Source organism: Talpa occidentalis, unplaced genomic scaffold, assembly GCF_014898055.3.
Source record: "Talpa occidentalis isolate TD23 unplaced genomic scaffold, MPIMG_talOcc4v2.1 talOcc4.5, whole genome shotgun sequence".
Lineage (NCBI taxonomy): Eukaryota > Metazoa > Chordata > Mammalia > Eulipotyphla > Talpidae > Talpa > Talpa occidentalis.
Window position 1 is genome coordinate 82,313,628 of NW_023604861.1, and position 144,179 is coordinate 82,457,806.

General features: G+C 43.9%; 1 protein-coding gene across 1 annotated transcript; it reads right to left on the reverse strand.

The window, feature by feature from the left end:
* Positions 1-15,956: 15,956 nt before the first annotated feature.
* Positions 15,957-113,519, reverse strand: TGFA (transforming growth factor alpha). Its single transcript, XM_037526838.2, has 6 exons — positions 113,429-113,519; positions 78,629-78,682; positions 36,176-36,293; positions 23,795-23,944; positions 20,626-20,735; positions 15,957-19,522 (listed from the first exon to the last, which is right to left on the reverse strand). Exons 1-6 carry the CDS (start codon positions 113,466-113,468, stop codon positions 19,515-19,517), a joined length of 480 nt encoding a protein of 159 aa, XP_037382735.2. The 5' UTR covers positions 113,469-113,519; the 3' UTR covers positions 15,957-19,514.
* Between the last annotated feature and the right edge of the window lie 30,660 nt (positions 113,520-144,179).

Genomic DNA, 144,179 nt, shown 5'->3' on the forward strand with positions numbered 1-144,179 from the left:
ATGAGCCCATTAGCAACAACAACAACAAAAAGGGTAACTGTAAGTCCTTATCTTGGATCTCTTCATCTTAATAATGAAGAAACTGAGGCAGCAAGAAGTTAAGTAACCTACCCAAAGTTGATAGTGGTGGAGCCAGGACTTAATCACAAATCCTTATACTTAACCATGAAAACATACCTCATTAAAGACACTTCCAGATATTTCATTTATCTGTTTCTATTGTTAATTAGCTCTATGGCTCAGCAAAAAGTCATTTCAAATATGTATTATGGGCTAGGTTCTATGCTAGGTTCTGGGATTTACGGATATGTAAAGACAGGCACATCCTGCTTTCATAGATGCTGTAACTTTGTGAGGGAGACCAACATTGACCAGATAGTCACACTAATGGATGTATAGCCACAGAGCATTGAAGAAATGGACTGAGAAATCATGAGAGCATATTACAAATGACCAAACAAAACAAAACTCCTCCAGTTTGTCCAGGAGGGGTGAAAGAAAACTTCCAAGGAAATGACATAAATTAAGATCTGTAGTATTACCAATCTTTGAAAAATCTGTTTTATATTCAGTGCACTGAGCTCTTTAAATCAGTTGCAATAGATTTTTAGTTGCTTTGCTAGGATTTTCTAAGCATATACCTAGTGATACAATTCCTGTTTTCCCTATATTTAAATTTCTAATTTTTGTTTCCTGTCTATTGCCTGGCCAGATCTTTCCCAATAATAAGTAACCATAATGGTGGTGAAAAGTTCACAATTTTTTAAATTAATAATTCAGTATTTCACTATTAACAACGTTGGTGGCAACCGATTCAGTATTTTAGGAAAATACTGACTTACACATAAGGTTTTTCTCATTTGGCTTATTATAAAGTATGTTAGGTGCCCCTCATTCTTGTTGTCCTATTGACTGTCATACTTTTTCTAATGTACTTGAAATTAAAAGTCTAAAATTTTATTTGGTATTTGGAAATATTTATTTATAAGTTAGTTTGTGCTTTCATTCTCTCTCTTTCTCATTTGGACATCTAATCATATTTACTAATTTGCTTTCTAAGGTTGGAATGACTTCTAATGCACTAAGGGAGAAAAAGGAAGACTCCTTAGCAAGACAGGAAACCCAAAACCAGTTAAGAAAAAAATAGACAACATCAACTACATATATAATACTTTTTAACATGGCAAAATACACCATAAAGTCAAAGGCAACAAATAATTTGGAAAAGTGTTAATAGAAATGCCCCTCCCCACAAAAAAATGTTACTATCACACAAAGAGATCCTACAAATTACAAGGAAAAGAAAATCAAGCCAGCTAAAAATGAATAAAGAATAGGAATAATAATTTAGAGAGGAGGAAAGCCAGTGGACAATAATCATATAACAAGATATTTAATTTCATTAATTGTCAGAAAAGTGCAAATTAAAACATAAAATACTTTTTAACATATTTAACCATTAAAAATGACAAAGATTTGTTATATGTAGGGCTGGCAAGGATGTAGAAAGTGTGCACTCTCTTTGATAGAAGTGCAAATGACTATAATTTATTACAAAGCCATCCTGGCAATACCTATTAAAATAATAGGTGTTTGTGCTGTGGTAAGCACTTCTGATTGCTTAAGCAATGTGCAAAGCTTTTCACCCCTTGCCAATAGAGTCTTAATTTTGTATATGGAAGTAAGGTGATAAATTATAATTGGTATGACCATCATAATAATCCTGTAATTTCCAGTTACTCAACTTTCCAATCGGCCTTGCAACTAGTAGTGATCAACAAAATATGTAAGGGAAAAAATTGCTGAAGTATCTTTGGGAAGACCTTTGTTTTGCTGATATAAGATACAAATATGGGTCTTTCCCTTTATCTTGAATACAAACACGATTGATACTTGGAGTTGTGGCATCATCTTGTAATCATGAGAACAAAATGCTGACATGCTAAGGAAAGCTGTGCAAAAAAACATAGAAGAGCTAGAGCTCCTCAACCACACCAATAACCACTTCTACTTGCTTCTGGAGCCTTGTTATATGAGAAAAACAAATACCTATTTGTTTAAGCCTTTACTAATATGGTTTTTATTACTGTTAGCCAAATATACCTCTAATCAGATACATATATACTTTTGATCTAGTCATTCCTATGTGTCACTCCATGCTAAAGTAAGTACCAGTACATTAAGATTTAAGTAGAGGGCCTCCCTGGTGGTGCAAGGGGTTAAGTCTCAGCATTATCAAGTTATCAGCAGCCATTGTAGCATGAGTTCCATCCTGGCCAGGGAGCTAACCCACATGGCGAACAGACCTCTCCTATCTTGCCCGCTGCTCCCCTCAGCAGTGCATTTCAGTAGATCTTCCTGTTCTGTTCCCCACTCTGTCTCTGGTGAATCCTCTCACCACCACCCCCATACCTCTGGCCTGCACCCCAGCTCTTGTATGCAAAAATAAATAAAAAGATTTATTTATACAAGATCTGGGGTACAGGCCAAATGGTCGGGAGGGTGAGAGGACTCACCAGAGACAGAGCGGGGGACTGAACAGGCAGATTGACGAAATACACTGCTGAGGGGAGCAGCGGGCAAGAAAGGAGAGGTCTGCTCGTCACGTGGGATGCTCCGAGGCTGGCAGGGATCAAACCAGCAGTGCAGAGGCTGCGACAGCTTCACAGCACTGTGCTCAACTGCCTGCACAACCAGGGAGGCCCAATAAATCTTTAAAAAAAAGATTTAAGTAGAGTTTATGTATAACATTTTTTTAAAATAAATTATTTTATTTTATATAATTCATAGATCATTTTTCATTTTTGCATAATATATGCATTTTCATTTTGCTTATATTCTCCATACAATTCCTACCCCCCTCTTCTGACCCCAATCCCTCTTCTCCTCCCCCACCCCTCACTGAAGTGTGTCTCTTGTCTATAGTTGTTGATTTTGATTTTTACTTTCTTATAATTAGTCTTTTTCCTGGTCCCTTATTTAGGTTTTCTAAATTGCTGCTATGAGTGAGACCATCCGGTATTTTTCTTTCTCTTTCTGGCTTATTTCGCTGAGCATGATCCCTTCCAGCTCCATCCATGTTGCTGCAAATTGCATGTGTCTATCTTTTTTGAATGCTGAGTAATATTCCATGGTGTATATGTACCACATCTTCTTGATCCAGTCATCTATTTTTGGGCATTTGGGTTGTTTCCAAAGCTTAGCTATTGTAAACAGTGCTGCTATAAACATAGGGGTGCAGGTGTTCTTTGGAATTGATGTTTCTGTGTCCTTTGGGTAAATACCTAGGAGTGGAGTTGCTGGATCATATGGTAGCTCTATTTTTAGTAGGTTGAGGAATCTCCACACAGCTTTCCATAGTGGTTGGACCACTATGGAAGTTTGCACTCCCACCAGCAGCGCAGGAGAGTTCATTTTTCTTCACATTCTCACCAACATTTGTTGTTGCTAGTTTTTTTTAATATGTGCCATTCTCACTAATGTGAGATAGTATCTCATTGTAGTTTTGATTTGCATTTCCCTGATTACAAGTGATGTTGAATACAACATTGTTTTGAAGCAAAGAACTGAGAACAAAGGGAATTTCTATCAGTAGTCATGAGGTTAAATAAAATATAGTGTAATTATATGATAGAATGCTTTATGGCTATTAGAAAAGTGATTTAGACTGATATCTGTTGACCTTGAGTGATGTTCATGATGTATTACTAAAAATGTTCTATTTCAATTGAAGTAGAACTATAAATCACCTCATTGCCTGTTACCAAGAGAACATATTAGAATTAATGGGAGCCAACTTCAAGAAAGAAATCATATAGACTAAAGGCTTAGAAGAAAATCCCTCCCTTCTTCTTACATAGATAGCCTTCTCATCTCCAATCAGAAGTAGCCTACAAAGACACAGGACCCAACTCTTTCCTGAAGGACAGTTACTGAAGTATGAATTATTAGTCAGCAACTAAATAGAGCTATGAAAATACTGATAATTCTCTAGATTCTGTAAGAGTCTACCCTTTTATATTTTACTGACCCAGAGAGTAGAATGTAAAAGGGGTTAAAAATTCTTATAACATAAAAATAGACACAGAGAACAACAGAACAGAATCAAGAGTCCAGAAATATATTTGACAAGGGAAACAAAAGAACTCTGTGGGAAAGGATGATCTATTCAATAAATGATGCTGGGGAAACTGGATAATCACTTGCAGAAGAATGAAATTTGACACCTATCTTCACCACTCATGTTAAGTAGTTAGAGCAGAAAGGGCAATGTCTAAAGAAAATTAAAGTTTATTATATCCAGGATGACAGGAAACACTTGCCAGAACAGATAAAACCAGGGGAGAGTCAAGAAATGCCCAGAGTGGGAAAGGCAAGCCCCCACCCTAACCTATGGGCAGGATCGATGGGCAGGATCGATAAAGCGCGGTGAGAGCAGGATGGGGTGGGGGAGGCCCTGCTGCCTGGGCTAATGAAACTATATTCTGGTGGTGGAGGACAAGAATAGAAGAAAAACTGAAAAGGAGGTGTGCCACAAGGCCAGAAACCTGGCTTACAAGGAGGTGGAGGTAGAAGAGATTAATATAGCCATTGACACAGCTATGGAAACCAAGATCCTTAGGTGCAGACTCCTAGATTACAATGCATAATATCCAAGTAGGTATCCAAGGGAGGGTGCATCCAAAGGTAAAGACACGGAGATTGAGCCCATTGTAGAATCTCCAGACCCTTTCAAATTCTATATAGTTATTCAAAATCAGCAACCAACTGAGACTCACAAGGAGTGACCCCTCCCAAACAGAAGAAGACTATATCAGTGCAGTGTCTGCACAGGCTCAGGGCAGTAATCCCTCTGCCCACCTGTGACTATGCATGTGCTTTTCAGCAACTGTCCTCTGCAGGGCAGCAGCCTCTCTGCCTGCCCGAGACCTGTACCATGCTGGGACTTGTCTTCATTGACCTCCCTCAGTGGAAGCCACTCTCCTCAAGGCCTCTTAGCAGCTCTTCCTGCCCGCTTGTTTCTATGCAAGTGTACTTTACTTTTCTGTTCCTTTTCCTAATAAACCTGCCCTTTAAATATAACTACCATCTGTCTCGTGGAGAAACTCACCTGGGGAACTCGCCACGTGTCGCTGAAACGGGAGCTCTGGTGAAACCTTTCCCAGAGTGAACCCAAGGACCCTGTACTCCAAACCCAGGACTCAAAAAACCACAACACTGGGAGTGCAGTAGAAGGAGGAATGACTTAGAACTCCTGCTGGACCAGTAAACCAGTACCTGGGGGCACCTGCACAGTAAATTCCAAAAAGGGACAGAGTGAGTAACCCTCTGTACCCCATTTAAGCCAGGAATCCTCCACCATTCAGGGCAGTTGCTCTTCCATGGATGCTGACTGCTTTGACCACTTCCTGAGTGTAATATTGCTAAAAAGGGCCTCCCTGGTGGCCTTGGGGTTAAGTCTCAGCGCTATCACCTCTACAGCCTGAACCTGAGTTAGATCCCTGTCCAGAGACTTCTATCTCACCTGCTGCTTCCCTTAGCAGTGTATTTCAGTAAATTCACATGTTCTGCTCCCCACTCTGTTTCTGGTGAACTCCTCTCCCCTGTACCTCTGGCCTACAGCCTAGTTCTTTTATGCAAAAAAAAAAAAAAAAAAAGCTAAATAAACAGCTTTGCTTTGCCTATATGTGGCTTTGAATTATTTCATGACAATATTCTAGAACTGAAAATATTCACAAAAATTAAATGTAAGCTTCAAAACTGTAAAGTTCCTAAAAGAAAACAGAAAAAATTCCTTGACATTGGTCTTGGCAAAGATTTTTTGGAAATGACACCAAAAGCACAAATAGCAAAAGTAAAAATAAATTAAGTGGAAGTATGTCAAACAAAAGGAAACCATCAATAAAATGAGAAGGCAACCTACACAATGGGAGAAAAAAATTGCAAACCACTTATCTGATAAGAGGTTAATACTAAAAAAAATAAGGAACTTTTATAACCCAATAGCAAAAAACCAAACAATCTGATTTAAAAAATGTGTAGAGTATCTGTAGGGGCCGGAATGGACCACAGGGCAGGTTTTCTGATCCCATGCAGACCGGGTAAAGGAGGAGTCAGAGTCCTCAGTGGTTTTGCAGGTTTTTATTGGGGTTCAGCGGGTACGTGGCAGGCAGGGGTTCTGGGGGGCCGGGAGGCTGGCAGGCCTCCCAGCCCCCAGCAAATCTGCACTCTCTCTGGGCTCTCTGGCGTTCTCTGCTTCTGCTTCTCGGCTTCTCTTTCGGCTTCTGCTTCAGCTTCTCCTGGCGTCCCCGTGATGCCACCCTTAAAAGCACAGTCTTAGCCCAGGTGTACCCACTCCAGGTGCCCGCCATCAGGCATGCATTCAGGATCACAGGGTTCCCTCATCTATCCTGATGGCGGGAGGGCAGAAAAGCCTGATATTTTTCCTTACCCTACAGTATCGGAATAGACATTTTTTTTTTTTCAGAGAAGACATAACAACGGTCAATAGGTACATGAAAACGTGCCCAACATCACTAACCATCAAGGACATGTGAATCAAAACCAGTGAGATATACCGAAATCCTGTTAGAATGGTTATTATCAGGAAAACAAGGAAGCATTGGTGAGGATTGGAGAAAAGGGAACACTTGTGTGCTCTTGCTGATAATGTAAATAGGGGCAGTCCCTATGGAAAAGAGTGTGAAGATTCCTCAACATTTTTTAAGGAGAACTCCCTTATAGTTTAACAATACCACTTCTGGGTATATATCTGAAGGAAAAGAAATCACTGTCTTGAGGAGACATCTGCATCTCCGTGTTCATCTTCATTGCAGTATTATTAACACCAGGCAACAGATAGAAAAACGTAAGTGTGTGTCTTTGGGTGAATGAATAAAAACGTATGAATATTATTCAGCCATGAAAAAGAAGGAAACCCTGCCATTTATGTAATGTGGATAAAGCTTGATGGTGTTATAGTATGTAAAATGAGTATGTACAAAGAGAAAGAACAATAATGTGTGATCCATTTATATGTGAAGTCTAAATAAACATTAATGTTGCCAGCCAGGAGGTAGGGGATATGGGGAAATGTTGGTCAAAGAGTATGTGTCAGTTTATAAGATTTATAAATTCTAGGCTCCCAATGTACAGCACAGGTGTAACAGGGTGGTCCCCAGGAAAGATTTCCTGTCCCACCCAAGGGAGGGTAGAGCTGAGCTGGGAGAAGAAGCTGGAGAAGAGACTGAGGAAGGAAGGAAGCAGGATGGAGAGCCAGAAGGAGACCTGGAGGAGGCACATGGAGCAGAGAGACACATGAAGAAACTGCGCTTGCCTTTTGGTCGTGGGCTGATTGACACAGATGTCGGGGAGAGACTCGTGGGGAGGATAACAATGGCAGCTTTTATATTGATTTTGCTTTTGTTTTTTTCCTTGCAGACTTGTCTGGTTGTTCCTGATCCTTTTCTGTGGGTCCCCACTGGAAGATGCTTTAGACTTGTGGCAGGCTTTCGGGCCTTGCCCTAGGCCAATCCTGTTTGGGTGGACTTTTACCCACGAGGGGACAGGTAACTTTGGGTGCTTGATTTAGAAACTATATTCTTTGCTTTTCCTGTATTGTTTACTAATTGTATTAAAGTTTACTAATTGTATTAAAGTTTACTAATTGTATTAAAATCTCATATGTTTTTGTGTTGATGCAGTGAATGGCAGAACCTATTTTGAGCAGGCAGGTTTGCAGGGTCTGGGGTGCCCTGTAACATAGGGGCTATAGTTAGCAGTACTATATTGTATATTTTTTTAAGTTGCAAAGTATGTGAACATATTGTAAAATGTTCTTGGAACACCCCGTTCCCTGGTCTAGCAGAGGAGAGTATAAAGTCATCTGCATAGACTTGAAATCCGGGAAACAGCTATGCAAAAATCTACTGCCCGCAGGTAAAGCCAGAACTTTCAACTCCCACTAATAACCAAAGAGCCCAATAAAGAAGATTTAAATTATGGGCACTCAGCCTTCGCATGTCCACAGTGCATTTTCAGAAAGGAAGAACTTAAACCCCAGCATTGTCTTTCTCTGTACTACATAGCATTGTTATAGGGCAGGGAGAGGGGCAGCCCAAACCCCGCAAACCTGCCTATTCTATATAGGGTTCTGCCATCCGCCGCATCAACACAAAACATGAGACTTTAATGGGAAGGAACTTTAATACAATTAGGAAACAATACAGGAAAGGCAAAGAGTCTAGTTTCTAAATGAAGCACCCAAAGTTACCCATCCCCTCGTGGGTAAAAGTCCATCCATATGGGAATGGCCCAGAGCAAGGCCCCAAAGCCTGCCACAAGTCTAAAGCATCTTCCAGTGGGGACCCACAGAAAAGGGTCAGAAACAACCAGACAAGCCTGGAAGGAAAAGAGCAAAATCAAAATCAAGATAAAAGCTGCCATTGTCACCTCCCCACGGGTCTCACCCACATCTGTGTCACCCCGTCCATGACCAAAAGACAAGCACAGTTTCTTCACGTGTCTCTAGGCTCCATGCGCCTCCTCCAGGTTTCCTTCTGGCTCCATCCTGTTTCCTTCCTCAGTCTCCTCTGCAGCCTCTTCTCTCCCTGCTCAGCTCTACCCTCCCTTGAGTGGGGCAGGGAACCTGGAACCTCCCCCTTTCCTGTGGACCACCCTGTTACAGCATCACATATCTTTAGGTTGAAAACTCAGGATCAGAAGCCCCCCTGTTAAGAATAATTACATTTTTTTTTTATGTCAATGACTCACTGTTCCTATCTACATAAACTAAATTCAAACTTGTGATTGTTGGAACAGTTCTCACACAGTAAAATCTGTCAGATTGCTTCCCAGGTTCAAAACTTCACTTTGATTGTCTAATAAACTTTTTGTCTAACTATCTTTGAGACTTTGATTCCATTTAACAAGAGTGTATCGTAAATGTTCTACACACACACAGACACACACACTCTCACGGTAATTATATGAGTAAATGGAGGTATTATTGTGGTATTACCTGTTGTGGTAATCATTTTGTTACGGAGCAACCCCGATATAAAACGGGGTGCCTGGCTGTGGGTCCTCACCCTCAAGCTTAAAAGGGACTTATTAATACTCCACTACAGGCACACACAAAAAGGTTAATAAAAGGTTTATTTACAAGGGAAAGGGAATTAAGGAAATGTACAACTCAGGGAGAAAATAGGGAAATAAAGTCTTTAATGCGTCCTACCCGATCCGCTGACCTGGAAACCCAAAGGCACTCTCAGAGCTGGCCGGACGCTGCGAGCTGGTGGAGAGTCAAAATGGGGGAACCCCTCCAAAGCCCACGTGTCTGGCTTTATACCAAACCTGGCTGCTTAACCCCACCCTCAGGTCCCAGCCACCTTTCCTTTGGTGGTGATGGGATTTGGAGTTCCCAGTGTCTTCTGGCTTTGGTCTAGAGTCAGGGGTGGAGTCCACAAAGCCTGTATGGAACTAGCTTTAGGACATCCTTTTCCCCCTAACAATTTCACAATAGATATAGGCATCAAATTGTTGTCATTTTTGGAGTCTGTGGGTTTGGAGTGCGGGGTCCTTAGGTTCACTCTGGGAAAGGTTTCACCAGAGCTCCCTTTTCAGCGACACGTGGCAGAGACAGAGACATTGGTTATATTTGGAGAAAGGTTTATTAGGGAAAGGGACGGGGGAATAAAGGAAACTTGCATAGACACAAGCGGGCAGGAAGAGCTGCCCCGAAAGGGACAGGCTTGCTGAGAGAGGCCTGCATTGTTGCAGGCGGGCAGCCTTGAGGAGAGCTGCCTCCGCTGAGGGAGGTCAGTAAAGAGAAGTCCCGGCATGGTACAGGTCACGGGCAGGCAGGAGCTGCTGCCCTGCAGAGGAGAGAATGGTGAAAAGAAGCACCTGCATAGTCACAGGTGGGCAGAGGAACTGCTGCCCTGATCCTGTGCAGAGACTGCACTGATGTAGTCTTCTTCTGTTTGGGAGGGGTCACTCCTTGTGAGCCTTCAGGTTAGTTGCTGATTTTGGATAACTACGCAGAATCCAAATGGGACCAGAGATTTCACAATGGGCTCAATCTCCATATGTTTACCTTTGGGTGCGAGCTCTGATATTTGCTTGGAAGTTATGCCTTCTAATCTAGGCGGCAGAGCCTAAGGAAATTTAGTATCCATAGCTGGGTCAATAGCTATGCTAATCCCTTCTACCCCCACCTCCAGCTCTTGGCATTTTTGTGAGTCAGGTTTCTGGTCTTGTGCACATCTCCCTTTTAGTTTTTTTCTATTCTTGTTCTCCATCAAAATAATCAAACTGGGGGAAAAAAGGAAAAGGGAATAAAAACTTCCTCTCAAATCCATCTAGACTGTCACTATATTCTTGGTAAGCCACTGGTCAGAATGTGTAATGTATTTTTGCTAGAAGTTTCTCATGGCAGATAGGGAACCAGGGAGGTTCACAAAGATCAAGTCACTTGTGTGCTAACTCAGCGGCCAGCACCGAGTCCCAATGACACAGCCTGCAGGACCCAGCCCTTTGACAGGACATTGCTCCTCTGCCTCCAGAGGCACAACCCCAGTCCGACCAAATTCCAATGTATCTGATGATTTTGTTCAATGTTATTGCATTACCTTCCATGCCTCAGGTATCGTGTTAAATGCTTGGGCTACTAAGATAGAACAGAGGTTCCTGACCTTGAGAATCTCAAGACCTGGGCACAAGATGACCCGAGGCACAGGACAAGTGTGGAGGAGTTGGCAATAAACAGCAGCAGCGCAATGAGATGAGTGTCTTAACACAAGTATGCAGAAGTGCTTTGGGAAGGCTGTGCATGGGGTTCCAGGAAGTGTTCGGAGAGAAAATGAGGTGTGAGCCTGTTCTTGAAGAAGTTTTTTCAGGCAAAGAAGCAGAAAAATCTATTCCTAGCAAGGAGAACTATGAAGCCAGAGAGGTGTGAAAGGACCTGGCAGAGGTGGAGACAAACAAACGAATGGTGACCTGGAGACAGACAAATGGATGGGGAACTGCAGACATTTTGGTGGGGCCACAGAGTGGTTTACAAATTTGAGCTACATTTAGAAGTGGAGAGATTTTATGAAAAGTTCCAGATTTTCTGTTCCTCTTGAAAAAGAAAAAGACGAAAATCTGGCCATGCTGCTGGAGCTGAGAAGAGACTGCGCCTTTGGAAGGGACGGTGCACTCCAGCCCATCACCACCAGCCGCCTCCAGATCCCTGACGTTCATGCTAGGGCAGTTGCCCTCATTCACCTTACCAACCTCATGCCTGTAGGCATTTGGATTTTTGGCCTCTGGTTAAGCATTTCTGGAAATTAAAGAGCAAGGGGGAGAAAGGCTGGCAAAGTTAAATTCACAATTGCGGGGAAATCCCCCCTTCCCCCCAAGGACAGAAGGGACAAGGGGAGGAAGCCGTGTTAATGAAGTGTGGTGAGAGCGGCAGTCCAGTCCTGGAGGCATAATTATGGGGCACCCCGCTGGTGGAGGTCAAATTCCCCACCCTCCCCCAGGCCTCCTAGTGGCTGAACCGGAAGCCAGAGGACAAGAGAACCTGGGAGAGGCAGCCTGCAGCAGGCAGCCTCCCAGGCACAGAGCAGGGAAGGGTGGAGAGTGGGTCAGGGCGGACAAGCCACTGGCCAGCTAGGCACCTGGGGCCAAGGAGAACAGGAAGGCCCTCTCCTGAGAGTCAGCGTGGTGGTGTTTTCCTCATGGAGACCCTTCTGAGGATGGTTACATCACAGGCTCTGATGCCAGCAGGTGGGAGGAGAGGGAAGGCAGAGAGGGCCTGAGTGCCCCCCTATGGCTGGAAGCACTGGGAGATCACCGGGCCTGTAGCAGGACAGAAGCTAGTATCCGGAGTCATGGAAATATTCTAGGAGAGTGCTGCGGGAGGGGGCGTCTTGGAGCGCTGTAGAACCTGGGGGCTCTTCGTCAGGAGATGGTGGTTGCAACACTGGAGATGGACCTGCCCCCAGAGGTCTCAGGCTCATGTTCCAGTTCATCAGGGGACCCTCTGTGCCCTCGTGGTCACCCAGCCTCTGCCTGATCACTTCTGTTTTAGGAAGCCTACTAACCTGGGGGGCTGCCAGGCCAGGAAGTGGCTCTGACCCTGGAATAGATCCTGTGCTGAGCTGAAATTGCCTCTTTGCATCTGGCCCTGCTCCTTGAGGCCAGAATGATGCCTTCCTATGCCCCAGCACAGTTTCCTGGAGTGTGGTGTCCTGGGCCCATGACTTCTGGATGTGACCTCATTTGCCACTGGCTTTCTGGATATACTTCTCATGCCACTCCTTCCTCCCCATGCCTTCTTTGAATTGATGGTCACGGAAGGATGGGGTAGCGGGGGGAATGGGGTTGGGGGGAATGGGGCCTCCTTTGAGTGGGACAACATATTAGAGGTATTTGGGATTGCTCTAGATTTGTTTTATACCAGGAATCAGGCTGTGCAAGTAGGATTTTATGAGCTTTGTCTCAACAGCTCTCTGAGCTAAGCAGACAGGCATTAGATGTACTGAGAGAATGAGTCATGCCCCAGGTAAAGACCTTGTACCCCAGGACTCCTGTGCTCTAGCTGAGAGTCATCATGGAGGCCCTGGTGGGGGGAAGGTGGGGAATTTGACCTCCACCAGTGGGGTGCCCAGTAATTATGCCTCCAGGACTAGACTGCCACTTTCACCACACCTTACAAAGGCAGTGGGGAGGGTCCTGCTGTTGGTCTGTTCTGGTGGGACTGGGTTTAAGGGGTGCTGCTCCTCTTCTGAGATGTTACATTTCCAGACCTGAGGAACCTCTGGGGTGTAAACTGCAGATCAGCCCCTGGTGATGAGGTGTTCCCATCACCCCCCCAGCTCAGCTCTCAACTCCCCTCCACCCCCTAGCCCCTGCATCCCCCACTGGCAGGAGAGGGGGTCCCCCATGGCAGCTATGGCAGCAGGGGTTTCCCTCGTCCTAGGGCCCATGTGCACCTGCATACTAGGGCCTACATCTTCCGTTGAGTAAATGTATCTGAAAAGAGACATTTTTCTCCCTCTCCTGTTTCTTTTTCAGCATGAATGTCATGCTTTTATTCTCAATTGCAAGATTTGTTTCCTGAAAAGCAATGCCCATCTGAGCATAATCTCAGGTGCCAGCCATCTGGCACCCCTTACTGGCCCCTATTCCACAGTTTTCTCCCTTCTCTGCCTTAGATGATTCCACTTGAAAGGAGGCCAGCCCTCCATGTTACCCCAGGGGGTCACATCTGCTGGATAAGGGCTATGTAAGCATCTGGGAGAGGGGTTGCCCTGGGTGGGTACTCTCAGCTACAGGTGTCCATCCTCTCCCATGCCATCTGCTCCCCAAGCCAGGGTGCAGTCAGCTGGGATTGGATTAGAATCACTGGGAGAGATTTTTGACAGCTGCTCATACATCCTATAATACAACTGATCTGGGGCTAGAGACAACTAGCTTAGTAGAACAGGCAGTGCTAGATCCAGCTTATGTGACCATGGGTACATCACTCCCTGCTTCTGGAGGTGAAAGGCTGTGGTAGAAACCTCAGGGCTGGTCAGAAGCAGAAAGTCTGCAGGGAGCAAACGTGGAAAAGGGAGAAGACTGTTTGTGCTCAAATCCAGGCAGGTGCAGGGCCAGGAGCTTTCAGTTAGAAAGATTAAGCAAGACTAGATCACACTCAACACCCCCAAACTGGGCCAGGCAGGAGTGAGGACCAGCAGGCAAAACAAGGTCTGAAGTTTGGGCCAACAACATTCAAGCAGACTAGGCCTAAACAGTACAGACATGGATTTAAGGTGGCAAGTGCATCTTTTCTGGATGAAGAGGGAGGTCTGCCTCTGTTCAGAGTTCATTGGTGTTTTTCCCTGGGAGTGGGCCTTCCTCCCAATAGCCCAGAGAGTCCAGAGTGCCTGATGAGGACCAGGGGCAGCCAAAACACCTGTTCTGGCAAGCAGGCACTCTTGGCAAGAGAAGGACTCGGGAAGCTGGAGGAAGGGAAGAAATGGAATGAGTAGAAAATCCTATGGGTTAGAAATAAGGCCTGGAGGGGCCTCCCTGGTGGCACAGGGGGTTAAGACACAGCATTACAAAGCTATCCCCAGCCACTGCAGCATGAGTTAGATCCCCAGCCAGGAAGCTAACCCACCTGGCACAGCAGACCTCTCTTTGTCTTGCCCCTGCTCCCCTCAGCAGTGTATTTCAATAGATCTGCCTGTACTGCTCCCGACTCAGTCTCTGGTGAATCCTCTCACCTCCTGCATCTCTGACCTGCACCCCAGCTCTTGAATGCATAAATAAATCTTAAAAAAAAAAGAAATAAGACCTGGAGTCGGCGGCAGGTGTCTCCCTCCCTGTCCTAAGAGGTGGCTAAAGAATCTACTGAGGGACAGACACTGGCCTGGCCATCTGAGCATAAGAAATTACCTGGGCTTCCAACTTCCTGGCAGTTGGGCCAGCCCTAGGCCATCTGGGACCGGGAGAGCAGGCGCCACATGGTCATCCCTCACTACAAAGAGTTGAACCGTCATTGGGACCAAGGTCTTAGGCCACTCAGCAACTGTTTCCCTCTCTGCTGCTTCTCCATGCAGTTCTTTCTTTTTTTTTTTTTTAAAGATTTATTTATACAATAACTGGGATACAGGTCAGAGGCACGGGAGGGTGAGAGGATTCACCAGAGACAGAGCAGGGAGCAGAACAGGCAGACGGACGGAAAACACTTCTGAGGGGAGCAATGGGTGAGACAAGAGAGGTGTGCCGCACCATGTGGGAATCTCTCTGACTGGCTGGGAATCGAACCTGTGTCGCAGAGGCTGCGGATAGTTTCACAGAGCAGCGCTCAACCCACTGTGCCACTGGGGAGGCCCCATCCATGCATTTCTTGATTGTTGCCCAGATGAGGGCCTCACATGGGTTAGAGCCTTAACCATGGGGATTCAAGTGCAGTGAGGCCTATAACATCTGGGTTGACAGCTTTAGAACCATTCCTTACAGATAGAAAGTGGGCAGTGGGATGGGGGTGGGAGTGTGGCAGGAGATGGGCAGGGTTTTTTTTTTTTTCACTTCAACTAGGCTGAGCAGAGAAGATACAAATATAGGCCTTAATCCAAGACCAGGCTTTCTGATGGCTATTCACTTTGAATAGGACTAAACTGTGCTTAGCCTCTATAAAGCCTCTCCTGAAAACTGTAGGAAGCCCAGCCTTAATTTACCCCTTCGATGAGTCCCATAGTGCAGTGGTTTTAGAAACTGAGCAAAAACCAATCACCTGGAAGCGAAGGGTATGTGCGACACCTCTGGTGTTTAGTAGTGTGGTGTGGCGTCTGAAAACCTGGATTCCTAAGAGTTTTCCAAGTAATGCTGATGCTGCTGGGCCAGGGAGCACACTTGGAGAAGCACTACTATGAACACATTCTCTCCCTTACAACTTCATGGTTTGCATTTTGATTAGATAGTCCAGAATTGTTGTCGGCACTGTCTGTGTTCCCATCCATGTCTCATTCCTTTGGGTCAGGGATCGGTGTTATGTATCTTCCTCCCTAATAGGTAGCATATTGTTGGATACAAAGTAGATGAAATAATTAAATATCAGGAAGCATTTCAGAGAATTCGGTTTCTTTATGAAGATAGGGATCACTAAGGGCTCAATTTTAGAATTCCCTTTTTTTTCTAATTTTTTCTCCTCCAGACTTGCAGAGAAAAATCTTAATTTAGTTCAGCAGTATCTTAGTCTCATAAAAAAAAAAAAAGCTGTAGTCTTGATTTAGGAAAAAAAGAATTCATTCCTTCATCCTTCCAAATAAGGTACAGTACGACTGAACAACAATGCACATAACTGTAAAACACAACTGTATTTCATATTGCTCACTACTCTTTAAATAAGTATAATTCAGATATTAAGGAAAGAACTGCTAATCACATTAATGCATTACAGAAATCAAAATTAACTTACCACAAAATAAATTAAAACATTAAATATTAACCTTTTCAGTGCAACATATACAGAAGTCAGAGTTACAAGTTCTAAAAAAAAAAAGCATCAGGTTTGTTAATAAAGATAATGGAAATTGAACACTTCAGTAAGTTATTACACCAGGAAGAGGGTTTGCTTTTTCAGTACTTTACCACCAGATCTTTCAGAAAGCTGCGTAAAATCAGTGGCTGGAGAGAACAGGTTTAGGTTGGAACATTAAGAGCAAACATGTATTTGTCTTATTTGTGATGTTCCCCTGGTCCTGGACTTTCGAATCATCTCCCATCCCCTGTCCTCTGCTCTACTGAGCAGGGTGGGAAAAAATCAAAGCCTAGACTTTGACAAAGGGGCTGCGGCCCCCAGAGCAATGTTGGAGCCTCCTTGATCCATTCCTGCCAAAACTGCCGGCAGAGCAACCAGTGGGTCCAAGTGTACTGAGACCAGCTGACCCTGGAAAACCCAAAGTTGATAGACGTTTCTCTCCACCTGCAGAGAACACTCTCTCAAGAAGTTCTAGAAGCACAACTTCTTCTCCATAACCAGTGTGGGTCATGGAATAGCAATCCCACCTCTTCTCTCCTTTAAAACAGACTCTGGGTACACACTACCCACCTCCTCTGCTGAGACACAATGGCAGGTTCCTTGGGTCTACATGTGTCCAGATGCATTTTTCAGGTCAGGGTTAGCTGCTGTCAGTCTTTCCATATAGAAGAAAATGTTTTTGCCAGTGTGCTTGAAGAAGTCACAACATGTCGAGGAGAATCCAGGCTCCGTAAAAGAAGTGGAAGCATACCCCCTTTTTTAAAAATGGGGGATTTTCATTTCTCCTGAGATATACATCAGAACAGCTCTGTCCCCATGCCCAGGGTGGGACTCTTCCCAAACCTCGGGAATGATACCCTGATCATAACAACACTTGGCTTTCTAAGGGCAAGGAAGGAAACACAGGGACTGACAGAGGTGGGTTAGAAGATCCACTTTCAACCCCAAATGGCTTATTTTTACAGAAAACCAGAAAAGTACCAGTGCCATAAAATGGTACCAGGATCCAGTGCTGTTGGCTGTCTGATTTCTAAATGAGAAATCACCAAAGAAGGCTCTCCCACCCCAGGGTGTGGACAGTGGTCAGTCAGGCCTGCCTTGACTCCAGCCTCCCCTTCCAACTCTTTTCAGTCTAGTTGGTATATAGAGGACTGCCATGGGAGGCACTTCTAGGAAGCAAAACATTCGAGCCAGTTCACTGCGTGGTTGTACAGGCACAAAGAAGGGGGCACTGGCAGCTGTGATTTGCTGGACCAAAGCATTTATGGACACTAAATCTGAAGTCCCCATAAAAAACCAAAGACTTTTCTTTGCTTCCATCCTCCTCTCCTTACACTTCTACAAAGGCCCTTGGATGTCCAAAGACTGGACATTGGTCCTGCCATCTAGTAGGTGAAAAAATCTCAGAAAACATTTTCACACTAGATTATACTCTTTACAGGTCATCTGACCTCAAATAGTCTTTAAAAGACTGGGGAGAGATTGTCTTAAAGTGAAAATGTGGTCTCAAGTTAAAAAAAAGTGACATAACTCCATTAGTCTCTCAAAACCAGACTCTCGGACTTTAAGGGGGGTCCAATGAGAAAGACGAATGCAAAGTGGGGTTTACAAGCCAGTGTCGATAGCACTGGACGCTGAGCAAGATGCTACAGTTAAGCCTCTGCTGCTGCAGGACTGGCCTAGGAATGCAAATTAAAATCTATTTTCTTTTATAATGAAAACCTGGGAGCTGTGTCAATTACCTTGCCAGGGGCCAGCTGGTGAACAGATCCATTTCTGATCTTTATGTTTTGGTGTGGCATCATTCAATGAAAGTGCCAAAATTGAGATAAGGGTCATATAGTTGTCTCAATTACAAGGAATACAGAGAAAATTCACAGAAATAGACAGGAGAAGAAGCATTAGGGAAGGACAAAATTACCTGAAATTTCAAGCCCATGTGATCTTTTTAAAGGTCCCTTTTGACAACGTGGGGAGCTAGACGCACTGAAGGGGAAAAGGCAGAAATCTCTCATTTTTCAAGCATCAATGGATAAATAGTTCCCTCACATATGGACCTTACAGATCACTTCATTCTTATTCTGTTTCCAAATTTTAATGAAATTTTCTAGGGAGTTTAATCACTGTTTAGTTGGAGGGAGCCAGTACTTCCTACAAGCAGGCCCAGTGGGTCAGAATGTACCGAGAGTCTCAGGAGGGCAATTTCTCTTTTTCTGAGGGGAAAGTGAGACCCCACACAGTGGAGGAGGCTTGTTAAGAGTTTTTGTTCATAAAACCAGCATCCTGAATGGAAAATCAAAAAGTCACTGGAATATTTCTCTTAGTGCCTGAAAATAAATAGGAAAGTTAAAATTTCTCCCTTTACAAATAAAGCAACAAGTTAGCCTAGCAACGACATGGAAAATAAATGCCTGGTCCTCCTTTCATGGATGTGGCCCCAAATGCCCATGGCTCTCTGCTAATGCCATTTCTAAATGGCCTCTTGGGGGCTCCCTAGGAAGTGAATCCGTTTAATCATGGGGCAGTATAGTAGGTGTGGTGTTCACTGCGTGTAGACACACACCCAGGCCATTGCTTCCTCTCTCCCCCAACAGAGGTGACACCTCTCTGGATTTACTGACTTTTCCACGGAATCTATCCAGAGACATTTCCCTGCTTGGTGTCTAAATTGGCAATCTCTGAACCCCAATCTTTGTTCCCTTCACCAACTCATCCTCCGCTGCCATTTCTGTACCCCTGGGGGACTGTTCCCAAGCCTCAGCTGTCCTGAAGAGGCCAGACACCTTACAACCAGCAATACATACATCATTAACATAGAAGTCTGAAAGCGTTTTATGTTTTTTACACTGTCTTAAGAGATTAAAAATAAACCATCATCCATCTAATAAATAAGAAGTTATCTCCGAGGGTGGTGAGTGCTTGAGAAGGTCTTTAGTGTCGTGTGTCTGTGGAAGATGTCGGCTGGTTGAGGATCTGTGGACAGTCAGACACGCTCTTCTTCCACTTGAAGCCTTCATGTTAACGATAACCGCGACCTCTTCTCCACCTTCTTCCCCAGTAAGTGGATGGGAAACAAATGTAACAACTATTGGAATTTCTGGGCAGGATGGATATGTAGTAGGGAGATGAGGAGAGAAACGCAGCTTGGCATCCGTGACAGGCAGGAGACAACTACACACATCTGGATGCAGATGCCTACTGCTGTGCACACCTTAGCTAGGTAAACAGTAAGTCCACCCTCTGCAGTTCTTTGGGACCAGTCTTTAAGTGGTGGCCCACTGATTTCTTCTCTAGGTCACACCAAATAACCCCAAGCAGACAGAGTTCATGACAGATTTGAAGGAAGGCCCACAAAAGATTTAAAGGCTGGAGAGCTGGCGGCAGGCAGAGGAGGAAAAACCTGCTGGCACGGCCTAGACATCCCTGTGGTGCCAGCCCGAAGTCCTGTCTTCATCAGGCTGCACATCCGCCTGACTGAGCTCCTTCTCCAGGCTCCTCAGACCACTGGAAGGAAGGAAAAATAGGGTAAGCTCTGTAGGCCAGACCTCAGTAATGCTGGGAAAACAGGCTTGGGACAGAAACCTGCGGATGCCTCATGCAATGTCACCAGGTTCTCCCAGGCAGTCAGGTCTAAGTCCAAGTTCTGCTGGTTCAACCTTAGGGGCAGCAGCTTCTGAAATTGTGCTTTCAGCACCAAAGGAAAGACTTATGGAAAGAGCAATGAGTTGTGGCTGAAGAGAGCAGGGGATGCACCCCCTTGTGAGGGCCTTCATTCAACTGAAGGTGAGTCACCCCAGCCTGTTGTCAGTCCCCCATCGTGGGTGGCTGGGTGGGTGGCTTAGGAGCTAGTCCAGGGCTTGAGTGTCAGAATGGCTTCTCTTAAGGCCATACAAGAAAGGGTCCATTTCTCAGAGGGTGGGGCCCAGGGCATCCTCTGTGGTTGTCTTGGTGAGTCCAGCACAGACACTCTGGTCCCTCCCATAAGTTCTCTGGAGCTGGAAAGGGAGCACCCTGGCCCGGGGTGAATCATGGTGATTTTAGTCCAGCCCCGTGGGTTAACCCACCTTTTAGGACCAGCAAGTCTGGCAGATGCAACATGAGGTCATGTAGGTATGCACTGTCTCAGGGAGACGGGCTTCAGCCTCAGCAGCCATCTCTGGAAGGCCAGAGTCACCCCATGCTCAAAACTAACATCCTCTCAAATGTGGGTAGAAAAGGAGTGGCATTAACAAGAAACTTACTCTGCTGGGAGAGGTCAATTTCTCAGGGGAAAAATGGTGAACACCTACCACAAGTCCACGTTCTGTGATGTTCTGTGCCGCCTACCACACCTGCTATTTATGTCAATTTGCATATAGTTTAAATATGAAAACGGAGGCTCAGAGAGGTTAAGGAACCTGTGAAAGGTGACAGAGTCAGTCACCAGTAATAATAAAAGAGCTCCCTTCTCAGTAAAACACACCTTAGGATAAATATCTGTTTCCTTTTCTCCCTTCTTCCTGCTTCATCCTCCAAGAACTTGTGCCCTGACCTGGGGGAGGTAGTCATTTCCTCACCTAGTAGCATCTCCTGAGGGAGAAGAGGCCCCTCTTCAACGTGATCCTTACCTGTTTCTGAGTGGCAGCAAGCAGTCCTTCCCTTCAGGAGGGCACTGGGCTTCTCATGCCTGCAGATGAGGGCCCGGCACCAGTCACAGTGTTTCCGGACCTGGCAGCAGCTGCGGAGACACAGAGAAGATGGCCTGGGCGAGAGTCTAGTGCGAGTACCCACCTGGCAGTGTGGCGTCTACCTAAGGGGCCTGATGGGCAGCTTTGGGCTCGAAACCAGCCTTTCCATGGGGGCCTCTGGAGGGACAGACACAGCAGGGCGTGGGGGACTTTTCGGGGTGGTGGTCTTTGGGGCAGATGTCAGCTAGCAATGAAACACCTGTTGGCTATCCCAAAGGACTAGCTCCACTTGTTCAGTCCTGCTCCTGGCTCCCGGGGCAACCTGGCCACCCACCTGGCTGCCTTCTCCACTAAGTGGCAGTTGGGTAACACCATAAATATGGTAACAGCCTCACCACTGCTGTCAGGATTGGGACAGAGCAGCCACTCAGGCTGGAAGTGCTGGGACTACTTGCGGGGAATAAAGGGGTCGCTGTTTTATGTCAGCATAAAACAGGGATCATGGATGAGCTGAACTGACCCATGAAGAGAATTGAGTCATGAATCTCAGTGGTGTTGAACTAGTCTCTGAGAATAAACATTCCCCAACTGTGGCAAGCCCAACCTCTTGGTGAACCTGCATTACCCAGAGTCTGGGTAACACATCAGGGTTATGAATGTTCCTGCCTCCCTCTGTAGGCAGGAATGAACAGCTTGCAGAGTTAGCATGAAAAAAGAATTAGGGAACCCAAAAGTAAGGCAGAGAAGAAGACACTGAGCAAAACACCAATTACCTAGAGACATGGGTGACTGTTTTCCTTGCAATGCCATGGAGAGCTTCATTTCTAATTCTAACTTAAAGGTATATATAATCTAGGAAACCACTGACTGGGGCTAGGGGGAGTCTTTGACTGATATGAGCCTGAAAACAGAGATGAGGAAACAAACCTGTTCTCTGTTTCCTCTTGGTGCTGGTTGGCATTTCAGAATCCTTACCCCATACCCTCTCTTGGCATTGCCCTGGGAAAGTTACCAGGGAAGAGCTGAGCAGAGGCCAAGAGACCTTCCTGCTTCTGTCACAGGTGACCAATGAGAGGCCAACATAGTCTGCCTGGATATGGGGTCCTTCTGAGTTGCAGAGTACAGGTTGTGGCAGCTCATCCCATGCTGGAGGGGTCTGGAGGCTTTTGATCCAGCCTTGTGAGTGACTGCCGATTGTAGCCAGTCAGGAACATCCTGGAGCAGTGGAATCAATGATTCTAGAACTCTCTGGCATGGGATAAGCTGGTCCCAACCACCTGTGCAACTCTGGAAGGCTCCAGGCCCAGGCAATCAGCTGCCTGGAGGGGGTGAGGGCTCAGTCCCTGGTTCAGGGTTTCTGAGCTTGGTCTCTGGCAAGGATGGGCTGAAAAAGGACAGAGAAGAGGTGGGACTGGCTACCTCCCTGGGAATAAAAGAAGTTGTCTAGGTATTCTAGATTGGTCCAGGGAATCTGGCAAAACCAGCTTTTAAGTCCCTCTATAGAGGCCCATGTAGGCAACTAGTTTTTCTTCCTAAAAGATCCTCCTGGCCACAGAAACAGGACCACAGAAGTGACAGGTGAGCACACACAACTATCTGGCCATGAGAATCACGGCCAGCGGTCCATCAGGTTGCTTCTACACTCCAGGGTGGGTTCTCATGAGTGGTAGAGCTGGCGAGGCCCCAGCCTGAACCACGGGCGCTTGTCCTCTACCTGCAAACATGTTTTCCTAAGATACTGCTTAGGGAGGAAGGAAAGACCAACCCAGTTCAGATCGCATCCCTCCCCACTAATGCAAGCTTGCCCAGGAGAAGGATATGATCAGGCCTGGCTATTGTCAACAAGCTGGGGTTCCTAGGGACACTCTGTTTGTGACCAGAACCAGACGTGTATGCTCCAGGTACCCCAACAGCAACAAACCAATAGACAGGACAAAGATTCTTTTATATCTGTCCAAATCCTAGGCAAGCTCAGAGAGTTAATAGGTCTGACTTCCTGCACTGACATGCAAGTGCTTACTCCAACCCTTGCCAAAATAGTCCCTCACTTACTGTCTGTACCTTGACTTAATCTACACGGTCGTTAGCAGTTCTGTGAATTTTTATGCATATCCAATTTATACCCAGGTATGCATTTCTGGAGGGTGTGCTCTGAGACCTAGATGCCTTCAGATATTATCAAGAAATAAATCTGGCCAGATATTGGCAATGTGGCCTCAGGTACTCTCCCTTTGCAAAGCAGTCCAGTTGGGAGATAAAGGGAAGCCAATAGGTTAAGAAATACCCAAAATTGGTCTCTGCTGGGCTAGGGCTCAGGAAGCCTTCTGGAAGATGAAAGGCAGAAACTGGATTTTGGAGGATGAGGAGGGGCAGAGAAGCAGAGAAAGGGGCAGGTCTGTCATCAGCCTGTTGTAAGAGTGACAGTGACCTTTAAAATGGCATTACGGGGCCTCCCCGGTGGCGCAGCGGTAGAGCGCTGGGTTGCGCAGCTGCCCGCAGCCTCTGCGGCACTGGTTCGATCCCCGGCTGCTCCCCGGCCACCGGAGGAAGGTCCCACATGGCGCGCAGACCTCTCCTGCCGCCCGCTGCTCCCCTCAGCAGTGTACTTCGGTCCTTCTGCCTGCTCTGCTCCCCGCTCTGGCTCTGGTGAATTCTCTCACCCTCCCGCGCTTCTGACTGTACCCAGTGCTTGTATAAACAAAACAAACAAACAAATAAATAAAAACATGCCTCTATTTAAAAAAAAAATCTTTAAAAAAAAAAATAAAATGGCATTACGATTTGCAAAGTGTCTGCTGCTTCTGCTACTGCCCAAAGGAGGCTGGGAGCACGTCCAGCTCTTTCTGGGGCCTTTTTGCATCCCCATCACAATTCTGAAGGCTCTGAACTAATAGATCACAGTGTCTGCTCTATACTTGGATTCTACACTGGCTCCTGCAGCACTGCTGGATGCGTGCCCTTTGTACAGCACGGCTGTCATTAAAGCTCTATGTGGCTTTACTGACAGCAACCAGACATCACAGCAATAAAATGCTGAGGGGACTCTGTTATCTGGGCATGGAGCAGACGCCCCTGGCCAGGCAGGACCTCTGGGGCAGCAAATACTCACTGTATTAGCACACATGCAATGATGAGGACAGCCAAGGCCACGATGGAAACCACCACCAAGGCGGTGATGGCCTGCTTCTTCTGGCTGGCTGCCACCACGGCCAGGAGGTCTGCATGCTCACAGCGGGCACCGACGTACCCAGAATGGCAGCTGGGGAAGAAAGGAACATCAGCATTTGTAAGGTCAGGAAGACCACAGTGCAGGTTTTCTGATCCAGCAGACCGGGTAAAGGAGGAGTCAAAGTCCTCAGTGGCTTTTGCAGGTCTTTATTTCGATTACTAGGCACATGGCAGGCAGGGGTGCTGGGGCGCCGGGAGGCTGGCAGTCCTCCCAGCCCCCAGCAAATCCTCACTCTGGGCTCTCTGGCGTTCTCTCTGCTTCCGTTCGTTCTTGGCTTCTGCTGGCATCCCCATGACACCGCCCTTAAAAGCCCAGTCTTAGCCCAGGTGAATCCCATCTACCTATGCCCACACCCTATTCCAGGTGCCCGCCATCAGGCATGCATTCAGGACTGCAAGGATCCATCATTTATCCTGATGGAGGGTGGGCAGAAAAACCTGATATTTTACTTACCCTACAGCATTACTCCCAATTCCCCAGGTCTCATTTTCCCAATTCCCTGGAAAAGACTGGGCAAGCCCCAAAGTGCCCCCCCCCCCAGTCTTTGCAATTGGAGGCAAAGGTGTAAGAGTGGCCTACTTCCCTCACGGGCGCCTCTTGCCTGGAGAATGAGGAGTAACCGACCAGCCTGATCAGCTGAGCATTCATTATTATCGTTACTATGACAGCTCTTCGGGGAATAAAGAAGACAGCAAACGTGTATATGGCATGAAATACATTTGGCAGTTCCTAAAAAGAAAGGTTATTTTTAAACCAAATGTGTGTATTCAGAATTTTTGATGATGAGAGAAAGAAAAACACGCTCAATCAGCGGGAGACATAGGCTGTAGTTTGCTTTGTTATCTTCAAGTTCAAATAGTGCTGCCAGTACTTACTGGGTGGCCCAGCCCAAGGGGCACATACTGAGGTAGGGCCAGTGCCATTATCTGGCACTTGTAGGACTTGAAGCCACTGAATTGTGGAGCCTTGTGTCCTCATTTCCAACCACACTGGCCTCCACTGGAGGACTGTAAGGGCATAAAAGAATGTCCCTGAGCACGTGAGTGGTCTGAAAGGGCAATACCCACCCAAGGGGTATCATTGCTGGTACTGCTACTACTCAGGGGTGCTTTGGTTAAAAGCTGATGCTGTTTCTTCCATCTCCTCTCTGCTAAATTGCACACTCTACCCCCAATTCTGGGGTGGGTGCAAGTGGTTCTCCCATGTTCTAGCCAAAAGGAAGTGGTGACCTTTTTCTAATGCAGGTATTTCCCCCTCCCAGCAAGTCTGTTGATTCTTCTCAATAGACTTAGTTACACAGGTCCCTTTGTATGGGGTGAGTTTCCTATAATGAAAATGTTTGATCACCATTTCCTTCTCGGGAGAGCTTCCTTCCCACAGGAACTTCCCCCATCAGCCTTGCAGCAGGCATCACAGGCAGGATTTAAAGTTTTGTTTTTCCCTCCAGACATGGCAATGATAGCTAAACTATTTTTTTTGAAGGAGTTTACCTTTTGATTAAGTAGCCAGCCTGTCACTTTCACTTTTAAATTAAAAGGTCTTTGAAGAACAAGGAAAAATGAAAGGAGGTGAAGGGTCCTGGAGGCTCTGCTACTTATCAGGGTCAGCCCCAGGGGCATTGCATTTGTGATTCCCCCAACCCTGTGCTCCTGGGCTGTTAGATTCCAGGTGCCAGAAGGGTACCTGGAACCATAGGATAAACACAAGGTATTTTCCAGAGGCATCCATTTTGCTCAATATTGACAACAATATAATCATTTTAATGTTAAAGGGACAGGCCCTGAATGGGTTTAAGATTTACGGTAACAAGAGATGCTGACAAATTTGCTGCTTAAGGCTACAACCTGGGATACCAGACAGAGCATTTAAGTTCTGTCTTTAATGCTACTGTATGGAAAAGTCTTTCACTAGCTCTCTTTATCCCAAAATGCAATTGTTACCTATTAATATCTTAAAGGTGTTTTAAGTTTGAATTCAGGTACTTGCTTTTCTGTTAAGGATTATTTTATGTGTAACATACATTTTCTCATCTAATACTTGCACAAAAAGTCACCTGCCTGAAGTTACCCTGTTAGGGAATAGAGAGAAATTCATACCCAGTCCTGCTGACTCCCTAAGTCTGGGCACCCTCTCTTTCCCCACTCTCCCTGCCAAACTGCAATGGGGAGGTGAATGGCACAGATTAGACTCTTGATCAAATGTGGCTTTGGGTTTAGTCCTTAATCTTAAAAGAGTAAAAGATTTGAGAGTTTTAGCTTCAATAGCGTGAAAGGGTTTGCTATCTTTGGTAAATAAGAAAGCTGAGGAGGGCAGTGAGGAGGGCAAGTGCCAAGCAGGGTTTGCTACAGATCCAGGGAGAAGAAAGCAGGATCCAGACAGAGGAGGAACAAAGCAGGAGGTGGGGGGGTGGGGGAGAGTGTCTCTAGCAAGATGACTTTTTTTCAGGTTTTTTTTTTTTTGCTTTTTAAAATTTTATATATATTTTACATCATTCTTTCTTTTTGTACAATGTTTGCGTTCCTTTCTCCTCTCAGGTGTAGTCCCTATATAATTCCCACCACCAATTCACCCTTGCACCATCACCATAGTCCCTTGTGCTCTTCCTCCCCTGTTTTGATCCCTCTCTCTCCCCCTCCCCTTCAGTGTCCCTGATTTATAGTTGCCCGTTAATTTTGTTTTTTAAGTTTACTATAATTTCTTTTCCTGATCTCTTATTTGGTTCCCCTACATTCCTCCTGTAAGTGAAACCATCTGATATTTTTTTTCTTTCTGGCTTATTTCACTGAGCATAATCCCTTCGGCTCCATCCATTTGCTGCAAATGGCATGAATTTATCTTTTTTGATTGCTGAGTAATATTCTACCGTGTATATAAACCACATCTTTTTTTGTTTGTTTGTTTTGAAGATTTATTTATTTATTTATACATGCACTGGGTACAGTCAAAAGCACGGGAGGGTGAGAGAATTCACCACAGCGAGAGCGGGAAGCAGAACAGGCAGAAGGACTGAAGTACACTGCTGAGGGGAGCAGCGGGCACGGCAGGAGGGGTCTGTGTGCCATATGGGACCCTCGCCAGTGGCTGGGGATCAAACTGGCGCTGCAGAGGCCCTGGGCAGCTTTGCAGCCCAGCGTTCAACCGCTGCGCCACCAGGGGAGGCCCTAAACCACATCTTCTTGATCCGGAAGATGACTTTTCTTGAAAAAGGATCTGGATCACAGACACTGAGTAAGAACACTGACCCACAGACTTAGGCTAGGAGGGAGAAGAATGGGGGGCTTGGCCCAGGGGCAGGTTGTGTTTTTTTTTTTTAATGATATCGCCATTTTAAGATGATTTTTTTTTTTAATTTATTTATTTATTTATACAAGCATTGGGTATAGTCAGAAGCGCGGGAGGGTGAGAGAATTCACCAGAGCGGGAAACAGTACAGGCAGACTGATGATACACTGCTGAGGGGAGCAGCGGGTGGCAGGAGAGGTCTGCGTGCCATGTGGGACCCTCACCCAGGGTGGCCGGGCATTGAACCGGCGCCGCAGAGGCTGCGGGCAGCTTCGCAGCCCAGTGCTCAACCGCTGTGCCACCAGGGAGGCCCGGGTTATGTTTGTTTTTAAATACATTTTTATTGTGGTAATATTGGTTGATTACATGTTTTGGGCACACAGCATTTATAATTCTACATCTGTTTAAACTACATCACGATCACCAAAGGTCTAGTTTCCATCTGTCACCACACAATAGACCCCTTTTTACCTATCCTCTTTTACCTACCCATTTTACCTACCCTCTTTTATGGTTTCATATAAATTTTAAAAATATTGTTGGTATTCTGATGGGGATTACATTAAATTTATATATTACTTTTGGTTTATATAGTATTTAAAAATTCACATTTGTATATTCTTAATTTTTTGAGGAATCTTCATATTATTTTCTGTAGTGGCTACATCAATATATATTCCTACAGACAATGTATGAAGGTTCCCTTTTCTCTACATCCTCACCAACACTTGTTTTTGCCTTTTTGATAATAGCTACTAGTCTAAGATGTGTGAAGTGAGAGCTCATTGTGGTTTAGATTTACATTTCTCTAATTATAAAGTGATAAATATATTTTCATGTGCTTATTGGCTATCTATATGTCTGCTTAGGAGAATTGTACATTCTGCTCACTTTTTATTTTATTAGTTGTATAAATTCTTTATGTATTTCACGTATTAACTTTTTGTTGGATATATGATTTGCAAATATTTTCTCCCATTCAGTAAGTTGGCTTTTCATTTTGATGATGATTATTTTTATGTTTAGAGCTTTTTAGTTTGGTGTAGTGCCATTTGTTTATTTTTGCTTATCACTTGAGTTGAATCCACAAGACATTTTTTTGCATGTGGTTGTACAGTTTTCCCAATACCACTTATTGAAGAGACTTTCTCCATTATTCATATACATGTGGATTTATTTCTGGATGCTCAATTCTTTTCCATTGAGCTGTGTGTCTTTTTTATACCAATACCATGATATTTCGATTACTATAGTTTTATAGTATAGTTTGACATCAGAGAATATGATACCTTTATTTTGGTTCTTTTTTATTTGGAATTGCTTTGGCTGTTGGGATATTTTATGGTTCCATACAAATTTTAGGAATTTTTGTACTATTTCTATGAAAAATACCAACTGGATTTTGAGAGAGATTGCAAGGAATCTGCTTTTGGTAGGATGCCATTTAAAAAATAATTAATTATTCTAATCTATGATTACCTATTTAACTTTTACCAATTTAATTTTATAGTGAGTCTTCACCTAATATTGTCAACAGGTTTTCAGAAACTGTGACTTTAAGTGAAATGATGTATAACAAAATCAGGTCCTCAAGTAATGTCATTTCCTTCAATGTTGGTCAGGATTCTTTTCATATCATCTTTGGGGCAATACCTAGTTCTACAAAACTGTTGAACTATTTGAGCAGAATGGACTGGGGAGCCTGAGATTTGGGATGAATGTTAAGATTTCTAACCAGAACTAAGTCAATGGGACTTCTCTGTAGGTAGGTATTAGTGCTGTATTCTCCTAGGAAAGGGTAATGTAGTGAGGATTTGCATATATATTTGTAAAGACCCAGTTTATAGGAGGGTGAGTATCCCACAGGGCAATTTCACATGACTTGAAATGTTCTTACTCTAACCTGCAGACTCTGGGACAGAATGATTCTAACAGTTCCCTAAACACTTGGTTCTGAAAACCCTATGAATTAATAAATCAATGCTGGGGATTCCAAGAAATCCTGCCCCCACCCCCCCATAGTAGCAGCCAAGTGACAATTCCAATATATAACATTTATCACAGGCACTAGGCTAAACTCCTACATGAACTGACACTTTTAAACCCATCAATCACAACTGCCATGTGAGGTCTAGGCTATGATTTACCTTGTTTTACTGATGAGGAAGCTGGGAGCTTCTAGAAACTACCAATATCACTCATGGAAGCTCTTTCTGGGGTAATGCAAATTGGTTTGATACTCTGGAATAAAGATTCATGACAAATTCACAAACCTCACAGCAAAAAGAAATGGCATGCTGACTGCCTCATAAAAAGCTCTCCCTGAAGTAGTTGTGACAAGTTGCAAAGATTCTCCCAAACAATGCTGCCTTAACTAAGAAGGATACCTCCTGGGCTAGGTCACACTTTTCTGACTTCCCCTGTTCTTCCTCCCAGATGAACATTCACCATCTGTACATGCTGGGCTCTTCACAACCAGTTCTGCCTCCGAACAACCCCTGGCAGAGGTCCTCGCCCATTAGGAGAGTCTGTGGCAACAAGAATGCCTCTGAGCCTTAGTGTCACAGCTGCCAATACTCAAATCTCAGTCTCACTGAGTTAGGCAGCCCAATGTACTTCTGAATGAAAACTTCCCCAAAGAGGGGAGACCCAGCAGATACTTGGGTTGCTGCCTGGTAGATGAGGCTCCCGGGCATGGCTGAGCAAGCCCTGAGAATAGCAAATCTTTGCCCCAATCAGCCCAAGCACAGCTGGGAGGCAGAAGAGCCCTCAGTCCAGTCTCCCTTCAGGATCCTCCAGATCAAAATCTCTGAAAATGGGAACTGGGTGTTTTTAAAGAGTGGGGAAATGGCAATTCTGTTTCCACTCTTGATGTCATGAATGCTGCCAGGTGATTATCGTTGAGTGTACACCTTTGCTTGTGTTGAGATGATTTCCTCTGGCCAGAGTCCCAAAAGTGGGTGTAACATGGCACAGACTTTGTAATTTCATTATGATGGGTTCAAATCCCATTCCCTACTTACTGTCTACATGGCTTTGAGCAAGTTACTTAACCTCTCTGTATCATTGATTCTGCACCTTTAAAATGTGAAAGTAATAAAACTTATCTCATAGAGTTGTTATGAGCACTAAGGGAGTTAGTATCTTATGAAGTGCAAGAAGTAGTGCCTGATACAAAGGAAGGGCTACATAGGTGCTAAAACATAAATAAAAGGATGGGAGCATTTTTAAGCCTCTTGAAAGGTATTGTCTTCATAAACACTGATGTGCCCTTTGGTGGGAGTCAGGCTGGTGGGACTAGCGGCACTGATCCCAGTGACACCTGCGCTGGGTGCTCCCACTCTTGGCTTCTTAATAGCTGTATCTGCCAAACCCTATAATCTCTCTGCCCAGAGGCTGGAGAGGAGTGGGCTGGCTAGAGTAAGGGTGTCCTTGGCAGCTCTGACCAATGTGCCTCCTGGGACAGCCATGGGTTTTCCTGGACTTTCATCAGCACCTGACAACCGCCTTCGGCTACTGTGATGGTAACAATGGGTGCATCATAGTGGTGACAGTGCCGATGGAAGCCGCAACTTGAACTCTTATGTTCTATGTCTATATCTGGCCAACTAGAGGTAATAAATACTTGAAATGTGACTAGTGAGAATGAGAGGCTAAATTTTAACTAATTAAATTAAATGTCTGCCTGTGTCCAGTGGCTCTTGGCTCTTGTCCTTTCTGCATTATGGTCACTGGGACCTATGACATGTATTATAATATCCTCGTTTTATACGCAAAGGAACGGAGGCTTGACATGTCACTTAAAGTGACCAAAATTTAAATTTGCTGGTATAAGAGACTCAGGTCTGTCTGACCTCCAAAGTGAGGCTTTTATCTGCTGCATTATCTGGCCTGATAGTCAATGCTCAGTATTTGCTTTGATTTTTCAATATCTGGTGGGGGTGGCAGGAGAGGAGTTGCATTTCCTCTAGGCACCTGGGTAGCAGTGAAGTCCTAACTTTCTGTTCCTGCCACTCCCCAACCCCCACCTGCTGGTGGTTGAAATGACAGCAGACCTACATGGAGTGGCTAGGAACCAGCAGAAAACCACTCCTCATCCAGTCTCCTGGGAGGTGTCCTGGGTTGGGCAGGCACAGGGATGGCGGTCACTTTTCTCTGGGTGTTTGACTCTGTCAGATCCCACTGGAATGCGCTGTGGCCAGGACCATGTGGAATGTTTTCTTTGGCTGACAGCAATTTGTTTTCACACTTTGCTGTGGGAAAGTTAAGTCGGGGAGTTCAGTCACGGAGCAGCACTTGGGACAGGTGAGAAGCTTCAAACTGGTTGTTGCTGGCTACCAACTGCTGGAACCCTCAAAACAAGTCACCTGGGTGGCTTCTTTCAACTGTTTGCCTTTGTTTGAAGGCTTTTGCAGGCAGCAAACCAACAGTGTGGGGACTCTGCCTCAGGGAATAAATGGTGTGCGGCCCTAACTTTGCATTTCTATGGCTTTTTCCCCCCCCTGTTTTCTCATATAGTTGAGCACCATGGGATTTATGAAAAGGAGACATAAAATACAATCCGGGGTTCCTTAGACATAAATCTTTAAGGCCCATTTTCACTACTTTTGGCTCTCCCTGACTAGTTGTTTGTTTTAATTCTTTTTCTTTACCTCATTTTAGTGTGAGATGTCACTTTAGAATCTCAGGAACTGAAAGATGATTGTTTATATTGAAAACAAAGCTTAAGAATGATAGTATTAAGAAAAAGTTCCCTCTTCTGAGACTGTAATCTTGACTCACTGTAGGATTAATTTATATGGCCACGAGGCGGCCATAATATCAAGGTATGTCAGTTTTATGGACCAGAATGTGTGTTATCTCTTTCCTTAAAAACAGGAAATAAATCCATTCTGTGATGATCCGGGAGATGAGAGACAACCTTACTGCCTTATCATCCCAGGTTGAGAGCCTGCAGGTCTCTTTTCCACTTATTCGCAGCTAAATCCTGCAACATTCTTTTTCTTTAAATTGCAAGTTCTTTGTTCTGTTTTTCTCTCCGAAATTTAGTGCCCTCTTCCTAGAGACTATATAACTTCACTGGAATGATCAGATGGTAGGTTCCATTATTCTATGCACACATAATTAAAGTTTGTCTTTTTTCTTTCTAATCTCTCATGTCAATTTAATTATTTTCCAGCTGTACAGACCTAGAAGGGTAGATGATTTGCTTCCTCCCCAACAGATTTCTCTGCAGATTCAGAGTTTCTGGTCTAGTAGGAATTAACTAAATAGAACATTCTTTTAGGTATCAGAAATCAAAAAAAGTATAGGTGTGGTCCTGTCCTCCCTGAGCTTACAAGCTCCAGTGGCAGCTGCAGGAGTGAATAAAGTGGGCAAGCATTAACAGAATAGAGGTGGCAACAGGATGAAGGGGGAATGACATTTGTGTCAGTGTGGAGAGCAGCAGGGCTGGGAGCTGGAGAACTGGGGTGGGGGTTGGGGTGCAGGGAGGTGCACCTGCATCTCAGCCTTAAGGCTGCGTGTTCCAGCACAGGCTTGGAGCTGTCATTCTGCTGCTCCTTCAAGAGAAGCTGGGCGTTGTCAGCGTGGAGATGTGGAACCTGACTTCTCTACAGTGATGACAACTAATTAAAGAACAATGAAGATCATCATCCACTGCATATAAAACATAACTGTGGGCTGAATACTGCCCCTGGGCCACCAAGATCCAGTGGGTCGCTGAGGTGAAGAGCGCTGAGCACTTGCCTGGCCATGCTGCTCCCACATGATGAGCTTTTCCAAAGGGCATGGGTGTCTCAGCAGTTCCCACTGACTTCACACAGGAAGGAACTGGTAAGAGTCTGTGGTCAGGACAATGGCTTGGGGACTGACTCTGACCTATTTTCTGGAGGAAGGTTTACCTGCAGGGGCAAGGCATCAGCCTTTCCTGGAAACAAAAGAACTTAGTAATTTGAGGGGAACTTTGTGAGGCTGGGCCCCAGAGTCCTCTGGGGCAGAAGCTGAGAGCAGGGGTTTGGTGGTTGGAAGGGACTGAATTCCAGCTCTGGAATTTGCTGGATCTGGGACTCTCTGAGCCTCCAGTTGCCCACTTACATGATAAGGGCAGGAGACCTTACTTGAGAGGGGTGCTGTGAGGACTCCATAAGTTAGCTCCAGCTGCACCTGGCACATAGATACAATTCATATTTGGAGCTGCTATTATTGTTATTACTATCATTATTAATAGTAATATTTATAATGTGAATGGAAAGACACAGTCATCCTGATTACCAAAATGTGATGACGCGTGAATATGATGGACAGTGATTGCCCTTGAGCCAACAGCAGTACTTGTGACTGAGGCTAAGGAGAATAAGAGAATAGCCACCCAGCTGACGGGGGTCTTGGCTATAATTAAGGGGGGTGACTTTGTCTCAGCTAATGACCCAGCTCTCAGGAAGTGGACAGCTGCCCCTGCTGTTGTGGGGAAGGCACCTGAGGTGGAAACATTGAGCTGCTGGCTTTCTTTTGATCAGAAGTCTCCTCAAAGAGATCTGTCCAATAAATACACCAGCCTAAGGTCCCCCTGCACTGTGTCATGTTAAGGGAAGAATGTCTCTGCCTGCTGCACTGGGAGTTTCCTAGCTGCCTTCTGGGCCAGTATTTTCCCACAGTGATCTGGTTACTAACAAAACAATTCTAGCAGCCTCCCCAACCCACCCCAGGGTCCTCTATGTGTATTTAAACAAGAATGATAATCATGAATAAAGACAGTGTCTACTATCATCATGTGCTTTGTATTCAGGGTGTGGGGAGGGCCCTCACCTGGGGGTGTTTCTTAGCTCTGGAGGCATGACTTGGGGGCCTCACATTGTCCTCCCCCCAGGAGGAAGTGGCCAGTAAGCCTGTTCAGGTTCAGACAGCTGTGCCTCAGGAAGAGGTGAGCACTAACTGCACTGCTTATGGGAAAAGGCTCTCCTGGACCCCAAGCTTTTCCAGGCTAAAGCATCTGATACATTTAAACATCGTGGACTCTGCTTCAGGAGCCAGAGCTCTGCTATGTGACCTAGGGGTAACTTCTCTGTGCCTACCTCAGGGATCGTTGCGGGGATTACAAGCGTGAACGCATGGAGAGCGCATGGCAATAAGCAAAAGTTCAGTATTATTTACTGGGGTTAGGTTGGGCCATATGAAATTGCTGGCTTTCAACCATTTTTTTTAAAGCATTTTTTTAAATCTTTCTTTCTTTCTTTTTTTTTTTTTAAAAGATTTATTTATTTATTTATTTATACTAGCACTGGGTACAGTCAGAAGCGCGGGAGGGTAAGAGAATTCACCAGAGCCAGAGCTGGGAGCAGAACAGGCAGACCGACGAAGTACACTGCTGAGGGGAGCAGCGGGCACGGCAGGAGGAGTCTGAGCCGCCATGTGGGACCCTCGCCGGTGGCCGGGGATCGAACCGGCGCTGCAGAGGCTGCGGGCAGCTTCACAGCCCAGCGCTCAACAGCTGCGCCACCAGGGGAGGCCCTCAACCATTTTTGTGCTATAGAAATGGCATTGTCATATAGATCAGTGATTGGGGCCACCCCCTTTCTCCACCTCAGGCAATTTCTTTTTTATCTATTGATATTTATTGAGGTGACATTAGTTTACAACACTGTATACCTTCTGGGGATACATTTTCTCACCTCTCCATGGCCACCACCACATGCCCAGTCACTATCCACCATCAACCAATTGCCTCCCTCCACCCCCATTCCTTTCCCCCTCTTTCACCTTAGGTAACCACTATTCTGTTGTCAGAGTCTAAGGGTTTGTTTTATCTTTTTCTTTTTTAATATTTCAGAAATGAGTGAAATCACACTGCATTTGTCTTTCTTCTTCAGGCTTATATCACTTAGCATAATCCCCTCTAGCTCCATCTGTGTTCTCACAAGTGGCCAAATTTTATCTTCTGGAGACATTTTTGATTGTCTCGATAGGGTTATGGTGGCAGTGCTACTGGCATTTAGGGGGTGGAGGTCAGGGGTGCTGCTAATGGCTCCCTAAACTAAGAATTTTCTAGCTCCAAATGCCAAGAATGCCAACGTTGAGTATGGGCCACTTAACAGTAATCTATAATGGACAGATTAATTATCTGAAAACATCCCTTTCCAAAACCAGCATGGCTCCCATTATGCCTAGAGAATAAAGCCCCTCTTCCAATAGGCGTTGGCCTCTGATCTGACTCCAGTCTCATCTCCACACTGCTGTAGCTGCTCTGACTTGCAACAGCAGGTCCCCAGACTCTCTCACTTTGGAGTAAACTTTCTGTTCATCCTGATGAAACAAATCCTATTACCTGCTCTGGGATGCTTTCCTCAAGCGCCTTTCCTCCCTGGTCTGGCTGACTATGGCAGTCACCAGTGGCTCTTGACTAATGTGATTCCTGAGTCTCTTTCCTGGAGTTTCGAGTCAGTTGGTTGGGGTGGACTTAGTTAGCTACTCTTTAGGAAGCTCCAGGGAGCTCATGCTGGGCCTGACGTGGGAATAGGCATGCATTTTTATTTCCAAGTTTGTTCTTTGTCCAGTTACCACTTAAGTTTGTGTGCACTTGCAGCTAATTTTATTAGCCTCCTGTAATGATGCTGGAGGGTAGAAACCTCATCCTACAGACCCTGGTCACTCAAAGGGATCCAGCCCAATGCCTTTCCTTCTAGAAATTCTAGGTAGTGCACTTAACTTGAATCCAGGAATTTGCTGAACCCAGGAATGGCATGAGCTGTTTGGTAAACAAATGCAGGTCCCCAGGTTCCACTCCCCTCAAGGTTTCTGCCTCAGTGGTTCTGGATGGGGCCCTTAAATTTGGATTTTTAGCCATCTGGATTGAAGCAAAGGGTCCCTCAGCTGTCCCGATCATCTCACATGTCTGGTTCCAGGGGCCTCAGGCACACCTGATGGAGGTGATTGCTCTTTGAACTGGGCTGCCCACCCCCCAGGACACCAGGGGACACTTACACACATGCTGGCTTCTCCTCCTGCACCAAAAACCTGCAGGTTCCATGGAAGCAAAACTGACTGTGGGAATCCGGGCATTCATTAAAATGGGACACCACAGCTGCGGCCACAGGGGGATCTGCTGGGGAGAGAAAAGACATTTGGCTCAGATCCACTGCATAATGAAGACAGGTCCCCCAACCCCTACCTCTCTGATCAAGAAGGGGTGGAGCCCTGAGAGCTAGGATTTCTGGTCCCCACCTGAGCTTCCTTCCTCTACACTCACTTTCTAATGGCCAGTCCAGAACCAGAGAGCCTCCTGCATCCCGTGCTCTGCAGCAGGGCTTTGTTTATTCACTTTTGTGGAAAGTAGCAATCTCTCCAAAAGATTCAGTATAATTCAAAGACACCAGAGCAACTTTACTATTTAAAGCCTATTACCCAGAGCAATCTAATTTTACTTTTTAAAGACAGCCTTCCTAAAAATCTGTTTTAAACACGAAAGACCAGAAGAAAGATATAAGAGCACAATAGAGTCATTAAATTGATGCTGAAGACAAACGATTGAAAATGCAAAAAGATGTTTGTGACATAATATTGCAAGTGAAACAAGTATGTTTCCAATATGGTCTGTATCATAGGATTCTACTAAACATTTAAACATGAAGCAATTCAGACAGAAAGAAAAAGTCTGGGGAGGATATATGCGAAAAGGGTAGCAGGGTTCCTCTAAGGAGGTGAGAAAAGGCATGGCAGTACAGGATGGCCTGAGGCCCAGAAGTCCATCCAGGAGCTGGTATGGGCAGTACTGGGCAAGCCAAGGGGGGTGGGGCAGGGAAAAGAGTTGGGGTAGAGATGGGTTCTACTCACAGCCCATCACTCTCCAGAGCCTGGAGTATCACCAAACCTCTCAGGGAATTCCTTCCCTGGCTTTCAGACAGGAATAAAAATAACTAGCCAGCGAGGAGAACTGTAAAGAACAACACGTGAACACCTCTGGCTAGACTGAGAGACATGACTTTGGATTTATTGTATTAGGTGCCAATCAATTATCTTATTTAATCCAAATGACACTTGAGACACAGCAGGCAGCTATTTCAAGATGGCATAATGGATGTACTTTCCATGGCTTCTTTCAAAGGGTCCTCTTACATTTGTGTTGGGGATTTGGGAAGTGCGTCTTTTCCACTTACTGTTTTTGGAAAGAACATGTTCTTGGAGTCCTTGCTTTTTGAGAAAGGACAGACCATTCTGTATTGTGGGTTTTAGACAACCACTAAATATTGAACTCACATTGCTGGCTCTCTCTATTCAAGAATTGCTTCTAGGAGTCTCATAATTGTGGAAATCTCATAATTGAGTGGAAATAGCAGGAGCTAAAAATATAAATGCTGTGGACAGTGAGAGAGTAGTACTTAGTGGTTATGAGCCTGGGCCTTTGAAGCAGAGAGACATGGGTTTGAATCCTGCCTCTCCCACCTGGATGAAGCATTTGGGCTGTCCCAGCTTGACTCTGCCTCAATAAGGAGGGGAGTCCCCCCCCACCCCCACGTTGGCTTTGAGGTTGAAGGAGGCAACCTCAAGTACTGTTCTCAACAAATTGGTCCATACCACTCAGCTGTCAGCTTTCCTATTACCACTGACAATCCCAGATGCCAAAGATGCCCACATGTGGTAAGACCACAGAGTACATCATTTCCCTCCTCTGCCATAAATTCAAAGAAGTGTAACCAAAAGCCCAAGGTCTCTGTCAGCCCCTAATGATTGATTGTAACTTTCAACTGTGAGGACAGGTGGGGCAACCCAAAACCAGGTGGAGATGTCCACCCAGGACAGCCAGTCCCCCTGCTCTGGGATGCAGCTGGTGTCTGTGTAGAAGCAGCTTCCAGAGCATGGGGTCCAATGAGCTTGGCTGATTGCCGTTACCTTTGAGTCCCAGGCTGGAGTGGCTGATGAATGGACTCGGTCACTCAGTGACAGTGTACACTGGGATGTTAAGTTGAGACTGGAAGGGTATGGAGTTCACGTAACTGGCTCTTCTGTGCTCACTAAACTCACGATGGAGGAAATATGGAGAGGTGAAGGGGCTGGAGACTAGAGCATCGAATTTGATTTCATTTAATTTGAAAAGGCTTTTAATAAGCTCCACCAAAGGGCTTTAGACAACCGTGTCCAAGCAGCTAGAGGGAGCCCCTTGACACGGCTTGGAGCCAGCCTTCTCAAGGTATGGTCTGTGCACCTGCAGCTTCACATCCTGGGAGCTCGTTAGGAAGCCAGATTCCTGGACCCCATCCCAGACCTGCTGACTTAGCATCTGTGGGGTGGGGCCCAGGAATCTGTGTGACAAGCTCTCAGGTGAATTTTAAAGTAAGGCGTGTTGAGATCATTGATATAGAATACGTTTGCCCTCCAGGTAATTCTGACATAGGCTAATGTTTCAGACTCAGGCTTGGATTACACAGGAAATGAAGGATGGAGACAAAAGTCCTCATAGAAACATTAATATGACAGGGAGGCTGAAAGGGATCTTTTTTAGAACTGATGATCTTCCAGTTCTTCAAACTCCTGTGTGACACTGATGCCTGAAATCTGCTACAGTTCTTTGGGGTAAGGGGCCAGGTCAATAGAAGTGCACTCAAGGAAAAGCTCTGGATCTGTCTTTTGGCAACGCTGCCCTCCAAACTGGTGAGGCGTGGACTCCATGCCACTGTCTCACTTAACCTGTATTTATGGAAATTTGCCTCTTCTCATTAATGACCTGAGGAGGCTTTATAAAAAGACGTACCATAAAAAGGGGATGCAAATGGGTAAGAGGTGTGTAAGTCTGTTGGGGGATGCAGGGGAGGAGACAGCCTGGAAGGAAAAGAAGGGAGGAGGAGAGAGGGAGGGAGACAGATGGAGAGACAGCACCTAAAAGCCCTGCGTCAAATGTGAAGCCTGCCACAAGGAGGGGGGTAGTAACTGCCCTTATTTTGGGGTTTTTGAAGGCGTTTGCCTCAGATACCATCAGAATCAACAAAGAAAACCCCAACATTGCAGCATGATCAGCTGGCACAGACAAGCCCAGAGCTTCCCAAAGGCTCAGGAGGAGCAGGGCAGGGGTGGGGGGGGGGTTTCTCAACAGCACCTCAGAATCTAACAGGCAAGGTTGGTGGTCACAACAGGTGGGGGATTTGCTCAGTAACTTAGCACCAGCTCCCCAGGGGTGCCAAGCAACTGCCTCTACTTATTTTATAAAAATGAGCTTCCCAAAGAAACCCCCGAATTTGAAGCATCTTCCCAGAGAATGAGTCTTTCAGCTCCTCACTTTTTGTCCCTTCCTCTCCTTCGTCTACTCTCTATCTTTCTCACCAGTCTTTCCTTTCTCCCTCGTTTTTCAATCTCCTTTCTGAAGACTCAAGGAATTCCCAAGTGAACGAAGGAAAGATCCAGATACTTAAATGAAAAAACAATAGTCACTGAAGAAAGGAAGACAGTGAAGGGCGACAGGGAACCTCCAAGGAGGCCCCTGGGAGGGCCAGGTGGGGAGCAGCTCAGGGCCCTGCACTGGCTCCCCCAGGCGCGGGGTCTCATTAGTGTTGGGGGCTGATGGGAAAATCAAATGTTCCGGTGCTCAGAGCATATCTCACACTGAGCCCATCTGCAGCTGGAGTTTCAAAGTTGTTCAGTTCCTGTTGCTCTGAAATTTATGAGAGGCCTCTTCAACATGTTAACCAAATGCACATCTTGCAGACACCACCGTTCTCTGGGGAAACTGTGAAATTTTGCCCAGAGACCACAGATCCACTAATGGGGTCTGGAAACCAGCCCCGCTCATGGGAAGAGGGTCTGGAATAGCAATCGAAGGGGCACAAAACCGCGGACTCAATTCACAAGAGGAGGCTCTCCAGTTCAGAAGGGCGGGGAGCAGCCATCTGGACAGCTCCCTCAGACAGCCTTGCTCCTGGGGGAGCAGTGTCCACACCACCAGGTAGAATCACCCCTTTTTAAAAGCTGCTCTAATTGGATTTTTTGCTGAGCTGGTCAGTGGGAACCAGCTGAGGCCGAGGCTCCTCACTCTCTTCTCCAGATGTCAGGAGTTGTGAACACGCCTGCTCATTGCAAAGCTTACATCATTTATGGCCATTTCATTACTTCCTCAAATGTCATGGCTACCTCTCAGACAATTTAATAATGATGCTTGGCTTTTTAGTAGGAACTTTCAGTTAAGGCTTTTGACCCTGGACTAAATATCTTCTCTTCAGACACTATACAATGACAGCACCAACTAATGCTTCTGGAATGTCTAGGAGAAAAGGCAGCAGATTCAGTTAATGAAGATGGGAGTCAGTAGTGGGGTCTGTACTCTGCCACGCCCAGGTGCCAAGGCCTCCTCCTATCCTGGCGCCAGGTGAGAGTCATTCACAGTCTGGGCTCAGTGCTGGACCAGGGGAGGCTTGTTGCGGGCCTCTGCCAGGCCCGTTTTCCAGGGATGGAATGCTAAACTCACACGGGCAATTCATGACCTGCAAAGTGCGCAGGTGCGCCCAGGAAAAGGCTGGTTAGGAGGCTGACACCAGGGTGGGGGAGCGCTGCAGCAGGGCTTAGAGAAGCCGATGGGATTCAGCCCTGGGCATCTGGGGGAGAATAATAATTCTTATCTGCTTTATAAGGGATCCCAAAGAGGAGAAGCATGGTCAGTAGCAAATGTGGCAATACCTTTGACCTTCACCACAGAGGAGCACCCCATCGGAGAAGAAAACACTTGGGGCCCTTCCTGAGGCCGCGTTAAGTGGGCACCAAGTACAAGGGGGCAGTTTCCAAATGAGCAGAGGGAGTCAGCAGAGAACAGAAAAGAAAGCCCCATCACATTTATAGGAGTAGGAAATTTATCTTGTTCCCAAGGGCTACTGACCAACAAGGGGAACTCGATTTTGCCGTTTTGGGTGTGTTGTGGGGGTGAGATAAATATAACGACTCACTCATTCACTATTAAGGCTGACCACAGAGAATACTTAAAAATGAGGACATAAAACAGTTTCACAGTATGGTCATTTCGGAGAGAAGCTACAATTGTTTTAAACAATGAAAGGGGTAAAGGAACGGGAAGCAGTGCCAGTTCCCTCCTGTTGCTCTCCATGAGGGGGGCAGGTCCAGAGTATAGCACCCCTGCCCTGAGAGTCTCCATTTCCTGAGAGTAACTTGAAAAATAACAATTTTTTCCTATAACAAGATCCATGAATACAGATTTACTAATTCTTTAGCAACCTTTTCCCACGTTGGCTAATTTTGTCCTTATTTGACCTTCACTTTAAACTTGCTTTAGACCCTACCCACCCTCACCCCTATTTTATCTCATTAAACCTCAAAACCACCCTAGGGGTAAGCATTCCTAGTCTCTGTTTTTCATGAGAAAACAACACTACAGCTTAGATAACCTTGCCAGTGGACATGTAGCTAGAAAGTACTGGGATTGGAATTTTATCTCAGTTCTCTCAGATTTTAAGAGAATAAAGAGCTGTAGAAATTAGGACACTTCAAGTTCAGGAAGACAAACGCTGGGAAGGCCCATAATTACAAACTACGAATCATGTGGCAGCGAGGAAGGAGAACACTGAACTTGTTAGGCAGTTCCTAGTAATTAGAAAGGGCACTGGTAGGAGAAATAAGAGGAAGTATCACTTTATTTGGGGGAGAACCATACATATGGGACTAATTGTTCCCACAAGGGAGCAGTGGCTGAAAAACAGACATAGATGCAAAAGGGATTTCTATTCATCCACTGACGATGCTTAATCAAGGAGTAGCGGGAAGTAGCAGGATGATTCACAGGATGGAACTGAGTTGCCCCACAAAGCCGCCCACCCTCTGGGCTACATGGCGCTTATAAACAACAGACCAGTGCTTCTGGCTCAGAGCTCTGCTTAAACACACTCTTCACTTGCTTTTGCAGCTTTAAGCAAGATGCTGTGTGGGGGGGACCTAAAGGAACATCTGTGCTAATTTTACTTCCTCTGATCATTTCTTTCTTTGAGTAAAATGCACATGGCACTAGATGTCATGGGACCAAACTGATAGAAAGGTATGGGTAAAGAAGCAGACAACATGTTTCTTCCTTTTCTACAAAGATACTGTTTATGAATAACATTGTGTGTGTGTGTGTGTGTGTGTGTGTGTGAGAGAGAGAGAGAGAGAGAGAGAGAAAGAGAGAGAGAGAGAGAGAGAGAGAGAGAGAGAGAGAGAGAAAGGGGCTAAGAGGGAGAGAACAAGAATGAGTTGAAGGTTAAGAAATCCTGTGTGTACCTTCTATAGTTCGGATAACTCATTTGGAGAGAAAACAAGTCAGGAATTACCGTGAAATTCTCAAGGCTATTTTTGAATAAAAACAGCTTAAAGTCCCAAGGCAAAATGGTTTTAACCATTAGCAAAGAAGATATAGGAAGCTAACATAAATCTCAGTGAAACTGTGAAATACAAGCTAAAACCAGAGACTAAAGATGCACAGCTCACATATTTGAACTTAGCCTCTTTACCGCGCCCAGCTCCAACCAGTAACACCACCACTTCCCCCAAAGGGCATGAGGAAGGGGAGAGGTATGTGTGAGATACTCCAGGTAGCCCCCCAATTGCATCCTAGTTTGATGATGAACTAAAATAAGATGGAAAGGAAATGCTCTAGACACAAAAGGTTACCCCCACCCTCACTGATTCCTCTTCCTCCACATGACACTGTTCTTCAGCCCCCAGGTTGTTCCTTCTATCCCGACTTTGGCCGTAGTAATTTTAAGCAAAAAACCAATTAAGAAAATTGCAGGTCATGATTTTTCTTTGAAGACTGAAAGCCAAATCTCTCCTCTATTACTATTTAATAACAATATTTCAAAGAGACAGATCATTTCTTTTATATCTTCAAACCAGAAAGCCCCTTATTCTAATTACATCCTCTTGGGTGTCAACCAGCATTCTGAAAATACTTCACTTCAAATTTCCATTCACAAAGTAAACAAGGATATCTATGTTTGGCTCTCATCAGCCAGCTTTGAACCCAAACATGAACAGCTCTGGGAACTAGAATTACGCTGGCCGGGGAATTTCTTCTGGCTTTGTTGGAGGATCAGCCCCGTTGGAGCCCAGGGCTACCTGGTTTTGCAGTTTCTTTGCGTCTCTGTTCTCATTATTAATGTTAAAATTGTTAAGTAAAGTGGTTGGCAGGAAACCTTCAATTTGCCCTCAGGAAAAAAGGCTTCCGCTTGTGGAGTCTTTGAACCATAATCCTTGCAAACCTTCCACACTGAGTATGTGTAAGCATTAGTGGGATAACTGTTTTTCTAGAACATTCTATGGTCGCAAAATTTTTTTTTACTGATAATCTGCTAATGCTTTCTGGGTGATGAAGGATGCTTCCTTGGTTTAAATGGGGAAACTAAGGCATCCAGAGACTAATTCAAGGTAAAGTTCAATTAAAAATTTGATGTAAATTGGACTTTGTGTCCGGAAAAAAATATGATTCTTCCATGTGATTTTGATATTAATGATTTTGGTTGTCATTAGATTAAAGCCTTTCAATCATGGTTATATTCCAAAGGAAAGACACGGAGCTGTTAAAGAGCAATGGGGTTACGGGTAATCATTTCCTCTTTTTCAGTTTTCCAAATTTTATCAAAGGATCATTTTAGAGTTTCAAATTAAATGTTTAAAATTAAAATCCCAGAACATTATAAAGAAAGTTTAACCAACTTTTAATTGTTTTATTCACAGAACTATACAGAGTTGTAAAATACTAGCGTTTAGGAATCTAGATTTGAATTTAAAATTATGTTACTGTCTCTTTTTTCATCACTAAAAGGGGCTAATGAGGAAGGAGACACAAAATACATAGAGAAGAGAAAAGATGCTCACATGAAAGATATTCAGGATGAGTTGACCTCAGGCTCGGCCTCTAGGCCCAGAAACCTCACACAATTCCTATGCTAAACAACAACCCCCAGGAAGAGCAGGGCCTATTGACCCACCACATTTCCAACTTCTAAACTCATGCAATTTTTTTAACTAAAAGAGGGTAGCAGGGAAACCCTTCCATGAAGGGGACAGGGAATGAGAAGCAGGCAGAGATTCCCACGAGATCCTACAAAGTGTTGTTCCTTTTTATTCCTGGCACACAGACTACATTTTCCAGTCTCCTTTGCAGTTTGGTATGATCATGTTACCAGGTTATGGTACTCACCCATGGAGGTGAGTAGAAGTTATGTGAGCCACTCCCAGGTTTTGTTCATAAAAAGCTCCCCAGTGAGAGCTCCCTTTTTCTTTCCCTAACTGCAGGCTAAATGGAGAGAACTCTACTAAGGACATGGAGGAAGAAGGGGCCACAAGATGGAAGGAGCCTGGGTCCTTGACTAACTACGGGGAAAGAAGTCTACAAGGCCAGCAACTAACATGTGCAGGAAATAAATATTCAGGGCTTGGTTACAATAGGGAGTGTTATGCTAATGGAAGCCTAAAGTCTGAACAGTATTTGGGGGTCAGTGAATTTCTAATGAGGGAGAAATCCTCATAGTAAATCACATCTTTTTCTTCCCTTCTCTGATTGGTCCTTCTGGGAACCTCACCCAAACACCAACATGTCTTACACTTAGAATCTGCAGTCAATCTAGCTCTGACAGGAAGTTTCCACTTTAAAATTTTGGTGCTTCTCCCCTTGAAGAATGACCTGTCTATTCTCCTGAACCCCTTAAGAGTTCAGGCCAACACTCACAAACTTCTGCAGGAGAAGTAATCATCTTTTGGGGGTCAGGGGTGACCTGTTCTTGTTCTGAAGGTTTAAGAGCATTTGAAAAAGGGCAACATGGGCCTCCCCGGTGGCACAGGGGGTGAAGGAGCACAGCGCTGTGAAGCTGTCCGCAGCCTCTCCAGTGTGGGTTCAATCCCGGCCGGCAGGCAGGAATCCCACATGGCGCGGCAGACCTCTCCCGTCTCGCCCGCTGCTCCCCTCAGCAGTGTATTTCGGTCCTTCTGCCTGTTTTGCTCCCTGCTCTGACTCTGGTGAGTCCTCTCACCTGCCCACGACTCTGGCCTGTACCCCAGCTCTTGTTTAAAAATAGATAAATCTTAAAAAAAAAAAAAGAAAGAAAAAGAAAAAGGGCAACATGTGGATGGAACAAAGGCTGTTTCTTCAAGAGTAAGTCTGAGAACAAAGCCAGACACAAAACAGTGTTTCTATGATTGAAGCAGGCAGGGTTTGGCTGTTTGGGTTGAAATGATACAGCGTGTGTGAACTTACTGGGCTATCAAAACACTCCAGACAAAAATTACCAAGGCAGGATAGCACTGTGACCACTATAACTTCAGGGTACCCCACAGCTTATCCAAATTGCCATTTCTTATATCTCACCAGCTGAAAAATCAATACTACTAGAAAAAAAAAGTAAGCCCAGCCTGGCCCAGAGTATCTTGATAATATCTCATTGTCATCAATAGGGGCTTTTCATCCCGCCTTCAGTTTTATTTGTAGTGTATTACATATCAAACAACTTTTCTAACAGCCCACAGAGAGTTTTATAACTTGTTATTTTAAAAATAATACATGTTCACTGAAGAAATTTTAGAAAATACAAAAATCCCACGATAATTACTTGTTATCATTCAGAAATAAGCACAGTTTTAACAGAATGTTCTACAAATGCTTATTATTTCTAGCAGTTTTTCTTTTCTTGGTCCTTAAAATAAAGGACTATATTTCTGATGCTTTTTCCCTTGAGTGGTTCAGAATATATACACTCTCTTTTTAAGCCTGTTGGTTATCTTTACATTTTTAAATATGTAACTTATTTTAACTTATTTTCTCTAATTATCAATGTTAAGAATAAAATTGGGGGGCCTCCCCGGTTGGCGCAGCAGTTGAGCGCTGGGCTGCAAAGCTGCAGGCAGCTTCTGCAGCGCCGGTTTAATCCCCGGCCACGGGCGAGGGTCCCACATGGCGGCACAGACCCCTCCTGCCGTGCCTGCTGCTCCCCTCAGCAGTGTATTTCATCAGTCTGCCTGTTCTGTTCCCCGCTCTGGCTCTGGTGAATTCTCTCACCCTCCCGCACTTCTGACTGTACCCAGTGCTTATATAAATATATAAATCTTAAAAAAAAAAAAGAAATTGGCTGTTCCATTAGATAAAAATTCAGTATATGTTAACTTCTGCCTTCCCCTTGTCTTCAGTTACTAATTTTACTATAATCTGATTTCAGAGGCCTATTATGCTATTTTTATATGTAATATATGTAATAATTTTGACATCGGTACTAGTGTAACTACATTGATAAGAGTTGGACACATCATTGGTTTTCCTAAAAAACATCTTCCCCACTTTGGGGCTTTTTACCTTGACATAGCTGTTATCTAACTGATGAAGATATTTGAACAATTTTTCCAGAAAAGACACATGAGGAGAATGTCTACATAATGAAATATTATGTGTCAGAGAACTACCGGCAACCTTCTGTCTGCTGGTTTCCTTGTCCATGTTCATGGCTTTGTATATGAACAACTTGGGTCACAACATATAGGTCCCAGAAACCACCCACCACTTCTTTTCATTTCATTTCATTGTACTGAAAACTTATGTTGCAATGAAAGTTCATGGTTTCAATTTTAAGGACAGATCTTAGCTTAAGAAAGATCTATTTATTTATTTGATGATGGTGCTAACCTTAGTTTGCTCTCTTGTTGCTTTTGGAATTATTATTCTGTATATTGGATCCCCTGATTTTGTCTTCCAGATTCTTTTCCCTTGTAATTTTTGTCTTTGTGTCCTAAATGTTATATTTCTAGAAATTTCCCAGGTCACTTTTCAATTTCACTGATTTGATTTACTGTAACATCGAATCTGTTATTCACTGGTCCATTCTGAATCCAAAATTGAGTGCCATATTTTTCATCTCCTTGCAGCTGTTGCTTACCTGTGGTTTAATAGATGCAATGTCATCTTAAGTCTTGATGAAAATTAAAGATTATCCAAAATCTTTTTCCACTTCTCATGAGTAAATACAATCACTGAAATTACTCAAGACTGTTCTTATATAATCTTTCCACGTGGCCAGTAACTGATTACATCATCATCTTTATAGATAAAAACCTACTTTGAAAAGAATCTACTTTAGGGTGTTAAGGTAGGTCCCTTCAGAATCAACTGATGTGTTTCCACTTAATATTTTGGATCTTGATAAAGATGGAAAAGAGAAAGTTTAAATATACTGGTTTCAAATATCTGAGGTATCTATTTGTTAGAAGCAGCAGAGAGAGAAAAGATAGCAGAGGATTTTATCTTTGGGCCAGAAGACTTTCCTCTTTGTTTGCCCATGTCATGCCAGGAGTAAAAGCTGACCCAAGTTCATTGCTCAGTATGGTCCTGACTGGCATCCTTTCTTGTGACATTTAAAGGATCCAGAGGGACATCCCCAAGCCCTAATACCACATGGTCAGCCCTCTCCCACCTATCCTGGCCTCTCAAGGTTGGAATGTTGATGTGCTTCTACTCCTTACCTATGGGAGGGGGGCTTGCAACATTGGGGCAGCAGGGATCCCCTCTGCACACTCATGGGCAGAAATTCTTCGGAGCTTCTAGTACTGATAAAAGTTTAGAAATAATTTCACATTCCTCTGGTCACTCATTCCAATGAGCACCAGAGAGCAGAGGGGAAAGAGTGGTATGTTCAAGGCTCCCTTCATTTCCCAGTAGATATTGCCCACATTATGTACTCACAGGGTGACCAATATAACAATGTCTCACCACCAGACATTTACAAAGATTCATTGAAAAATATATTTCAAATGAACACATGCTTGCTTATGGGATTCCCCAGCAAAGTGTCAGCAAGTACAGCTGCATGCTCAGAGAGTAAACTGGTTTCCCCTGGTGTATATCTGAGCCTTTCCTGCCTACGGGCACCTAGAGTTGCATACTCATTCTTCTAGCCAAGGTCTGCTGAATTCCCAGTGAGAAAACTCAGTGCCAACATGCCTGTCCTTTACATGAGCTAAAGGCTCTGCCTTATAAAAAAGTTGGAAATTCCTGGTTTAAACCCCATGGGCTAAATGTAAACCAGTAATGTCAGAACTTCATTCTTAAAAAGTGAAATGTTAGCAAAATCCAGAAGCAGCAGGTCATTTTACTTCTTAATAGTTTCTCCAAGCCATACTGATTGAGGAACAAAGACTTTACACTTCGATGAAACATTTCTTTCCCAGCAAAAGTAGAATAGAAACAAAGGCCTACAGGATCCCATTTCATAAAATTCTTCCCTATCCCAGGAATGAATTATTCCAGAGCTGGTGATAAAGTCTAACTTTCTAGCCATCCCAGAGCTCCTCCATATGGTGGAAAGGGCTCCTCCCAGACTGTTTGGTTCTTCCATCACACAAGCCTCCTAAGGCAGCACCTTCTGTCTGAGACAATTTATGGGAAGGAGGTTCTTTCTTTAACCATGCTGACATCTGCCTTGAGAACCCCCTATGTAGTTTTGAATTCAAATTGGTCTGAATTCTGTCCTTGGAAGCAACATAGAATAAATCTCTCTCTTCTATACAACAGTCTGTCCTTGTAGTCAGCCACCAAACTGAGTCTGTGTGTTGATAATAGCCAGCCTCCAATATGGCTCCCAGTGATCCCCACTGCTTCTTATTCATGGCCTTTGAATCCCTTCCCACAATTTTTCCAAGTTGGTCTGTGTGAGTGAGAGAATATGGATGGTATGTGACTTCAGAGGTTAGGTTATAAAAGGTGCTGTTACTTCTGCCTTGTTCTCTCTCTCTCTCTCTCTCTCTCTCTCTCAGACAACTCACCTGGGGAGCTAGTTGTCAGGTCGTCAGGATACTCAGTGGACAGGCCCATGTGGCAGGAAAAGGGCCTCCAGTTAAAAGTTATGTGAGTGAGTCATTTTCTAGCCTCCCAGTCAAGCCTTCAGATGACAGTGCAGTCCCAGTTGCCATCTCGACAGAAACTTTTACTAGAAACCCTGAACTGGAACCTCTCAGCTCAGCTGGTTCTGAGCTCCTGACTTTCAAAACTTTGGTGAGATAATAAATGCTTACTGATTTAAGCCGCTAAATTTTGGAGTAATTTGTCATACAGCAATAAATAATAAATATACATTCCAAGTTCTTATAAATGCTCTTTAAATGAGAAAGGCTGTAAACTTTTTACCTCAGGACAGTTTCTGACTTATTCAGCACCCTGTTTAAAGCAGTCCACTACAAAGTAACAATGATAACACCAATAACAAAACATTTACCAAATGCTTTAGGTATTGGCCTCTTGAGCCAAAAGTTTTACACATACCATCTAAATTAATTCCTATAAAAACCCTGTGACATAGTTCCATTATCCTATGCATTTTACAGAGGAGGAATACAGGTTTAGGGCCCAAAGATACAGAACTAAGAAGAGGCAGAGGGGGAGTCAAACACAGGCAGTGGCCCCAGAACTCATACTTTAAAGCTCTTCTGTGGGAACAGCAACAATAGGCATCCCCGGTGACCTATTTCTTCACTAATATAACTTAATTCTCTATCAAGTTTCCTAGCAGTTCTGGAATGCTGTTGGATTATATAGGCTTGTGGTTAACTAAGGCCTCTACCTTTTCTCTACATAAACTGTGTCAAACTTGGCCTCATATCCATCCTAATTAAATAATTATTCTTAACCTAAATACTGTTAAATGTGTCACTGTTCAATTTAAATTGGCTTTGATGCATCATTCTAGCTCAATATTTTTTTCCGCCTTTGAGCTTTTATTCTATTATCCAACACTTGAGCTATCTCTCTGAGTTTTGTATTATCTACCTCTAAATTTGATAAATTTGCCTAATATGTTTTTTTCACTTTGCTCATAAAATTCTCATTAGGGAAGGAAGATAAATCCCATGGCACACCCTAGAGAGCCCCTCCTGGGTCAACAGGAACACTTTCTGGGGACATTCTGGTTGATCTTCTGTCTTTCCCAAAGCTCACAGGTGAACCTGAGTGATATATACCTGGGAAAGCCATTCATTTAAGGAGGTCACTGTCATTATTCCATCTCACGAAACAGCTACCCTTTTAACTTGCATCTCTCCATTTTGTCTTACTGAATACTTTGATTCTGTCATGTGTTTTCTTGAAATCAAATAGTACTAAGCTTGATAGCAGTACCCTGGGAGCATATCCCTCATCAATCCTCTAATGCTAAAAAAGAAATAGTCTGTTGTGACTCATTTTTGGTGGATTCATTCAGGAGCCCAAGTAGTCATTCTCTGGCTCCTGTAATAATTTGGGAGCGCTTCCCAAGAGTATAATCAAGCTTTATTATCCACATTTTAAAGAATCTTCAAGTATTTTTACTTATATAAAGCCAGAAACTTATGTCCTTTTCTGCTTTTTGAGAATTTTTTACATTTGCTACTATAAAATTTCTTGAAAATTACCAACAGTGGCAATATTTGCTACAAGTTGTCTCAGTATACTGAAATGAGATTTATCTGCATTCTTGAAAATAAATTCATTTATAGCATTAGGTGGTCTTCTAGGACCCTCATTTGGCCTTCCATTTATTTATGCTTGTTTTATATTCTCTAATTTGAAGATCCTTCTCTTTGACAGAAAATATGAAAACAAAGTTATAGTCAGGAGAAATCTTTTCTTGGTTCTGTACTAACCTTATCCTACCTGCTCCAAGGAGTAGGTTTATTTCCTCCCTTCTTCCTTCCCTTTTTACTAGTCTCTTCACAAATACAGCTTTAGAGAGCTGTGTGTGTGTGTGTGTGTGTGTGTGTGTGTGTGTGTGTGTGTGCGCGTGCGCATGCGCGCGCGGCATACAGTAGCCTTGTGGGCAATCCTCATTCTTCTGTCCTTCAGCTTTCCCGACATTCTCATAAACACCTGGCAGCACCCAGAGTAACACCTGCCACCCAGGAGGCACCAACATGCTTGCTCATCCAACAAAGTGCCATTCAGTACCATTCTTTGTCACACCTCTTAGGACACGTCTTTCTTTTGATCTTTGCCGCACAACTAATTAAATGGCACGCCAGAACAAAACCCCTCTGCTGATGCACTTGGGTCTTCCCAAGTGTTTATTCCTTGTCCTTTTTATGCACCCTTGGACCATTATAAACTTCCTGATGTCCCCAGAACATATTGCTTTTAGAAGCCTCCTCATGGGCTCACATCCGGTTTTTCTCTGAATTTCTGTTAGATTTTGCTTTTCTGAAGTGGAACTTTAGCTGGCATTTCCTTCTTTCACTGTTACAAATATTTAAAGGACACATGTAGATAGCAACCTGTTATCCTTTCTGGTCAAGACTGAATTAGGAGAAGCAGCTGTCCCTGATGTCTTCTCTACCTTCTGAATAACACCACAGGCAACAGGTATGCAAAGAATTTTTCAGGTGTTCAATTTGTGGTAAGCTGAGATTTCCAGAAAATGTACCAATCTTAAGTTTGCTGTCAAACTGCATTCTATCCTTATGACTGCTTCATAATTGGGATCCAGATAGTATTAACTACTTGACTGAAACACTTATCCATAAAATTGATCCGATGATGTTAATTTTTATAGTTCCTCCTTTATTATTTTGAATCAAACCTCCAGGTTGGGCCTCCCTGATGGCGCAGTGGTTGAGCGCTGGGTTGCGAAGCTGCTCACAGCCTTTGCAGCCCTGGTTCGATCCCTGGCCGCCAGGCGAGAGTCCCACATAGCGCGCAGACCTCTCCTGCCATCCGCTGCTCCCCTCAGCAGTGTACTTTGTCAGTCTGCCTGCTCTGCTCTCCTCTCTGACTCTGGTGAATTCTCTTGCCCTCCTGCGCTTCTGACTGTACCCAGTGCTTGTATAAATAAATCTTTGAAAAAAAAAAAACACCAAAATCCTCCAGGTCTCTGCTGAACATATTTGTGCTTAGCATTTTGGGGCTGCCTTGGCAAACATGTCTCCACTTCCTTTAGCATCCAGGTCTTTTTTGGGGAATTATCTCTTCCTTTATGAGTTTATACTGGTTTGTGAACATGATCAAATGCATTACCCTCCTTTAAATCTTTTCTTCCTAGAGTCTGAATCTTAAGAAGGCAAAGAGAAAATGTGGTGGACTTTGGGCATTGTAACAGTGACATCTGAGCACAGTGCCTGTCCTGAGATGGTTCTGAAATTTCCAATTTCTGGCTCCCTGGAGCCACCTGGGTTACTGTTAACTTCCAGGTATGAATGTCCAGCTCTTCTGCCGACTCTGGGAGCTTTCAACAGCCTTCAGACAAGGTTACTTTTGCCCGAGTTAGCAGGAATTGATTACTGCAGCCAAAGAACCCTAGTTATTCTCCAGAACAAGATAGATACTTACAATGCCTTATTCCAATGATGTTCCTTCCCACCAAGCCTCTACTACCACAGCTTCTTGTAATCACCTATCCAAACAATGGATCCATCCATTCATTTCAGTTTTCCAGAAACATTTCCAAGCTTAATCTATTCACTGCCTTCAAAGTGAGCTCTAAGTCTACAGTTATCTGAGGTATTATTATATTAATATAATATCATATATATCATTATTCTATACAATACTATATTATTATTATATTACTTATAATTTACTGTGTTCTGCATCTTTACTGTTTTCTTAATTCAAACTCTCCCTTCCTAAATTGATAAATATAACTTCATGGTCTCCATTATGTTTTGTGAAATTTAAAAATATATTTATATTATAATTGAGGGTTGGGAATCAATCCAAAGGGGCTGAGTGCTGCTTAATTTTCAACTACATTTCTCTGTAGTCTACAGGTTTATGGTTTATTTGATCTTATCAACTCCAAATTTCTGTTTAAGGAAATAGTGATCAGTTGGCTGACTCATTTGCCAAATATGTACCAAGTACTTACTTCTCTGTCTCTGCATGCCATAGTCCATCTCTTGCTGGAATCTTGCTGTGGTTTGTTCATTCATATTCTCTCTTCTTCCCCATCTCTCTCTCTCCTCTCCTCCCTTTCCATCCATCCACCCATCCACCCATCCATCCTCTCCTAGAATTGAGTACTCTTTCTTCTACTCTCCCAGATATGAAGATGATGGAATTTGAAAGTCAAAAGTTCACATACCCAAGTCTCTTAATTAATGTATCTTGAATATATTCTTCCTAGCGCACCAAGTCAGGAAGTCATTACTGTCTACTGCCCAATGGAGAAGGTCTGTATTTTGCCTCCAGACAACATAGCAAAAATGCCCTCTGTAGCCCTACATGTTGAAATTCTGAACATCCCCATCTAGTCTACAGCAGTCTTTATGGGAAGGAGGGCCCAGGGAACAAGGGCAGGATATTTCCTCTTTGATCCTTGTTTGGGTCCCTCTAGGGCATACTTTTCCTGGTGGTACCAGACTCCAACTATAAGTACCTATGTGGTTTCTCAAAAATATCTAAGCAAGGCCTCCCTGGTGGTGCAAGGGTTAAAGACAGCACTATCAAGCTCTCACCAGCCACTGCAACATGAGTTTGATCCCCGGCCAGGCAGGGAGAAACCCACATGGCGCATCACACCTCTCCTAACTCACCCACTGCTCCCCTCAGCAGTGTATTTCAGTAGATCTGCCTGTTCTGCTCCCCACTCTCTCTGGTGAATCCCTGCACCTCTGGCTTACACCCCAGTTCTTGTATGCATAACTAAATAAATCTTTAAAAAAAATCTAAGCAAATTCTACTAGATACTTACACTAGTACATCCTGCCTCCCCAACCCCATGTTTCAGTAACTTTTGAAAATGCAAAAGCAACATTTGTTCAAGGCAAAAAACTTGACAGAACAGAAAAGCACAAAGGTAGACAAAACCTGAATCAACTGAAAAGTCCATCACTCGCAGATAATGACTGTGATCACTTTGGAGTATAAGTTTTATTATACTCCAGAGTGGCCCCACTCTGTCCCCAATGGGGAGTAAAATGACACCATCATCATTTCCCCAGATTAGCAGTATAATGCTCCAAGATAATCCTCAATGGTTGAAGTCTTCTTTAACCAATCTCCTCTTGTTGGACATTGTACTAGCTTAGCACTATCTCCCTCTTGTAAATAATACAGAACCGAATATCCTTCTACACAGATTTTTGATAATGCACATTTATGATATTTTTTCTTGGGAACACAATTAATTGTGACAAAGGAATAAAGGAACGCTCATTTCTAAGACTCCTGAGACATATTGCCAAGTTGCCTTCAAGGACGTAGATAACAATTTATATTCCTGAAAGGGGGAGATGAAATGTTTTTTGTACTCTTTCCAATACCGGATATTATCTTTTGTTTCCCTCTTGCCAGTTTCATAGACGTGTATGAAAAATGACTTATGTTCATTTGCATTTTCATGAGTATTTATGATGTTGAATTTTTTTTTATGACTACTAGTATTTGTATTTCAAGTTTGGTTATTTAGCTATTTGTATCTTTTGCTCATTTTCTACTGGTATGTTATTTCTTGTTAATTTGTAAGAGGTCTATAAAATAATAAGAACAATAACTATGTATCCTGTTTTTTATATATTACAAATAATTTGTGGTTTGTGTCTATGTTTTGTTTATGTAGAAATCACCTTAGCTATGATTAAAGAGGCCTTCCCTTCCTTAAGATTACATAAATATTTATCTACATTTGCTTCCACTTTTTTATTGTTTACATTTAATTCTAAGCCATGTATAATTTATATCAGTGTATATTATATACACTTTTATTTTCTAAATAGTCAACAAATTATCCCAATACCATTTATAGACTAACTTACTATTTCCTTACTGATTTGAAATGTTACCTTTATCATATACTAATTTTTGTGGTCTTTCTGTTTAGTTCTACTGAGATCTATTTCTATACCATGACCAAACCATTTTAATACTGTAACTTTATAATATGGTTTAATATCTGGCAGTACAAATTTGTCTTTCTCTGTTCCTCATTTTTTTAAAAAACAGAATGTTCTCATCTGTTCTTTTCTAAGATGAATTTTAGAATCATTTACAAGTTCTCTCCCCAATATCCAAATCTTCAGAGACTGACATTACAAATTAGGGATAATGGTCCTACTTAAAAATGAAGTTTTTCTAGTCACAAACATACTATACACTTCCATCTTCAAATCGTCATGCCCCCTGTAGTAAAGTCCCATGGAATCCTGCACACAATAACTTTGGTTGCATTTGTTATTTCTGTGGAATGGCCTCTACTTAGTGCTAACTGTCCCTGATAGGATGAGTAAAGGGCATGTCAGCCTTGGTAATACTGTGCACCTGAGTCTGCAAAGACTTGCCAGGGCTGCAAGAATGGCAACATAAGACACCATGAGCTGGCAATCTGGGTCTTGGTGATGGCTAGGATACCTACTGTTGATGACTTTGGCCAAATCACACCTTCGCTGGTTCTCAGTTATACTCCTCAATGAAATGGGTTTCCTCTGTATAGCCAGGGTTCTTTTTGTATTAAAATTCTGATTCTATCAGGTGAGGTAGGTAGGGGACCCCTGTGAGAAGGATGGAGTTCCACAGAAATTCAAATGTAATATGGGTCTATTATCAATGCTATGCTTAGGTGCTGAAGGAGTGGAGAATGTAGAGTTGATTGCTTAAATGTGACTGGTTTAACCTGAGAGTTTGTTGGAGAGGGTGAACTTGAATGCAGGATTTTCAAAGGTGCAATAAAAATGGGGAATCAGTTCCCTCTAATATGGAATGTTTGTGGAAATGTACAAGGTAACGGGTTGAGGTGGGAGGAGGCAGAATAGATCTGATGCAATGGAGAGCCAGGAACCCCAATAGATTCTTTTTTTTTTAAAGATTTATTTATTTATACAAGAATTGGGGTACAGGCCAGAGGTGCGGGGGGTGAGAGGATTCACCAGAGACAGAGCGGAGAACAGAACAGGCAGAGTGACCATAATACACTGCTGAGGGGAGCAGCGGGCGAGATAGGAGAGGTCTGCCACGCCATGTGGGTTGCTCCTTGACCGGCGGGGATTGAACCAGCACTGCAGAGGCTGTGGACAGCTTCACAGCGCTGCGCTCAACCACCTGCGCCACCAGGGAGGCCCCCTAGTAGATTCTTGACTAAAAAGTGGCCATGCAGGAAAATGGAGTTTGAGTCAGTTTCCCTTTGTGTGCATCTTTTAGCTCAGTCTTGGGTAGTAGAATCACCCACTGTCCACAGAAAGGACCTACTTGAGAAAGTCCAGCCTGGTCCAAAGATTTCCTTGATTCAAAGGATGGCCAGCCAATGTAGACAAATTAACGTTAGGGATCGTGGCCTTGAAGCAGACCTTTCCAGGAGTTGAGGGGCCATGAGGAGCACAATGTCCCTTCCCGACCCAGGAGACAGAAGGAGGTCTGGAGACTTTTTGTGCAGTGACTGCGATGGGGGCCTGGGTAGGAGCTGCCTCTTTATCCCACAGCCGGGTCCTAGGGGGTGGGTGGCTCAGGCCAGGACCCCAGAGTGAGGCCAAAATGGTCAGGGTCCCATCAGCCCTCATGGGTACTCGCATTCAGATGCCCCGCATGGCCTGCCTCCCTCGGCAGGTGAACACCTTCTCCCACCAGCTGTCAGAGAGGTGGGTGTTGGAATGCTGCTCCCAGGCACCCTGGCCTCGCTCAACCTGGCGTTTCACACACCCATTCCTTAACCTCATTCTCTGCCCATTTCATTCCTCTTCCCACGCAGTGTTTACTGAAATCTCTCCTCCCCACCAGACGAAGCACGAGACCAGGGTTCCCTGGGCAGCCTGGGGAATGTTCCCACAACTGGGCGAGACGCCAGCGCAGAGAACACAGGTTGCCACCCTGCAGACCTTGGCACCTGCCTCCCACTCGAGGGGGAAGGACCCCAATCTCCACACTGGGGTTGACTGGTAGTCCCTTAGGAAATGTCTGAGAAAGAGGTTTTTTCCCCCCTCTCTTTTGTTTTGGGGTCTTAAACAAATGAAAAAACAAACAACACCTCACAGGAAAAGGAAGAAAAAGATTCTGGTGGCTCTGCTGCTGGTTTTCAAAGCAGGGACAGTGGTCAAGGGACAAGAGAGAAGTGCAGCATTTACAACCACCATGCCTGCTACCTACTGTCTTGCTCTAAGTTCTCTCCTACAGTCTAGCATCTAACCGCCCCAAGTGGGGTCCACACACCAGCAGCGCTGGTGACAAGCCTGAGAGCTTGTCAGAAATGCAGAGTGTCAGGCCCCACCCCGGAGCTGTTGAATCAGAATCTGCATTTTAACCAGTCGCCCAACCCTGCCTGCCCGCCCTCCCCCACCACCCCCCACCCAGAGGGCTGTGTCCACACAGTTTGAGAAGAGCTGCTCTGGTCTACTGCTGCCTCATCTTGGCTGCACATTGGACTCACCTTGGAAAAGTACCCATGACTGGGGCCACCCCCAGAGATTATGATTTAATTGTTCTGGGGTGCAGCTGGGACCTTGAGGTATTTTAAGACTCCCCAGGTGATTCTACTATGCAGCCAAGTTTGAGAACCATTAGTATAAGTAGAAGAAAAAAGAAGAAAAAAAATAAGCAATTCCTTCTTGGACTACACAAGGAATCATAGAAAGCTTTGTAAAATTCATCGAGAAGCATGACCGCTGATTTGTTTGGCGTGCCTTTACGCAGCAGTTTCTCCTTTCCTGAGGGGGGTACATTCCCAGCCCCAGCGGATGCCTGAAGCCACAGATAGCACCGAACCGCATATACACTCTTTTATCCCCCATATATACATACATTAGTATAAATAATAATTTATAAATTAGGCACAGTAAGAGATCAACAATAAAAGTAAAGCAGAACAATTACAACAACATACTGCAATAAAAGTTATGTGAATGAGTCTCTCTCTGAAATACCACATTGTATGTAATATTTTTGGAATGTAGTTGACTGTGGGTAACTGAAACTGAGGAAAGGGAAACCGTGGCTAAGACAGGAGGTGGGATTTACTGTCCTTAAGAAGAGAAAGATAAAAACAAGGTTGAATTATACTCTTCAGGGAAAGGATAACATTTCCTCTCCTGCATCTACTTCACCTTGTGAGGAAAAAAAAAAAACCAGGACATCTGCTCATATAACAAATTTCAAACCATGGCAAATGGGACATTTCTGTGCTTCAGTCTTATTAGCAGAATTTTATTTTTGCATTGCAAATTTCGGGTCTGATAATGCGCTTTGCACTACAGTTACATAAGCACAGTGGAAGTTCTTGTGTTCACTTGTAGAATACAGAGTTTCCTTTTACTCACATAGTCCTTTAATGTAGTTGGACATCAATCTTTCTAGCCTAGAAAGGAGGTTTTATTTCACTGCCAGGGGACAGAACTTCCAAAAAACACAAATGTCTTTCAGCATCATGTTGAAAAAATAATCAAGGGGGTATGAATTGGTCTCTCTCTCTCTCTTACTTCCTGCCTTATTTTGCTTTAAACTCATAGGTGAGCTATGAAAAGACATCTGCCCTAATGCTCCAGGCCCCTAGGCTGCACATCAGGCTGCTAAAGACAACTCCAGGCTGGGCGCTTCCAGCGCTCTCATGGTTACCTGATCCTGGGGTGCCAACACCACAGGGGGTCGGGTACCAGTAAGTACCGTTCCTTTCAATCCCAGCCATTCATAAATTAGACTCAGGAAAATATAAAGTGACTCCTGGTTCACGTTTCCCCAATCGTATCAGGTTTTACATGTGACATGACCCTATTCAGTGGGAACTGACAGTGGAAAAAATGGTCAGTATCCAGTATTCCGAGCCCCGGGGCAGCACGGGTTCACACACCAGCCCATCCACCCTTAATTTGACTCCTAAAGGAGGCACTGTTAGAGACCATGGCCCCACCTGAAACCCAGCGCGTTCTCTGAGAGTGGGACTGAGGATGAGGGCCTGCACTGCTGGGTGCTGCTATTCTCAGGCTATTCAGTCTTGGGGTACACAGTGTCAGAAAAGGGGTTGGAATGGACCCTTCCCCTCCCCAGGAAAAATAATGGGGTGTTGGAAGGTTGGCTTTCAGTTCCCTAGTATTCAGGAGGCCATGAACCTCCAGAGCCAGACCACTTTCTAGCTTGGCACCATCCAGAAGTCACCCTACCATGTCACTCTGTTCAAGGGGACTCCTTCAAGCCCACCTATGTGTCCAGGAATCTCCTTGGGTTGTGAACTGGCATACAGGAAACTTAGTATTTAAAAACATTCATTCCCTTTATCTTATTGAAAATTCAAAAGGAACACAGGAGTACACTGTGACATCTCCCTGTCACCCTGTCCCGTCAGTCAGGCCCCCTTGCTGGAGATGAGGTGTCATGGACATAACTGTTGGCACCACCTTTCTTCTTGGAAGGCCTCTACTATGATGAAAGTCCCTTGTTCCTCTCTTCCAACCTGCTAAGAAAAGGCTCACATACAGCTTCCTTGCCACAGGGAAGATGCCACCGGAAAGATGCCACGGCTATCAGTTTCTACCCCTCGTCCTTTGGGAAGCTCCAGGCCACCAGCCATCCTCTTTATGACGAAGAGATCACAAACCCAGGAAATGTGCAGAGGTACCGCTTCAGTATCTTAGAGGTGGGACCTTCAGTTCTATAGATCTTTTCATCAAATATTAACCAAGTTCTTTACCTGTGCAGGAAAACTTCAGTAGAAGAGAAAACTTTCCCCTTTTCCTTACTGAACTGAATTCACATAAAGCAGGGGTTTTCCATATTCCCATATTAACTTCAAAACCCTGTTTCATTCCATGAATTTTCCACCCGTTGGGATGACAAGTTGTAACTATGACACTCTTGCATGTTTCTCAATCATCAATTGTGCTTCAAATGTACTCCAAAAAACAAAGGTGTCTTTATGTCATTCCCTGATAAAAACAATTTTACTTTGGGTGTAAATGCTAGTAGATTGGGCCCATTCGCGATAAGATTAATTCATTCTCAGTTTTAACTGTGGTGGTGGACCCTTATCATTATAAACACTGATCTGAAAACTACATGTATATGTTTATCTTTAATGTATTCAAATTCAAACAGTAATGGATAGTGATTACGGTTCTTGTGCTTATATGTAGAGGAAAGAGTGTATGTGATAAAATCCCAAAACGCCCGGTAACAAATTATTGAACATGCACATACTCTGCTATCAAGTGATAACTCTCACTGCTAATGTTTGGACAGTTCTCTTGGGCAGCACTGACTGTGTGCCTTCTGGGGGATAGAGAGGAGACAGTGTGTGTGGAGAGGACTGAATGAGACTTGTTTTCCTCTGGGCGGGGCTTGCAGGTCGGCTGGGCAAGTGCCTGTGGACACTCCGGGCACCGCTGCAGGCTTTGATCAAGGGACATTATAACTTTAAACTTATTCTGTATTTGCCAAACTGCAGTGAATAGGAGCAGGGGCAGAGTAGGAGCAACTTCCAGAAAATCCTTCTAGAAGGATTTACAATCACTGTGGAATACCGAAGCCTGCATGCCCAATCTCAGGCATATGATTTGCTGTTGTTCTGCCGTGGTTCTGGCAACTTCTAACCTCTGTATGTCTTCGCTTGCCTCCACAGCACTTGCCGCGGTTCTCCTGGATCCTCTGTGAGAGAACACACCCCACTCCCAGGCACACACCCCCAAAAGGAAAATGCTAACAATAGCATAGTCAGCTTCCAAAACAAATAAACAAAAATCTACTCACCAGCCTCACCCATACTTATCAGTGTCATAACGATGACGTATCTAAAGATGGTAAACAAATGTTTGAGGAACACAACTTTAGAGCAAGAAGAGAACCTTAGGGATGAAGAAAATGAGATCTAGAGAGATGATCTAGATGATCCAGGCTGCCACCTGCATGCTGGTCCTTCTCTCCCAGGGCCAGCTCAACTTTCCTCCTCAACTTTTCTTCTCTCCCAGATGTTACTAGTTTTCTATAAGCTGCTATTAACGATTTACACACAAATTTAGTAACTTAAAACAACACAAATTTTATCATTTTATAGTTCTGGAGGTAAAAAGACTGAAATGAATTTTATGGGGCTAAAATCAAGTGTTATCAGCACTGGTTCCTTCTGGGGGAGATCTGTTTCTTTTTCTTTCCCGCTGCAAGGATTCTCCATCTCATCACTGCATCAATCTCTGCTCCCCGCATCTCCTCTCCTGCTTGGCCTCTGGCCATTCTGCTTCCCTGTTATAAGGTCCCTTTTAATTACATCAGGTCTACCCAGATAATCCAGCACGATCTCCCCATTCCAAGGCCCTTAATATGATCAATCTGCAAAATTCTTTTTACTGTGTAAGGTAACATATTCATAAGTTCTGAGGTTCAGGATGTGGCCATCTATGGGGATCATTACTCAGCCTACCACACCAGATACAAAGAATTCTTTTCTGCTTGTCCAGTCTCTGTCTGTCTGTAGAAAAACGTTTTCAAGTTTGATAACCCTTCTAAAATGCAAAACTGGGAAGAGCAGTAGGAAAATGCAATCTATACTTTTTGATTGTACAATTATAATCCGGAAGACCACACAAGTCAGAAGTTCAAGCAGACAATGATGCCCACTTGTACTGTTCAAATCAAGCAGGTGTTCAGTGACAAAACTGTAAATGAAGGATTTGGTGCCAAATTCACAGTAACCTGAAAGACTCAAACCTGAAAAATTTCCAGCAAATGAAGAAAAAAAAACCCCAAATGACAGACCATCAAATGCATCATGTCTTTGAAATTATGCCTCCTTTGACCCACAGCCAATGACCTGAGCACTAAAAGTTTCATGTGGCCTGGTGATACGGGGCAGGCCCTGCCCATCCATTTCAAAGCAACTCTATACCTCCTCGGCACCTCTTACCATTTTGGTGTTTGATGTTTTCCTATTATCTTGCTACAATGAATATCATCAGAGCAAAGTCTTGACACAAATCTACCCATGCTTATTTCCTTAGGATAAATTCTTAGAAGTGGTATTTTAGGGTCAACAGGTAAATAGGGCATTTTAAAGCCTTTATGATGAGTGTTACCAAATGGCTCTCATAAAAGTTCTAACAACTTACACACCCATCAATACGAGTCTGACCTTATCTACTTTGTACATGGACACTTATTTTTATCATTGCTATTTTGATCAATGAAAATGATGTCTTGAATTAATTTGCATTTCTTGGATGACTAGCAAGGCGGGACTACTTTTCTATGTTTATTAGCCAAAGGTAGTTGTTATTTTGTGACCTGTCTATTCAAAGAATCTTCTCACTCTACCACTGGTGTGTTAAATTTTTTACTATTAGTGTTAAGATAGTTTGTATAGAGTTGGCTCTTTAGGATACCAATAGTGGCTAATAATGTTTATGGATTTTATTTTAGGTTTTTTTTTTTTGGTAATGTGCAGAAAATTAAAATTTCTGTGTATTTATTTTCCATTATGGTCTTTATGTTCATATACCTTTAATGTTCATATTAGTCCTTTTTTGTAAGTTGTATATTCATCTTTAATTTTGTAGAGAAATTTTATATTTTCAGTGAAAAAATAGCTAGATTTTTTTTTTTTTGAAATTCATTCATCTATGCACACAGAGCTAGGGTACAGGCCAGAGATGCAGGGGGCAAAAGGACCTACCAGAGACAGCACGGGGAATGGAACAGGCAGACTGACCGAAATACACGGCTGGAGGGGAGCAGCGGGCGAGACAGGAGAGGTCTGCTTCAGCATGTGGGTTGATCGAACTCATGCTGCAGAGGCTGCGGATTGCCCCATAGTACAGTGCTTAACCCTTTGTACCACTAGGGAGGCCCCAAAATAGCTAGAATTTATTTTAGAATGTCATTAAATTTTCATATCTAATGATATCTCCTCTTTAGTGTTTATCCTACAGCCCCAGAATTATTTGTGATATCATCCTCTCTTTCCTCAGGGAAGTGAAATGCCACTTTTTATCACTTGTCAACCTGCTGTGTGTAATTGGTTCTCTTCTGGAGCTCTCCATGCTGGCTCATGTATCTATTCTTATGCCAGTGTCACAATGTTTTAATTAGTGCAGCTTTATATTATTTATTAATACTTGGTGGTACCAATACGCTCCCTTTTTAATCAACATTTTTAAATGCCTTATTTTTAAAGGCAAATTTTAGAATCATTGAGTCAAATTCCGCCTTAACTATTGTGACCCCATGAAAAGGCTAACTAGAACTACCTTAAGTTTCTAAAGTAATAATTGGAAGAACTAACAGTTTATCACATCATGTCTTGCTATCATGGCAGAGGTCTTTTATTTAGTCAAATAAATTCCCTCAAAAGGAAAGTTTTATGGTCTTCTTCAAATAGATTTTGAACATATTTTTTAGATAGATTACAGTCCATTGTATATCGTAGATTTTTAATTGGTTATTGATGGTTGAAGGAATCAGTGATGACTTATTTTCTTATTTGCACCCTACCAGATATTGTTAACATTCTAGTAGGCATTCTGTGGCTTGTGTTTTTAGGTGTACAATTATATAGTTTGTGAGAGGAGTAATTTACTTCCTTTCCAGTCAGTCTGCTGTGCTCCCTTGGTCAGGCCTCAAGTCTGAGATGGCTGGCTGCTGCCAACCTCTGTGCCACTGCCACCACACCCATGCGTGGGACCCGCTGGGGCTGAGTGTCCTCACTAGCCCAACTTCAATGTTGTTGGGAGCTGGGGCCTGATCTGCAAGCACTGCCTTAATTGTTATTGTTTTGTTTTCCAGAAAGTAGACTTTAAGACATGCATTCTTTCTCAAATAAGAATCATCCATAAATGAGCAGATGTCTACAACTCCCTCCAAAATATGTTTCTACTGGAATACTTCCTTGTTACCAAGAGTTCTTTTGTGCAAAACAGTGGGAAATGATCTATTTCAAAGGCCATAGACAAAAAGTTTTGAGTCACAGGAATAAGCAAAATACTTCCTACTAATATACCTATGAAGATATAGAAAAAGGCAACTTAAGGTTGAACCGGAGCCACAGACCTGACTCTGGCACGAACTTTGCATCCAGGTAGACTGAAAGCAAATGTCAGCAATCTGTTTCACATTCTGACTTTGGGCAAGTGACTGACACCCTCTGGCCCTCAGTTTCTCACATATCAACTGTGACTGTTGTAAAGACACAAAGATGATGTGAAGTGCTTGGTATGGCTTAGTTTTTCCTTTGTCCATTACCTGCTCCATCACTAAAATATAAAGTCCTTTCTGTGTGCCAAGCACTGTGCTGGGCACTGGGGATGTACTAATGAACTAGAAAGACAAGATCCTTGCCCTCAAGGAACTTTGGTCTGCTGGGGGAGGCAGGCGAATGACAAGTAAATAAACACGTGAAATCATTACAGACAGCGGTCAGCGCCATGAAGGAGATAAACAGAGGTGTGTCGGAGAGCTGCAGAAGGGTCTCCATTCAGCGAAGCCCTCTCTGAGGAGGTGAAGCAGATCTGAGATTCCAGGTCACCCATGAGTTATCACGGCAAAAGTGGGGAAAGAGTGTCCTGGGCAGAAGGAAGAACAAAAGCCTAGAGACAGAGAAGAAGGGTGAAAAAGAAAGTGGAACTGAACACAGAGGGTCAGGAGGGACAGGGGTAAATTGCTGCTGGAAGATGGGGGTTTCACGCAGCAGGAACTTTCGGGGTGACGGGGAAGATATTGCATTGGTTGTAGTTTAACCCAGACACTTAATGACATGTTTGACTGTCTCATTTACAAGAGAAGTACACCACAGAAATCTTATCTGTGAAGGCTCACTTTCAGATTGCTAAGCATTTGTTCAATTCAGGGAATCTCTATAATCTCTACCAGAGCTAACACCTTGCACAAAACAATGAAAAGCACCTACTGTGTGGGAGGTGATGGAGAAATGGAAAGCTGTGCCAGTGCTCCTTGCCTGCAAGGGGCTGAGCCCCCTTAGCATTTTTTCCTCTGGGCACACTGCGTTCCAGAACCTCCAGTTTCTGATTAAGAGCTAACAATGGTGCGCACACTCAGTCTGATGGGCAGGAAGGAAAAGGTAGCCACATGCATTTGGAAAGTGTGGAGTGACCTGTAATCTGATGCTTGATGTAAAACTTCCATTGCCAAGGACCTCACCCATATCAGCCCTACCAGCAAGAATCATTTAGAAGGCTTCTAGATCACAGCTGTCCAGGCTGAGAGAGTCTTTCAATCTTATTATAAAGTCAACAACATATCAAACGCACAAGTCTGTATTTTCATAAATGGCATTGCATTTATTTCCTTTGAGGTGTTCTTGCATTGTTCTGCCTTGAAGATTATGTGACATGAGAGGAAACGTAATTAAAAACAGCTTATTCCAGCGTGAACTCTTAGCTTTGTCCATGGAAGAAGGCCCAAGCAGTATTTTTATGGTCAAAGAAAACCAAATTCTGAGGCAATTTCCAGCTGATGGAATGATAGCATTTTAGGAGCTTGTCTGCAAATCATTTTGTTAGATCTCACAATCTCATCTGAAACAAAAGCTACAGAGTGGGCAAGAGGGCTGGCTTAGCTCAGCAAAACTTGTACATCTTACCTCTCAGAGAGTGGCTGCAGCAGACATTCCTGACACTGCTATGGGACAAGCTGTGGGGTCCGATTTCCTGAGAAAATGAATTCCCTGTGCTGCTCCACGAGACTGCTGGGACAGGCTTCCCCCTGCCTGGGTGCTTGCTGTCTGTCCTGGCCTGAGACCCAGTGTCACCTGGGGAAATGGGTCTTTAGGGATGGGGTGGAGATAGGGGGCTAGGGTATAAGGCACAGGTTTCAGCTTGAAAGAACAGTGAGGAGGATGTATCTGGGAAGGGCAATGGCAGGATAAGAAACCCTAGGTTAGGGGTTTGGGGACAGGCTAGGAAGAAGATAATAGTGGCAGGGACGGAGTGTTTCCCCTTCTTTTTTCTCCCTTTTATCACCCAGAGAAGTGGAGGGGAGGGAGAATGGACCCCCATAGTTACTATAAAAGGAGGCAGGTGCAGAGGTGAGGGGGACATGTCCTTCTTCCCTGTCTATGTGGGAGAGGGACATAAACAGCCTGTGTACACAAGGGTTAGCGCGAATCTAGTTCATAGAGAAGTCCACACCTGTTAGTGTATGCAGTTGACTGCAGTTGACATACGTTCACGTTCATCCAATCTTCACTACCACTGACAAACGGGCAAATTGAGGCTCAGTCAGGATCCATGTCAGGATTCATGGGTCCTTGCTCCCTTTCTTACATCTGTGGTTTCCTGGCCTGGCCACATACTAGAACCCCTGGGGAGATTTAGCAAATGCTGATGCCTGGAGACCTCTCCCCCAGCCCCTGTATTAGAATCTCTGGGGGGAGGGTGGGTCATGGCATCAATTTTTTTTTTTTTTATTTTTTGTGGGTCCCTCGCCGGTGGCCGGGGAATGAACCGGTACTGCAGAGGCCGCGGGCAGCCTCGCAGCCCAGTCAGTGCTCAACCGCTGCGTCACCAGGGGAGGCCCATGGCATCAGTGTTTTTAAAACTCCTCAGGTAGTTCTCATGTGTAGCCCAGGTTGAGAACTCCTGTCCTACCCAGTGGCCCTCAAGCTCTAGTGTGAATATAAATCACCAACAGTCTAAAATGCAGAGTCCCAGTGCCCACCTCGGAGATTCACAACTGGCTCCTGTACCAATAGACGCACGTCTCTACTTGCAGACATGCAGAGGGCTGGGTCGTCACACCCCTTGAAGTTAGCTATGGCCTCATGAGTTGCTTTGGGCAGCGAAGTGTGAGCACTGACAGGTCTGGGTGGGAGGGTTCACAGCTGTGTCTGGACCTTCCACTCCACCTGCTGCTACAGAGGTTAAACCTGAGTCAGCAGTTCAGCAGTTTCTAGGAGTCACCAGGGCCCACAGTGGACTTTGAATGAGTGAGAACTAAACTGCGACTAAGCCAATGCTATTTTGTCCCTGTAGTATATTCTAACATCTCCTGACGGAACCTGTTAGTCTGGAATGAAGCCTGGGAATATTAATTTTTTTTTTTTTTACAAGCATTCTAGGCAATTCTTATGCCAGCAGCCAGAGGCCTCCACTTTCAGAAGTAATCCCAACACTATGGTAGCTTTCTGTGTTTTCTGTCTTTATACAGAAATTGGTGCACTACAGAAAGCAAATTCATTCTTTTACTTTGTATCCATTGTGCCAGGCATTGAGCTGATGGTTGATCTTGTATAGATAGAGATGAACAAGATACAGTCCCCTTGCCCTCAAGGACCTTACCATGAAAGAGGAGACAAAAGGACAGAAACCAAATATCTCAAAAACAAGGACATGGAACAGGGAAGGACAGATTCATTTTGCCCAGAGATGGCTAGAGAAACACTGTGAAGCACATGCCCGACCTGGATCTTAAAGGACAGTTCAACATTCCCTACTCAGAACATTTTCACAATGGAGGTTAAATCTGAGTCAGCAGTTTCCTGCAATCACCAGGCTGACGCCAGTGGAGAGGGAACCATTGCCACATGTGGCTGCTGTATTGGACAGCGCAGTTAGACAGCAGCCAGAAGCTTCTAAAGACACACTCATTTCAAGGAGGATCCACATGCAAGTGGCCTGAGCACTGGGCACTCATTCACTTAACAAAATATGAACTCAGCATTCTCCAGTTGCCAGAATTTTAATTATGTAAGCCTTTGAACTCCAATAAAAATGCACTGATGTTTTCAAATACTGATATTGTCAAAGCCCTCTCTCCAAATAATATCCTGGTTCAGGGGATATAATTACAAAATTGTACTCGTTAAGCTGGGTTTAGAAACTAAGTCAACCTGCACTACTAATGCCAAAAAAATACTTTCGGAAAATTCCTTGGGTTTCTTGGGTTTAATTAGCCAGTATGATGCTTTATGAGAGTAACTATTCAGAAAATTCTGTGGTACCAACACTCTTTACCTAGGTAGGTAATCTTAACTTGAAAGGTGATTGGAAGGGAGCAAGGCTGTCTCAGCAGAGCAACTTCCCTCAAGCTCAGTAAAACCAGGCCAACTTGGGCCTCCTCTGCTGTATCCTAATCACAGATGCTTTTCATCCTTCTGGGAAAGCCAACTGTGGCTATAATTGATGAGAGACACACAAAATGTGTACGTGGGTAAAATGGGAGGTCAAGGCTTTTCACTCTGTTTCAGAATTCTCAACATATTTTAAAGTTAACTTGTTGAGAGATGGTCTGGAGGGCATACCCTTTTCTGAGGTTCACAGACCAGGGATCCTGGATGCTGAACCAAACATAGATTTTTAAGTCTTCTATTGTTGCCAAAGCCAGATCTCAGATGGGGAAGGTCTTCCATGATGGTGGTACTCAGATTAAAAATCTGCTTCTCTAGGGCACCTGCTGCAGTCTCCTCAGGCACAGGGCAAGCTGCACAGGGACTGTCTGACATAGGTTCACTTACAACACTGTGGGCAGTCATTCAGTTCAAGTAACAGTTTGCCGCACTATTCCTTACCCGCTCTACCTAATGTGCCCTGTCCCTCTCCTATGCCCAGCACAGCCCTGGGCAGTGAATACCCATATTCAGTCGTAACAATATTTCACCAATAAAAAAAGCCAACTCAAATTTTTCCCCAAATCCCTTTAGTTTATTACCCTCTTTCTCAAGGGTACCAAAGAACTTGGCCTTCCTTTTCTTTTTTTTAGAAGATAAGATTTTCTTCCATGTTGTCACCTGGATGGTTAATCCTAAGAGTCATTTAATCCCAATAGCTCTCATTCCACAAAGAGTTATACTCTCCGTTTAACTACCTAATTATTTCTCCATCTTTAAACATCTCTAACCTGTACTCCCACTTAGATTCTTAAATCATTAGAGTCAAAAGGGAAATTAGGAGTGAACTTTTCTCATATAAATCTCTATAAATAGTCCCCACACATGATCACCAACCTCTCTCTGAACCCTTCCTATGAAGTGAGAGCGACCCATCGGGTTCTGCTTTACACAGAGGTGGGTGCCAGAGGGCTTCCACGCGGCGAGTGTGAAAGTAAGCACCCCAGGAGTGGCCCTGCCCTTCTCACCTCTGTGCTGTTTCAGCCTCTCTGTACAGCATCCCCGGTGGCTCCCACCAATTTCTCTATAGTCCTAAATCTCATTGCTCACAATATCCCACATCTCCTGCAACTGTGACCGAAAGGGCAGAGTCTATTTCCTCTACTATTGGGTATTGTAATTCTAAAAAGGAAAGCTCCATCATTTGGCTCCTACTGGAGTAGCGGCTTGCAGAACACCACTTCCTGGGGACAGAGTGGGGTTTCTTATGGTCTGCGCTCCAAGTGTCGAGGGCATGTCCCTGAGCATGAGTTAGGTGGCTCACCATGTCACAGTCCTTGGCGACTTTAAACTTGACTCATATGCCTGCCACCTATTGGCTTGGGCCATCTTGGTATTTCAAATATCACTTCTTACATGCATGTCATCTCTTTCTCCCTCTCTGTCTTTATAAAAGATTTATATAACAAAACACTTAGATTGAACTTACCATTGTTTACATATGTCAGCTCATTAAATCCTCATAATGACCCTGTGAGGTAGACTCTGCTGTTACCTCTACTTTACAGATGGAGAAACTGAGGAACAGAGTAGTTAAGAAACTCACCCAAGGTCACAATCCCCAAGGGGCCCAGCTAAGACCTGAACCCATGCTGTCTGACTATAGACTCTATTATAACCATTGGGCTTCTTTAATTTTTTTTTTTTTATTTTTAGGCATTTTCCATCAAGCCAAACTTAAATAGATGAAAGAACATACTTCTATTACCTGTTAATGAACAGCTGAAATCAAGTAAAGTACAGGCTCTTGGAATAAAGTGAAGGTTTCTAACCTAGAAACCACTACCTCTGGATAGAGACCCTAAGCAGCTAGCAAGGGGGAACTGCACCCAAAGAAGCGGAGAGAATTGTGTTGTCATCCAAGTGGACTTTGTGACCTTAAGGCTCCATAAATTCTGTTGTGGTCAATAAATACAACTTTCAAGTGTTACTGAGTTTTCATAGCAGTTCTTATATATGAATTAATTACATATAATTTAATACAAAAGGCACAACTGTACCATCCAACAAGAGTGGCAGGGATGGGGAAATGCTGTTACCTTCAGAAAAATGCATCTCAACCTCTGAAGGAAGCTGATGGGTGGGGGCAGGAAATTGCATTTTAACTCATTTAGCAGGAAGATGCTTATGCACCCTGACGTGTTTGAACCACTTCCTTAGGACTTAGCTCCAGGTGATAAAAGCAACACACAGATACAGCTCTTGCTTCACAATACATGCACTGACAATAGTATAGTGAGTAGCAACAGGAGCAGCTCACACTGAGAGTAATTATGAGTGTGTACACAGCTCCAAGTGCTTTACATATAATCTCTTCATCTTCACAACAATCCTATGTGTAGGTCCTACCATTACCCCTGTTTCATTGACAAGGAAGCTGAGGCTCAGTCAGGTGAAACTCAGCCCATCTAAGGTTTCACAGCTAGTAAATGGAAGAAGCAGAGTTTGAACTTGGCCTATCTAGTCCCACAGGTTTCACATTCTAGAGACAGGCCCTAGGCCTGGGGCCTCACAATAGTCTAACCTCTTGGCTGAAACCTAGAAGTATCAGGTACTTAAACATTTCTGCAAAGTGGGTCAAGATTTAAGAGGGAAATGACCATAGACAAAGAGCTTCAATACACATACCAAGAGCTGGGAGATCAATTGGCGATTATTTTCTTGGGGCAGCCTCCCCAGACAGCAAAGTCCCTGGGGACCCACTCTGTAGGAGGATGAGGCCTGGACATCAAAACTGCAGGGGCAGGGGCAACCCTCATGCAGGCCAGTAGGGCAGGTCCCTTTACCCCAGAGAAGCAGCATGGCCGGAGCCTCAGTGGTAGTTCAGTAGAGGGACTGCAAGACCTCATTGGCCAGTACTCAATCCACACTGCCAGACAGAGCTGCAGGGCAGGGTGGCACCCACTGTCTTGTCTTTCCTTTAAAAAACACAGTCCTTTTAATTTTGATTATAGTATTAAAACATGCTCACTGAATACCTGGTGGAAAACAGGAGAGTACAAAGGAATTTAAAATCACCTATATTCCAAAATGCAAATCAAAACCACAATGAGATACCATCTCATATCTGTGAGAGTGGCCCATATCAAAAAGATCAGAAGAAAACAAATATTGTTGAGGATGTGGAGAAAAAGCAACCCTTGTACACTGTTGCTGGGAATGTAGTCTGGTCTAGCCCTTAAGGAAAACAGTGTGGAGGTTTCTCAAAATGTTAAAAATAGATGTGCCATACAATCCAGCAATTCTACTCCTAGATATCTACCTGAAGAATGCAAAAAACACTATTCAGCTTGAAGGGATGTATGCACTCCTATGTTCACTGCAGCACTGTTTATAACAGTCAAGTTACGGTAACAACCGAAGTACTCAAGGACAGATGAGTGGATTAAGAAGATGTGATATATACACACAATGGAATACTACTCAGCAATAAAAAAGATGAACTCTTGCCACATGTGACAACATGTGTGGAAGTGTAGGGGATAATGCTAAGTGACATAAGTCAGAAGGAGAAAGACAAATATCAGATAATTTCACTTATATGTGGACTGTGAAAAAACAAAACAAAGGGTCAGTCAAAGCCAAAACAGTAACTCTATCTGTAGAACTCTTTGACAACTCACTGCTTTTCAGCTTTCCCCTCTCAACCCTGCCACAGCTGCTGGGCGAGTCCTTGACCAATCAAGACAAACAACTCTCTCTTGAAGTCCAGGAACTCTATCTGTAGAACAAAGATGACCAGCAGTGGGCCTCCCTGGTGGTGAGGGGTTAAAGTCTTAGTGCTATCAAGCTATCACCGGCCACCCACCGTGGAATGAGTTTGATCCCCAGCCAGGGAGCTAACCCACATGGCACAGCAGACCTCTTCTGTCTCGCCCACTGCTCCCCTCTGCAGTGTATATCCACCTGTTGTGCTCCCCACTCTGTTTCTGGTGAATCTTCTCACCCCCCCCCACCTCTGGCCTACACCCCAGATCTTATATGCATAAATAAATAAAAATAAATCTTAAAAAAAATAACTACCAGAGGAGGAAGAGGAGGATAGAGAGCAAAAAGTGGAGAGGCCCCACAATATTATGGTGGAGGATTATGGGTGCCTTGGTGGTATGTGTGATGTGGTAACATGCATCGGAAGAGGTGTGAATCTATGCCTCTGAATCACATACAGTATTGTAAACCAACATTACCACAATAAAAAAAAAGCAATAAAAGAAATCAATTCATCAAAGTTCAATAAAAACATTTAAAAATATAATAAAATCAACCATATTTCCATTAGCCAGAAGTAAAATGTTAGTACTATATAATGTTTGCCCTTTATTTTTGTACGGATGTATAGTTTATAAAATCGAGATATCCTTCAATTTTATGTACTACTTTTTCTATTTCTATTTTATATACACTTCCCATATCACTAAATATTCTTTTATCATTAAATATGCTTTATCGACATGATTTTAAAAGGCTTTCGTTACAGCCCATCTATCATCCTGTTCCTTAACTATTTCCGACTTATTGACATTTAAATTGACCCTATTTCACTGTAATGGATAATCACTTAACATCTCTGATAATTTTTGTAAAGTAAATGTCTAAATGTGAAACAATTGGGTCACAAGGCATGGTCAATTGTAAGGGTTTTGCTTTCTAATTCTAAGGAATTAAGCTCCCCATTTATACTAAGCTATTTCCCAGAAAGCCAATATCCACATCCAATTTATAGCAATATATGTAGTTATTTCACCTCACACACGCTGGCATTCAGTATTATGCCACTTTGAAAGATTTACAATATTCCTATCTTCCCCAGGGGAGTCTGAGTCCTTGAGAGCAGGCCTTTTGCTGTGACCAGGGTCTGGCACGTAAGTGCTCTGCATTGCTGGTCTTTGCCTCATCCAGGTCTGAAGAGAGACTCTGCCTTGCAAGGCCTGGGCTGCTCTTTGACAACTCACTGCTTTTCAGCCTTCCCCTCTCAACCCTGACACAGCTGCTGGGCGAGTCCTTGACCAATCGAGACAAACAACTCTCTCTTGAGCCTCTGAGCTAAGGGGCACAGAAATGGGTTGGATCGGAATTAGAAAGATCGTATTTGTGGCAGGCACAGACTACGTGTCCTGAAGTGTTAGAGCCAATAGTCCTGCAGACAGTCTCTCTCCTTCTCAGCTTAGGGCCTGGCTGCTCAGTGCTTAAGTGGATTTCCTGAGGGTTGGCTGACTCCTAAATTAACCCTCTTTCAAATATGGTAGATGTTCTCTTAACCCAGCTTGACTTAAAACAAACTTCTGATTTACCCAGTTTCATCCTCTCCATTCTTTTGTGAAACATCTATAGCCCTTAGGACGTAGAAGCTTTTAGTTGACTAGTTCACCAGCCTATTTCTGTATTTACCAGTTAAGCTGCGTATTTACCAGAGGACATTTGTGTTTGTTCCCAAACCTGTTTATGTCAGTTGTACTCATAATTGTATTTACGTAATTTAATTACATATTACGTAAACTAATGAAATATCTGTGCATAAGCAAAGAGCTGTTGCTCTTAAGTTGAGTGTTTTGGAAGAAGGTGAGTAGATTAAAAGAACTGTTGTCAAATTAGGGGTGAAGAAGACAACTACAAAAGACTAGGTGTGTGAGCTGAGTGTGTGAAATGTATAGGACTAGAGAGATTTACATATTTACCCTGCAAGTGTCTAAGTTCTTACACTAAAGAAATAAAACATGAAAATTATAAAGGATGCAATGGGGGTATAGATTATACAAGGAAAATATTGCAGATGCCAACATGTGAATCTGTGCATAACTGAAATGAAAGGGCATGAAGCAATACTGTTGTTCCTTTATGTAACACATGCTGAAATGCTCTATTCCATAATAAATTATCCAATCTCTTTTAAGAAAAATGTTGGTCGTGACCTACTAAAATTATTTTGTGACTCACAGTTTGAAAAGTTACTGCTTTACTCCCACTCCTTAATTTTATTTTTTATTTTTGTGTAGAAGAGCTGGGGTATAGGCCAGGGGTGTGGGGGTAAGAAGATTCACCAGAGACAGTGGGGAGCAGAACAGGCAGATTTATTGAAATACACTGCTGAGGGGAGTAGTGGGTGAGACAGGAGAGGTCTGCTGCGCCGTATGTGGATTAGCTCCCTGGCCAGGATTGAACTCAGGCTATAGTGGTGATAGTGCTGAGACCCAACCCCTAGGCCACCGGGGAGGTCCACTCCTTAATTTTATTGGTGGGGAGCTGAGGTTCAGGGAGATTTAAGAGTCGTCTCTTACTAAGATCACACAGTGGGTGGGTGGAATTATGATCATTGATTCTATATCCTATGGCCTGTTTGCTACCCTGCCCAACCTTCCTTCTGATCCAGCAGTTTCCCTTGTGAAAAGCAGAATGTGCAATGAAGAATTGGATGGCAAGGGAATATCCTTGGGAGAAAAGAAAGAATCCCTTATTCTCTCTCTCTTTTTAAAGATTTATTTATTTATTTATACAAGCACTGGGTATAGTCAGAAGCGCGGGAGGGTGAGAGAATTCATCAGAGCCAGAGCGGGGAGCAGAGCAGGCAGAAGGACCGAAGTACACTGCTGAGGGGAGCAGAGGGTGGCAGGAGAGGTCTGCGCGTCATGTGGGACCCTCCTCTGGTAGCCAGGGAGCAGCCGGGGATCGAACAGGCGCTGCAGAGGCTGCGGACAGCTTCGCAACCCAGCGCTCAACCGCTGCACCACCGGGGAGGCCCCCTCATTCTCTCTTAAGGCTCCTCAGTGCTCCAGGCATTCTTTAAAGCAAGCGAGTTCCAGCACATGCAGGTATATGTGCTTTGATCCCCAAACCAATACAGTCCAAATCTCTTGTGCTATAGACACATATTTGGAACAGTGAACCTTATACCTGGTAGAACACGTGAGCTTCTAATTTTAGAATGACTTCAGCTCCACGTGGGAAAGCTCCAGACAATGGAACGGGGAAGCAGTTTGCAGTTCTGAAAAGCTTTTGTTAGGTGAGATGAGCAATAAACAGATCCCTTGCTTGCTGGCTGACCCATGTTCTACCTGTTTTCCAAACAAGCAACACCTTCAAAGGCTTTTCCCTATAATCTGCTTTGCTCTCCCTCTGTACCCCCAGTCTAAACTTGCCCTCTCAACATAGTTAAGCTCAATGTCCCCATCAAAATCTGACCACCATCTCCCCAAGCGAGCTGATAATGGTGACCTTCCCATGAATAACACCATTGTGAATTTTCATGTTCTTTCATCATTGCCTCTGAAAAGTCTCCCAGACACTAAATTAAGGAAGCCTTCAAACACTCCCCAATTCCAGGTGGGTGTCATTAGACACAGGTTGGAGGAAGGAGCAGAAGTTCAGAGGTTTAAAGAGCCACCTAAGCACCCAGATCGTGCAAGGCAGATAGCAGAGTGAAGCCAGGAACTGGCTTCCAGCTTCCTCAGCAAGGCCCTTGCCACACCCCTCGGTCATTAGTGTGAGTCTCATGGAAATATGAGAATCAGATGGGCGGCCTGGGAACTGGGCAACATTTTGGAGGGTTAAGCAAGCAGCCACCCAGCCACTTAAATGGGTGCATTCTGTCCCTTTTAAAGGGCGTTAAAAGGCACGTTTTGAATACAAGTCATAACTCCTTCCTCAAGAGTGTGACAGCTCTTCTAAGCTGTAGGTGCTGCCACCCCTACCCTGCCTCCAGCTAATGTTTCTCTTCGTGTTTTATAAACTGACAACTAATCACATAAAAGTTTTCTTTCTCAACCTCCAGACTATTGATTTCACTCCTGTCACATTATTTTCTAAGTCAGGCACTAGGCCGCCAGCCGAAGCTGCCTATGTCATAGGTCTTGCTATGGGCTCACCTGTATGGTGGGGTCCACATAGGATAAAGATAAGGATAGAGAAGGACTGCTTCTTTGGATGTAGTTGTAAGAGAATGAAGTGACAGGCACATTGCCACTTCCCTGCCCTGGGTGATTGGGGCCATCACCATTGATGACTGTCGTATCTCCTAACAGTCTCATAATCCTTCACGACACACCTTCCCAAGTGACCCTTCCAACCCATCAGTGTGGTTTTGTGAAAATGTTAGTATTCCAAATTCAAGTCCAACAGAAGAGGAAATTAAGGTTCAAACAGGAACCAGGTGAATAATTTGCACCAAACTGAAATCATCTGGGCCCACCACCCAGGATTCCTGACCCCCAGCCTAAGGCACTGTGTCCCTTCAATGTTCCGCCCAAGGTGGATATCTGAGAAACATTTACTGATGGCGACAGTGCCAGTTTCCTGTGCCTCTGGCATCATCTACTCTCTACTACAGGGGGTTTAAAAGAAAGGAAGACTGAAACAAAACCTCAACAAGAAAGGCCAGGGCAATTGTCAAGCAATGAAAATGTGGAACTTTTTTTTCTCAAAGAGCACCAGAAAGCTATGAGGGATCTGCACCTGTTCCTTTGAGCCCACCTACAACCCTTGATTGGCACATGGAGTTGGCAAATTTCTGGGGATGTGGCATTGCCTCTGTTCTCACCTTCCACATGGGCCACAGAGTGTCATTTGGCTGGTTACAGGGTAACATGCAACAAAGTAGGACAAGCACCGTTTTTTAGGCATATATTGCAGTGAGGGAAAGTAAACATCAGGTGCTTGTTGACACTAGAAACATTCTCACAGGAGGTCCAGAAAGGAAAGATGCAACAGAAGTCAATCACTACTATAGCAAGGACAGTCATTTATAAATAAAGGCAACAGGCTTTCCATGTCTGCTCAGGAGTGACCAGAAAACCTCAAAGCTCATAGGCAAGAGGCTCCCCAGGGAACAAGCTCAGGTATGACACCCTCTATGCCTTTCTCCTTCAGACGAATGGCTGGGGACTGGGAGGAGGGTGAACCGGAAATATTCCTTCCGCATGGTTGGTTGTGTCAAGAGGACCATGAGGGACTGAGGATGCACCTGCAGGTAAAGCATCCTAGGAAGGGGGTCAGGTCAGTTTTGGAAACAGCACAGTGAAGTCACTAAGCTGTCCTCCCCACAACCATAAATTCACATCTGAGCACTTGGTGATGGGGGAGATAATTAAAAAGTGAAAGAATTGCTTCATGGAAACTCTAGTAAACACCGGACCCTAGAAGCTCTGCTTTGGGATAGACACACCCTTCTAGCCCCAGCCCCAACAAAGCACCCCACAGAGGATGAGAGGCATTTTCTTCTATGGCATCATAGACCACAGTGGCCTGGACGACTTAAGGGTCAAGTGCATCAGGACAATAGCTCCAAGGGGAAATCGTGGTGCTGCAGAAGCCATGGTTCCAACTGGGAGTGGCAGCATCACCTCCAGTGTGTTAGGAGGGAAGGGTCTAGAAGAGGTGAAGATCAAAGTACCAGGGATTCTATGCTATTGGTTAGAACCACCCTCTCCTCACTCCATAGACCTCTCTGAAATAGCCAGGGAGACAGAGCAGGGGGCCACTGCAGGAACAGATGGGGCACACTCCATGTCGACGAGAGAATGATAAAACTGGCATACCCACGCTTCGCTGGCATAATTCAATTCACTTGCAAAGGTATTTGGTAATTCATAGCAAGAGCCATATATACAGCTATTCTTGCTATGGTCAAAAGAGTCCCCCCAAAAGGAAAAAGCTTCTAGGTATGAAGATGCAGCATCACAATTTAAACTGGAGGTAACAGAAATATCCACATGGGAATGCTTCATTCAATTACATATGTCCATTTTAATGGAACATCATGACATTTTATTTTATTTTATTCTATTTTTGGAACATCATGACATTTTAAAAGGATACATTTCAAGTCTTTCCAGAACATGGAAAAATGCACAACCCAAAATTTGAGTTCAAAAAACAGGAAGCAAAATAATTTCTTGCTATGACTACTTGTGTGAGAATATTAGTGCACAGGGACAGAGGCTGGAAAGGAAGCACTGCGTGAGGGCCCTGCCTTGTCAGAGCTCGGCCATGAGTGTCTTGCCTCGGACATTTCCTGATCTTTCCAATCTCTTCATCTAGGATCTTTAAAATGAAATCAGGAAAATCTGACTACAAATGTCAAAAATACACTGGAAAATAACTAAGCAAAGATCACCAGACAAAAGCAGACAAGAGTTCAGGTGGCTGGGTTCATTAGATGGATTATCATATGAGTTAAAAATAGGGATGGTCCCCAGCTCACAGGTCCTAAAGGCTGCTCCCCAGCTCCCTCAAACAGGGAGGGAGGTAGGAGAGGGCCCTGGGCGAGCAGGAAACAGCCCTGCCCAGGAGTGTTCCAGGAGCACAGCCTCAGCCCCTGGACAGACGACAGAGCTGGGGACAGCCAGGCCCATGTGGGCTCAGACAGCTGGAGCCTGGGAAAGAAGCTTAGAGCTCCACAGACCAGCCAGGCTCTGCTCCCTTCCTGTACTCCACACGCCACCCCACACCCAGGGCACACACTTACCGCTCAGGGTCGATGTGGTGTTCTCCAGGGCCTGGCACACAGCCAACAAGATACCTGTTAGGGGAAGAAGAACGAAAAGGTAAGAGTTGGCTCAGCAAACCACTTGCTTGGGATCTGTGGCTCAGCCCTTGGAAAACTACAGGTTTGACTAAGTGGTCAAAGGCAGGCCTAGTTACATCATTTGTGGGGTGCCATGCAAAATGGAAAAGAGGGACCTTGTTCAAAAAGCAACAGTCTCCTTCACCACTTGCTGTGGTGTTTTTGTTTTTTTCAACACTTTATAAATATACTTTTTTTTTTTTAAAGATTTATTTATTTATTTATACATACAAGCACTGGGTACAGTCAGAAGCGCGGGAGGGTGAGAGAACTCAGCAGAGCCAGAGCGGGGAGCAGAGCAGGCAGAAGGACCGAAGTACACTGCTGAGGGGAGCAGCGGGTGGCAGGAGAGGTCCGCGCGCCATGTGGGACCCTCCTCCGGTGGCCGGGGAGCAGCCGGGGATCGAACCAGTGCTGCAGAGGCCGCGGGCAGCTTCACAACCCAGCGCTCAACCGCTGCGCCACCGGGGAGGCCCTAAATATACTTTTTGAGGTAAAATACACACAACACAAAATTTGCTATTTTAATCACTTTTAAGGGTACAATTTGGTGGTATTAAAAGTACACTCACATTGCTCTGCGTGTCACGATGCTTTTTATTTGCTATTTATGTCGTCTCTCCCTTTTGGGTAGGAGGAGGCTTGTGCAAAGCCCCGCTGTGCAGGTGTAAGGGCTGCCTTTCTCCTTTCCACTCAGGGTGGAGACACAGAAGTTCTTGCCTCTTAGGAGAGACACACATTTGGAGGATGAGCACAGTTCCTCACAGGCGCTCGGGACCAGGTGTAAAGGTAGACCCAGCCAGGGAACAGGTGTCTAGCCACCTGCTGGGTTTCCCCTTCAGCCAGTAGCTGGATGGACATGCAGGGACCACCTAGGGGCAGGGAAGTCTACTCAGGTATTTCTTCTTCCCTGGGACCAGCCACCCCAACCCAAGGTGGACAGGTAACTGCCCCAGGGCATTATACACCTCTGTGTCAGGATGCCTGAGGTATGTGGCTCAGTCGTAGGGGGAGGCTCAGCTCCTTCTAGTTCCCCTCTGAACATGCCATGGAGGTGACAGCCAGGGAGCTGTCCTCAGTGGGCAGCAGCCACCACAACTTTCCCTGAGATAGCTCAGGAACACACTCCTAACGCTAACCATTCTCGTGTCCAGGATGTGGGGTGAGGTGTGGTAGAGTCCACCCAGGGAAGCCAGGGAGGTGCGGTAGGCAGGACCATGGGAGTCAAGTCTTCAAAGGCCCCACTGCATGGTGACATTGGACTTCACTTACAAGACAGAAATTCATAGATAAGACTATCAAAAATTTCAAGATTGCAACAGCACAGGATTCAGACCCCAACTTGGGGCCCATGTGAGCGTGAGACTGTGTGACTACAGAAGTCGCATGCCCATGGAGCCACCCTCACCAGCAGATAACCTTACATGCCCTCATGTTACAGTACCAGGGGTTTCTGGAAACAGAGCAGCAAAATCCCAATGAAGAAGGAACCTCTTGTGAATTACGCAATCAACATGAACTCACTTAGAATAACTTCCTAAAACTGAAATGCAATAAGGATGCCACGGTAGCTGCGAGATACGGCTGAACCACCTATGGGATGTCCCAGAAGACAGAAGAATCAAGTCAGCATGGGAAGCCAGCAAACATCTGTACTGTTTATCCCCCATTCAATGCAAATATTTTGAAGCTTTTCATTCAGGGTATAGACACAGAAGTCTTGACTCTCTGGAGAAAAACACAATTGGAGCAGATACTGCAATCATGCTTGTGACTTTCCTTTAGGCCTTTAAAATGAGAAATATCACAAAAACTTCAGACTGCTTTTACTGAAAAGGCTGGCCTGAATTTCCCAAAAATTCCTACAGTCTTGAATCAGATATTTGGCTAGAACGGGTGGGTGAGGAGAAAAGGTACATTTGCTTGTCTTCTTGATGCAATTCTTTTTCGCCGCTGAGCCGACACTCACTTTGGCTTGGAAGCGTGGCTCTTAGCATCCCCCTGGACATATCTAACAGGCTGGGTCTGTGATCTACACACCAAGCATTAAAGTGACACACTCCCACCAAAGCCAGGAAAATCTTAAAGCTCCACATTGTCAACTAGGGACCCGTCATGATCTGACTTTGCCAGCACCATCACAAACCACTCTGGACAAGAGGCAGCCGGTGACCTGTAATAACATAAAGAATGACACGGGGATGCTTTGCATACCTCTTGAGAGGAAGCACTACTGGCCTGTCACACACTGTCCCTTAACGAATGAATTATCTGCCAACTCCCTCCCCTGTCCTGCCAGTCAGAGGAAGCACAGTCTAATCCCTGGGCTCCGTGTCAACCTCTGCTTAAGCAAAATCAAGACAAGAAACAAATACTGTGCAGTTGCAGCCGGGAGGAGAGACGATACCTATTCGCTAGGCATGCAGAGGGGGCTGCTCCCCCAGCCTTGGAGGCAAGTTACTTCATCCCCCTCTGTTCCTCACCTGTGAGCGAGCAGCTGCCAAACTCACAAAGGTGTTTGTGGAACTAATTAGTGTTTGCAAAATCATGTTCCACAGATGAAAGACAGTGGGTTTTTATTCATAATTTGAACAATACAAGAAGAATACTTCCTTTCTATACCCTCCCATTCCCAGGGAAAACAATTCCTTAATGCCCTAGGCTTCTCTTCTCCTTGCCATCCCGATTCAATTCAGGCACCACTTCAGCTGAGGCTCTGTGAGGAGAGGCTGGGCCTCCCCCTTCCCTTCACTATGTGCCAAACTCCCTACCAGGGTCCCAGCACAGAGAGACAGGGGCGGCCTCTGTTACTTCTCAGGCAGGTGGGGACCATCTGGTGGCCACGCACCAGTCCCAGGCCCAATACTGGGGATATATCTGTGCCAACTTATCTATCCTCATAGGAATCCACAATATAGGCACCTCCTCGCCCCCTGCCTTCTGGTCTAGCATGTAGAGACACCTGGTGTTACACATGAGGAAACTGAGGCTGAGAGAGGTTCAGAAATGTGCTCAAGCTCTTGAGCCAAATCCAAACTTAAGTCTGTCCGACCCGCTTACTCAAGACAGAATTTAATCAGCCTACCTCAACCTAGCCTCCTGGCCGTGGCTGTCACAACATGCGGCAGGTATATGCTTATCAGTTACAACCCCCAGTGAATCCAAATGACAGATTCAGCAGGCCTAGCAGGCGAGGCTTGGTCCCTCTCTTCCAGAGGCCATGTTCCTTGTTTCTTCGTCCCCTTGCCTCCAACCCCTCCCCATGCCCCACTAGGAGCAAGATCCGCTGGGGGCAAGGGTGTAAATGTGCAAACCCCTGACCACCCAGTCTGCAGGAGCCCAGGTGTCCACAGTGCCGGCCCCACGCTGTGCCTGGAAAAGCTGGGCTGTGTGAGGCCTTCTAAAAGCATGTGGCCTCGGAGACCCTGAGACTCATCAAAAACCGAGGAAATCTTTCCCTGGAGCACCTGTGTGGGGACAGCACAGCTCCAGGGACAGCCGCACACACAGCAATTCCACGGAGACAACACCCAGTCCAGACAGAAGCTGGCGGCGCGGGTCACAGGCTGAAAGCTGCACCCCGCCTGCCCTGGTTCACAGCCGCCTTCCTCTGGGCCAGGTGTCCCTTTTAGGCTGCTCCTGCCAGTTTCCCATTTCTGTTTAAATAGCTCCAAAGAGGGGAATCCCTGGCTTGTGGAGTTCAAAAAGAATAAAAAAAAGAAAAGGAGGTGGTTTGAGGGGAAAACCACATACAACAGAAAAAACTTTATGAAAGGCTGATCCCCACACCCTAACGTAGACTGGCTGCCCTCAGGAAGGACAGGGCCATTTGGAATGCAAATAAAAGTTTCCAACAGAAAGACTGTGAAGAGATGCTAGCCTATTGATCTCGGGAGTTCACTAAATGAAGCCAGAGTGAAACTCATCTTCTGATGTGCCAGCGGGGAATGCCAGGCACCCAGCTCCCCCAGGTCACAGAGCAGGGCACCCCTTCCTCCCCCAGCATCTCCACGTGGCTCCTCACTCCTGTCCAAGACTGGCACCCAGCTGTGTCTCTGCACGGGACATCCCCCATCGTCTCCAGCCACCTCCTCTGTGGCTGGACACTCAGCTTTCGTGTCTAGCTATGGGAGCAGCATGACCGGGCCCCTGGTCACCCCAGCAGAGTTGACTACGGCCTGGTCGGGCCTCCGTGACAGCCAGGATTTGCTACCTGGTTCCCTACTATTCTCTATGGTGTGGCTCACTCGTTTCCCCATTTTGGGATCCTGTGAGCTGGGCTTCCTGAGTGAAGAGGGGAAGGTGAGGTTTTAGTGCCAGAGAGATGTGGGGAGGATGGAGATGTTCTTGGACCTTTTATTTTATTTTATTTTTTTTAGAAGTAGAGCGTCTTTTTTTTTCCTTTTTAAGATTTATTCATTTATACAAGAACTGGGGTACAGGTCAGAGGCATGGGAGGGAGAGGGGATTCACCAGAGAGAGCGAGGAGCAGAACAAGCAGATGGACTGAAGACACTGCTGAGGGGAGCAGTGGGTGAGGCAGGAGAGGTCTGTGCGCCATGTGGGTTTCTCCCTGGCCGGCCGGGAATCGAACCCGTGCTGCAGAGGCTGTGGACAGCTTCACAGCACTGCGCTCAACCCGCTGCGCCACGGGGGAGGCCCATTTGTACCTTTTAGATGAAGGATGCCATGGATTTAAGGAGATGGCGAGGAAGGCATATGGAAAAAGAGCTAATGCAGAGCAGGAAGGGCAGGAGTTAGGAGAAAGAGAGGAAGAGGGGAGAGAAGGCAAGAAGGGAGTGTAGGTGTGTTCAGGGGGCAGCCAGATTCCCCCCTTCCTCTCCTACTATGCTTGGGGCTGAGGGTCATGAGGGGCAGAGCCAGCCACTCAGGAAGGGGTAGGTGGTACCCTGAGGTCTGCAGGACACCCACAAGCAGCCATGTGGGCACAAAATATGTGTAAATGGGTCACAGAAGACCCAAATTCTAAGGCAACTTCCCTTTTGAATTATATGCCAATATTTCATCTGCAAACATGACAGTGAAACTAAAACTAGCGAAACTAAAACTATCAAAAACTGCAACACTGCTTTATCAGTATTTTTATTTTTTTTATTTTTTTTTTTAAAGATTTATTTATTTGTTTATTTATACAAGCACTGGGTACAGTCAGAAGCGTGGGAGGGTGAGAGAATTCACCAGAGCCAGAGCAGGGAGCAGAGCAGGCAGAAGGACCGAAGTACACTGCTGAGGGGAGCAGCGGGCGGCAGGAGAGGTTCTGCACGCCTTGTGGGACCCTTGTTGGTGGTTGGGGATCGAACCTGCGCTGCAGAGGCTGCAGGCAGCTTTGCAACACAGCGCTCAACCACTGCGCCACCAGGGGAGGCCCCTTTATCAGTATTTTTAAATGCAAGGTTTTGATAGCCAGGTGAAGGTGCTGGCTTCAGAGATAGGGGTGTACAGAGAAGGTGGCAGACCAGAACCACAAGCCTGCCCCTGACTCCCTTGTAGGTGAATCCAAAAAAGCCCCCACTGACAGCAGCCATGTGGCAACCCCAGGGCCCCAGCCTCAGAGAGGCCGTGGTTTCTCTCCAAGTTAGAGGTGACACATTTGCCCCTGCTACAGAGGCACCGGTGACACTCTCTTTAGAGGATGTCAGGCAAAGCTGTGCAGGAATTTGTGGAGGAACTGGCCCAACGGGATTAGGGAAACTCAGGGGAAGGCACGGAGAGTTTAGAAATATGTGGCATGGGAATGAATCACCTTGGGTAGACGAGATCATGGGACAGACGCTTCTTTCTTTCACCATCCCAGCATCTGGAACACTGCTTTCAAAACACAGGTTGGACCCTGCTACCCAAGGAGAGTCTAATCGAGAAATTATGTCAAAAGTTTAGTGTTGTATGTCAGGCAGCAGGTCCTGATGTGTCGAGCAAAAGAAACCAACTATGCAGGGAGTGGACAGGTTTAGTTACAATCCCTCAAGTGAGGTCCTGACCCCAGTGCCCGGACACACCATGACATGGGACAAGTTAACTAGGAAGATGTTTCAATGCAGGAGGTGCAGAAAGACCCCTGAGCCTAGTTGGTGTCCCAGCTCCCTCTTCACGTTGTTCAGCTGTAGATCATCATCGTGACTGATGGTATTATTACTAATAATAGTAGCATCATTTGCTTGGGCACTTACCACGTGTCCTGCATCATTATCTCTCAATACTCAAAACAAGTCCTAAGAAGTAGGCATTGCTACATCCCCATTTTAGAGGTAAGGAGATTAAGTTTCCCAAGGTCATTCAGCTTGTAAGTGGCAAACATGTTACAGGGAGCAGCTGACCTCACACTGCTCTGCTTACCCTGTGAAGTACACATGAAGAATACAGACTTGCTAGAAAGTACCTCTTCCTCCTCTTTTCTCCTGGAGATAGGTCAGGTCTGTGCTAAGATACAGGAACACAGGCTGTAGGGGAGCCTAGAGACTAGGCTCATTTGCAAAAGGTGTCACCTCCAATAAGTCACTTCAACTCTCTCAACTCATGCTCCTTATCTTTAATGACAGTGTTGGACCAGAAGACCTGCCAGTCTCTATAAATTCCAGGTGCCTGTGTGGATACAGGGCTGCCCATCATCCTCAACCATTTAGCATATGTTCGAACACTTTGTGGTAGATCTCCTGGTTGGAAAAGGATTAGGCAAAAATGAAAGCTGCATATTTGTGTCTCAATGAGAGTGCTCCATTTATGGTAATTTTGTCTCTCAATTTAGCATGACATTTATATCAAATATCAGAAGATGGGAGAGATCCTGTCTCTAAAACTAAATGAGCCCTTGCCATGTCCTGCATCTTCAGTGCAGTCTTGATGTTGGCTTGGTCATATATTCCAAGCTCGCAGTCTAAGAAATGGACTTGGGTCAGTGAACTCAGGACCTGGCTGCCCTTCCTACTGGGGTGACCACAGCAAGGGAGGCAGGGGCAGGCTTGTGGCTGCCCCCTGGGGTGGCCACAGCAAGCGAAGTCCAACTTGATGAGACTCACACAATACCCCATGACTATGATGTCATGGAAAATAAGCCAGTGCTAACCCAGGCATACAGGTAGTTTCCACAGCCATTTCAAAATATCTGTGAATAGGAAAACCCAGCATATTCAGAATGAACTTTCAGGATAATTCTGATGGGTCGATGGATACCTACATTGCAGCCCTCACCCATTTTCTAATTCTGGCTGAAGGGCTATTAGGCAGAGCAGAAGGAAGTCTTGTGATCAGGCCTGGTTCAAATCCAGGCTCTGCCACTCCATACCTGTGGGACAGAGGCTACATTATCCAACCTGGTCTGTAAGTGAGGATAACATCTCCTCATACAACTATGGCCAGGATCAAGTGAAATGAGATCAGTACACTAAATCCTTAGACCACTGCAAGCACTCATTAATCACGCAGATGCAGTTCTGTTCCGGATTTCTCCCTGGCTTGTTGCATCATAACTTCACAGAAGTCCAGGAAGGAGAGGAGGTGGCCAGCAATTCCCAGCCCTGCCCTCTTTCCTGGATTCACCAAGAGGAATTCAACAATGGGCTTTACTTGAGATTTCAGGGTCACTGGGCTGCAGGCCACTGATATTCAATGGCACTGACCTTGGAATATTACACCTTTTGAGCACTTAAAAAACCTGCTGTTTGCCTATGTTAATTTATCAAATATTTATGGACTATCTATGTGCCATGGGCAAAACCTAAACAAAGCAAACCTGGCTTGACCTCAAAGTGTCCAGGCCAGATGGGACTGTAACAATAACCACACAATCAGAGAATGATGGCATCTTAGATGAGTATGGGCTGCTGAAGTCACCACGAAGATCTCACATTGCCAGCGACACTTTCCCGGCTTCCATACCCCACGCACCGTCTCCAACCCGTACCACTCTCCACAGGCCTTTCCCTTAAACCATATGTTCAAAAATAAACCCATCTCATCCCCTGACCTGTTCCACTTCCTCCACCTCTTAGGATCTGGGGTGGGGTTAAAGACCCAAGGCCATCATCAGCCCCTCCCTCTCCTTCACCCCGGATCCAAGCCAAGGCCTCCTACACATCCAGCCTCCACACTGTCGTCTCATCCATCCCTCTGCATCCTCACTGCCACTGCCCCAATTTAGGCCTCATCATCCCTCCTGGGCTATCACAATAGTTGCCTAACTGGTTTTCATGCCAACAGTGTTTTTACCTTTGCTCCTGCAGTCAGAGTGAGCTTCCTAAGTCCTTGACTATCACACTCCTTTCCCGTAGACTCCCAGTGGGCTCCCCTGCTCACAGAACCCAGTCTAAAGTCCTGGGCAGAGACTTAAGGTGCTGACGCTGGTACCGGGCCTCATTTCCTCCAGGTCCTCCCATCGATTCCAGTAGGGAATCTGATGCCAGTGGCACGGCACTGTTCCCCTTTCCCTGCACAGGGCCTGCCCCGAGAATTCAGAGCACTCAGGACTTGAACCCAATCCTTTCAGGTTATGTGAGCTTTGCTTTGTTGCCCGAGTCTTGGTTTCCTTCACTGTAAAAAGAGATGAAGATATCTAACTCCTGTGCAGGGTTATTGAAAAGACGAATGGGAGGACATAAGAGAAACATGTGGCATATTGAGTAGCACATAACAAACCTGCCACAATGGGAGCTGCTGTCGTTTAGTTACAGCTAATAGAACCCTGGTCTCTCAAGCGAGCATGCGCCTGTCTCCACTCAGGGAGTCAAACTAGCCGCTCAAAGGCTCCCTCAAATGTCAGAAATAACCATCTCTTTCTCAGAGCGGTACTAAATTGATTTTGCCTTGTAGTTTGGAAATTTTCACATCTCGTCTTCATCTCCCTTGAGTGTGGTCAGGAACTGTGCCTTACTCGTCTCTATCATCACACCTGGCATAAGGCTTCATACCTTCAACTCACATCACGCTGAGTTGAACTTGTCCAGGAGGTCAGGAGCTTGAAAGCCCAGGTGGAGGGGTGTGCAGACTGCGTGTGCAGTGTGTACTGAGTGCAGGGGGTGGGGGAAGCGGCAGATCCTTGGGAATTCCTTCCTTGATTCTAGCCTAGATGCCCACAGCTGCAGCCCTGAGTCGTGGCTCTTATTCTGGTTTTGGAGGAGATGGCGAACACTTGAAAACTGGTATCCATTCACTCATTCCGTAAGTGTGTACTGACCCCCACTGTGGGGCAGTAGGGGGTTCTGCAGAGAAAAGTGGAGGAACACTTTCTGTCCCTTCTCTCACAACATCTTCAACATACTCCGTATACGAGAAATTATCCTTCTGATTCTTGGAAACCACCATATTGAGCTTCCTTATAAATGTCTGGCTGCACTAGCACTCAGGTAGGTGGTCAGTGAAAATGTGGCTTCTAGTTCAATGAGCCAGTGTCACTACCATAGAGAGGAGAGAAACCCAGGGAGGAAGTGCCACCCTCCTCCCGAAGCTGCTGAGCTGCTGGGCCAAGGTTGGTCACCCGATGGGATGTTTGGTCACCCGATGGGATGACCCCTGAATGTTTTATTTTCAGACTCCTAACTCATTGTGTAGGCTTATCCTGAAAGCTTTATGAGACAATAGGAAGACCTGCACCTGAGGACCTCAAGGAGGAAACAAAAAAGAAAAGGGGTCCAGAGCTCACTGAACAGCCTGGTTGGCCAGTTGGCCAGCCCAGGGGGTTGTTTACTGAATACTCACTTCTGGGGGTGCTTCAGGTGAAGGCAGGACGCTCCACAAGACACGTACAGTCCAGAGAAGAGACACAATTGAAGCGAACACTCATCTGTGTTCTCAGGTATCCCCCACATTCCCTAGTCAAGCCAAATTCAAGCAAATGTCTGCCTGACCTAAGTCTCCTACACGCACGAACTCAACTCTCCCCCCTAGAAAGCCCGCCTGCTGCCCTGACCTTTCTACCCAATCTTTTGGGCTTCGCTTGGCCTCACATCCTCTAGACACTCCCCCCGAGCACTCCTGAGGCAGCGTCCTCTCCTTTCACCTCTGCACACCCATCAGCACCAGCCACGGGCATGGAGCCCACTCCAGTCACCTGTGGGGCTGATATCTCCTGTTCCTCCCTCTTTCTAAGCCCAGACCTCATTTCCCACCTGACTGAGGAGAATTGATTGCTGTATTTCTTTCCCTATTTCAAAGGGCAAATGAAAATCTTGGTGATGTGCTTTGAGCTCTTTAGAGTCAAGGTTCTAATAAAAACACCCAGGACTGACCCCACGTGCACAGGCATCAGAGAAGCAACGCGGCTGTAAAAGGAGGCGACTGCCCACTCACTGCCCACTCACTGCCCACCCTCCAGAAAAGTATGCAAAAAATAAACGACTAAATAAAAAAGCTGCAGAGATCCTTGCAGGAGGAGGGGGGTGCTGGCTGTTGAGACACCACTGTTTCTAAGAACTGGGAGGTGTGATGCAACACCTTGCGCTGCTACACAGACATCTTCCTCTCCATGCTCCTGACACCCCCCGCCCACTTCAAAGCCTTAGAACAATGCTGCCCACTCATCTGGGATCTGGGAGGAGACCCAACCAGAAAGCAAATAGCACACAGGTGTAAAATGTCTTTATCAAACAGCCAGGACTCACTGAACAAACCCTTGGCGAGATTTGTGCTCACCCCCCATTTGCACGAATCTACAGCACTACTTTTAGGCCAGGAGGAAGCAGTCATCTCTGGCAGAGGTAAAGCCTTATCAAGACCTGGACTGGGTCTGGGTACTGAGTCAAACTTCCTCTTCCACAGGGCCTGCTCAGTGAGGGCTGGCTGAGCGCCCCCATCCAGGCACTGCAGGGCAGCAGGGTAGTATTGCCAAGCCTCCTGGGCTGGCTGGAGTTCCCCAGTTGCTGAATCATCAACAGGCTCTACCAGGGCAGAGCTGAGGTCGCAAGAAGCTATGCCAAGCTGAGGCACTCCAAAAACCTGTTCCAGCTGATTGACACTGACTCGAGGCATCAAGGTGTCTGTGGAAGGGCTGTACTTGACTTTCCCAGAGTCCCAGAGGAAAGAAGGGGTGGGGGAGTGGCCTAGAGACATGTCTGGGATAAAGTGGCAGTACTTCGGTCCTCTCTGCAGGGCCCAGCCCTCAGTGCTGTGAGCCAGGCTTCCAGGAACCTCAGGAACTACATGCCAGCTCAGGAGGAGTCTCCTGAGATGCTACAGGCCCTTCTTACGCCAACCCCACCTCCATGAAGACCCACTGGCCCCATGTCGCCGTCCCCTGGCCTTGTGGTAGCCCCAGGACCGCCATCCTCCAGGTCCAGGCCCAGCAGCAGCTCTGCTCTTATGGATCTCAGATGTTGGCAGCTCCAACCAAGGCAGACCCGCCCTCAGCTCTGTCAAGGTCCTCCATCCATATGGTGCATAGCTAGGAAGTAGGCTATGAGAGGGGAGGAGGTAAAAAATAAGCACTCCCTGAACTCTGCCCCATTTCCTCCATGTGAATAATTTGGCAATGACAAACTCACGTCTTCCTGCCACTGCACACGCTCAGGACACCCGTGGAACCACCCTGCAGAAGGCATTGCAGGATGGGGTTTAGGCCAAGAAAAATACCAGTGTTTCATGTGGAATTTCAGATGCATGCACCCTGGGCGGGGGTGGGGGGATCAGAGGAGAGGGAACAGAAGGACGGATCTGCTTCAATGCCAGTTACCTCTGTGCAGCTCTGACCCCACGTGTTCTCTGTTCTTGGGGCTGACTGTAGAGCACCCCTAAGAGAACTCATTTGACTAGAAAAGGGCCACTGACTGAGAAGCGGGGTTCAGATGGAGGAAACAAATCCCCGGAACTACAGTTTCAGGAGTTAAGGGGAAAATACCCTGAAGTTCTTGCAACCCCACATTTCTCAACCCACATCACCCTGCAGACTGCTAAACTATCTCTGTTATTCTCCTTGAGCCCTGGATGTGAGGAGGTAGATGAAGTGGAGAGAGCAGGTCTGAAAAGGGCCAGGGTGACAGGGTGAGGTACCAGCTGTTGAAAAGGGCCTGGATGTCGAGGAGCTCAGCCTGGTCTCCTGTCCCTGGCAAACCTTGACCAGATTAGATGGGTCCTGAGGTCAGGGGCTTGCACCACTGTCTGTGCCTGCTAGAAACAGCAGGGAAACAAATGGGGGTTGGTTTTGATTGTTACAATGACTGCGGGAGGGGGGCACTCTTGATATTTAGTGGGTGAGGTCAGGGAAGCTGTATTTCTGTAATGCGCAGGGCTTTGCTGCAGGTTCACCTTGTTGACAATGTCTGGACTCAAACAGGGAAAGTCCCTTCAACCACAGGTCACTCTGCCTGTCTGCCTCCAAATGCACATGGGCAGAAGCACCGAAAACTCAGGGGAAATTCACAGAGCTGTCAGTCACACCATGGACAGGCCATGCATTAAAGCCTTGCAATGGTCTCCGGAGTGGGACCGTGGTGATGGGCTGCCTCCGCTAGCTGGGGCGCTCCCTTCCCACTCAGCAGTTCCCTCTACTCTCAAGTGCATCTATCTGTTCCTCTGTATTAACCCGAAGCATTTGGGTTGCACAACATGAAGCCTACCTATAAAGTAACAAGGCCTACAAGCCATAAACAAAACCCACTCCTAGTGTTTTATAGTCATGGGGTTCCAGGAGTCTCCCAGGAACCACAAGAGGGAAGGAATTAGCAGGAGCGGTGATGCATCGGGCTGTCTCTCAGTCCACTGTCTCATTGTAGGCTCCTGATGTGCCGCCCTTAGGCCAATGCGTGTTCTTTTGGTCACGTGTAGCAGAGCTGTTCAGTGACTGCCCCAAAAGGGTTTGAGTCATGTGGGATGCCTCACTGGCTGACTCTGGGGACAAACCAGTAAGGAACAAGACATGCCTGTCTTCACATTTTAGGGTGGGAGCATAATGGACCTTTTAGTGGTATCAACTTAAAGCATTTTATTTTATTTAAAAATTTTTTTAAAGATTTATTTATTTATGCATACAAGAACTGGGGTACAGGCCAGAGGTGTGGGGGATAAGAGGATTCACCAGAGACAACACGGGGAACAGAATAGGCAGATTGACTGAAATACACTGCTGAGGGGAGCTGCAGGGGAGGCAGGAGAGGTCTGCTGCGCCATGTGGGTAGCTCCCTGGCTGAGGAATGAACTCGTGCTGCAGTGGCTGTGGACAGCTTCATAGGTTGCATCTTAACCCCTTGTGCCATCAGGGAGGCCCTCAACTTAAAGCCTTTTAAAGGCAGAGAAAAAAAAAAAAACACAAACAAAAAAAATGAACCCTTGGGAAAACACGAAACTCTTCTATGGAAAAATTGGAGTGGGCCTTCCCCATCAACTCTGCACCTGCCACTTTTCCTATTTACCTTTAACTTTAGTTGTAGAAAGGATAGAGATGAGAAGCAAAAGAGAGGATGGGTCAGGTAAAAGAGGGAGATTCCTGCTAGGATGTCTGAGCTCTGGGAGAACAGGAGAATGACAGAAAGAAGAGTAGGTGGCAGTCTGTATGGTTAAGTCCCAGATCAGAGCACAGTAAGAAAATGCCTTGGATTATTAAATTCAGTCTATTTCTGAAACCTTCACTAGAAAAATCAGATTCATTTACATGAAAGCTGCGTAGGAACCAAAACCAGCTGATGAAATGTACAGCTACTCTGGAGTACAGTTTAGTGATTTCTTGCAAAACTAAACATAGTCTAAACATAGTCCATATGGCTCAGCTATCAAGCTCCTTGGTATTTACCCAAATGATCAAAACCTTATGTCTGCAGAAAAACCTGCATCCAAGTATTTATTATAGCTTTATTCATAATGGCTGAAACTTAGAAGTAACCAAGACATCCTTCAATAGGTGAATAAACTGCAGTACACCCAGATGAAGGCATATTATGCAGCAATAAAAAAGAGCTATCAAGCCACAATAAGACATGGAGGAACCTTAAATGCATATCACTAAATGACAGATATCAATCAGAAAAATCACATTATGTGATTGCAATTATAGGACATTTTGGAAAAGGCAAAATTATGGAAAGAGTAAAAAGACCAGGGATTGCCATGGGTTTGGGACAAGGGAAGAAAGGATGAACAGGGAAAGCACAGGGGTTTTTTAGGGTAGAAAAGCTATTCTGTATGATGCTACAACAGGGGATACATGCCATACATTTGTTAAAACTGACAGGTTGTACAACACAGAGAGTAAACCCTAATCTAAACCAGGGACTTTAGTTTGTATTGAACTTCAGTTAAATCACATTAATTTCAGTTAAAATAATGTTGCAATATTGGCTAATCAATTGTAGCAGTTACCACACTAAAGCAAGATGTTAATTATAGGGGAAAGAATAGGGTAGGGGAAAGGAGTATATAGGAACTCAACTTTCTACTCAATTTTTTCTACAGATGTGAAAATGCTCTGAAAGCAATATATTAAAAAAAATAACAGCTGATGACAATTACAACACTATTAAGGTGAAATACTTTACATTCTGAATTGTAATTGTACAGTTATACTGTTGTCCTAAATTCAAATGAAATGTCCATCTCCTAGGAAGGCCAATGCATAAGCAGCTTGGTTTGGACTTTTCTGGAAATGCAGAGAAGACACTGCTCAGACTTCCACAGAGCCCCATGGCTCTTAGCATGAGGCTCTTGGCTCCATGATCTTGACAACATCCCCTTGATTCAGCCAAGTGTTAAGAGAGATGACAAAGCTTGCTTCTTGGCCAGGCTTTGCCATCACCAGGAATTAGCCACTGAAAACTTAGAAAGTGCAAGAAGCACAATTAATGTGGCAATGTATGGTAGGTGGTGCTCAACAAACGTTTGGCTCCCAGGGAGAAGCAATGAACAGCTTTGGCCAGTGACTGATCTGACTGGGCTGGACCCCATAAACCCTGAGCTTCACAGAGAGCAAGGCAGAGCCACAGTCTGTGGAAACGGGCCATGGAAGAGGTATGGGGGTGGAGAGCGGGAAGTAGAGGGGAAGAAGGGGAGGAGCAATAAGTGAGGGGTTTTCCACTAAGTTCAATAGAGACATTGACAGGGATGGTCAGGAACCTGAGTAGCTTTCAAAATAGTGGAGGAAATCTAGAATCTGGATATCTGGGTTCCAGAGAGCAACTGGTCTTGCTCCTGTGGTTTGTAACATAAAATAGAGGCCTAGCCTAGATGTGCTGTCTCTCAGCTGGGGACAAGCTATGAATACAATATTCAATCTGTTGTCATTTGGTATTCAGCTCTATGACTGAAGGGGCAAAATACAAGAATTTCCAGAAAGGTGGTTGAACCCAACTTCTTGACCCTCCAGTTACATTGAAGACTGGGCTCACAAGAGGGTGTCAAACACTGCTTTTACCATAACAAAAGAAAGCTACAGTTATAGAGAACTCCCCTCCCACCTGTCCCTGCCCCTTCTTCTACTTCAGGCAGGAAAGGGAGGAGAGAGAGTTGGGGACATTTTCATTATTCAGCACCACCCTCTGGAAAGACATACCTACAAGGTTTTTTTTTGTTTTTGTTTTTTTAATAATTCTTACATCATTTTTCATCTTTGCACAATGTATGCATTTTCATTTTGGTTATATTCCCCCATACAATTGCACCCCCCCCCCTTATTTTGACTCTAGTTCTTCCTCTCCCCTCTCCTACCCCCCACCCCCCATAGTGTGTCTCTGGTTTATAGTTGCTTGTTGATTTTGATTATTACTTTGTATTGATTAGTCTTTTTCCTGGTCTCTTACTTAGGTTTTCTAAATTCCTGCTATGAGTGAGACCATCCAGTATTTTTCTTTTTCTTTCTGACTTATTTCACTGAGCATGATCCCTTCTAGCTCCATCCATATTGCTGTAAACTGCATGTGTTTGTCTTTTTGGAATGCTGAGTAATATTCCATTGTGTGTATGTACCACATCTTCTTGATCCAGTCATCTATTTTCGGGCATCTGGGTTGTTTCCATAGCTTAGCTATTATACCTACAAAGTTAATGAAGCTAGCAGTTCACTCCCTATTCTAGAACTGTCACAGCCTGACATTTTATTATATGTTTATTGGATTATTTTCTGTCCCTTCGGGTCTAAATGTGTGTGTATGTGTGTGTGTGTGTGTGTGAATGTGTGTGGGGTGTTTCTGGTTTGCTTTATTCTCAGTGCCTAGAACAGTGTTTGACACAGACAGCCCTCAACAAATACTTGCTGAATTGGTTCAGTTCCTTCTTAAGACAAATTTGCCAGAGAGTTCAAAAGAGATCTCCAGGGAATGTGAACCAAAGAAGACAAAGATGGAACTCCTATTTGAGTAGGAGCATTTTTTAAAGACTTTGTGGAACAAAGGTTCTTTCTCTGGAATAGGACGACACCATTAGAATTTTTCTGTGGTGACAGTTCTCCAAGAAATAATGCATATACTGGAATATTTTCATCATCATGGTGTGCATGTATGTGTGTAGAGTCATCATGGATGTCCTTTCTGCCATATGCTTATTAATCAGGCTCGACTCTGCTTAGCTTCCGAGATCAGATGAGATTGGACACATTCAGGGTGGCGTGGCCAAGGACATACATGTTCTTTCTGAGCAGATGACATCTAACAGGCCCAAATAAAATGAGAGAGCAAATTCTGCAAATATCTCAGGGAAGAACACCCAAAGCTGAAAGAACTCCAAATGCAAAGGTCTTGAGGCGGCCTGTTCAAGGAAGAGCTCTGAGACGCTGACGTGGCTGGAGGACAGTGGTGTGAAACATCTCTTATGGGTAAAGCAGGAGTCTGAATTTGATGCCCAGCTGCATGGCCACTGGCAGGTTTTGAGCAGAGGAGTGACAGCATCTGATGTATGTGTTAGAAAGATCACTCAGGGTAAGGAAATCAGAAGAGGCCTTGCAGCAGTAAGACTGGAAACTAAAGTGCAGATGAGCCTCTGGCAGAACCCAGGTGAAGCATGAGGGGAAGTATGGGAGATTATGAGAAGCAGTCAGAGCTTAGAATATACTAGAAACAGCTGAAAGGACTCACTGAACTTGCGAGGACTGAACATGGGAGGTAGATTTTAGCTTCTTTCCTTCAGGGACTTGCTCGCTTCACCCTGTGTCTATCTACATTATTCCCATCTTCCTCACCTTCCTAGGCCATGTTTTTTTTTTTTTTTAGGATTTTTTTATTTATGCATACAAGAACTGTGGTACAGGTCAGAGGTGTGTGTGTGTGGGGTGGTGGTGAGACGATTCATCAGAGACAGAGTAGGAAACAGAACAGTCAGATTGACTGAAACACACTGCTGAGGGGAGCAGCGGGCGAGTCAGGAGAGGTCTGCTGCACCATGTGGGTAACTCCCTGGCTGCTGGGGATCCAACTCATGCTGTAGTAGTTGCAGATAGCTTCATAGGTTGCGTCTTAACCCCTTGCGCCCCCAGGGAGGCCCTCCTAGGCCATGTTTAACTTTCAAGTTCAAACATCCGTGTTTTCAAAAACCTTTCCTAAGCACCTCAGATGGAGGACCCTGTTTCTGTTAAAAAACTAAAAAACAAATGAATTCACAAGAACATAGGCCTAGAGAAACCCATCAGCAGTTTTCAGCCCACAAGAGTCAAAGATACACAAGTTAATCTTATTTTGGTCCCAGTGTTCTCAAACTTCTCTAAAAAGCTTTAGTTAATGGTTCCCTTCCGGTTCCGCCCTCTGTCCTTGATGTCTTCCAGGGTCCTAAAAATTCAAATGAAGTTTCTACTCCTGATGATCCCCAGGTAGAGCCTAGAAAATCTCAGTCCAAGGCAACCTTAACCAGTTACAAGACACAGGTTCAACATCTGGGGCACATCTGCCTACAAATGACAGCTTTCTGGAAACTCATACCGTATTTAATCCCACTTGCTGCGTGCCCTCTGCTACCAGCTGCAGGTTGGCCTAACACATCCCAGGTTCCAAAGTGCAGGGCCCCACTCTCTGGGTCAGCTTTAGCTTAAGTGGTTACTTTGTCATGTCGGACTACCGAGCCCAAAACGAAGGCCCTGAAGAGCCTGCAAATAGGCTCCCGTTCACCTGTGACCAGAGCTTGTGCAGCTGCCAATGCACAGGCCCAGAGGCTGTGCTCTGCTCTGTGATTCTCTGCTCTAAATGCATTGGCACCACAGAAACTTCTGATGCCCCATGTGGGCATAGCCCAACTCCCTCCTTTCCTCCATATCCTCCCCAGTGCCTGTGGAAGAGAATGAAAGAGAGAAGGTTGCCCCTAGATGATGTGGGTATAGTGATACAGAGCCGGCTGCTGGGGTTGGGTATGTGGGGCCTATTATCCTCTTGGGAAAGGGGTCCTTTCCTTGAAGAGGGGTAGAAGCCAGTGATCCTTCTGAGTAGGAAGCAGCCAGGACACTCCTGCTAGTCACTCCACAAGGGTCCAAGATCAACAGACTTGCATGTCAACACAGCTTTGTCATCCAGCATTAGCTGTGGTTTTCTGCTTCTTACTTTGAAGGGAACCAAATGCCCCAGTGTGCGGAACGATGACAGGACATACCAGTTCACACCCTCATAGGTTCCTCGCCAGCACGCTGATCCTGCCCAACAGGACTCTCCAAGGCTATAGTATGAGATTTATAGAAATCTACTTTTGTAGAAATTTCTACTTTTGTAGAAATTGGAGCATTTACTTTTAAAGGCATGAAATGTAAGCAACATAAGTGGGTACTTCTTCAACACAGTCCTTGGAAGCACATGTTTTTCTCTCATTCTTAAGAAAAATGTCCCTCCACCTCAAGCAGGAACACGAACACTGCGCAGGGACCATCACATCCATTCTGAGCTCACAGCAAGCACTGCTAATGATCACAGCACTGTCACCCCCTCAACTCAGATGCACCATCCAAATCCTCTAAACAGCTGCTTCCAAGTCATCACAGCTGGCCTAGAAGATGGAACCTTTTCCCACTCCTGCTCGGAAAACACCCTCTGCTTCTATGTCAATGAGTTGTGGGAGTGAAGGGTAAGAAGGGGTAGGAAAAGGAGACAGAAGTAGAGCCTCTCAGGCTAAATTATTTGTCATCAATAAAAATACATCAGTTGAGTATTAAATGTTAGGTAGTGTGCAAAGCACAGCAAAAATTGAGAAAAAGGGCAAAAGGAGGTGAAATAAAAAGGCCATGAGGTAGGAAATAAAAGCTCTAGAAGAAACACACACACAGACATATTCATGCTATTGTCAGTGGTTCAAGAGGTCATCTAGAGAGAGATATTGGTTATGACTACAAAATAAAAGTGGTCTTTTTTATCCTTTCTGTGTAAGGGAGACAGTCCCTAAGGATAACAATAGCGGTTCATACCGATTTATCACCTCCTCAAAGCACAAGATATTTATATAAACAAAGCCCTAGATTTTCAGAAAATTTCTACCTATGGAGCTTCTGAAAGCTGCCCATCAGGTACTAAGGAGCCCAGGTGAACACCATCACTGACTCATTTATGAAAGAAGCTAAAGTGCAGAAATCTAAGAACAGATTTCTTTCATGTTCTCTAGCTATCTAACTGGGAGTCAACACATAATTTTTCACAAAAGTAAATTTACTGATTTCATCTTCAAGGCCTTTAGCCCACTTTTGCTTGGCTGGCACTGGAGTCAGATGACATCATGGCCCTCAGAGGATCTTTTCAGTGAGCCAGGACCAGCCACTGGGCTTGGGCATTTTCAGACATGGAGACCATGCACGCAGGAGGGGCCAGGAACTCTCCCCCAGTCACTTAGGGTGGCCAGTACCTGTCCTGTTTAATGAAAATGTTCAGGGGAAGATGCATATCGTATCCTCTCTTCTGGGATGCGACCCCCTCACCCCTCCACCACCAAGGCTCACTTCTCAAGGCTGGGAGCTCAGAGAAACCTTCCATCTGCGGGGCAGGCTTGCGGGGCTCTCTGCACTGTGAGTGCCTCTCAGGCCATCTCCATCCCTGGCCTGCAAACAGTCAGCCACTGGAGCAGAACCCTCTGCCTGCTTCAGGGGGCTCCTCCCACAGGAGAACAGAAAACAGCCAGAAAATGTCATAGGTAAAGTGCATCTGTGAGTGATGAAGCACATTTATTTCCCTTACTGCTGGGAAACAATGAGGCTTATTTCACCAAGTCTTTTCCTCACTGTCACTCTCCAGCTTCACAATTTTGGAGCTTCGGGTTATGGGGTGATAGCTGGAAAGGTGAAGACATTTGGACACAAAGGGATCGCTCTGTTCCAAAAGCTAAGCCTTTCTTTCTTTCTTTTACTTGAATGTTACAACTAAAAAGCATCAACCAGAGGGCGGAATGTAAGATAGTGAGTCACTGGGAGATTAGGTGACACAGTGGAGATCAAGGAAGCCTCTGGTGCATTGTGGAGAAGCCCGTGGAAAATACAAACAGGTCTTCTGCTCTGAGAACAACAGAATTTTTATAAGGAGCTTCTATGTCTGTGTTTAAATCTCAGGGGATAGTTTAACTTCCTGGATCCCTAAAACATCATCTTTTTCTCCCCTACGGCCCCCCAGGGTGGACTGCGACACAGTTTCTAACTAGTCAACTTTGGGTGGGGGAACACACTGCAGTCAATCTACTTTAAGCCAATCAGACATGAAGGATTTAATTTACAAATAAATTAATGAAAGATTGTTCTCGGAAAGGATTATCAAATAAAGTCCTTTAAGTAAGATCCAGGCTTTTAACCCTCATATTTTTCAAACACGGCAATACAAGGCCTACCCCACCAGCTGTTTTGTGCGTTAGTAATACACTGTTTGCTGATGTGTATAATTCCTTTACCTTTACCTAAAGTAAAAAAAAAAGTCACATTTAATAAACATCTGTGGAATGTTCACACTGCAACCTGCAGATCCAGATATTAAATCATCTCCCAGAGGAGCAAACACCATCAAAATTGTTGCCAGCTGAGTAAAGGAAGGTCCTACATACAAGTGGAAGAGCAAGTGCTATTTTTGTGCTGATCTTTTATTCTACCCAGTTCATGGAATCACCTATGTTTTGTGGGTACATGTCATTGCTAAAATTGGGGCAAAGAGTCTGAAAGTAAGCCAGCAATTAGCAACTCTGTTATTGCAAATTCTATCTTTAGTTGGACTGTGAAGAACTAAAAGTGTTAAAGTGTTAAGACTTGGCCATCTTTCCATATTACTTGGGGGAAACGTCAGAGAGGCACAGCAGATCAGGTGAGAGGATGGTGAGAGGTGACAGCTTACATGCACTGAGAACCTCAGGCACACCACCCAAGGGGGGACAGGCTCCCTGCATAAACAGACAAGATCACCTTTTAAAACAAACACTCTTTAAAAATGTAGAGTATCAGCAGTGTATTTCGTCAGCCTGCCTGTTCTGTTCCCCACTCTGTCTCTGGTGAATCCTCTCACCCTCCCTGGCATCTGGCCTGTACCTTGGTTCTTGTATAAAAATAAATAAATAAATAAATAAATAAATAAATAAATAAAAATGTAAAGTAGAAATGCAAACAGGCCCACTTGGAGGAATTTCTTACTAGAGGGCGCCTGGTCATCAGAACATATCAATTATCACATCACTTGGGATTATCTTCTGAATATCTAAACTCCTGATTGAAGGAGGGAAAAAAGACCTCTATCACACTTGTCTCTTTATGATGCTCCATGGCATTGGGAAGTAGCCATATTGCTTCTTAGCCGGCATGACAATTACCTGCATGGCAGTGACTGTCAATATAGTAAATATTTAGGGGTGAACTTGTCTGAAAGTGTAAGGTCTGCTACAAAATGGTGATCTCTGAAATGAAGGATTCCAGGTAGCTCAGCATTCACAGTCTTCCATGACTGGCACAGAGAAGGAGAAGAGCAGGATGGCCAAGATGGCAGGCGGGGTCCTCGGTTCAAATCCTTGTTTTGCCACATGTTGGCTTTGGGAGATTGGGCATTTTTGTGCCTGTTTCCTCATCTGTAAAATGAGGATAACCACAATATCTCAGAGGATGAATAGACTCCTTAAGGGATTACCATGTGCCAGGCACTGTTCTCAGTGATGGCCACCATCTCTTCAGAAGGTATTGCCCTGCCATACCAAGAACCCTCCTCTGCAGCCCACAGTGCCCACTGTGGCCTCACATTATTGTGGAAAACTGTGTTTGCTTCTGCCACAATCTACGAGGCATTTAAGGGTTGGGGGACAAGGGCTTGGTTATGACCCTCTTTGCATTAATATCACCAAACCCAGCAGAGGATCTGACACACAGTTAAATGTTGCTGAGGTGAACACTCTACCTATAAAATAAATAAATATCTTAAACAAACAAACAAATAGCACTCCTCTCTTTAAGCTGAGCGATCTTATTTTTGTTCCTCATCTCTTTGGCTCTATAATACAGCACTAGGTGACTACAGTAGCTTCCTTGAGTGAATTAAGAAACAAATGTCATGTTAGTCCCACTTCGGAAAAATCACAACTACTATAGGACCACTTGGACTTATTCTACCCAGGATGACAGCTGAGATACTCCACATGCCTCCTACTGTTATTGTTACAAGGAAAACGTCCTGCCTTTTATCTGCAATTCAAAAAGTCTAATTCAGTTGAAAGGGATGTTTTGTTTATTTTTTCCTCTGGTTTCGCAGTAGAGGAAAGAGGCACTTTACAAGAAAAGAAGCTCACATTACATAGTGAGTTGATGTTGTTTTCCTAAGTGTAAATCACTAACTTTCAAGTGGTTCACTGGTGCAGAACTAGTCCATTAGTGGCAACCTTCTACAACCTACTGAGTCTTCAAAATAAGAATTTATTTGAAATGATGGCCTCAGCAGAGTAGGTCCCACTACCTTGGTCACAGTGCAGAAACTTTTCATTAATGCCTTTCCTATTGCTCTCTCTTCACAAGTTAAAATAGAGCGGAATTCTGCTTAACTAACTCAGGAAAAAACTCTACTCACTGAAACTTCACATTCACAGGCAATCGGGAAGTTTTACATCAATTATAGGTACTGCCTGGGGACAAGTGATGACCTTCAGATACTAAGGGACCCTGAAATTAGCTTCTGAGTCTTTAAAGAATTATGAAGTTACATTAAGTCCTAATGTGCATGTGCCTGACAACAGAACATCAAAATGCAAGAGGTAAAAGTTAATAGAAGGATAAATGCATGATTCCATTGTTGTATTGAATCATTAGAGATTTCAACACATTTCCATCAGAAATGGACAGATCCAGCAGGTAAAAATCAGTTAAGGACACAGCTGAACTCTACACCACCATCACTCACAGGATATAATTGGCATCTCTCCATCCATAGACTTCATTCGACAACAGCAGAACACACGTTCTTCTGAAGCTCACAATGTAACAGGGTGGTCCCCAGGAAAGGGGGAAGTTTCAGGTTTCCTGCCCTACCCGAGAAGGGTGGAGCTGAGCTGGGAGAAGAAGCTGCAGAAGGGACGGAGGAAGAAAGGAAGCAGGATGGAGAGCCAGAAGGAGACCTGGAGGAGGCACATGGAGCAGAGAGACATGTAAAGAAACTGCGCTTGCCCTTTGGTCATGGACTGGTTGAAACAGATATGGGTGAGAGACAGTGGGGAGGATAATAATGGCAACTTTTACCTTGATTTTGATTTTGCTCTTTTCCTCCCAGACTTGTCTAGTTGTTTCTGATCCTTTTCTGTGGGTCCCCACTGAAAGGTGCTTTAGACTTGTAGCAGGCTTTCGGGCCTTGCTCTGGGCCAATCCCATTTGGGTGGACTTTTACCCACGAGGGGACGGGTAACTTTGGGTGCTTGATTTAGAAACTATATTCTTTGCCTTTCCTGTATTGTTTACCAATGGTATTAAAGTTCCTTTTCATTAAAGTCTCATATGTTTTGTGTTGATGTGGCAGATGGCAGAACCTATTTTGAGCAGGCAGGTTTGCGGGATCTGTGGTGCCCCTCTCCCTGCCCTGTAACAACATGAACACTCACATGAACATCCTGGGCTATAAAACATACCTTATTACATTGAAAAGAACAGAAATCACACAGTGTCTACTCTCATACGACAATGGAGTTAAACAAGATATCAATGGCAGAAATATAGCTGGAAAGTCCCCAAATACTGGAGATCAACAGCACATTTCTGAATAACATATGGGTCAAAGAAGAAATCTCAAAAGAAGTAAGGAAATATTTTGACCAAATGAAAATGGAAATATGAGAATTCATGGGATGCAGTGAAAGCTGTGTTTAGAGGGAAATGTATATTATTGAATGAACATACTAGAAAAACCAGAAAGATCCTAAATTTTTATGTTAAGAAATTTGAATTCAAATTAAATCCAAAGTAAGCAGACAAATGATAAAGTTATTTAAATTAGTAACTGTTTTGCTCTACGTTAAGTCTGAAAAGTAGCCATCCACCTATGGGACAGTACTTCTCAAACTTTTCTGAAATAGTAAAGAGAAAGATCTTATACACATTCCTCTAAAGTCTCGGGGGGTAGGGAATAAGTCTGAAATAATCATGGGGGAAAATCACAATTTACCTGAAGTCTTAGCTCCCAAAACTTAATTTTGATATTTCAGTCTTGCATTCTGTTGTCTAATATATCTGACTTTGCTTTAATGCAGAAAACAATGCTATGACTTGCAAGTTAAGTTATATATTGATTAGTTATTCCCTGTCCCAGGGAGATGTGTCAGGGTTGGTCTGTGGTTCTAGCATATTCCATAGTACTTCTGTTTGAGAAAGGGATGTAAAAATATACAGTGTCAGTTAAGCAGAATGTCACATGGAAGACTGCAGGCCTGTCAGGCCCCCCAATTTCTACAAGTACATGGCTCCAGAAAGAATAGGAGAGGACAGGTAGGTTCACCAAGCCTTTATGAACAGTGAGACCCAGTGCTCATCAGTCTTCAGCTTCGGTGAGGAATGAGGTAAGTCTTCCTTCTTCCCCCAGGAGGAACATGGAAGTCATTCTTCCCTACACACCATAGTAAGTGTTCCCTTCCTCTACTAACGCAGATGTTTCTTCTCCAACACTGAGATGGGAGGGAAGCAGAAGTCTAGTTATTAAATGGTGATCACATTGCTACTTTCCTAGTTCTCAATATTTTCTGCCCAACTTCCTGGGTCAATGACATGATCTCCACCCCCAAAAACAGTTCAATACAGGATAAGTGTCAGACTCATGGAACAGAGCAGAAACTTCTAGTCCTCCTAAGAATGTACCAAGTGACAAAATTGGGATTTGAAATCATTACGTAGAGAATAAATCATTCAAATGACCTAGAATAAGTGAATCATTTGACAAAAAGGCAAGTTAGATTCTTATCTCACATCTTACACCAAAATACATTCCTAAAGAATTGAAATTTAGATCTCTAAGTAACAATATAAAAGTGCAACGAGAAATGATAACAAAAGGGCTACCTCAAACCCCTTCTTACCCCAAGACACAAAATCATAATGGAATAAAGAATGGATTTTAAGTCCTTAAAAATGAAAAATAAAAGCATAATTCTGCAAACCCAAATGCAAAACATATTTAAAGGGAAAGTGAAAATATTGTATACACAAAGTTTTAAATATTGCTTACAAATCAATAAGCCTACTCAAAAAATGGTCTAAGGACAGAGATAATGCACAGGAAAATAAATTCAAATACTCAGATATGAAAGAATATTCAGTTGTACCAAACTTTGGTTTTAAGTAAGGAAATACAAAAGAAAACAGTGAGACACCATTTAACCCCCATAATTAACATAGAAAACAACACTATTCATCATCATTAAATTTGCTGATACGTAGCTGTTCACACATAGGTGACAGGAGTATAAATTTGTAGAGACTTTCTAGAGGGTAGATTGTTAAAACATACTAAGAGGAAAAAATGTGTGTATCTTTTGACCTGGTAATTCATTTCTGGGGATTTGTCCATGGAAAATAATTAAAGGATGCTGGCAATGATTTAGCTGCAAGAATTTTCACTTTCAGGCTTTCATTAAAAGTCTGAAACAACCTACATCTCCATCAATAAGAGAAGAATAAATAAACAATGACAAGCCCTATATTGGACTATGTTATGGTCTTTAAAAAAATAATAGGTTGAGATATATGTATAAATATATATATATATTTTTAAAGAGTTTATTTATTTATACAAGAACCAGGGTACAGGCAAGATGTGCAGGAGGGTGAGAGGATTCACCAGAGACAGAGCAGGGAACAGAACAGGCAGACTGATGAAATGCACTGCTGAGGAGAGCAGCGGGTGAGACAGGAGAGGTCTGCTGCACCAAGTGGGACCCTCGCTGGCCGGCGGGATCCAACAGGCGCTGCAGAGGCTGCGGACAGCTTCACAGTGTGGTGCTCAACCACCAGGGAGGCCCTAGATATCTTTTTGCCACAGAAATGTTTTTCCTATATACTGTAAGTAAAAGGATGATTTGAAAACACAATTTACCAAACACCATTTTTGAAGGAAAAAAATAAACAAATATCTATATCTATACACAGAGATTTGGTAGGATAACTGCAAGTCAAACCTAGTAAGAGGGTGAATGGAACTTGTTTTTTGTGTGTGTGTTGTTTTTCTTTTTTTTTAAGATTTGCTTGTTTGTAGATTCTTATTTCTATTTCATTTGGGGAAAAAAGTGAATAGAATTTAACCAAGGCTGGCAGAGAAGCATCTCCTGAATGGCCTGGGTAGAGAGATGGTGACCAGTGGGGATCCTGTTCTATGAACACTAAGTGGTTTGCACACTAACTGAGAGGAGGTGTGTTTGGTTTGGGGTTTTCTTTGAGGTTGAGGAGGTTTAGAGAGTCTAGATCCAGAAGGATTCCCCATCTGTGTGATCTATGAATTTACCTCACCTCCCTAAAAAAATGCTCAGGCCCCAGGCTTGCTTTCATTCCAGTTTAGGGGCCTATGATTTATCCCCTGAAACCCTAATTATAACACCCAAGGTCTGCTATGTGCAAAAAAAGTCTGTCATTGTTTAAATTTGCTGGCAGGGAGTGTGTACAGCATGCACACTGGCCTGATGCTGCACTCCTTCGACGCAAAAATAATAGCCCAGAAACCACCCCAAGGTGAGAAGGGGTCCAGTCCAGAGTTTCCAACTGAGCTTGGTGACAAGTAAGGTGAACAGGCTATGTCCCTCCAGAGTTCATATGCCTCCAGATACCTACAAGCCATTGCCACGGTAGAAGTTACAGGCCTTAAGCTGTTTCTTTCAACCAAGAAAAGGACCCTAAGTTTGTGTTTTCCATGCTGGTTGCCAAGGCCTGGTAGGGGAGGGGAGCAGAGTATGTAATTGCAAACCTCTCATTTATCAGCTTTGACTGCTTTTGTGTCACTACATTATGCGCACCATTTAGCCAGTTAATCTCCTGTACCTCTTAGAAGTGCAGTGATTACACAGAGAATGCCTTAGACCCCGGCAGGGGATGACGAAAGAGCAGTAAAGTTGCATCTATCTTCTCAGCACCCAGGAGAATTGTTGACTGACCTCATTCAAGCTCAAAGTAAGTACCCCCAAGAACCCAAACTGAAGATAGGGTCTTTTTTTTTAAATAAGAATCCAATATTCTTGCTAAGAAGTTTAGATCTTAAAAACAAACAAAAAATGGGCTAAAAGCAAACGACAACCAAACTCTCCCATATAAGCAGAGCTCATCTTGCGCCAAGTACTACAGAGGCATCTAATGTACACCACAGTGTATTTGGAGGATTTTGAACCTTGAAACTTAGAGAGCTATCAGGAAGCTACTTAGCAGCTTTTGCTAGAAATTTTAATGTCATGTATCATCCAAATCAGAAATGGCATTACTGTAACAACTCAGCAGTTACACAAATAAACTAGCTATTACCTGGACTTCTGAGAACACTATTAAATGTGAAACTTGCCCTTGAATTTGATTTAACGATTAAAAAGGTTTTCTTTAACCCCAAAAGTATCATTATTGAGGAAAATAACCTTAAGATATTTTTTATTTGAGGTGGCCTAGGCACTTACTCTGTTTTGTATTTGGTAAAGGCACATTTCATTGGGACTGCAGATGCAAGAGGAACAGATTAAATGAAAAGGAGAGCATTTATAAATCTGTGCCAAAAATTTAGACATCTGAATTAAATAGATTGTGAGGAAAATAAGTAACTATTGCACTGACTCAAGAAGTCGAAAATTTGAACCAATCACTAAAAAGGGACCAGGCCCAGACGCTTCATAAGCAATTTCTTTCAAGCCTTCACAGAATCGCTGGTTTCCGTGATGTTTCAACCATTCCAGAGCACAAAGCAGATGGAATGTTTTAAAACTTATTTTATAAAGATGACACAATGCTGATATCAAAATCCAAAAAAGAAAATAAGGCCCCAAATACTGCAGAATGATTGGGCGCCAGCAGCACATATGAGAGACAGAGACCACGAGGCCAGGAAGGTTCATGTGGGGAGTTAGGGCTGACTCTCACACAATCCAATAATTATCCTCAGAGCAACTGAACACACATTGTAGGGTGAGTGATTTTCAGGCTTTTCTACCCTCCTGCCATTAAGATTGCCCAGCCTGATGGGGCACCTGCAGTTGTAACGATGTTGTAAGCTGTGTTGTTTACTTCTGCGGGCCATGGCTCAGTATTGAGATATTCACTAAGAGAGAAAGGGGCAGGAGAGAGAACTGGAGAAGGGGAGAAAGAACGCTAGAGAAGCCCTGAGTGAAGACTTGCCTGGGGCCTGGAGGTCTCCCAGTCCCCCCCCCAACACCCCCCTTCCCCCCAGGCACCCTGCCATGTACCTTGTTGCTGCACTACATATAAAAGCTCAATAAAAGCCTGAGAAAGCCACCAAGGGCTCCAGGACTCTCTTTTATCTGCTCTGCCAAATCATAGAAAACCTGCTCAGTGCCCTTCCTGCTCCTACACACATACATTATTTCACCTGCTTTAAAAAAAGCATAATGCCAAGTCTTCAGTAGATTAGGAAGCTATGTTTTAACATGATAGAGTGTATCCATATGTAGTGTATGCACATGCACATTTAGATAACCAAAAAGCCAACCTCATACTTAACTGTTAAATGTTACAAAGATTATCAGTAAATCAAGAGAAATATAAGCACATCTACTGTCTTCAAAAATGTCATTCTTAAATTTCTGCTCAACACTGTAAGAAAAAGTAATGAGGTGAAAATATTCAACAGGAAGGAGGCAAAGTTATCACTATTGAAGATCACATGATCATCCACCTGTGAAGGACTATTAGAATTAATAAAACCCAGGGCCTCCCCGGTGGCGCAGCTGTTGAGCACTGGGTTGCGAAGCTGCCCGCGGCCTCTGCGGTGCCGGTTTGATCCCCGGCTGCTCCCCGGCCACAGGAGGAGGATCCCACATGGCGCGCAGACATCTCCTGCCGCCCGCTGCCCCCCTCAGCAGTGTACTTCAGTCCTTCTGCCTGCTCTGCTCCCCACTCTGGCTCTGGTGAATTCTTTCACCCTCCTGCGCTTCTGACTGTACCCAGTGCATGTATAAACAAAAACAAACAAACAAATAAAATAAATAAATAAAACATGCCTCTATAAAAAAAAGGACGAATACACAAAAGAATGTAACCAAACTGAAATTCTACAAACAGATTCAAGTAATTTTATGAGTTTAGCATATGATAAAAATGGAATTTCAAGTCACCAGGGGGTAGGGGAAAGGATAGATTATTCCAGTAATATTGGAGATTACTAGCTGGCAGGCAGTTTTAAAAAATGAGATGTGAAATGTACCTCACACCATAAACCAAAATAAATTATAGATAAGATAGTCCAATATTATCTATGTACAATATAGTACAATATAACTATATAACATATATAATAATACATACTATATAAGAGCACTAAAGAATTAGATGAAAGAAATAAGTAAATGTTTGCCTATCTTAGGATAGGGATGGTTTTTCTAACTATACAAGTAAAGATGGAAAACTTCTGGGAAAAGATGGTTTCTACTACATAAAAATGAAAACCTTGGGTATGTTGAAAATAGCATAAACAAAACAGTAAGAGACAATAAATAGAAGAAACTGTGTTTCCTCTGACTAAAGGAAAAAAGTACTAGCAATGACCTAAAGTTTCATTTTGATAAACTTCCAACTCTTTTTAAACCCAATCTAAACATGTCTACATATGACAATGATTTAGGACATACTCAATGCAGCCAATTCAAATGTTTCAAAAGAATTTACCCAGATTTTTAGAGTGGGTTGAAAGGCAGTGTCCTTACCCTTGAAAGGAAGAGCTCTTAAGAGATGGTTCTGGGAGCCTAGACAGTTCTCCTAATCTAGATTTCTGTCTTTCCTTATCTATGAAAGGTTTTTATACTTGATATTTCACAGGGGGTGGGGGGTAGCAAGCAAAACCAAGTCACCATGAAAGCACCCCAATCCTCTTTCTAGATGGAATGTTCATTCTGTGCTAAAGGCTCATGTAGTTAAGTTCACACCTTAAAATGTGATTAAAAATGTTTGAAATGGTAGCAAAACAATAGTCCATATCTGACGATCCAAAAAAGAAAGCATCACATGACTTAGCATCATTCAGCATAAGTTTAATAACATGGGTTCCTTGCATCCTCCATGGATAATGTCCAAGAACACTTGTGACAATTAGGAAATCTCAGCAAGCATTCTACCCCTGCCCTGGTCAGCAAGACTGGCCATAGAAAGGCCTTTAATAATGGCTCATACATCCACAGCAGCATTTATAAACATCAGGCTATGCTTTAGATAAAATGCCAATGGTTGAGCCAGATGTTTCCCTAACAGCAATGATTACAGAGCAGTGGTTCTCAAAGTGTCTCTCCCCTTGCCTCTCCACCAGTGGCAGAAGCCACACCTGGGAACCTTGTCAGACATGCAAACTCTCCCACTCCTGCTGGGCATTCTGGTTTACCAGGCCCTCCAGGCGGTTCTGCTTTGAGGGCACTGCTGTGGCAGATATTACAGAGGGCATGAGTGTGAAACCAAGCCCTAAATGCCCAATTCGGTACGTCAAATTTTTCTTACTTTGGTTGATCCAACCTCCACTTCCCTTTGTCCGTTCCTTTTAGTGGGCAGCCTAAAGAGCAGGACCTTGTTTAAAACACTTTTAAAAGGCCCTGGAGATAGATCCAATGGAAAAGTCAGTTGTTTTTCATATTTTACCATAGTAACATGAAACATCATTTACTCCTATAAGAAAAGTCCCCTTTGCAGGGGACAATGGGTATTTACAGAAAAGTAAATGAGGAAATCAAATTTTGGGAAAGCAAAGAAGGGAAATTTAACCTCTAAGCCTTCCATATACAAACCTTTAGAGTCTGTGGTCCAAGTGAACAGCCCCTGATTATGGTACCCAATAAGGGAAACGTGTCCCTGGCAAAGCTCCAATGCCTACTCTGATGGATGACGCACTGCATGCCTCCCACTGGTGCCTCAGTCCCTGATCCACTGAGAAGCTGATCTATTTCATTTCTATCCATCCTTAAAGACACTATGTGCCCTACGTCTACATCCAGCCTTACTTCTGGGAGCCATGCATAGAAAGGATAATGTTTACTTCTGGATTAGGTGGTATATTATTTCCGTATCATAAAATCAATTTTATTTTGTGTGTAATCACTTATTTTTATAGTTTATAAAGAAATCATTTATTTTTATAGTTTATATCAACCATATTCTCCATCACATTTGATTCTGACAACAACCTGCGAGATGGATACAGCTTGATTAATCCCGTTTTACAGATGAGGAAACTGGAACTTAGTGTTGATTTCAATAAACAACCGATGACTAAATGTTAACATACAAATGTTTTGCAACAAAATTAAAGAATCTGTGGTGTCCACAAACACCCCCCTTTTGTCACTAAATCATTAGATAGGTTTTTAGGTTGGGTAGTATTTTTCTGGTTTAGGAAGGGTGGGGAGCTAGGACATGAGACAAAGAAGACTAAAACTCCCAATTACGGAATCAACACAATTTGCAATGGTAACTGGAATTCTATGGAGTTCAAAAGTAACAATGAGGATGATGATGATGGGCCTAAAACTAACTAAACTCTTAACCACATACCAGGCACCATTCTATGTTCATTAAATAGATTCAACAACCCTTTAAATACCACCATTTTACCGACGAGAAAAACAAGGCACAGAGAAGATAAGTAACTTGCCCAAGATTACACATCTTGCTCTCTGGACACAAAGGAGGATGTGGGATGGAAGGTGCCAAGCCCCTGTGAGGTTTGACCTGCCAGCCTTGGAAATCTGACATGGGGGGAGGGCAGCTGCCACAGGGACCTGGGTTTCTTTCCCAATGTTGCCAATTAAGCAATAGCCTCCACACGCTCTCTGCCAAAACATCAATCAGCACGCAGGTTCCAAGTAATCAGGAGCACCGACTGAGACGCCTAACAACGGGTTCCTTCTCTGACTGTCCCCAGGAATGTGGGGAAGAGATCCAGGTTTTCTAGATCTTGGTTAGCGATGGAACACTGGCTGATTCGCCTGGAACTGCCTTCAACTCATTTAAAAAAACTTAGAGAGGAAAGCAATTTTGGAGGATATGTGCAAATTACAGATGCATATGGCACTGATGAGTCTTTAGTCATTTAGCAGAAAGTGAGGCAAGAAACAGAAATTCTAATAAATGCACAGAACTAATGGCTTAAAAAAAGGAAATATAAATAAAAAGGAGTCCTCACTGGTAGAAATGACTCCTACCTTCTTTTTTCTCTACTTTTCCCAACTGCTCTTATTTTGAAATAGTATGAGGCAGCTTTTACATACTGATCAATCTTGTTAAGGTTATACATTTTTTTTCCTGAAGGAAGGAAACAAGGATCAAGTTGAAGTTTTAGGTTTCAATGGTAGTCTTCTCTTAGGCAAAAGAGAAAAATTACTGATGAGTGAATGCGGCCTTCATGGGCACATATAGAATGATGGGGGAAGGGGGGGGCAACTTTCCAAGGCTTCCTCAAATGTGCCAATCATTATTTCCTACCTCTAATTTTCACTAAATAACCTAAGGCCACAGTGAGATCCTAGAAGTCCAACAGAAAACCCAACTTAACAGCAAATTCCAGGGTATTCCACACAATCTCACTTCAAGGAAAAGTCTCCAAACTGAGAGATGGAATTATGGTGACCACACTTAGGTGACTTTCAATATCCAAACTCCTTCCATATTCTTTAGTATTCCCGGTCCAACTACTTCCTGTGATCCCTGTGTACCTTGATTTTGTTCTCTATAAAATGGGGATAATGCCTTCTTTCACCAGGTTAGTGCGAAAATTAAATGAGTTACTACATATGGAGCACCAAAAACAGTGTCTGGCACAGGGTAAGTGCTCAAATAGCATTGGCTATTATGATTACTATTAGTATTTGCAAAAAATCATTACAACAGGGCACAGCATCCAGGAAGCTTCTGCCCCAGCAGTGATGGTTTATTGCTTTAAAAAAATCTAATATCAGAACAATTATCAATATAAGAAGCTCGCTCACAATCATGCCACCTGTTGGTGAGTTTCAGGTGAGGGTACGACTGGCAGCAACGGGTTCAACCACTACTCTGCATTTTCCTTAGATGATACCTCCCCTTTTGCTAGGTTATTAATCATCATTTCATGGGCTGGATTACAGGCAGGTCCATGAACCCCCTGAAACTGTACATGGAAGTGGGTGCAGTTGTGGCTTAGGGCATTTTGGGGGGAGAAAGGATTCCACAACGTTACTCAAACTCTAATAGATGTCCTTGTAGCTGTAGCGAGCAACTAGCTTTACGAGGTTAAATTCAGAGGACATATAGTACAATTCATTTCGAGAAGCTGCAGGGATAACCACAACACCTGGGCTGTTCATTTGCCATCTCAACACCCGAGCTGCCTCGCCCGGCGAGGGGCAGGGCGGCCTGGCTGCGCGCGGCGCGGGGCCTCACATCACTTACTGACCGTCCAGCGAACTTCGCGGCTGAAAAACTCACCTTCCCCGGCGCGCACGCGAGTTCGCGGGTGTGTCTTGCCCACCCTTCCCCCATGCGGGTTCCCTTCCAAAAGCAAACTCTTAAGGAAACTGGCCCGGTCTAGGGTTTCGCTCCTGCCCTCCGCTGACACTTACACCACTTCTCTCAGGGAAGTTAATTAAAGGAGCAATTAATCCGCACAAAAATCCAAAACCTACCCCAACGCGCAAGAGCTCTGAAAGTTCAAGATCGAGGGCGACCCGGCTAAACGTGAACAACTGCCCATCGCCGGGGCTCAGAGGTGGGCAGGGCACGAAAAGGCAGGCGGGTCTGTTGGAGGGGCGGCCGCGGCCCCCCTGCGGAGCCCGCACCCGCCCGCGCCGGCGAGGGCAGGCGGGGCCCCCGCGCGGCGAGCAGGTAGGTGCGGGCTGGGGCGCGGACACCCAGCCGCGGCAGATGAAAGTTCAAGCGCGTTCACACACCGTTTGCCCTTCCCAGGAAAACGTTCTCACGCACAGCCGAGGCGGCCACTTTTCGGGGAAAGCCTGGGTGCTCGACGGTCCTCTTCTTTGGAAAGGGCTCCCCAAATCTCTAGCAAGCCCTAGTGACTCCCCCTTGTGTCCCAGCCTGCAGCCCCTGGAAAGCAGCAGCCTCCCTCCACTTTCTCAGGCGAGCGCAGGAAACCCCCGGGAAAGGGAGCTGGAAAGGACAGGGGGGCGAGGGGTGTCGTGGGGGGCAGGGGGTGCACGGCGTGCTGCAGGCAGCGTACTTACCCAGCGCGAACAGGGCGAGCTGTCCAGCCGAGGTGACCATTTTACGGGCGGCGGGCAGCAGGCGCTCCAGCCTCCTGCCTACCTGCGGTGCCCGAGTGGCGAAGCGGCGCCGCGGTGCGGGGGAAAAAGGCGGCGGCGAGCAGGGCCAGCCCCGGAGCCGGAGGGCGGGGGGAGGACCGAGCGCTCGGAGCCGGTGCTCACCCCGCCGCGCGGCCGGCCGGGCGGAAATGGGAAGGCGGTTACTGTCACCTCCCCGCCACTCGGCGGCCGGGGCATGGAGGACCACCCTCCCGCCCCCGTGGGGTACCCCCTAAGGGCACGGGGTGGGGGCTTGGGACGAGGGGCGGGGACGCCGCGCGCACCAGGAGGGCGCGGGCGGCGGGGCGGGGCGATCGGGGGTTCTGGAGCCCGCCGCCCCAGCCGGCACCCAGGCGGAGGAACGGCAGGAAGCGCCCGGCTTCAGACACCACCCGAGACTGGCAGGGCAGTGCCGGCGCAGGGTCGGGCCCGGCCGCCCGCGGAACCCGAGCGGCCCCGGCAGTGGCGGCTGCCAGGCTCTAGGCGGCGGAGCGGAGCCGCCGGCGCGCGGGTCACCTGCACCCACCTCGCTGCGGGGGTTTATCGGGTTTATCCCGGGCTAGGGAGCCGGGACGCGGCCCGGAATGAGACCTGCGCGCTTCTCGGGCCGCCTGCCAGGACTTCACCTAAGGAAAGTGCGCCCCAGAATCAAGGGAAGAATTTGTTAAGCCAGGTTTCCCACCTGTCCCGTCCCAGTGAACACTGGATTCCAGGCAGGACTGCCGCCCGAGCACAGCCGCCCGCGTGCCCTGCCAGAGGCTTTGTTAAGATCTGTGTCTTCCTAAGTCCGGCCTGGGGCTGATCATGAAGAGGGGTCTCTTTCTACCCGGCACCTGCTTGTCCACCTTCACCAGAACCCTAGGCCGCCCCGGCCCGCCACAAACAGCTGAGGCCAAGAGCAGGAAGCCCACCCCAGACCGGAGAGGGGTGTGTGCTCTGGAGCCACCTGGGTGGCCCATTCAGGATGTGTGACCTTGAGCTAACCCGTGGTGCTGGGATCTGGGGATGTGATGGGAACAGGCAATGGAAGGACCGTCAGTTCTTTGGTGATGCACAGAAGGTTCTCCGGGGATGGTCTATAGTGGGTATCTTGTCCCGCTAGTTAAGACTGGCAGTGACCAGTCTTAACTCTCCAAGTAGCCCAAGCTCAGGAACTGACTCATTTCTCCTGACCCCTCCAGCCTAACTTCTCAGGAGAAGACCCCTGCTCTGCTGGGTGGTTGTGTGGGGGTAGAATATTCTGACGTTTTCTCAGTCCAAGGCTAAGACTCTCAAGGTTGACTTTTTCTGTTTGTTTCTTACTTATGTTAATTGTGGTAACATTGAGTTACAATACTGTATATGTTTTAGGGATTTAGGTTCACACCTCTACAAATGTACCTTATCATGCCACTACCACCAAAGCGTGGATCGTCTTCCACCACAGTCCACTGCCTCCTCTGGCATCTAGGTTTGTTTCACATGAGCTGATGGTCCTAGTTTTAAAGAGGTAGCACCAGGCCATTAGCCTAAACATTTGCGCAGGAAGCACCAGCATAGAAAGGGATTTTGAAAGTAGTGTAAATTTCCATTGAGAAACCATTCCTTCTAATACATTTGTCAGAAGATATGTTGTTGATCCTTAATGACCAGGGGGTTTCATGGTGAGTCCTGGGTATGTTTTTCCCATGTCCACTCCCATGCATGTCCAGGGGACACACACACTGTCTTTAATAAGTGGCCCCTTGACCCCTTCAGTATCTGTGTCTACCTCCTTCAGACGACTCTGTTGGTTCCTCTGTCTCCTGCCTAGACTAGCCTGGCATGACTATAGGATGGATGTAATCAGGAGTTCTCCACGTGTTTATCCTGTTCTCCAGAGCCCTGGAGGAGGACTAGAGAATGGACTTGCCACCTTGTTTCCTGCTGGGACACGCACTTCAAGTTCACCGTGGCTGTCCAAGCTGGTAAGGCCAGGCTCAACTGTTTCCTCTCCTCTACTCACTGCCTACACACAAAGTTGGGGTGGAAGGAAGTAGCAGCAGAATCAAGCCAATGAGTTTGTCCCCTGAAGGTCTGGAAAATCTTTTTAATCAAAAGATAATTTGTCATCTTGTAAACTAAAGAGTACCCAAATCAAAGTACATTCTAGTGCTTGGAAATCATTAATTCTCCCACAACATTTTCAAGAGCCAGTCCATATCTATAGTTTTGTAAATCTTCCAATTGATTTAAGTCAGACAGATAATCAGGTGTTTTTTTTTTTTTTTAAACATCTCCACTAATTTTTTTGTAAACTGAACTGAATGGATTTTTGAACATTTATTTATAGATCTAGGAGGAAACCTAATATTCTAAAATGTTAACAGTCTAGCTTCAGCATCTTACATATCTCATTTGGGATCTTCACAATCTGATGAGAGCGACACCACCCCCCTTTCACATGAAAACAATCGAAACCTAGAGAATTAGTAACTTGTCGGGTTACATAGTCAGCAAGTAGCAGGCCTGAATTTGAAAGCAAACTGAGCTGGCTCCAAGGTTTATATGTTTACTTCTCTGCTACATGGTCTCAGTTTCTACGTTTTTGATAGGATAATACTCATTGAATTGGATTTTGTGAGGACTAAATGAAAGAATTTATCTGCTTGCTTAACAAAGTATTTGATATTGACAAACCTAGCTATTGTTTAAAGCACTCTCTCCATGGATATACCTTTCCCTTCTATCTTTATTTAATAATTTCTGTATCAGTTCCTTTGCTTGTGCATATGTGTGTGTTTGTGTGTGTGAATGATTTCACAGGTAAAATTGGGAGCTATGAATTTGCTTCTCAGTCTGTGGTATAAGAGAATTGAGGGGGAAAAAACTACAGAATGTGATTCAGAACAAAGAAGTCATTTTTCCTGAAGGCTGGTGTGATGTTTTGTATTCTAACTCTATGGAGCTCATTGCTCTCTAAGCTGAGTAAAATGCCAGCTGTTGCCCCTGGAAGCTGCTGGAATTGCACAAGTCCCTTCACCTACACATTCTGTCACTGTCTCACTTGGCCACAGAAGGTCCTGTTTCTGTGTCTGCGTGCACATAGAGTGTAATGGCATGTGTGGCCTTCTCCCTGGGAATATGCCGGGGCTGCCTTTGTGCATAGTTGCTCCAGCTGGTTGTGAACTCAAGGACTGTAGCCCTTCTGTAACATGCCAGCATAGTCTCCCCTCACTGTGCAAGCAAGAGCACTGCTACTCATAGACCAGTCGTAGATTTCCCTTTCCTTTCCTCTACATACTTATTAGAGAGCGTATGTTTAAAGAGCACCCTTTTTCACTGTAATCAGCCTCCCCCTCCTTCTGTGGAAGTGATTGTGGGGCCACAAACACCAGAGTCTCCCCTAAATGATTCAGGCCAGCTGAACTTGCTGTGTAGGTCAGCAACTACCCAAGAGCTTAAGGAGTAAATAGCACAGGACATCCTCAGGGAGGAGGTGACAACTCCTGCAGACAAACCGCAGTAGCAGCAGAGGGACAGAGGACAGAGGAAAAACAGGAAAGGGTGCCTGGAATAGTAGGTCATAGGAGGGCAAAGGTCAGATACCATCTATGTATGAGAGAGAAAGAAAGAGGGCGAGGTCTTATAAAGGACTCTGGCAGACTATGTTTAGGCAGAGTGAGGAGTTTTGAACATGTTAAGGGAGTTAGAAAAGGAAATCTAATCCAAAGTTATTGTCCAAGTATCAGCCCGCTCTGAAGTCTCAGAATTAGTGTGCTCCTTATCTCTAGGCAAAGGAGAAAGCAGGAAACCTTAACTGAATCCATTTTTAGTTTTTATCACCAGCATAATAAAGGAGTGGGAGGAGGGGGGAGGACAGGGAGGTAAGAATACGTGAGATGAATTTGGTTGTTCTCAGCTACCTGGGTGATTTTCATGGCCAGTGTTGCCCAAAGGCCGGACTGACGTAATGCTGAACAGCTTCCATCCCCTAGCTCGGGTTTACCTTGCAACTGTGTACACTGTATCCACTCAGGGGATGCCACAAGATGACTTACACCCTGGTATTGAAGTCTTGAGGTTGCCGGGTCCACAGGTGGTCTGGGCAGCCCCAATACATCAAGATACTAGGTGGGAGTCTCTAAGACTTGGGGTTACCATCTGATTCCTGCTAATAAAGACACTGTTTTCTCCTATGGCTCATGAAGGACCTTCATGACCAGGATGTGTTGAGATACCCAGAGGATTTGGCACATTTTTCTTTTTAGGAATAAATCATGATTTATTTAATAAATCCCCACACTTGAACATGTATCCTATTCTTTTTTTATTTTATATATATTTTACATCATTCTTCACTTTTGTACATGTTTGCTTTCTTCTCTCAGGTGTAGTCCCTGGGAAATTCCCACCACCAATTCACCTGTGCACCATCATCATAGTCCCTTGTGCTCTTCCCAACCCTGCTTTGATTCTTCTACCCCCTCCTCCCCTGCAGAATGTCTGATTTATAGTTGCCTGTTGATTTTGATTTATAATTTATTATAATTACTTTTTTCCCTGATCCCTTATTTGGCTCCTTTACATTCCTCCTACAAGTGAAACCATCCCATATTTTTCTTTTTCTTTCTTGCTTATTTCACTGAGCATGATCCATGTTGCTGTGATGACAGGAGTTTATCTTTTTTGATTGCTGAGTAATATTCCATTGTGTATATACATCACATCTTCTTGATCCAGTCATCTATTTTGGGCATTTGGGTTGTTTCCATAGCTTACCTATTGTAAAAATTACTGCAGTGAACATAGGGGTGCAGGTGTCCTTTTGAATTAATGTCTTTGTGTCCTTTGGGTAGATTCCTAGGAGTTGGATCATATGGAATTCAACAATTGGAATTCAACAGTTCATATGGAAGCTCCACTTTTAGTATTTTGAGGAACCTCTACACAGCTTTCCATAGTGTTTGGACCAGTTTGCACTCCCACTAGCAGTGTAGGAGAGTTCCGTTTTCTCCACATCCTTGCCAACATTTGTTGTTGCCAGTTTTTTAATATGTGCCATTCTCACTGGTGTAAGGCGGTATCTCATTGTGGTTTTGATTTGTATTTCCCTGATTACAAGTGATGTTGAACATTTTTTCATATGCCTGTTGGCCATTTGCATTTCCTCTTTGGAGAAGAGTCTTTTTAGCATTTTTTTTTTTTGACTGGGTTGTTTACTTTGTTTTTGTTGATTCTCCTGAGCTCTTTTGTAGATCTTTGTGATCAGTCCCTTATCAATAGTAAGGATTCAGCACATTTTATAGCAAGCCTTTCCCTTAAGCTTGCTTGAGACAGAAGAGTTGTGCAGTCAATCCTGTTTTTGTTGTTGTAGCTCCAGCAGCTTCAACCATGCAGCCACATCATTCTGAAGACTGGGAAGATTTCCCCAGTTTCTCAGAGAAGTAAAGATGAGGCAGGAAAAAGAAAATAGGAAGGAGAACTCAATCAGCCTGATAAACTCAAATTCTCCCTAAGCTCAGAGGAAAAGAAAAAAAATGTGAGAGAAAAGACATGAGACAAAGAAAGACAAAGTCAAATTTCAAAATAATTTTGATGGGGATCCATAAAGGAAGCATAGAAGAGGAGAAACTCTTCTTGAATCCCCAAACAAGGGGGATGATGACAGAAAGGGATTATACATCCTACAGGTCTATAAGGCTGAGGCTACTTTGTCTAAAGAGACTGAAATGTCAAGGACAGACTTCCATTCTGTGACAGATAATCAAACACGTTCAACTCCCCATCCTGCCTCTCCTCCAAATTCCCTTTGAAACAACCAAAGGAAAATAATGATAGGGGGAAATCTGTCATTATTCACAGCTGAAAAATGATTCCACCCACACACCAGACATTTCAAGGAATTTCTGTGAGACAATGAAGATGAGACCAGTTTGAGAGAAGGGTGTGACAACCCCCAATTCACCTCATAGAAAAGAAAGCCCTTGTAGGGCGGGACTCCACCAGAACCCAGCATTGCTCCTAAGGTTGCTTGTAACAAGGGCTGGGGGGCAAGAGGGAGGGTAATCAGAGAGAAGTATCACAGGGGAGAAGTAAATCTCCATCTTCTTGAAATACCCAGGAGGTCCTCAGGTGCTGTAGCAAACACAGGCCAGGGATTCCACCCCGGGGCTCACAGTTGATGCCTGGCACAGAGAGAACATTACCAAGGGGGCAGTGGTGAAGGCAGCCACCCACCTTCCAGATTTGGTAGTTACAACATGCACTTGAAAGAAACTTCAATATGAAAGATAAAGGTTGCTCTCTCAGGAATCTCCAAAGATGACTTGCTCACAAGAGTTTTCATTCATTCCACACATTTACCTGACAGGTTATTATGTTCCAGACACTGGGTTAGGTGCAAGGGATTCGACGATGGACAAGTGAAATGTTCTCTGTGTCATGGAGCCACTAAGGCAAAAGAATCAGGTTACCTCTGAAGGGGGAAAAAAAAATCATACTGATGTTTGTCATGTAAATGCCAAAGACAACAAAGCAATTTCCACAGAATTTTTTTATTAGAAAGTTTTATTTATTTATTTATTTATTTTTAAAGATTTATTTATTTGTTTATACAAGCACTGGGTATAGTCAGAAGCGTGGGAGGGTGAGAGAATTCACCAGAGCCAGAGCCAGAGCAGGGAGCAGAGCAGGCAGAAGGACCGAAGTACACTGCTGAGGGGAGCAGCGGGCAGCAGAAGAGGTCTGTGCGCCATGTGGGACCCTCCTCCCGTGGCCGGGGAGCAGCCGTGGATCGAACCGGTGCTGCAGAGGCTGCGGGCAGTTTCGCAGCCCAGCGCTCAACCTCTGCGCCACTGGGGAGGCCCAATTTCCACAGAATTTTTAAGGGAAATAACTGTGAGATAAAATTCTGCTTCTTACCAAGATATTTCAGACAAGCCAGCAATGAAAAAGGTATACTACTTTAAGTGAGAAAAAAAAAAAGACTTTATAGAACATATTCCAAATAAGCAGGTAAACTGAATAAAATAAAATAAATGCGTGAAGGATGAAAGTAGTAAAACATAATATTGAAACTTCTCTTGATTTTAATTTTATCGTGGCACTCACTGTTGGATGTCAATAGGATAAACATTTTCATTTCCTTCCTATTAATAGAATCCCAGTTTTGTGTGATTGATGGCATGCCCTCACCCAGAGGATAAGCAAGACAATTTCTCCTTGATGATTGGCATAGGGTGGCCGTGTGACTGAGTTCCAGCCAATGAGGAAAGTCTACTTGGGGAGGATTTTGCTTCTTGATGAAGGGAGGCCATGAGGTAGCCTGACCTTTCTTCCTGCCTTGAAGATGATTGTCTATAGATGAAATATCTGGAGTGTGGCATCCATTTTGTGACCACAGGGAGAAGGTCCATGGAATCTGAGAGATGCCCACATGCACCTTGACAGTACAGTGTCAGTACTGTCAGTACAGTACACCTTGACAGGCAGGAGGGACACCTGCCTCCCTCCCCTCTGCTCTATATGGATTAGTAAAATGTTCCTAATGTCTGAGCCAATGTTAATCAGGAAATCTAATATGTGAAGCTGAAAGTATGGTTGGGAATTTAATAAAGTTATTGAAGATCATTCTTGAAACAAAAAAATATATATATTCTTGGATTTAGGATTTTAGATTAAATAGTAGTAATAATCTAAACCTATAGGCCCAGATTATTGTTATAAAAACTAGGAGAATAGAGTGGCACAAGAGAAGGGAAAGTAATGATATGTTTATTTTACCATCTTTCACTGAAGAGAACTAATAACTACTGTAAAATTCTTTGATAGCTTAATTAATTTTTAAATTTAAATATAACTGGTAATAGAATAAAAGTAGAACATATAAATCCAAATTTCTAGAGGGAAAAAGAGGGGAGAGAGGGAGGGGAAGAGGGATGATGTGAGAAAGCGAGAGAGCTATATGATCAGATGGTGGAAGTTAAGTATCTACAAAGGTATTTGTGTTTCCATTAAACAGGAATAGTTTTTTTTTTAAAAGATTTATTTGTTTATGCATACAAGAACTGGGGTCTAAGCCAGAGGTGTGGGTGGTGAGAGGATTCATCAGAGAGAGTAGGGAGCAGAACAGGCAGATGTACTGAAATACACTGCTGAGGGGAGCAGCAGGTGAGCCAGGAGAGGTCTGCTGTGCCATGTGGGTAGCTCCCTGGCTGGCCAAGGATCTAACATGAGCTGTAGTGGCTGGCAGTAGCTTGATAGCATTGTCTTTAACACCTGTGCCACCAGGGAGGCCACCTAAACAGGAATAGTTTTAAAATCTCTTTTAAAATACAAAATCCTTCACTATCACTGCTTTGGGTGATAGATAAACTCAGGCCATTCGCAGCAACATGGATGGAGCTAGAAGGAATTATGTCAGAATTAAGCCAGAAGGAAAAAGAAAAATATCAGATGGTTTCACTTATAACAGGAATATAGGGGAACCAAATAAAACATCAGCGTAAAAAAAGGTAATAACAGTACAAAACACAACAAAGCAAAAACAGACAATTATGAATTGGAGACATGCTGCTGGGGAGGGGGAGGAAGAGGGATCAGAGGGAGGGAGGGAGGAGAGTGGGAGACTGTGGTGATGGTGCACCTGTGCCTTGGAGAAGGAAATTCTATGGGGACTCAACCTGAGGGGGTAAGGGGAAGCAAATATTGTTTAAAAAAATTAAAAAAAATAATTTAGAGGGCTTACCTGGTGGCGCAGAGGTTGAGTGCTGGGCTACAAAGCTGCCCGCAGCCTCTACAGCATCGGTTCCATCCCCAGCCGCAGGCGAGGGTCCCACATGGCACTACAGGCTGCCGTGCCTGCTGCTCCCCTCAGAGTGTACTTTGTCATTCTGCCTGTTCTGTTCCCTGCTCTAGCTCTGGTGAATTCTCTTACCCTCCCACACTTCTGACTGTACCCAGTGCGTGTATAAATAAATAAATAAATCTTAAAAAAAGAGTAGAAATAAATTAATTACCAGTGAAAAGATTTCCAAATTTTATTAGGTAATCTTATCATTTCATAACAGTTATTTGGGTATATAATATGTATATGCAATTTTTTAAAAATGTAAATAAAAAGCAGCAGTTTATTTAAAAAAAAATCCACTGGAGCTTTTTAAGAAACACAGCCAACAATGATACAAAAACAAAAACAATTGCTCTGTAAATGCAAACCAAAAGAAATCTGGTAAAGTAATATAGTTATGAGAAAACTGGAATTTGTACCAAAAAAGGAATTAGTATGCACACAGGATATTTTTTGGTCAAAACTGTTAGAAATGTAAGAACTACAGGATAAATTATAATCCCTTTTTGAGGTAGATTGTCACACTTAAGGCCCCCAGTGAAGTCTATACATCCTGTAACTGGTCCCTGCCACAATGAGTCTGGTTTTGGCCATGTGTCTCACTTAGTTCAGTGAGACTTCAGTAAACAGAACCATACAGAGACTTAAAAACTCTTGTGCATTAGGGCTTGCTGTCTTGGAATGTTGCCGTCATCATAGGCAGTAGCCCAGTGCAGTCTTGTGGAGGGTGAGAGGCCCTGGAGGATGGAAGGCCCTGTGGAGCAAAGATGAACCACCTTCCTGTACCCAGACCACATTAATCTACTAGCTGAACTGAGCCATGAGAGTAAACCAAGTCAACACACAGAATCGTGAAAATAAAAAATGTCATTATTTATAACCACTAAATTTTGAGGTGGATTGTTATGTAACAGTAGATAAAGCAAATGCCTTGTGAAACATGAGAATTTCTGTGGCATCACAAAAGGATAAAATTAAGATATGATTAATTTAAGCACTTTAATATAATTAATTTAATACATACATCAAGATTTTCTATTCTACAGATATAAATAGATTCCTTTCAAATATCCTTAGAAGATTTTAAAGAAATTATCATATGCTGACTCTCAAATTAAACCTTAATAAATAAAACTTTTTAAGCTAGTCATTCACCATAATACAATTAGATTAGAACTTAATAACAAAAGGATTGGGCCTCTCCAGTGGCGCAGTGGTTGAGCGCTGGGCTGTGAAGCTGCCCGCGGCCTCTGCAGCACAGGTTCGATCCCTGGCCACCCACGAGGGTCCCGCATGGTGCGCAGACCTCTCCTGCCATGCCCACTGCTCCCCTCAGCAGTGTACTTCGTCAGTCTGCCTGTTCTGCTCCCCTCTCTGGCTCTGGTGAATTCTCTCACCCTCCCATGCTTCTGACTGTACCCAGTGCTTGTATAAATAAATAAATAAATCTTAAAAAAAAAATAACAAAAGGACAATGTAAACATACAATCAATTGGAAATAAAATTTTCTTTTTTTTAAGTTCTGCTAAAAAATTGTCATGAGAACAAAATAAAAATATTTGGAATTCAGTCAAAGTTATGCAAAAGGTGTGGCCGCAAGTACTCTTTTATTATTCAGAATAATAAAACTAATTGAAGTAACAATTTAAGTGAAATAGGGAGAAAAACAAATTAATGAAATGTAAGAAAAGGAACAATGTGGGGTCACAATTAAAGTAAATATTAAAGAATTTGAGAAGGCAAAAACCAGAGAATAAATGCAAGAATAACAAAAGCATGGCAAGACTTTCTCATGAAGAGAAAATTAAAAATGTACAATAGTGGGACTAAGACGTGGAATAAAACATATGTGGAAAAGGTTTTTTAATTATAAGAAAATAGTATATAGAACTTAATGAACTTGAAAAATCTCATTAAAATCAATAATTTTTCTAGGAAAATATAATTACCAAATTAACTCAAGGAGAAATAGAAACTTGAAAAGCTAATAATCACAGAAGAAATGGGAAAGTTGTTAAATATTTCACAAAAGATGCCTTGTCCACATTTATAAAATATTTATTTCAGCTCCAAATAATGTTCTTACTTTAAAATTTTTCCAGAATATAAAAAGAATGGAAAGTGTGCTAGTTCAATTTTTCTAACTAAAGTAGCCATGATATCTAAAACTAATAAAAGTGAAAAAAAAAAACCCAACAACTAAAAACCAATTTGACAGAGGAGCATAGATGAAAAAACGTAAATCAAATGCTATGAAATAAAATTCAAATGTTACATAAAATAATACAATATGACCAAGTAGAGTTTATTCTGGTAATTTAGGTAATATTTTATTAATATAAATAATCACATATAAAAAATCAAAGATAAAATGTTTATCTCTATAGTTACTGGAAAAGGTCTTTGGTAACTAGAAGCAGGTTTACTTTATTAATGCAAAGAATACTCATATCAAATAAGTATTAAAAGGATTCTTCACATGAAAACATTTAAATCATTAGAATCAGGAACCGAGCAAGATGCTTATCTAGCCACTATTCTTCAACTGTCTCTGTGCAGTTTTATTTGGTGAAGAATCTTCAGGTTTTTGAAATTCATTATCTTTATCTGATTTATCCCCACTGATTTGAAATAATACCTTTATCACACTGCATATCTATTTATATCCTTAGTCCTACCCACTCTCCCAAGTTTATATTCTAAATTAATGAATTGTTTGTCTTGATCTTTTCCCCAAATCACACAGTTTTGCATAAATTCATATATTCCTCTGGCTACTTTAAATCTCAATGTCTCTCTCTCTCTCTCTCTCTCTCTCTCTCTCTCTCTCTCACACACACACACACACACACACACACACAAGAATCCTATCAGCTGTGTGGTTGGCACTTTCCTATATTAGGTATTTTCTCCAAGTCAAGTGAAGTCAAGACAAATCTGGGTCACATACACCTTGGAGAATCTGATGAAAACTATGAATGGTCTTCCTCAGCTCCATATATCTGGATCTGCATCCATATCTGTATGTACCAAATTATGCACATTATTATAGGATTTATAGACTTTTAGAAGCTCATGCACGGATCCCAGGTCAAGAGCACCTGAAATAAATATTTCATCTATATTTAGTTTACCACTTTTGTATTCTTTAATCCGGTTAAATTTTTGGTGATTAAGTATAACCCTATCTATCCCTAAAAATGTACAATATGATCCACATGTTGTCCTCATCCATGAATGTGCATGTGTAGAGAGACAAGAGGCTGTAGCTCTACCTTCAAGACACTTATGTCTGGAAGGTAAAACTGAGCAATTCTTTGGCTATTCTCTTCACTTCTCCTTATTTACATGTTTCCACAATGAATTATTTCACTTTCGCAATCAGAAACAAACTGAATTCTTTTACAAGGAGGGGCAGCGAGGATAGTTTCTTGGGCTCAGAGTTGCCCAGAATGAGAGATGAGAGGGTTTCCTCCTCTTTTGTCAAGTCAGAGACGATTACGGGGCTCAGGGAGAAATGAAGTCTGAGCATCAACGAGACTGCTGCACCAGCGTGGGCGGGAATCCGCAGCGTCCGGGCCCATCTCTCTTGTCAGGACACAGGGGCCTCAGTGTGTGCGGGGGCTTGTGATGGCCCATACCGCGCTCCTCGAACAAGGGCACTGTGTTTGCTACTGTCCAACACAAAGGACAGAGGTCTCCTGTTTACTTTGGATTAGGAACGTTCAAATGAGGGACAGCAAAAACATTTGAGTTTTCCCTCTTTTTAGTTTCATACAAAAAAGCAAATTGTAGTGAGTTGGGGATTTTTTGGCAGCTTCCCTGAATAAAAACCAATCAGATTAGATTGCTGTGGGAGTCTTAAAGAGCTTCCCTTGTTTATTATTATTTTTTTACATTTATGGCTTAAAGGCTAAGAAGTAGCAGCGACTGACTGGGTTCCTGAATTGTCTATTCATTTCCAGGAAATGGGGCATTCCCAGTACCTTGGTCAGCTGGCTCAAGCGACATTTGACCTTTTGCAATAAGCTCATCATTATAATCTGGAAGCACCACATATTCATGGCCATGCCTCCTTAAACCTCCCTTCTGCTCAAACTTCCACATATTGGAATACTCTTATCCTTTCAGGTGCTCATTCAAACCCCCAACTCTTAGAAAATTAGACTACAAAGGGATAGACATATAGTCAACTATAAGCATTTTTAAGTCAGAGAAATCAGGAAAGACTACGCCAAGGACACTTGAAAGCATAGTATATGCTTTCCTATCGTATAGGCGTTTGTGATTTCGGGGTTCCGATCCTAGCTCTGACACTAATCAACCAAGGACAACTTACTGATTGTCAATTTCCTTAGCTGCAAAATGGGGATAACCCTCAACAAATTCAGTCACTAATGAAAATTAAACGAGATGATGTGTGTTGAGCGTGTAAGTCAGAGCCTGATGGCCACTCAATGCATGGTGGCTGTCCCTGTGAAGGCTTGCAGCTGTCACCACGTCATGTGGAATGGGCAATTAGAGCATTTGCCCATTCATGAAGTTGGGGCTAGGCCAGGACATGTGTAAAACTGATGAAGCACAGCTTATAGGGAAGAGATTTTCTGTCTAATGCTAACTTACTTGTTCTTGAGTAACTGCCATGATATCAGTAACTCTCAGGGGCTGGGCATAGAAATTCCGGGGAAAGGCTTTTGCACTCTACATCTGACACTGCCCTGGGAGTCTGATGTACTCTTCTAGAAATGTGAGACGCAGAATGGCCACCTGTGATGAGAGGCATCCCCATGGGGTGTGGTGTGCAGATGAGCAACATGGAAAGGAAAGGGGGGACAGTAATTATGCCCATGTTTCCATCCTCTGCCCTGTCAAATCAAACCTGTTACCACACCATCAGAGGCCAGTGGCATTTACCTGCCACCTTCCAGAGCTTCAGGACTCACTACTCAGCTCTTCTAGGGATGCTCTTCAGAGCTGAACCTCTGAGGAATTGACACAAAGCAGCGGACTGACCAGTAAGGCAGGACATTCCCTCTTCTTTCCATTCATTGAGTTTATATTGGCCACTGACCAACCATAGGGGAAAAAAGTGGACAGTTTTGAGATATAACTAAGATCATATAAAGAATATTGCTATAACTTGTCATTCATTCACATATCACAAATTTCCGTGTTCCACTGGAAATATGCATTTGTGCCTAAAACAGGTAGATGAGCTCTCTCTAGAGCAGAAATAAAGGCTCTGAGAAATAATCAGGAAACCCAAGTTTGGAGATCCAAGCTGCAACAATGGGGGCAGTTTCTTAGGCTGACACTGGCTATAACTCCTTCCTGGCTTCCTCGTCCTCTCTGCCGACTCCACTGTCTCCTTGCTGTCTCGCGTGTCCCCGCCTCTGCCTCTCTGTCCCGCTCACTTTCCTTTCTTGCTTTTCCTTACTTTCTGTCCTAACCTACTTTCTCTCTGCTTGCCAGCAATATGAGAAATTAAGTATTCAAATGATTTTAATACTGAAGTTTTATATTTTGTCCTTAGTAAGGAAATGTGTTGACATTTTATCTTTTTTAGTTAAGGCAGAAGATTTATACCGTCTGAAGAGAAACCAGAGTATTATTTTCTCTTTTTTTTTAAATAAAAGAATCTAAATTTACTTGACCTTTACTCAGAGGTGATTCATTTAAATTTTCCCTCCTTTTAGTGTGTTTGTCATTCTCAATTAAAAATAACAATAAAAGTCCTTTGACTTCTTTCCTGGTCAGAACAATGCTTTATTCTGTCAACTCTATATTTACTGTTAGATAAGCAGACTTCTGGTTTTTAATATTTTTTTTCTTGTGAGAATTCTTACAAACTTGATGACATAAACAAACAGTGGTAAACAGCTTAGCATTATGGGGTTCTTGCTCATGACCCAGCCTTAACCTATATCCTGAAACCACACCCCAGATCCAAGAGCAAAGGACCAACCTCCAGTATCTCTTGCCTGGTCCTTGACTTTAGTATCACAAGAGATCTGGCCAGCCTGCTATCAAAGGACTCTGATGCCAGACAGGATCAGCCAAATGACCTGCTTCTCCAGTTGGGCAAGACTTAGGAATTCCCCTAGGTGGGACTTCCTAGATGGGATAGTTCTGTGGTATTGCTGTTGGAGCACCTTGAGTGAGATAACCAACATCTCCCTCTGTACCACTTACAAAGAACCTTTGAATGATTATCTCACTTGATCCTTACATTAACTCTGCGAGGTGAAGCTACTGTTGCATTCCCATTGTACAGATGTGAAAACAGAGACCCAGAGAAGCTAAGTGATTTGTTCAGGGTCACGCAGCCAGGAGTGTCAGAGCAAGAACCTGAGCTCTGGTCTCTGAATGCCGGGTCCAGGGCTTGGCACAGAACAGGCTTGGGAAACATTTGTTCCTCTTGTTACACCTGCCACAGTGAAATAAAAGTCATTGTTCCTCTCCTATAGGGCTATCTCTCCAGGCGAGGACATCACTACCATCAGCAAGTGTGGTAATGAGGAATTAAAGACACTGTTCTATTATGATATTAATTATTCAAGACTCACAACTCTCTTGGCCTCTGGGTTCTTCTCCCTGCCATCTCAGCTGATGAGACTGCCGTTTTATGTACTGTGTACACAAAGGAGAAAGAAATCCCCACATTTCTCAAAGAAAATAACAGCCAGAGTCATTATCACAATATAGTAGAAATGTCAGCCACCTGATTCATGAAGGACTATGTGGCCCACAAGGACAGTAGTTCACTGGGTAGTGGAAGGAGTAAGTTAAATAGAGTTTCTGACAATAACTGAGAAGGCGTTTTCTTTTTAATAGCAATGGAGTTGGCATAGTTGGGAATGAAACTAGAACTTGCAACCCAGTTAGAGAAGATGGAGTGTATGTAGAAAGGCTCTTGAAATGTAAAACTTGTTTTCATTGCCATGGGGGCTCAAACTTATGAAGGTTAAAAGCCATAACTTTTCCATTTGTTTTATATTTCAATTTGGAAAGACAGTTGGCTTTGCCTATTATTTTTTAAGCTTGGAAAGTAAAGAACAATTTGAAAAAACGATTTGAAAACATAACAGCCAAAAGAAGCTACAGAAGGAACTAGATGGAGACCGTAGTGACTAAGAATGAGGAATGACAAGAACGCTCTTCCTTTGGGAGGGGTTCTACCCATGCAGATCTTTAAGCACAGCAATCTTCACACCAAACATGTTCTCGCATGTATGGTGATGGTGAATGATTTGAAAGAAAAAGTCAGGACAAAGAAGAGCCTGGAACATGTTTAAAGATAGATCATTCTAGACCAACTAAAATTTGGGAGACATCTCTGAATTCCCAGGTTCTTGTAGAAATCGACTGGGAAGTATGAACCTATAACGGTTAACTTAGGAAAGTCGCCAAAAGTCTCAAGAAGGTAGGAAATATCTAAACAAGAGATTTAGTTTAAGTAACCCTACTCATCAAGCGACGCTCACAATTAAGATGTCATCCTTCTAATTCTATTAATAAAGTTCCCACCATTACCACATTCTCAGTGCACATACACACACACACACACACACACACACACACACCTTTCATACTACTAAGTCTAAGATTTTCCTGGTTAATTCCACTTTCCTTCACAGACCAGCCTAACTACTACTTCCTCTGGGCCACTCCCCCTTATTCCTCAGACACTGTCAGGGCCACCAGGACTGCAGATAGTGCCCTGCAGGTTCTCAAAGGCACTCATCTCATAGTATTTCCTTTGTCTGCATCTCAGGGTATTTTGTCTGGCCCCAAAGTTCAGTGTGGATGCCCTTCTACTTCACCTCACCCTTTGCTAGGTTCCTTGGGCTTCTAAGCAGCCTGGGGTGTTAAAGGGAAGGATCTTTCAGTGGCACAGAATCCAAAGTCCAGAAATAAAACCACTTACATACCAGCACCTAATCTATGATAAAGCAGCTATGACCATAAAATGGGGGAAAGTAAATCCTTTTAATAAATGGTGCCAGGAAAATTGAAAAGCCACACATAAAAGAATGAAATGGAATTATTCACTAATACCACTTACAAAAATAAACTCCAAATGGAGATATAAGACCTGAAACAATAAAACACCTAGAAGGAAACCCTGGTGATGCATTCCATGACATCAACAATAAAGATATCTTTGGTGACTCAACCTCTATGGAAAGTAAATTAGGAACAAAAATGAACAATTGGAATTACCTGAAGTGAAAGAGTTTCTATATAGTGAAAGACAATACAAGATGATTAAATAGATACCCTTTTGAAAGAGAGAAAATATTTATGTGATATATATCTGATGAAGTGTTAATGTTCAAAATATATAAAAATTTATATATTTCGACAATAAGAAACCCAATTAATTAATGGGCGCCAGATATGGACAGACAACTCACCGAAGAGGATAACGAGAAGACCAAGAGATATTCAGAAAAAAAAATTCATTATCACTTCTTCCTTCCTTCCTATGTCTACCTTCCCCTCTGAGAAGTTTTTATCCTTAGCACCATCTAGAATGTAGCTGATTTCCAACAAATATTCACAATATGAGGGGGTTACTCTTAAAAAAATTCCTTAAATTGTCCAATAATCCCAAACACCTTTTCACCAAAATGAAATCATATAACTACTCCCATTCAACATGTTTTTGAGAAATGTGTGTCCGGCAAGTCTAAAATCACAAGTTTTGGAAAAACCTTTTTAAAAGTCTCTTTTAAAGTGAGCCACAAGTGCCTGTGTATTTGGTAATCAAGTTCTCACTCTTTCTTCTGGTGGGTCCCACCAGACCATCCTTCTCCTTCTGTATTTTTCCAGCTTTAACGGTCTGATCAAATATCTTTTAAAAGCATAAACCCAGAAAAAAGACTTGAGAAACAAGCAGCCGAGACTGGAGCTTTCAGTTTGCAGAGAACATATTAGGTGGAGGTCTGCAATCCAGGAGGTTTCTACTGATCAGAGACTGGCCCAATGGTTAGAAAACATGACTTACCAAGCAGGAATCGGGAGGAGAGACAAGGAGCGGGGTCTCTGTGCTGAGGTCAATATATTGATATTGGATGTTTGTAGAGAAAAGCAGGCCTGTATAATAGCATTCTCTGATGGCTGGCCTCTATTTCTTTATGTCATTCATACCAAACCCAAACTGCACAATGCTGTTTCACAGATTTCTTGCACCTGGCCTCTCTCTCCCTAATTACCAATTTAAATACATACATAAAAATAGGGAGCCACAAGAAATGATTTCTGCTTTAAATGCCTTTTGGTGTCAAGGGTGTTAGGCAACCTCTCCTAAATTGCCTTATGATATTTATGAACACAAGTAATAAACAAGAACAAAAAAGAATACTAGTGACTCTGACCCAATCAATGACCTAACCAGATTCTAGGAAACATTTTAATTGATTATAAAGTGGGACACATTCAATGTGTATAAACCTGTCCAGCTTATGTCTCATGGAATAGAGGCCAGTGGGAAGCCAAAAGTCCCTGCTACTTTTTTTATTGCAGACCCAGAGATGCAAGGTCTGGACCAGTTAGAACACAAGGCAGTACCCATACACCATTGAACAGCTGCTAGCTAGGATACTAGTACTATCTCTACTTGGAGATAGCACCTCCCAGGAAATAACTGGTCAGGAAGTGTGTGTGTGTGTGTGTGTGTGTGTGTGTGTAGAGAAGGGGGTAGGAAGGAGAACTAGCAATTTTGTACTGTTTCCTGGGAGGTGCCATATTTCTAAGTTAAACACTGCAGGCAGGGGTGGGGACAGGAAGGTCCATAATAGCTATTCACACTATCAATTGTAATTTTTCAGGTGACACTATGGGTCAGAGGAATAAAGAATCAGATAGAGGGATATGTTACCTTGCAAGAGTTACCTTGCACTCTTCCTAGAAACTTAAAATTGGTATGAATATTATGATTGTCAATTTTACCCTAGGATTTACAAGGAGATACTCGTCATACAGTGACAGGCCATGTGGCCTAAGGCAGCACACTATATTGGCTGCTGACCAGCATCTATATGGGAAAGACTTCATCTTGGTTGGAGACAAGAAAAGCAAATCTTACTGTCCATACCTCAAAACTGGGTATACAAATCATCTACAAAATATTAGCAAACTGAACTCAACAGTATGTTAAAGGATCAGGCACAGCAGACCTCTCCTGTCTCACCTGCTGCTCCCCTTAGCAGTGTATTTCAGTAAAATCCACCTGTTCTGCTCCCCACTTGTCTATGGTGAATCCTCTCACCCCTCACACTTCTGATTTACACCCAGTCTACACATACAAACAAACAAAAAAAAACCAAACAAATAAAACAAAAAAAGCAAACAGAATCTTGAAAACAAACAAACAAACAAACCAAAAAACAGTACATTAAAGGATCATATACTATGATGAAGTAGGAGTTATTCCAAGGATGTAAGGAGGGTTAAACATTTGCATATTGATTAGTATGATACATCACATTAATCAAATGATCATCACAGTAGATGAAGAAAAAGCATTTGGCAAAATTCAATATTGACTCATGATAAAATCTCTTTACAAACTGAGAATAGCAGGAATGTGCCCCCATGTAATAAAGGCTGTATATAACAAGTCTGTAGCTAACATTGGTTTCCCAATGTATTTTCTCAAAGTTTTGATACCAAATCTGAAAATGACTGTACAAAAAAACAGTATCCCAAATTGATCCTTTCTATGAATATACAGGTTTTTAAAAATTATAAATAAAATACTAGCAAATTGAAATACATTGTACATGGAAAAAATATACTCCATGACCAAGTAGACCTTGAAGAAATGTAAGAATAGTATGATTATGAAGCACAAAATCTTAATTAATCATGTTGTTAGATCAAGGTGGGGGAAAGAATGATATTAGTAGATGTCAAAAGTAATTTGATAAAATTCAATGTGTATTTTTATTAATTCCCAAGTAAATTGGGAGTCAGATATTCTTTTTTAATATGATGGACTATATTTAAATAAAGTCAACTGCCAATATTATTTTTAATGTCAAACATTAAAAGTATTTCATTAAAACCAGATAAAAGACAATGCTTACTCTACCACCCACTGATCACTTTTCTGGAAGCTCTATTTTTTGCAATCTGCATGATTATTGGAAAATAAGTGTGAACTAGAAAGGCAGAGGGAAAATGATCATTTTAATCATATGATGAAATTTTCAACCGAGAAAAGTATTAGATGAATGGGTGGCAGGAGTAGAGATCCCTGTATGTAGGCAATTAGAGGGTGTCTTGCCTGTAGAGAATTTTAAAAATAATAAATTGATTAAAAGTTCATCTCCTTTTTATTAACTTTTTATATTGGAAATTCTTAACATTGTAGTGATAACACACTCTTCCCTGAAGAAAAAAGAAACAATTGTTGTAGTTTGTGTGTGTGTGTGTGTATGTAGATATACACATGTTAAATACCCCTATCTAAGCTTTAAAGGAGCAGGTTTTCATTACTTATTCTCAAATGAACATTGTATCTACATGGAAATTCATTCAAAGGCCTCCCAATTAACCTGTGGGTCCTGCGCCCATGGATTTGGTTATAAAGGCTGTTTGGAGAGCTGATTTATAACCATTTAGAATAATGTGATACTATTTCAGGAGCATTTTGAGTCTCCCACTCTATGGTACTACTTGGTCCTGGATTGAAAGAGTAGATTCATGATAAACAATAATGGTACAGTAACTATAAGGACAAAAGAAACAGAATTGAGTTCCTTCAATCTAGCCATGTGACCACTGCCAGAAGAAGTCAAAAGGGCAAGGTTTGAATGCCTCCATCACTTTCACCAAGACTAGAAACTGGTTCTAAAGCAATTGATCAAATCATGACAAAGCTTGCTCTCATTTCCCTGTTTTTGGTGATTTTTACATAAGAAAAAAACTTCTGAAGTTTTTATAAAATCTTATTAATTAAAATGCCTGATAAACTTCCTGGTAAAGGTATTTCAGTGATGGTATTATAGTGTCTGGATTTGTAATTTCTGCCAAATCCATCCTTGTGTTTTAGACTTTTCCTGACCAATTTTGTATGTGGTACTTCATGTGACAGAAGCTTTTGAAATGAAAATGAATACATTTTATCAACTATGAGCAAAGATAAATGAACAAGTTCAATGAACATGCAAAAAGTCCAATTCTGATGAGGCAGTGGTAAATCTGTAGAAGTTAAGGCTCAAAACCATCAGCTGTAATATAAAGTTATTATTTTATAACATTACTGTGACAGACCAATATGCAGGTATGTTTCCTTTCCTTTCCAAGAAATACATTAATATATTTAATATAATAATTTATTGCCTTTTTTCCTTTTTTTTTTAAAGATTTATTTATTTATTTATTTATTTATACAAGCACTGGGTACAGTCAGAAGCGCGGGAGGGTGAGAGAATTCACCAGAGCCAGAGCGGGGAGCAGAGCAGGCAGAAGGACCGAAGTACACTGCTGAGGGGAGCAGCGGGCGGCAGGAGAGATCTGCGCACCATGTGGGACCCTCCTCCGGAGGCCGGGGAGCAGCCGGGGATTGAGCCGGCGCTGCAGAGGCTGCAGGCAGCTTCGCAGCCCAGCGCTCAACCTCTGCGCCACCGCGGAGGCCCCTTTTTTCCTTTTTGTACTATAATTTATCTGAAATAAATTTTTACTGATGAAATCCTATATTAAAGATTCAATAAAAGAAAATCTTCACTATCTCTTCCTCACTGTTATTGCTGCTTATTTCCTTTCAGATTATTACTAAAAATAATTTTATTATATACAGGAGAGGTTATGAAAATTCCACTTGCTCCAGGTATCAAATACACTAGATACCCCTCTACTTCTCTTAGAGAATCACACTAATATCACAGCTTTCTCTGAGGGAGGAGCAAGCCATTACATTGATTGTTTCTCTTATAGTCTTGACTATCTGCATGAAGCTATAATATTTTAAAGCTGTCACGGATTTCAAATAATTCAGAACCTCGAATGTTCTTTTGAATGTAGAAAATGACTCTCCCTTCCAGGAAGCTCCATCACCAACTGTTCCTGGCAACAGTCTTACAAAGTCAAGTAGAGCAGGCAGTGAAGGCTTTGCATTTTTATGTGCATCAACCCCCTGCACTGTAATATGATGTCCAGGCATTTCTCAAGCAATAATTATCTCACACAATAGCATTTATCATCATCCTTTGACTTGTGAGCAATAAAAGCAACATTTCAATACAGCACAGACCAACTGCTGAATGAATCAATACACGTTAAAGGCAGACTACACTCTGGAATACCCCCCATGTCTTCCCCTGAATGTCTGTGAGGCACAAGCGGAGGCTGACCAGCCAACCCAGTTTTCCTTGGACCGTGGGCTCCATAGATGCTGGACTTTCAACACCAAAACTGAGGAAGTTCATGCAAACCAGGACCAGCTGGTCATCCTAGATGTAGGGTTAATTGACCTGCCCCATGGATATATATTTGTAAAAGTTAAACATACTTCTGGTGACTAATAACAGAAAGCCCTCTCAATACTCAATCAAAGCAGGTATCTGTTTTCCCACAAAACAAGCAGCAGGCGATGGGCAGATCGGGCTGCCATGGCCACAATGCCATTACAGTTCTAGGTCACTTCTGTTCACTGTGCTTTATATTTTTGTCTTTGGATTTTATGGTTGTTATAATATCTACTCTACCTCTAGGCAGCTTTTTCATTCTGGGGCAGGGAACTGGGGGAGAGGACCAGTACACTTTCTTCTTGTCTCATTGGTCAGGCTGTGTCCATTGTAGCCCATGCAGCTGGGAAATCTGGAATTCATATTTCAGCTGTTAGAGTAGCAGGCAGCAAGGGAGAAGGAGATTGGAACTGGCTCAGAGCCAGCCAGCCTACATGTAAGGTTTGCCACAATATTTAAAACCAGGAACACATTGATTTATAGGGTCTGATTCTTTGTCAGACCCCAAAAACCTGAAAACTTAACATTTTTGGAAAATGTTGAGAATAGGGCTCATAGATAAAGCCATCCCTAAGTATGACTCTCAGAAGAAAGGTATTTAACTGTTTTCTCACATGATATTCTTTTTGGCAGTTTTTAAACTTCAGTGCATTATCGATAGACTAGAAAGTCCTGCAGTAGGAACAACAATGAATGTGGGGTCATTCCTTTCAACTGCTGGTGACCCACAGTTATGGTGTTTATGTCAAAGGGGAGGTGGAAAGGCAGTAGTCACCTCCATAAACCCTTAGAAAGCCCTTTCATTGGGGACACCTTGATGTTTATGAGGTAAAATTTTGGCCATTTGTTGACTCACATAGTAAATTGTTTCTCTGTCCTCTCTAATTATTGGAAAACATGCTAATAGCATTCAGAGAACCATAACACTCAATTGATGTACTGCTGTTGAGAAAATATCAAAGCCCATACATTCGTTCATTCATTCATCAATGTTGAGCTCCTTTATGTATTAGACATTGTTTAAGTTGCTCAGTACACAACAGTGAAAACAATAATAGACAAAAAGTCTTACCCTCATGGAGCTTACAGTCTAGTGAGGAAATAAGTGGCAAACAAATAAAATATATACATGTATGTGATGGTAATACATACTATGGACAAAAATAAACAGGGAAGGATTTGAAAGGGTGAGCTGGGGGTTACAGGAGTGGGTAGTGATAACTCTGGTTTTAGAAGGTGGTCAGGGAAGATTCACTAAGAGATGACATTTGAAAAAAGCTCTAAAGGAGCTAAGGAAGTAAGCCATCCTCACTAAGAGAAACCTATACAAAGCCCTGGGGTAAAAGGATGTCTCCCCTCGCCGGGTAATAGCAGAGGAGCAAAAGGAAGCAGTGGGGGTAGGAGCGATGTAATGGGTGGTAGCAGGTAGGCTATGCATTGCCCTGTAGGTCGTTGTAAGACTTTGCCTTTTATCTAAATGAGATGATGGGAGACATTGGAGGTTTTAGGTAGAGTAGTGACATGGCCTCATTTATATTTGAAAAGTGTGTTGGTGTTGAGAGCAGAATGTAGGATGCAAGGGTATATACATGGGGAGATCAGGCAGAAGCTTTTGCAATAATAAAGACAGAAGAGAATGGTGACTTGGGACAGGGTGATACCTGTAGTTGGTGAGAAGGGAATGAACTTTGGATAAACATTGGTGATAGGGACGGCAAGATTCATTGATGGATGAGTGAAAGAAAGATTTTTGGCCTGAGCAATTGGAAGGTTGTAAATGCCCTTTACTGACATGGGACGTCAAGGATAATTATATACCAGGCATTGTTCTAGTTGCTCAGGACAAAACCCAGTTTTTTGAGCAGTCCAGTCTGTTTTGGACAAGCTAAGCTTAAGAGTAGATTAATCTAAGTAATATGCCAGCCTGGACTGGAGGTATGAATTCTGAACCCTCATAAAGTAAGAGGGTCTGCTTCATTAGCTGGGATTTTGTCCTACTCAGACTGTAAATAAGCAGGAAAAGACAAATTATCACCTCTGTAATTAAAACTTTTAGGATTAGGTGGTTTAGTTTAGATCACACAGCTGTAAATAACAGATTGCCTCCATCTGGGGTTCCACCCAGCTTCAGACCACAATTGAGTTAACCCCAACATCCACAGGAATTGCTCTGCTGCTCTGCAGCAGAGCGTGGAAATGTGATCCGGAGACACATCAGTACCAAGTGTTTAACTCATGTGCATCAGTGAGTAGTTTAAGTCAGAGTGAAGCCGTTAAAATGGAAAAATAACCTCAAGAGCATGTATTCTGGAAAGTCACCCTTAGATGCTATAAGCTTTTGTTAGAGGACCAGGCTTGTCAAATAAACATATGGGAAGAATTTTAATATCATTCATTTACTCTAAAATTGCTCCTGGGTCCTTCTCAGACTACTTCCCCTTTAAGAAAAAAGCATGAGAGTCAAGGTTAAGGTCAAAGGCCCTCTAGCAGTCTGTGGTGGTTGTGATGGCTGTGTCTGTGATGTCTCCAGTTTCAAGGTGACTGTGTCTAAGTGTCTAAATCAAACCTGGTTTGGGAACCAAGGTCTGCACCAGGGTTACCTGGGCACAACTGTAGCTTATAATTAATAGTAACCCAAACGACAGTTTGGCAGCCTTAGCGTTTGCTGCCACCTGAAATTTATGAATCGTTACTTTCCATATTCCTACCAGCACTCTGCAAACAAGTTTTTAATGATTTTTTTTCATCTTTGTCAATTTTTAATTTAAATTTCCTGGCATACTAGTGAAATGGATAATTTTCTCAATTATCAGTCTTGACTGTTCTTATCTTTTTTATATCCTGTCACTTTTCAACCCAAATCATTGACATAGGCAATCCATTAATTTTATGACCATAGAGCCTGAATCGACTTTGCTTGCTCTTTAATCTGTTTAAATGGTATCTGAAGATGTTCTTAGTATTCTCTTTTGAATCCCTTTATTTCATTTCTGGGGGTAACCATCTTTGGGTGTGTCCTGATGTTTTAAGTGAGCTAATTTGTCAGCACCTTCCCATGAATGGCCAGCTGGAGTAGTTTTCACTCCAGTGTCCTCCAGCATGGATGCATTTACTCCATTCAGTCAGACAGCTGTGCCTGTATCCTGCCTTGTGTGGCTTCACGACAGGAGAACAACACTGTGCAACGCTGTTTATCTTTGTCAACTCTTGCATTTTGGATTCTGTAGTCTTTAAAGATAAATGCCCGGAACCAAAATACCCAATTTGCTCTCTGCACACCTTCTTTTATCTTGTACGTATTTGGACCTGATCGATGGATGGATGTAGGGGTGGATGATGAGGAAGTGGCTGCTAGACCCTGATGGTTATAAATGCTACTAAACTCAGGATTTTAGAGGAGGGGGGATAAACAGCTGTTTTAAGCAGAACTTGCTGTCACTTTAGTGAAAGTATTTCTCTCAATGAGCCAATAGGATGCTACAGCAAACCCTATAGGCTCATTGGGAGCTGTGGCTCATTGGGAGCTGTGGCTGTCTTCGTCCAGGTGCGACATGTAAAACTAAAGCAGCTCTGCCAGCACGGGGCCACTCAGGGCTGCACAGACCAGCTGGGGCACAGACACTGTCACCTGGTGATCACTGGAACAAAACCACTCCAAACATGGGCACCTGATGCCACAATTTCAATAATGTCATAAATGGATTAACAGGTAAATGTAGCATTCTTCATCAACTCTCTAGGCTGTTGTCAATAGCTTGCTGATAGCACAAAAGAGCCTTCAAATGACAGAAAACTGAATATAAAGAAAAATCCTGAACAAAGCCAGAAGAAAATAGAAAACCCACCCTTAGGGGAAAAAAAGAATCACGAGCCACTTCAACAAGCTACTTATGACACTCCAGGGTTTCCAAACTCAGGCTTGTGGCTACTCTTCATAAAGGTATATCTTAAAATGTACATCCACTCAGGCAGTTTTTAAGGTCTCACTCTGTCTTCTGATTTGGAGTGTTCAGATTCTCCACTGAGAGTTCTACCTCCAATATTGCTAAATCAGCTTTGAACACAGGAAGAGGAAATGGTAAATTTCAAGCTTCCTGTTAGATGACTATGCTTGGGGATGTTTGGAAATAAAACTATCCTCCGATGCGAGACATTTGCTTCATGTTTGGCAGACATTATATTATCCTATAGTATAGACTGTCAGAAAATATGTTGTCTGCTAAACTTGAAGCAAATGTTTTAAATCTGCAGGTATATATTTATAAGTATGTATGTGTACATACATATGCGCACACTGAAGCACACATACAGCAAGTGCATATAGATATCTATGTTTACAGATACATGTGCGTAAATACCTCCTTTTGTTGGTAGAGATGCAGAGGTGAATAGCAAGAGAAGCATTTTCAGGCTGTACCTTAGGATCTAGATCAGTTTTATGCAGTTGAATTAAGTGTCCTTATTTGGGAAACAACCAAATGATGGAGGCGGTATTAGGAGAGACTTCATCGTGGGACTGCCTGGACTGGGGTGCTTCCCTGGGCTGCCCCGTTGTCCCATCAGCTTCTCGAAACATCAGTTTCCAAACTGAAAAATGACTTTAAGGTATCATTCTCTCTCTTGCCCTCTGTCTTAGCATCAGATAGTCAGATTGACAACTTAATGTGGAACTACTTGCAGTTAGAGATTCTAGTGCTCCATCCTCCGCTGTGGAGATCAAAATAGGATTTTTTGTTGTTGTCCAGTGGCATTTCCTTCTCAACACTTTAAGTATTTCACTCCACTGTCTTCTTGCTTGCATGGCTTCCTCTGGACTGCAAACTTCACAAGGGTTTTAAAATTTTCCCCTCCTTTTAGGGGGACAGGATGGTTAGGGTGAGCTGGAGTTGGGTATTTCCCTCCCCTTTGGTTAGTTAAGCTCTGATGAACTAGTGTCCTCTGAGGAAACTTGTTAAGAAAAACTGAGTGCTCTAGGTTGTTTCAAATGGTTTATTTTCCCCTCCCTCTACTGGAAGTAGGAAGGGGTTCTTCTCCAATGTTTGTTCTGGGAACCTGGTAGAGTTCTCAGAAGTAAATTCTCCAAATTCTGGGGACGTCCCCTATGACTGGGTCTCCTTGGAGTCTTTAACTCTTGGAGGTGTCTGCATGGACCCTCTAGCAACTCATCAACTACACAGGTCTCCCCACCAGCATGTGTCCCAGTGATGTTTGAGTCTCTGTTCTGGGAAGTCAAGAACAGAGACTGTGTTGGTCTCTCTCTCTCCAGTCTAGGGGGCGGCAGTTTGCCCTGTATTCTCTCCTATGAATCCAAGAAGAATTGGTGATTTTTCCATCTGTTCAGCCTTTTATTTCTTAGGAGGAGTGGCTACTTGGAAGTTCCCTATAGGTGGAACCCAAAACTGAAAGACCCCTTGCTTCATTCTTATAAATTTGCATGATTATAAAAAAAAAAGCAAAACAAATGCTGGTGAGGATGTGGTGAAAAAGGAGCTCTCCTACATTGCTGATGGGAATGCAAACTGGTCCTGCCACTATGGAAAGCTGTCTGGAGGTTCCTCAGCCTACTAAAAATGGAGCTACCATTTGACTCAGCAATTCCACTCCTAGGGATCTACCCAAGGACACAAAAACATTGATTTGAAAGAGCACCTGTACTCCTATGTTTATTGCAGCACTATTTATAATAGGTGAAACCTGGAAACAACCCAAATGCCCAAAAATGACTGGATCAAGAAGATGTGGTATATATGCACAATGGAATAAGTTCAGGAGGAAAAAGAAAAATATCGGATGGTTTCACTTATAGCAGGAATATTGGGGAACTGAATAAGACATCAGTGTAAAAAAATAATAACAGTACAAAACACAACAAAACAAAACCAGACAGTTATAAACCAGAGACATACTGCAGGGGAGGAGGTGGGAGAGGGATCAGAGGGAGGAAGGGAGGAGGACAGGGGACTGAGGTGATGGTGCCCGGGTACATTGGTGAAGGAAATTCTATGGGCACTATACCTGAGGGGGATAAAAAAGCATTTTACAATGATGTAAAATATATATAAATAAAAAAAGGAAAAAATAAATTTGCATGATGAAGAGGCTACAGCAAGAAAAATGTATGGAGGTGGGAAGAGCGTGGGTAGGTGCTGGTGTGCGTGCATACGTGCATGTGTGCTTATGTGCTGAGGCATCTATAGGGCATGCTCCAAAGACCTTGAAGTAAGATTTGAGTGGTTTGAAATTCCCGAGGGGACGAGTAGAATTGTATTTATTTCTACTTTCTGGTCATTTAAAAAAATCAGGACCTGTGATTTCACACAAGTAACACGATGTGGGTTTCTCACACACTGGGGATGAGGGGTGTACATCAGAAGGGGCTGGTGTAGGTGGGGAAGGGGTGCTGAGTGTGAGGGTCTACACCCTGTTTAGAAATCAGTTTCAGGTAGTGTCACATGTTTTTCTGCGAGGTCTGTAGCTATCTTTCCTATTTTTTTCAGGTCTTTTAAAAGGTTCATTATTTTTGTAAAAAAAAAAAAAAAAAAAAAAAGAATGAAAGAAAGAAAAAAAAAGGTCACCAAGCAGCTGAGAGAGGTTGCGAGAGAAAGGTGGTTTGAGTAAGGTTGGTGAAACTTAAGATTCAACTGTAACCTAATAACCCTAGAGCAGTTTCAAAAGTTTTCTTGGATTTTATTTTACTTTTCAGAGGCTTTCCTCACCACTCACCTCCAGAACCCCTAGAAATAATAATTTGAAACTTGGGGAAGGGATTTAGTCATCTTCTGAGAAGCAGATTGGGTATGGTAGTGTTTGGTAAAATCTTTTAACAAATTCGGAGGATAAGAGAACTTAAATGTCTGGGTTTAGTTTAAACACAGTGGCTGTAGGTTTATTTGTGGAATGAGGATTAAAAAACATAACCGAAAGATCTTTGGGGTGGAATGAAGTAGGTAGTTGATTAGGGATTAGTTTGATATTAATATGAAAGGTGGTGGTGGTGGGGAAATAACAAACTTAATTAAAAATGTATGTAAGGGGCCTCTCTGGTGGTGCAAGGGGTTAAGCACAGCACTGTGAAGCTATCCACAACCCCTGCAGCACGAGTTCGATCTGGCCAGCCAGGGAGCTGACCCACATGGTGCAGCAGACCTCTCCTGCCTCGCCTGCTGCTCCCTTCACAGTGTATTTCAGTCAGTCTGTCTGTTCTGTTCCCCACTCTGTCTCTGGTGAATCCTCTCACACACACCCCTGTACCTCTGGCTGGTACCCCAGTTTTTGTCTGCATAATAAATAAAACTTTTTAAAAAAGCATGGTCAGTATGCTACAGGTGTATTTTCACAGTCTAACACTTCAGGTTATGCATAGAGTTAAGGCAAAAATAACTTCTTAGAATGGAAACTATCTTTGTCTCACTGTATACAATCAGCAAAGTGAATAGTAGATTCATTCCCTGAAGGGCTGTTGTGGGGAGTGAGCCGAGACTATGCCACACATCTCCACTTCAGGACCCATGCAAAGTGTTGCATCTTTGCAAAATTCTCTTGTCCTCCACCGCATCCCCAAATGCCCCAAGTGGAACTCATGAAGCACTGGATTCCCATGGTTGCATGATGGGCTTTGCCTAAGACACCAGCACTGCTCACAATTCAAGGCTGACATTTTTCTCAAATCGCCATCTTTGATCATAATGAGGTGAGTGACAAGCCAAGTCTTTTTTTTTTTTTTTAAATAATCTCTCTGCAGTATTCAAGATGGAGCGTGGGTAGCATCCTCTCCCAGGCTTTGATGACCCCTGGTAACTGACTAAATCACACCAAATGCTCATTCAGGAGCTCATTCCCCACCTTATAAAAGATGCTTGCAGATGGGTGATGACTGCTAAAGCAGCAGTGTCTGTGTTGAGAGAGCATCACTGCTTTGATCTGCAGCCCTCCACAGGGTCTAAACCTGGGTTCTTTAGGATTGGGCTCAAGGGAACAGGGAACGAAGCTGTCAAAAGTCGAGAGAGAGACAAGCAGGGCATGGAGGCAATGCTAGCCTCAGAGGTGATCAGGAGACCCACTAGCTGAAGGCCCCTGTATAAACTAAAACCTCCGGGCAAGTAGGAAGGAGAGAGTGATTGCAAATGGGAACAGGGTTCTTTGGGGGTAATGGGAAGGTTCTAAAATTAGATTGTGGTGGTGGTTGCACAACGCTGAAAATTTACCATGAATCATGAAGTTGTACACTTATGGTGCCTGACTTCTACCACAATAAAGCCGCTAAATTAAAAAAGATTAAAAATGGTGGATCATGGCAAGCTCTTAGAGATGCAGAGTATTTCCTGCAGGAGGGACAAGCACAGGTGACCCCACAGAGCCTAGAATCCAGGGAGAGTAACAGGAGAAACTC

What these genes read in the sequence shown, in the direction of transcription:
- TGFA (XM_037526838.2), bottom strand. Translation starts at nt 113,468, where the DNA reads ATGGTCACCTCGGCTGGACAGCTCGCCCTGTTCGCGCTGG. An exon ending in CACCACATCGACCCTGAGCG is followed by an intron (nt 36,294 to 78,628) that starts GTAAGTGTGTGC and finishes TCTCCCCAGCAG; the next exon opens with ATCCCCCTGTGGCCGCAGCT. An exon ending in GAGGAGAAGCCAGCATGTGT is followed by an intron (nt 23,945 to 36,175) that starts GTAAGTGTCCCC and finishes TTTCTTCCCCAG; the next exon opens with CTGCCATTCTGGGTACGTCG.